This window comes from Pseudopodoces humilis, chromosome 16 (assembly GCF_049639895.1).
Source record: "Pseudopodoces humilis isolate 2021_Gansu_Grassland_sample_001 chromosome 16, ASM4963989v1, whole genome shotgun sequence".
NCBI lineage: Eukaryota > Metazoa > Chordata > Aves > Passeriformes > Paridae > Pseudopodoces > Pseudopodoces humilis.
Window position 1 is genome coordinate 2,609,137 of NC_142215.1, and position 133,854 is coordinate 2,742,990.

General features: G+C 46.7%; 9 protein-coding genes across 19 annotated transcripts; 3 read left to right on the forward strand and 6 right to left on the reverse strand.

Moving 5' to 3' along the window:
- The first annotated feature begins 653 nt into the window (after window positions 1–653).
- SLC51B (SLC51 subunit beta) lies at window positions 654–7,443 on the forward strand. The gene is made up of 5 exons (XM_014251182.2): window positions 654–847; window positions 4,237–4,336; window positions 4,995–5,135; window positions 5,553–5,643; window positions 6,400–7,443. Exons 2-5 carry the CDS (start codon window positions 4,297–4,299, stop codon window positions 6,617–6,619), a joined length of 492 nt encoding a protein of 163 aa, XP_014106657.1. The 5' UTR covers window positions 654–847; window positions 4,237–4,296; the 3' UTR covers window positions 6,620–7,443.
- A 139-nt stretch (window positions 7,444–7,582) lies between these two features.
- On the reverse strand, window positions 7,583–16,779 carry RASL12 (RAS like family 12). Of its 3 annotated transcripts, none has more exons than XM_005521634.3 (6): window positions 16,679–16,779; window positions 10,715–10,831; window positions 10,562–10,618; window positions 9,426–9,499; window positions 9,151–9,341; window positions 7,583–8,391 (listed from the first exon to the last, which is right to left on the reverse strand). In XM_005521634.3, the coding sequence occupies exons 2-6, from the start codon at window positions 10,821–10,823 to the stop codon at window positions 8,007–8,009; spliced, it is 816 nt and encodes a 271-aa protein (XP_005521691.1). In that variant the 5' UTR covers window positions 10,824–10,831; window positions 16,679–16,779; the 3' UTR covers window positions 7,583–8,006. The 3 variants fall into 3 exon arrangements, with proteins under 3 accessions (XP_005521691.1, XP_087919530.1, XP_087919532.1); XM_088063404.1 differs by lacking the exon at window positions 16,679–16,779 and adding an exon at window positions 11,699–11,772; XM_088063406.1 differs by lacking the exon at window positions 16,679–16,779 and adding an exon at window positions 11,103–11,319.
- Window positions 13,303–15,101, forward strand: KBTBD13 (kelch repeat and BTB domain containing 13). The gene has a single exon (XM_005521633.3). The coding sequence runs from the start codon at window positions 13,312–13,314 to the stop codon at window positions 14,692–14,694; it is 1,383 nt and encodes a 460-aa protein (XP_005521690.1). The 5' UTR covers window positions 13,303–13,311; the 3' UTR covers window positions 14,695–15,101.
- Window positions 16,780–17,459: 680 nt separating the features above from the next.
- Window positions 17,460–29,994, reverse strand: UBAP1L (ubiquitin associated protein 1 like). Of its 3 annotated transcripts, none has more exons than XM_014251181.2 (6): window positions 29,857–29,994; window positions 25,669–25,823; window positions 23,671–24,423; window positions 22,551–22,760; window positions 19,450–19,551; window positions 17,460–18,584 (listed from the first exon to the last, which is right to left on the reverse strand). In XM_014251181.2, the coding sequence occupies exons 2-6, from the start codon at window positions 25,798–25,800 to the stop codon at window positions 18,450–18,452; spliced, it is 1,332 nt and encodes a 443-aa protein (XP_014106656.2). In that variant the 5' UTR covers window positions 25,801–25,823; window positions 29,857–29,994; the 3' UTR covers window positions 17,460–18,449. The 3 variants fall into 3 exon arrangements, with proteins under 3 accessions (XP_014106656.2, XP_005521843.3, XP_087919529.1); XM_005521786.3 differs by lacking the exon at window positions 29,857–29,994 and adding an exon at window positions 28,179–29,538 and having other exon boundaries at window positions 25,669–25,820; XM_088063403.1 differs by lacking the exon at window positions 29,857–29,994 and adding an exon at window positions 28,179–29,538.
- Window positions 29,933–33,602, reverse strand: PDCD7 (programmed cell death 7). The gene is made up of 5 exons (XM_005521785.2): window positions 32,886–33,602; window positions 31,659–31,797; window positions 31,094–31,330; window positions 30,409–30,496; window positions 29,933–30,076 (listed from the first exon to the last, which is right to left on the reverse strand). Exons 1-5 carry the CDS (start codon window positions 33,567–33,569, stop codon window positions 29,959–29,961), a joined length of 1,266 nt encoding a protein of 421 aa, XP_005521842.2. The 5' UTR covers window positions 33,570–33,602; the 3' UTR covers window positions 29,933–29,958.
- Window positions 33,603–33,773: 171 nt separating this feature from the next.
- On the reverse strand, window positions 33,774–53,195 carry CLPX (caseinolytic mitochondrial matrix peptidase chaperone subunit X). 4 transcript variants are annotated; one of them, XM_088062918.1, is made up of 14 exons: window positions 53,022–53,195; window positions 49,080–49,240; window positions 47,813–47,930; window positions 43,331–43,485; window positions 42,370–42,529; window positions 41,158–41,199; window positions 40,513–40,689; window positions 39,200–39,364; window positions 38,806–38,894; window positions 38,123–38,287; window positions 37,198–37,497; window positions 36,974–37,066; window positions 36,636–36,742; window positions 33,774–35,598 (listed from the first exon to the last, which is right to left on the reverse strand). In XM_088062918.1, the coding sequence occupies exons 1-14, from the start codon at window positions 53,038–53,040 to the stop codon at window positions 35,508–35,510; spliced, it is 1,842 nt and encodes a 613-aa protein (XP_087919044.1). In that variant the 5' UTR covers window positions 53,041–53,195; the 3' UTR covers window positions 33,774–35,507. The 4 variants fall into 4 exon arrangements, with proteins under 4 accessions (XP_087919044.1, XP_005521688.1, XP_087919045.1 ...); XM_005521631.2 differs by lacking the exon at window positions 53,022–53,195 and adding an exon at window positions 52,783–52,926; XM_088062919.1 differs by lacking the exon at window positions 53,022–53,195 and adding an exon at window positions 52,783–52,926 and having other exon boundaries at window positions 36,586–36,742.
- Window positions 53,196–53,305: 110 nt separating this feature from the next.
- Window positions 53,306–64,840, forward strand: SPG21 (SPG21 abhydrolase domain containing, maspardin). 2 transcript variants are annotated; one of them, XM_088062923.1, is made up of 9 exons: window positions 53,306–53,430; window positions 57,000–57,093; window positions 60,497–60,658; window positions 61,467–61,547; window positions 62,155–62,300; window positions 62,752–62,860; window positions 63,290–63,397; window positions 63,760–63,900; window positions 64,198–64,840. In XM_088062923.1, the coding sequence occupies exons 2-9, from the start codon at window positions 57,031–57,033 to the stop codon at window positions 64,318–64,320; spliced, it is 933 nt and encodes a 310-aa protein (XP_087919049.1). In that variant the 5' UTR covers window positions 53,306–53,430; window positions 57,000–57,030; the 3' UTR covers window positions 64,321–64,840. The 2 variants fall into 2 exon arrangements, with proteins under 2 accessions (XP_087919049.1, XP_005521685.1); XM_005521628.3 differs by lacking the exon at window positions 53,306–53,430 and adding an exon at window positions 53,877–54,004.
- Window positions 64,841–65,086: 246 nt separating this feature from the next.
- On the reverse strand, window positions 65,087–77,430 carry ANKDD1A (ankyrin repeat and death domain containing 1A). 3 transcript variants are annotated; one of them, XM_005521627.3, is made up of 15 exons: window positions 77,353–77,430; window positions 74,881–74,984; window positions 74,156–74,254; window positions 73,487–73,585; window positions 72,929–73,033; window positions 72,590–72,688; window positions 72,100–72,198; window positions 70,889–70,987; window positions 70,449–70,547; window positions 70,132–70,230; window positions 69,462–69,560; window positions 68,069–68,164; window positions 66,858–67,059; window positions 66,049–66,180; window positions 65,087–65,810 (listed from the first exon to the last, which is right to left on the reverse strand). In XM_005521627.3, exons 1-15 carry the CDS (start codon window positions 77,384–77,386, stop codon window positions 65,749–65,751), a joined length of 1,527 nt encoding a protein of 508 aa, XP_005521684.1. In that variant the 5' UTR covers window positions 77,387–77,430; the 3' UTR covers window positions 65,087–65,748. The 3 variants fall into 3 exon arrangements, with proteins under 3 accessions (XP_005521684.1, XP_087919046.1, XP_087919047.1); XM_088062920.1 differs by having other exon boundaries at window positions 74,113–74,254; XM_088062921.1 differs by lacking the exons at window positions 74,881–74,984; window positions 77,353–77,430 and having other exon boundaries at window positions 74,049–74,180.
- A 13,035-nt stretch (window positions 77,431–90,465) lies between these two features.
- On the reverse strand, window positions 90,466–117,164 carry PLEKHO2 (pleckstrin homology domain containing O2). Its single transcript, XM_014251308.2, has 6 exons — window positions 116,964–117,164; window positions 112,422–112,574; window positions 106,099–106,215; window positions 99,199–99,303; window positions 97,206–97,304; window positions 90,466–94,875 (listed from the first exon to the last, which is right to left on the reverse strand). Exons 1-6 carry the CDS (start codon window positions 116,970–116,972, stop codon window positions 93,637–93,639), a joined length of 1,722 nt encoding a protein of 573 aa, XP_014106783.2. The 5' UTR covers window positions 116,973–117,164; the 3' UTR covers window positions 90,466–93,636.
- Between the last annotated feature and the right edge of the window lie 16,690 nt (window positions 117,165–133,854).

A 133,854-nucleotide genomic window follows, 5' to 3' on the forward strand; every position in this document is an offset into this window, starting at 1 on the left:
TCAAGCCCTGTCAAACATGGCCTTGAACACTTTGTTTCAAGCTGAAAAACAACAAGAACAGGACAAACATAAGGATACTACACCCACCATCTGTGGTTCAGCTGGAGCTAACCAGCTCTATGCGTCCCAAGCCCATCGGGGAGATGCATCTCTCTTGCTTTGCAGTGTGCAGCTCTATCCATGAATCATGTCGTTCAGGGAGGAGGAATCCTTCTTTCCCAATGTGGCTGGCACAAAAAGCAGCACATCCATCTGCAGAGACCCTTAGCAGACTATTAACTTAGCCAGGCATTACCAGTACCTGTGAAACTGGGATGGCAAAGTTGTTTGCTCTGGTAAAATTCTCTGACAGCCTTAGAATGGTCATTCATTGAAAAGAAGAGGGGGGAAAAAAAAGGATAATATGTGTTTTATCAGGACATGCTTCCTGTATGCAATGAGGACTGAGCCAAGTGGAGTGAACATTATCATTTATTTTAACTGCAGGGTAACTTATTACTGAGTGTCATTCTACTCAGCTTGCTCTTTTAATACTGATTATGCCAATAACTTGAGCAAATAAACTGGAAGTTACTACAGCTCATTCTTTGGCAAAAGGTCATTCACCTCGTGCTGTAAATGGTCCCACTAAAGAGGTGTGTTTTTTCAGGGGCTGGAGTGTACCTCACCTGTTGGACTGGCCTTCACACATGACTCAGGAGCAGAATGAATCACAGCTCGTAGCATACCCAGAGCAGGAGCACAGGGAACCTTGTATTACACTACGGTGCTCGGAGGAGATGTCTTCGGATGACAGGGCTTAAAGAAGAAATGTAGCTTCCTCCCTGCTGGGAACTGCATGTTTCTGGTGAGTTAGCAGAGATTAACGGGCATTCCTGCTGCACTGGCTGCTGGGTTAATTTATAGCTATCTGTAAAGAAAGGCTTATTTATTTATTCCAGTTAGAAAGCTTGAATCCATGGAAATTTTAAGTGAAGGCAGATTTTTTTAAGGAGAGATTTTCGGAATGGCGAGTAAGAAACAGGCTGGAATAACTCCTTTATATAAAATCAGTCAAAGGAAAATGTGTACTATAACTTAGATTTGCTCTTTAGCTTTTTACTTTACAGAGGTTAAAAAATAGCACAGACTGCCTTCTTGCCTTAATATTTTAAATATTATATTTTAAATATTCCTTGTGTTCCTTAATGGAGCTCAGACCTTAATGTACCTTTAAAAACCATACCATCCATTTGCATGCTGTGGTGTGACATTCTATATATATCCTCTATGAATCCCAAAGACAGGACATCCCACTTTAATACTGTATTTGGAATAACTGACCAATTTTAACGATTTTAAGATAAGATAACCACCAGAGAGAGTGTCTGGATGACAAGAAGAGACTAATTTAAAAAGACTGAGATGTTCTAAATGCACTGTCCCATATTGTGTAGTGAGTTTTGAATACAGAGCCCAGAGGGACATTATCATCTTCACAGAAGATGTACTTGATGGTCTTTCCAAAATATTCCCCCCAGTCTTTACTTAAATCAGTATAATACATGTCTAAAGACTTCTAATTTGCAGAATGAGGGCAAAACATGTCTTGGTGAGCAACAGTGAATATCAGAGCTGACAAAAACCACCATCAAAAGCACAGGATGGTTTCACAGCACCACGTGCTGTGCCCTGGTAGGAAAGAGTCCACATGCAGCTGTGGATGTGTGTGTTCCCATGTTCCCACATGACACAGCCCCCCTGCTGGATTATGCCAGCCTTTAGAGCATCAATCCCTCAGCTCTGCCTTCTGCAGGTGATATGTCTCAGACCTTCAAGGGCTTCCACTATGAGAAAGGTTTTTACTGTTTAAGTGCTGGGATCAGTGCATAGAGCAAAAATAAGTCCCTTGTCATTTTCCTGTAATATCTTGAGATTTCATTGCTAGCAAAGTCCACAGATCCACAGGAGGATTTCAAGTAGCATTGGTGTGTGACTCTTTGTTCCTGAAATACATAATACTGTACAGATTTTGCAGCTTTTAAAATGTTAAAATCCCGTTTGCAAAAAGAAGGAAATTACAAAAATGTTCAGGTGTCAATATAAACTCAAAATAACACAGGTAAAGTACTTATTGAGAGGCACTGGCCTCTTCTTTCTGCCTCATTCCATGCGAGCATAAAATGCATGAGCTCTCTCTCATTTGAGTGTCCCCTGTTGTACCCAAACTGGGAAGCAGCCTGGGAACCAAACTGGGAAGAGGGTCCTGGGTGCCTTCAGAGAGATGGGAGACCAAAGTGCACACTCAGACTTGCAGAGGTCTGGATCTAAGGGCTCATCCCTGTCCGTCAGCCACCACAGTCACTGCTAAGATTTGCAGGCAGGGGAGCAATGGGGAAGAACATCCCCCACGCTCTCCTCGCTGGTCTCATGGAGCAGTGCTCACCCACATTGGGATGTGGGCAGCAGGGCAGAGCAGCTGTGTGGGAGGCTGGAGGAGATGCCTCTAACAAACTCTTCCAGGCTGGAAGATCCAAACTGTCCAGCCCAACTGTGGGAGTCACCATTTCCTTACTGGGGAAATTGGTGGTTTAGGCAGAATCCTGCTCAGACTGCGCTGGAGTAGACACACTGACCCGAGAACACTTTGTTTTGTAGCTTTGATGAATGAAACTTATTTTGTTAATGAGATTAAGATGTAGAAGATCTGTAAAATAACAGGAGTTTCCCTTAAAGTCTTTTACTTAAATGTCCTGTTAATGCACAGTGAGCGTCCATTCTGCTGCTGTGTTTTACCTGCAAGGTTCTGGCCTCCCATGTCTGGGGAGATTTGGCAGCTGGTCGCTACTTGATGAAGTAGAAAAGTACTTCCAGCAGCTTTCCAGCATCCCTGCTGTGCATAGACACCAGGAGGTAGCCCACAACTTATGAAACACCTTAGGGGGAAAATCAGCAACATGCTTGTCAAATATTCCTCTTTGAGCAAATGATTACTCAGAAGCCTTGCTCAGCAAGATTTAACACATTCAAGTGCCACTTCCTATTAGAGTGTAGCTGACTTGTAACTTATTTTCATTGGCACCAAGGCTTTATTTCCTCCTTTGTGAGGAGTGATCCATGTGAATAAACTGAAGGTTACCTGGACGGAAAGGTAATTGGCACACCTAACTGCACGGAGCATCTTTACCCATAGTTTCTGAAATACAAAGTGGATCATGTGCTTGAGAGTCCCCTCCTCAAAAAATTGCTAGCAGGTAGTTTTCTGGCAGCAGGGAGTAAGGCTGCATGCCTGGTTAGCTATAAAATGTGAACTTTGAATTGCGAAGACATTGAGAATGGAGGGGAAAATAGTAGCAATCATTAGGTCTATAACCGACGGGACAAATGCTTCACTGAGGAGTCAGCAATAGTGTTGTTGACACGCCTGGCACTGTGGAACATGATTGTGAGCAAATTTCAGACAGCACCAGGCCACACAGCAAAGGCAGGTAAAAGCTGAGAGTATCAGATTGTCATAAAAGTATTCATATAATAATTACTGGCCTGTGGGGCCAGAATGTCTGAGGGACACCTGTGTGTTGTGGCATTGTTGACCTGCCAGTGGGTGATGGCCAGCGAGCAGTGGGCTGGGGAGAGCCACCTCAATGTCTCACCAACTCACAGTGGACAGCCAGGAGCCCCTGCCCAGGGCAGGTCCCTTCGAAGCAGGCTGAAGAACTGATTTGGACAAGCAGCCATAAAAGTTGGATTGATGCCATTTACAAATGAGGGACTAAAGGTCAAGGAGGACTTACTGTTTCCCTGAGGGATGGGAGACACTGTAGCCTCAATGGCAAGTCAGCCTTGCCTCCTCTTGGAGCTCAGCCTTCTATTTCCTCATCTCCACACCCTTATTTTGCCATCCATGGGTTGGCAATAGGTAGTCACATGTGAAGTATGTATCCTCTAGGGATTATGGCAGGGGAGCAAGCAGGGAAGCTTTGTTAGTTGGGGAGGGGCTGGCTCACAGCAGCTGAGCTCACATCTCTACAGATTCACCTCGGCAAGGGGTCCAACCCCAGGCAGCAGATGCCATGCCAGACACCCTCTGCTATCACCTTGGTGGTCCAGGGATTTCTGCACCCTGTCCTGGCAGCTCAGACTCATTCACAGGAGGAAACAGATGCTGGGTACATGAGATCCCCTCTCTGAATAGAGCTGGAGTAGGCAGAGGAATCAGGTTTTCTCTCAACTCCTTAGCTTCTCTGTCTTTTGCAGGAATCTCCACACTGAAGAAATACTGTGAAGGTGTGAACCATCCCACCTGCATATTCAAATATGAAGTTCTTCTGGATAATCCCATTTTTCCTGCTGCAAGGTAGAGTCTTGGATTAAAGAATAATGGTGTGGGTGAAGTAGGTCACATGTGCAAAGACCTTAACTCCCAGGAAATACAGTTTCTTTCTTTCTGTGAGGCTATTTACCTCAGTATACAACAGCAGCAGTCTGGCTGAGCCAAGGAAAAAATTGCACCCCAGTTCCAGAGCTGAGTGTCATTCCCATCTGCATTCTGTGTGTATGTTCTGTGCTTGGGGTTGGCCACACTTATGTGTTGGTTTCTTTGCAGACACTGAAGCTTTTCTGATAAAAAATTGCTAGTCAAGCTGTGTATACAAACCAGCCTAATAAATAGGAATTTATTGCTGGAGGACTGCAGTCCAGAGTCAAATTCCCAGGACTGGTCCTGGCAAGGGTAACTGTTTGGTGAATTGTGGCACACAGAGGTGCCTCTCCATGGTGGGAGATGGGAAATGTGGAAAGACCAGCATCCTGTGGTCTTTGCAGCCCTGGTGTCCTACGATAATGAGGTCTGCAGCCAAAAACACTCTCCACATCTCAGTGCATGCAATCAGGCTGTGCACTCTGCTGTGTTCTGCCTGCTTGGAGAGACGTGCTGGACAACTCTGGGGGTGAAGGGGAAGGTTACTTCCAGTTTGAAGGGCTGCAGTGAGTGACTATTGCACTTTCCACCACAGCTGAGGCAGAGCACAAGTACCTCCCAGCCACCCTGGCCAGCACACGTGTGGATGAGCACACAGCAGGCAATGTTACCCTTCCACTGGGCTTGGAACCGGAACAGCTGGAGGAGCTGCTCTGGTTCTTCCGCAGAGAAGACCGTAAGTCCCGTTGGTGTTCCTGGGCTGAGACACAGTCCTTGGCTGTTAACTTTCCTGCCTAACAGAGATGCCTGAGGGCACTGCCTGAGGAGGTGATACAGACACACAAAGCCTCAGTCTTGCCTCTGGAATAAGCAGGCCATAGATGAAGACAGGCTGGAGGCTTTGCTGAGACTATGTCTCTGGGGTTCAGCCTCTTTCCAGGCAAAGCCTGCCAAGAGAGCAAAGGTCTCCTGCGATTTTGGCAGGGTGAAGGGAGCAGATTGACATAGCAACAGGTCAGCGTCATGAGAATCAACTTCAAAGCCACAAAAATCAAGGACAGAGCATCCTGGGTGTCCTCAGAAAACCCCTGGCCGGGCTCTGTGTGTCACACTGTACTGTGCCTGCTAACACTGCCTCTCTGCTTTCCCACAGCCTCAACATGGAATTACTCTGTTCTTGCGCTTTCCCTTGCAACCATGATTTTGGGTCTTGTTCTTCTGACCATTAACATTGTGCGAAACAGGTGAGACAGGAAAATTCGAGAATCTTTTGGTGTGTGGTGGTGCCGTGAAATCCTCCAAGGCAAACAGACACAGGGGTTTGGCAGGGTAGGACAAGCCCTGAGTGATGGGGAAAAGAGCAAAGGCAAACTCCCTTTGAACCATTTTTTTGTTATAAAACCTTGCCCGATGCCTGCTCACTTTGCATCACTTGGAACAAGCCCCTTCTCTGAGCCCTGGATTGAATAAAGATCTGCACAGTTCTGCCCAGCCCAGCAGGGCTGCTGGGAGGGGTGTGATGATAACTGTGGTGTGAGGTGCTCTCTCCTAAGAGGCTCTGGAGCAGGACTCCCAGCCTTTCCCCATCCACATGCCCACACTGTTCCCCAGTATCTGCACAACGCTGCAGCTGAGGAGCAGCTCGCTGTTTGCTACAGCGCAAAAACTTAGCACTGTGTCAAGAGCTGCTGTCTTGAGAAGAGAGAAGAGCTAACGCTACAAGCCTGCCTCGCTCTCCCTCTAGTGATGGCTGGCTGTTTGCTGCTCCTGGCATCAGGAGCTGTGTGCTCTCTGAGTGTGAATCCCACAGCTGTGTGTGCTCAAACACTTCAGAGCACTTACCTGGCACAGCTCACCTGGCGGCATTTGCCCAGAAGCAACTGGCGTGTTCCAGGGACACGGCGCAAATTGCTGGCTGTGACCCTCGCCAGGATAAGTGTCCCCAGATGTGGGCTGGGCTTGCTGCTTCACTCTGTGTCTTTGTTGTGCCTTCCCTGCAGGAAAAGGAAGACCCTCATAAACGGAGAAGCATCACAAACCACACAGGAGGTGGACCTGGATGCCAAGCAAGCCCTGGTGCCTGTGCAGGAATACAGCCCAGCCAAGCCACTAAAGCAAGAGCCAGGGCCCCAGGACCAGAGACCAGGGGATGTGACAGTGCAGTGGAAGGACGGGACTGTCACATCCTTGTACACAGAGATGTCTGAGGAGGCCATATAGTGGCAGCTGAAGTCAGCCCATTTTGGCCTTAAGGAAGGCATTGAAATCTCTGTTCATAGAGGTGCAAGTTTAAAAATGCAGTTTAGCCTGGGGAAAGAAAAGGGTGAAACAAGAAAGCAGCAGAGTTGCACCTGCAGGAGGGGCCCTGGGCTCAGCTCCTGCCTGGCTGGTGTTCCCTCACTGCTCTCAGCTGCTTCCAGCCTTCCCTCCAGTGCCAGCTTCGTCTCCTCCCTCAGGTGCTGCAAACAGGTGGGAGCTGAGCCAGGAGAGGAAGTGGAAAGCTTGGCCTGCAGTCAGCCAGGGAAGGCACCCTCACTTCCCATCAGGAAAACAGCAATACTGAAGCTGAGGCATTTTTATTTCTTTCAGAATCCTCTTTATTAAAATACTTTCCAAAGTGGTTGATCAAAATGCCATATTGAATCTGTCAGTAAGGTCATATATATATATATATATTTATATGGTTATATGTACAAATATACACATGGATATTTTACTCTGCAAAGTAACTGCAACTCCAGGGAGAAGCAGAACATTTAACCTGATAGAGCACCTGAAACCAAACACCCAGCCCTTGGCCCTGGGTCAGGCACAGGTAGAGCCTGATCTGCTCCAGGATTCTCTTTCTGTCCTTCATTGGGCACATGTAGAAGCCATGAAATAATTTAGGACATTATCGAAAATACTTATTGAAAATGCATCAGTCTTTTAGACAAAGGCTTTTCAGACCATGTCCTTGTCAGCAAAGCATCTCCTTGCAAAGCCTTTGGAAAGGGATGCTGTAGTGTAAAAGGTTAATTAAAAAAGCAGCAATTTTGGTGTGACTTAGCTTGATGTTTGGGTATCATTTTCAGGCCACCTGAGGCCTTTAAGCAGCTGAAACAGTATCTGCACCTTTTTATTTGGATTTTAATAAAAATAAAAGTTTCTCCTACTTATTGCTTAGTTGGGGGACCTGTGGGATGAACAAGGTGGGTGTCTCCATGCTGGATTAATGATTAATTCTCCCTTCCTGGGCTCCTGTGTGTCAGGTGCCCAAGCTGGCTGGCAGCCGTGTGGCCGGCCCTTGCCCTCCCAATGGTATCCACAGCTCCAGCTCCTCTGGGAGCTGCTGCATCCTCACAGAAAACTGAGCTGGCCTCAGTGCCAGTGGCAGGACAAGGTGCAAACACCACAGCAGCACTGGGCAGGGGCAGGCAGAGCGATGCCACAGCCCATGTCAGACACTTGGCACTCTGCCTGCTCGCCAAGTTGCCACGGCTGGCTTTGCCCTGGCACAGAGGCCGGGGCCACTGTCTGCCCGCAGCTGCTGCAATGCCTGTGAGTCCATCATGGAAGGTCTCAGAGGGTCTCTCTCCTCCCTCTCTGCAGCCCACAGGGATGTGTCCTAAAATATCTTGAAGCCTTTCAGCAGGGTGAGCGTGGGAGCCTTCCTTTTGCTCTGAGCCCGCGAGGACTTGACGGTGACCAGCTTGGCCTGGGCCACTGAGGGGATCTCCTTGTAGTTGACGGTGGAGAGGGTGTTGAAGGTGCAGGTGGCCAAGCTGTGGTGGGTGGGCAGGGCCACTGGCGTGGCCACAGGTGGGCAGGGCCGCTCCTCAGAGATGAAGAGCGGCTGCACGGGCAGGTTCCATTCCGCATGGCGCCGCACCTCCCGCACGGCCTCGTGGAACACGTGCTGCACCCGAGCGAAGTCCTGGCATGCCGACACCTCGTGGAAGAGGCACCCGAAGCTGCTGGCAAGGGACATCCCTTCTGCTGAGGGGACCTGCCTGTTGAGAGGGGAAGGGATGGGTGCAGGATCCCTTGGGGCATGGCAGCCACCCGAAAAGGATGCAGGTAACAGATCCTGCATCCCACGCCTCCTTCCCAAAGAGCACCAAGGTAGCACCTGCCCATCCTTTCCCTGGGACATGCAGGTACATGAATTCAAAAGAGTTTTTGCCTTTCCCAAAATCCCAGAGTAATGGTCTCTGTGTGTCCCTGGGGAATCACTTCCCCTGTTAGGGATGTGTTCCAGGAACCCAGGGGTGAGTGTGATGACAGTGCATTGGGAAGCAGGAGATGGTGCAGGTCCTTTCTGTGGGGAGGGGGATACCTCCATCCTGGGAACACGGGGGTTCCAGCAATGCACGTGACTCAGGGACCTGTGGGACCACAGAGCAGCACAAAAGGCCAAAAAAACATATTGGGCACATCCAGTCCTGGCAGTGGGGCTGGAACTAGAGGGCTCCAGGGAAAGGAAGGGCATGTCCAGAGGGGCTCCTCTGGCTCAAGCCCTGCCAGGGATGGTGACGCTGTCTCACCACTCAGCCAAAAAACATCCTACTGAAAATACCAATGGGCTCAAAATAAACACATCAGCCCTCAGGCAGGAGAGCAGAAACTTCGGAGATGTGGGAGGATGTTGCAAATACTAATGGGGGTGGAAATACCCATATAGAAATCAGATTTGGATTTTGCATGTCAGCTGGAGGGATCTGTGAGCTCTCTCCCATGGGGAACTGGCAGCCTTACCGCGTGCCCGATACCTGTACTGCTCCATGTCCAGCTTGTTTCCCAGCAGGAGCACGGGGCAGCGGCGCTGGCAGCCCCGTGCGTGCAGGGCGAGCACCTCGAGGTAGCGCTGGCAGCCCTCAAAGCTCTTCCTGTTGTCGATGCTGTAGACAACAAGGAAGGCGCTGGCCCAGCACAGGTAACGCTCACAGTTCCCGGGGCCATCCTGGGTGTGAGAGGAGTGGCTGAGCTGCAGTCCAGTTGTGATCCAGCCATGGTCCAGCTGGTCATCATCCCCTCAATGCCTTACCTGGTCAGCAGTGTCCATCACCTTCAAGAGCACAGGCTGCTGGTCCACCAGCTCCTCTGAGGAGTAGGTGTCCTCTGCAAGAAGAAGGGTACTTGTGAGGATGGGCTGGCACGTCCTGTCTTCTTCAAATCCAAGCAAAGCCCAGGATGTTTGGGACACCGTGGAAAAACTTCAGCTCTGATGAGGAGCACCCTCCACCAATGCCTCCCACCTTACTCCTTCATGAGACAACGTTATTTTGGGGGACTGGGGGTGATGTTGCTGGGAAAGCCTGGCTAGGAGCACATATTTCTCCCCATGTGCTGCAAGTGTGGGCTCCTACAGGAGAAGGAGGGAGGGTAAGGAGCTTGGCACAATAATCACTGCACCCAGGGCTTGGTCCTTATCTAAAAGCCATGGCCTGATGATATAAAGCAAGCTGGGGGCTTGACATGGGACTGTTTCCCAATAAATCAAGTGAGAGGAGCAGTCCTTTCTTTTGGCAGGAGGGCAGGCAGGGAGAGTCGTTGAGCCATTCCCCAAGGAGAAAGATGCTTTCTTTGGGCCAGCTTTTAATGGATGTGTTTCGGAAAGGTTTTGACGTGGGAAGATGAAACCACATTCCCAAAAATATCTGAGGAAGAAAGGATTTATCCTTCTTTCTACGAGTCGCTAAATTATTAGCGGCTGGAGTTGGTTCCTGGACAAGGTCCATATCTCCCTAATATCCCCGATAAATCATTTATGGTTCTTCTGCATGGCCTGGAGTCAGGCCTAGGAAAATAGTTATTAATTACTCAAATGAGTGGAAAAAAAAAATGCCCAGAACTGCTCACTGCAAAACTCAGCCCCAGGGTCGCCTGCTGTGCACCCGTCCTCATTCCCTCAGCCTTTTCCCTGCCTGATAGACATGAGATGCTCCTCAAAGAGCTTCAAGAATTCAGCTTTTGGTTTTCTGGGGGCAATACAAGGAGCCAACTTTCCCAGGGCACTGCTTTCACCTCTGTTTTAGCAGATGGTTTTGGGTCAAATCCAGCCCTTCTTGTTGTTTGTTATATAATTTTGGGTGGGTTGTTTTTTCTTTCCCGTTATATGCCACATTCATGGGAAACGTGAGAGATGGAAAGGATGCTCCATGGGATAAAAACGTGCCTTACCCAAGTTGGGATCATATTCACTGATGAACCTCTTGGTTAGAAACTTCACGGTCAGAGCTGCAGGAGGTGAAAGAGGCAGGTGAGGCAGGCATCTCCTCACGGCACCCTGGCACTCCCCGATGCCCTGCCCGTGGCTGCGGGTGCCCGTCTCACCTGACTTGCCGGCCCCTCTGCACCCCAGGATGGCCACGTTGCACTCGGGGAGGGGACTCTGGGGCGGCCGCTCGCTGCTGTTTCGGGGCTTGCCGAACATCGAGGACATCCTCGGTCCTGTGGGAGAGAGCGGGGGGACGTGGAGCACCCGCTGCCGTGTCGGATGGAGACCTCACTGCCTGGCTCGTGGGTGCCCTAGCCTGGGGGAGAGAAGGGCTCAGCAGCACCAGGGTGGGAGTTCCCCTCTCTTCCATCCGCATCCTGGAGCCAGGCTGGCTGGCATCCTCATCCTACAGTGGCGGCCAGCACCCCACCCAAAGAGAAGGACCCCCCAGCCCTCCGCTCACCCGTCACACCCCAGAAATAAAAGAGAAAAGCAGCCTCCCACCTTAAAACCCGCGGCCGGAGGGGGCGCGGGGCTCTCCGTGAGCGCGGGGCCGGGGCAGCAGCGGCCCCTGCACGGCCGGGGCTGCGATGAATGAGGCGGGCGGAGGAGAGCGCGGCTCCCGCTACTCGGGCTCCAGCCAAACTCCTTGTAAGGAAAGCTGCCACGCCGCGGGGCCGGACACGCTGTCCCGGCCACCCCGAGGACAGTCGCCCCGGCAGAGCACACGCCGGCACCCTGAGCTCCCCCAGCTTCGGGCAGGGACCCCCGGGCCCGAGACCTGCCGTCCCTCGGCTTGGTAGCCAACTCGCCAAGTCCCGGCATCTTGTTGAGCCCTCAGCTCCTCGCCGTGTCCCCAGCGAGCCCAAGCCTGGCTCCTCTGTCGTGGCTGAGGCCGGCGCACTCATCACACCTCCGGCAGGCAGGAGCGGCACCCGGAGCTGCCTGTCCAGCCACCCTGCGCACCTGCCCGGCTCCTTCGGATGCAATTAAGCACAGACACCTTCTGCTGCCGGTAGAGGCTTTCGAGGAGAAAAATACCCTTTTCCCATACCAAACACTTGGTCCCAAGAGGAAAAGGGAGCCCGGGGAGTACTCACCAATCCATCAGCCGGCACCCAGTGGCTCTGAGCCTGAGTAGGTGGCGGAGGCTGAAGTCGGCGTTGTCATGGTGATCACAGCCATTTGGGATAGGGCTCAGTGCCCGGGACCACAGGATAGGTCCCTGGGCCGGCCCCGAGGGACTGCGGGGGGAGCCACAGCCGAGGCTGGGGGGGCGAAGGCTGCCCCGTGGCCATGCGGGGCTGCTGCACCCTTGGGAATATTGCCCGTTAATACAGGCGGGATATTTTTAACCCTCCCAAAATAGTCTGGGATTGTGGAAGTCCCTGTAAGGCCCAGGGATGGGGAGGATGAGGATCACAGGGATAACTCCTCTGTGGGAAGCAATGCCCCTCTGAGGACCCTTTACCCCAGACCCCCTTTGGTGACAGGTCTAGGGTGCTTAAAAGCGTGGTGTTTTAAGCTGAGTATCCATGAGGATCAATGACAGTGATGCAAGTGCAAAACTCTCCCATTCTCCCCTAAACTCAGACTTTTGGGGGAACTTGCTTCAGCCATGACATTGAGGTAACAGCTTTGCCATCATGCACTGCCTGGAGAGTTCCCAGCTGCTGGGATGAGGGGGTTAAGGAGGGAGCAAAAAATAGACCTTCAACAGGATGAGCTGCTCAGGTTAAATTATTCATCAAAACTAAACACCAGATGCAAATTAATTACGGGTAGTGATGGGGAGATCCAGGAAGAAGCCCCCAAGTGAGCCCTGTTGACAGCCTTCCTTGGCACCCCACAGCGGAGCTGAAATGGGATTTCTAGCCAGAAAAAGCTGTGATTAGCACACAAACAAGTGATGTGCCACAAATAACACTTTTCCTCACTGTCAATATCTGACACTAAATGGGTTTATCTCTTCCCACAGCCAAGTATTTTGGGGACCTGGGCAAGCCCTGGGGCCAGAGCGGGGTTTTTTTGGTGAGAAAAGGTTGCTGCACTTCCTTTTTCTCACCATGAGATCCCCAGGTGAAGCACAGGCTGGCTTATGGCTCCTTGCATCTCGGATGGATGTTGCAGATGCTGCTGACATGGGGAGGATCACAATGAAAGGTCTCTCCCTGCCCATGGCAACACCTGAGGAACAGCCAAGCCCCTTTCCCATGGCCAAGCTGGGTGGCAGTGAGATTTGCTGATGTTGTTTACCTCCTTTGGCTGTAAACTCCACATTTTAAAGGAAAAAAAAAATAGCATGGCCATATGCACTTCCCAGCCCTGCAAATGTGTTGCCCTCCCCAGGCTGGAGATCTTTCTTAGGGCATTACAAGGAGGATGCCTGAGAGTGGAGACAGCAAAGCCTAGTTTCTCCTGAGTGTCTGGGCATACTCCATGGGATGATCCAGGCACCTCTGCCGTGTCCAGTGCTGGCTGGTGACGCTGGAACCCTGCCTGAGTTTGGGTGGGCAGCTGAGCCTGGCGGATGCCTTTGAAGGGCCCCGGTCACGAGCTCAGCTATCTTTAGCCCAAGGTATTTATATTACAAGGCCACTGGGCAGTGCAGCAAAGGCATCAAAGGGTAGAGAAGGCCAGTGGGGGCTGTGCTGGGGCAGAGGGGCATCGGGTGCTCCCCCACCCCTGAGAGCTGCTGAGGTCCTGGGTGAGGATGACCCCAGAGGAGGAAGGTTCCCAGGCAGGGCCCCCGGAGCGGGTGCGTATCCGGGTGGAGGAGCAGTCGTTCTCGGTGGAGAAGACCTTGCTGGTGGAGAGCAGTGAGTACTTCCGTGCCCTCTTCCGCTCGGGCATGAGGGAGAGCACACAGGAGGAGATTGGGCTGGGGGAGCTGAGTGCAGCTGGGTTCCTTGCCATGCTGCGGGTGCTGGCAGGCGAGAGGCCCATCTTTGGCAGCGAGGAGACCTTCCAGGCGGTGGAATGTGCTGCCTTCCTGCAGGTGAAGTCCTTAGCCAAGTACTTGATCCACTCCATCAACTCTGACAACTGCATCCTGCTGTACCAAGCTGCTGCCATATTCGGCCTCCTAGATCTCTTCCACTGCGCTGCGCTCTACATCAGGGACAGCTACGCTGAGCTGGAGGAGTACCTGGACTGCCTCTCTGATGACCTACTGGCCTATGTGGAAGCCCTCCTACCCAGCACCTTTGTGGCAGTGGGAGCCCACACACCCACCTTTGAGTTCTTGGAAGACCTCTCCAGGACCATCTGCTACCTGGACGAGGAGACCAACACATGGAGGACCCTCTCCTGCCTTCCACTGAGTGCCAGCACATTCCTAGCCGGCATGGCAACCATGGATAATAAGATCTACATTGTGGGTGGTGTCTACGGAGCCAACAAGCAGGTGGTAGAGAGCAGTTTCTGCTACGATGCTGATGCCAACGCCTGGAGTGAGTTCCCCAGCCCTCACCAGCTGCGCTACGATGTCAGGCTGGTGGGCCACGAGGGCTACCTCTACGCCATCGGTGGCGAGTACGAGAAGATCTCACTCAAGTCCGTGGAGAGGTATGACCTGGCCTCCAGCACCTGGACGTTCGTCTCTGACCTGCCGCAACCAAGCACAGCAGCACCCTGTGCCCAAGCCTTGGGGCAGATCTTCGTTTGCTTGTGGCAGCCACTGGACACCACTGTCATCTACGAGTATGAGACCCAGCAAGACGCGTGGCTTCCCATCACCGAGCTCAAGCGGCACCAGAGCTATGGGCACTGCATGGTGGCCCACCGTGACAACCTCTACGTCATGCGCAATGGGCCCTACGACGACTTCTTGCGTTGTGTCATCGACTGCTTCAATCTGACATCTCGGCAGTGGAGCGCCCTGCCCGGGCAGTTCATGAACAGCAAGGGAGCTCTCTTCACCGCTGTCGTCAGGGGTGACACCATCTACACCGTCAACAAGATGCTGACACTCCTCTACTCTGTGGAAGAGGAGACCTGGAAGCAGAAGAAGGAGCGGGCAGGTTTCCCACGCAGTGGCTCCCTGCAGACCTTCCTCCTGCGGCTGCCAAGACGTGACCACGACATCGCGACGTAGCTGGTCCCCCATCCCATGTCAGGGTGCTCTCCTTGCACATGGCCTTAGCTCTGCACTCACTGCTCCCCATGGCTCCTCTCCTCCTCCACGGAGCTGTGCTCAGGTCCAGGGATGCATCATGTTGGACCTTTGAAGTGACAGTAGACCCTGCCAGAGGGAAAGGGCAGCTGCTGTCTGCCTCTTCCTGCCCTGCATGGGCACGAAGTCCTGTCAGCCATGAGCTCACAAGCCAGATGTGTGCAGGACATTGTGGCTTCTGCAGAGGACAGATACCACAGAGAAGCAAACACGGGATTTATTTATTTTGACTGCACTATGAGGGTGTGCAGCATTCCACCTCCTCTCTTCCTTGACAGGAAATTGTTCATTACATGCCAGAATTAAAAGGAAAGCTACAGAAAAGCTACTTATTACTGTGTTCTTCATTATTTTTGGGTTTGGGGTTTTCTTCTCCCATGCTTCTGAAGGAAAATACCTTCTAATGGGGATCTGTGTCAGGACTCGCTTCTGCCCCTGAATGCTTTTTCAGCTGTGGCTCAGTTTCAGAGCCTTACGTGGGAGTGCGGTTCCCACAGAGCCCCGCACTCCCCTGGGAATTCTCTGTGGCTGCAGCGGGGTCCTGGGAGGAGGAGGGGAGATGGGAAGTGAAGGAAAGCATCTCCTGGGTATCAGGTGCTTAATGTGCCAAGCGTTTTCTGGGACCTGGGAACCATCAATTGACCCACCCCCAGGCCCTAGCACAGACCCAACAGAGTGGCAAGTCCTGCCTCTCACCAGAGACTTGTTTGAGCCAAGTCAGGGTCTTTTGAGGACATGGCAAAGCTTGGAACTACAGAGAGTGCCAAAAGGGAATGAGGGGGAGGGAGCCATTACATGGTGATACCAGGCTGGCAGAGCTCCGCAACCAGAGGAGCTGCTCCCATTAGATCCCACCACCTGGTGTTGAGGGTTCACAGCCCTCAACACCAGCTCAGAGCTCCCCTTTGTCACCACAGGGACCAGGGCAACAGCAAACCCAGACCCCAGCTCAGCTGGTTTCCCATCCATGGGGCAGGCTTTGGGCTGCCTGTGCTGTCCAGGCTGGGAAGGAGCGGAAGGGATACCAGCTGGGATGCCTCAAATACCTCCACTGCTGATCCTTGCCAAGTTCTCAGCATTTTCAAAACAGTTCCTGCATTTGAGAATAAACCCACTCAATGCAGCTGCAAACCAAAACAAACCAGAAAACCCCAGCTTGCACCCACAGCCAGTTGGAAAACCACTGGATGCGCCTTGTCCCCATTTGCTCTCTGCCACTGGGCCAGGCCACCACCCCGATGTCACCCATGAGGGGACTGCTGCCGGTGGAGCTGCAGGTCTGGCGGTGGCACAGGGGAGGCAGGGGACACCGACAGACCTGTCCCAGCCCTGCACTGTGGGCATTGTGAGCTGAGCAGCATTGCATTCCCCAGGTGGAATATTACAGCAACCAATCAAATCAAATCAAATCAAATCAAATCAATTGTCCCCTTCCCAGATAAAGCCAACTAACATTTCACGTTGTCTTCTCCTGAGAGCAGCACATAGAAACATGTTGCTTTAAAACAATTTTAAGTTGAACAAACAGTTTAAACATCCATTAAAACGAAGTTAAAATAATTCTGTTACTAAAATATTTATGTTGGGCTCCTGTGGCCAACCCTGGACCACAGAACTTGGCAGGCTCACTCCTTCCCTCCAGCTCCGACATCAAGTGATACAACCTCCTCCCCACCTCCACATGCTGCTTCTTGACAGTTCAGGGGTTTACAAAGGTATTTGTCAACAAAATGCAAAAGGTTTTAAGATTTTAAGTGTAGCACTTGAGGGAAAGTGTGAGTCTTGGCAGGCAGCTGAGTATGGCAGGGATGCTCCCAAAAGCCATTTGTTGCATCCATCAATCCAGACTGTGATCAAGAAAGTAAGATAAAATAATTTTAGAGAGGAAAAAGAATACATTTCTTACCTCTGCAAGAAACGATCCAAGATCCAGGACCAAGCAAACTACTAAGGAGGGTGAGAAGCTGCTCAGCCTTTGGACAGTGAGTTGGCACAATGCTGCCAGCGTGCTTTGCTTCACCAGAATTCAGCACCACTGGCTCCAGCACAGCACCCTTATCTTCCCCTTTCCATCCTCACGGTGTTTGCTTCGCCAAAGACCACAGTTTGAGGCGACGTGATCTGCCTAATCACAGTTTAACCTTTTGCAAGTCTCGTTTTTAAGGTGACATCATCTTGGCAAGGGGGAATGTAAGGAAAAGTTGTCTGTAGATGGACTTGCCTTATAAGGGCTGTATCAAAAATAAAAGCTTGTATAACCAAGGGAAAGCAGGAGGAAAAACAGGGCTGGGAGTTCCAAGAAGAGCCTGTGAGCTCCCCAGGAATATCTCCCTAGGATATACAGGGTGCCACATTTTCCATTTCAATGCCATGAAAGAAGAGCAGGAATAAAGCATCCTTGGGGATGGATGGGTCAACTCCCCCAAAACCTGGATGCCAAATTTCCTTGTTGTATCCAGGCAAGAATTAAGGCAGCCATGGAGAGCTGTACCTTCCTGTTGCTGTCTGGCACCCACCTGGAGATCCAGGGAGAAGGGACAGTGTTTTACCTTGATGGCAGCACATTGCACTGGGAGATTGTTTGGAAGGGTACAATGGAAAATGGTACTAATACAACTACGGATTTTCTCTGCTGGGTTGTGCCAGTTGGCATCCTGACAGAAAGAGACAAACATGTTGCAGAATAATGCCTCCAAGCATCTTTACTCAAAGAAATTACATCTGTATCTAATTCACAGGAAAATGACATACTTTATGTGAAAACACTGTCCACTGTTCCACTGCCAAGCCAAGACACACATCCTGTACAGTGATCTGAATCTCCTATTCTCTGTCCTTCAGTTACATACAGAAATTCCCTTGGGCATCCAGATGTTCTTGATGCTGACACTCATGCTTCACTTCATTTGGAGCCACTGTCTTCACAGTTTAGGGAAGCATCCCCTGAATTTTCCTGATTTGGGCAGAGCATGAGGGCAGTGAGCAGTTCCCCATCTCTCTGTTTTGATTTCATGAAGTTGCCTGAGGACAAAGCTTTGCCTTCACCATTTTTCATTGCACTGGATAAACCTCATGTATTTCAGAACAAGGGCAGCTTGTTTTCTTTCTTTACCCACATGGAACTGTGTATTTTTCTCACATTTCTGGTTTAAAAGGAGAAGCTAATGTGATCAAAGTGGATTTCCATTACAATATTCAACCATGACTAAGTCAGCTGAGACTCTTCCCAAGCCAGGACCAACACATGTTCTTGCAGGACCCTTCATATTATAGGAAAACAATTTCTTCTGTTGATTTATATAATCTTTTAAGAATCCCCATTTGATTGTAGCTGAAAATATGACATCCATCACCCCAGGTGTAGGGAGAACATCGGTTTGGTTTGGGTTTTGCAAAAATCTAAGCCGAAGGCGGTTTGGATCTTCTTTCATCTAATCTGAACAGCTGAGATGATCAAGGGTGGGGATGTGTGGGTGAGGAGATAAACATTCCTGCTATGCAGTCAATGCCTGAATGACAAACACTCTTATGATGCATGTCCATAAAATGAGACACCAAGGCAGAGATGTGAAGTTGTGTGTCTGGTGCTTCCAGGGGTGGGGATGGAGCAGCAGAATAACCTGAGTCCTTCTGGTTTGGTGTGGAGAGAGGAAGCTGTGACTGCTCCAGGATGCTGCTCAGTGGGTTTTCATCACAAGCTCTTCCAGTGCCCTCTCTCTCTGATTCCCACAAAGCAAAAGAACTTCTTTGACTTCATTTTGCTGGAAGCCCATATCATTAAACTGAGCCAACAGATGCAAGAATTCAGCTGCCTGGAGGAAGAAGGAGGAGAGAAGAATGATGTTATCATGGATGGATATATCATGTGGTTGCAGCAAAAGCAGTGCTGTGGGACAAGGCTGCAGCCAGAAGATCTGGCTGGGTTGTATTGCTGTGACAGCAGATCAAGGGCACACATATCCCTGGTAGCATTAAAACTTCTTAAATAAGAAATATTTAATAAAGTCAGCCTCCAGTTTCACTGTTCTTTATAATGTTTTTATCAATTCCATGCAGTGTTTGCCTGTATGAAGAGAGCAGGGAATGGCAGTGAGCACAGCTGGAATTAATTTGTCCTGCTCCCCTGCTTTGCTCAGACTGGGTCCCAGCACCACAACATCACCCAGAGATGTGTTCTTAATAAATAAATCCTTCCCTGACACTGAGACCCAGGTGCCCTCCCACTGCCACTGCTCTAAGGAGTGATTACATGGCAATCCTACAGGCACTGGCATCCCGGCAAACACTGCCAGCCAGGATTTCATGCAGTTCTCCCCAGGCTCTTCATTACCACCACGAGGAGACTGATGATGGAGACAAATGGCCAGTTCTCCATGGTTCTCCTCCCCGGGGGTAGAAGGGAGACCTAGCAGGGCAGGAGAGAACATGAGTGCTGGTGGGCTCGGGATGCGATTCCCTGTGCAGGGGCTGAGTGAGCATCGTGCCACACAAGAGGGTGAGAAGAAAGGCAGAGAAGGTGTCCTCCCCCAGGGGTTCTTATGCTGACAGTGCCCTACAGGTCTGGCCCTCCATGAGGCAGCAGGAAGGCCTGTGGATGCAGAGGGAAGAGTGCAGCCCACTGAAAAAGAGCCTGGAGGACACAGCACAAAGGGCTGGGCTGTGTCATCCCATTCTGACCTTTTTCTCTGAGTACTGGAACATTTCCATGGCTTCCTCCACCTGCCCTTCCTCATAGCCCTGCTTCAGCAGCCGATCACAAGCACCCAGGTAGCTCAGGAACTGCAGAGGAAGACAGAAAGGTTAATCCAGCCTTGCAGGCATGGGCAGCAAGGCCAGTCAGGAGCCCCCTTGCCACCTCCCAGGGACACAGCATGTGGGGTGCATGAGCCACCACCATCTTGCCAGTTCCTGCTCAGCCAGGGTGGTCTGTCTGCAGGATTCCCAGTGGGAGACAACATCTTGATCCCCCTTCACCCTCCCAGGGTGGGAATGGAAACAAGGAGCTAACCAAACGTGAACATCTGAGATGCAGAGAGATGGCCTCCAGGCTGCAGGGTGAGGCAGAGCCTGTCCTGGTGGGATGACTTCGCTCAGCTGACCCCGCATCCCTTTGATGCGCTGGGGTTCAGGCACCCGTGGATTTGCTCCAGGGTCCAAGTGCAAACCTCCCACAGGGGAGACCTGTGTGCTGTCATTACTGAAAGTAAACAGTTATTTTTGGCTTTCCTCGTTGTTCTTGGAGTGCTGACAGCACAATTCCCAGCAGCATCTTTTAAAGACTGCGAGAATCACTCACTGTCCAAAAACATATGGGACAGGCAATAATAAATGAGCTATACAATAGCAGGGGGAATAAAAACATCCCACAGGTCTCTCCAAAGCTTCTTCATCCAAGGAGAAGCTGATTAATTTCTCCCCAGATTCAACAGCACACAGACCTCCACCCTCCCCAGCACTGCCATAGACAAGGAGAAGGACTCAGTGAAAGACCATAAAACATATGAAAAAGGAAGAAAGTCTCTCAAACATTGAGCTGATCTATTTTGGCTGAACAGCTGAGTAGGGATTTTCAGAAATGTCAGCCTTAAGAAGGCCAGTAACTCAGAAAGGAGACAGTCACTGGTCATTGGCATTCCTCACCTCACGTTATTTCCCTTGTTACCAGACAACCCCAGATCATTGCTGTATTTTCTTCCCCTGTTGTGGCAGAACAGCCACTCACCCACAGCATAACACAGATAGTCCTGGCAGCCTGGTCAAGCCCAGCATGAAACATGAAATCAGTGCCTTTGTTAACTCAATGTTTTCTATCACTAAATATATATCTATATATCTATATATCTATATATCTATATATCTATATATATCTATATATCTATATATATCTCCTCAAGATTAAACCAGAACAATTTTTTTAACACTGACCAGCTGCAGCCTTTGTTATGTCTCAGCTCATATGTCCATTGAGGGCTCCATGGATCAACAATGCATTTTGATCAATGCATGATCATTGATCAAAATGCAATGGTGCCTTTTTGGCCATGACATCCTACATGATGAACCTCTGGCACGCTGGGGCAACTAATCCTGCTTGAGCCTTGCAGAGAAGTTCTTCCACCAAAATTAGGAAAGCATTGCTTTTAAAGAAGGCTACAGAAGGCCTTGCCTTTTCTATTAGGGTGAGTTCTGCCAGTTTAACTTGACACTGCAAGGAAGTTGAACAATTTTTGGCTACCATCTGGTACTTCCATCAATCCTCACAGTTGAAGTAGTCATTCCCACACATCGAAGCCGCAGGTATCACCAGCAAGCAATAAAGAGCACAGGTCTTCTTTTTAACTTCAGCTGGAACATATTTTCCAGGAAGATTTAGACTAACTTGGTAGTTTGGTACTCGTAAAAGATGCATGAAGGGTCAGGCTTTATCTTGGCTGCATTGGGCATAAATGGGAAAGATGGGAAGTGCTGGTGAAGAAGGCATGGGATAGAAGGCAAATCTTGTATTTTGGTGCAGTAATCCCTTCTCCAAGGGAATGGGAGTCCTGGTGTTTATACAGAAGGGAGCAGGCTGTACCCACCTCCGCTTTTAATAAGATGCACTGTTCCTTCATTTTGAAGCCAGCAGTTGCTGCAAGACACCCTCGCATGGCTCTGTGAAACAACATGGGCTGGCCTCTGCCCATCTCTCTGTGCCTAGATGAAACCTCTATGGATCGAAGACATAAAGCTTCCCTTGTCACCTCAGCTCGCCTGAAACTCCAGCAAGCTCTGGGGAGCTGGTCCAGCCAGGGTGAGTAAGGAGGGGGCCGGAAGCTGCAGGATGACTCAGGCACAGAGCAGCTCTGTGCACTGCTGGCCCAGGCAGCAGAGGCAGCTCCCAGGGGAATGGGAAGGAGACTGCCAGCTGGCAGCAGCTGCTCGGTGCTCTGCCTGCTCATGCCCTGCCAGGATCTGCTCCTTCTCCCTGGCTTGACAGTCCCATGGATATCCCTCTTGCTCAGCTGTGATTAAGACCCTTCTGTCTCTGCAAGAACTACTTGGATAATTTAGCCCTAAAGTCCTCTGCTGGGATGAGCAGGTCCACCCCAAAATTTGCCAAGGGAGTCAGAGCCAGCAGCCTCCCTTATGTCATGGATGCTCTGAGCTCACCTGGACCTTTCTGACATTCATCTGAAACATTGGGAATGAAGATGCAGCACAGCAGGCAGGGATGTACTCACATCCCAGGGGTAGGAAGAGGCTGCATGTTAAGTATTTTCAACAAATTTCAGGTTATTATAGAGGGTTCCTCAGGAAAAGAGCTCTGGGACTCTGCTGCAATGTTTGCATGGATTCCCTGCTTGCTCCAACACAGGGAAGTTGTGTTTTGGAGAGAGCCCAAACAAGTCTCCAAGGTATTCCTAGAGTCCCAGTCTGACAGGATGAGCCATGGCAATAATCACACAAATCCAACAGCTGGGAAAAATGATGTGCAAAAAGTTTCCATATAAGGGGGCAAAATTTGTACCTCAAAAGAACACAATGCTTCACACAACAGATTGAACAGATAACAAAGCCAGCCGTGATTATGCGCTGAAAAGCTGATGGCAATTCGTAGCCATTTTATTACAGCAAAAGTGTAATCTCATGGAAAATCCTGTCAGCTGTGGTCTGACACCAAAGGGGAAAGGCAAGGCCATCAAAAACCTACCCCAAAGAAGACAGCCATTCCTTTCTCCATGAAAATCAAGTTTTCCTTTAACAAAAGTTTCCCACAGTGCTATGCCAGTTTCACCAACCTGACTTAAGCTTTGCCTTCCTGTCTTCTGGAGGGTGAGGATGGCTTTCTGGGTGGGGTAGCCCAGGGCTATGACAGGCTCGATGAGGTCTCGCTCTTCTTGGCTTAGTGCAGAGAGCAGGTCAGCCAAGGAATCTGGCTGGGATCTGTGGCAGCTGAGAGGTTGTCCAGGCGTGGAGGCAGGGGGTAGGCAAGTGTAGGGGCTGAGGGACTGCAAAGGAAAAAACAGATGGTCTTACTGCTCCAGGTCATGGAATGAGGTGAAACAACACAGGTTGATGCAATGCTTCTGAATGCTGGTGGTTACCTTGCTCTCTCCAGAAAAGGAAAATTCCCATACAAGGAACATCAAATGGGCATCGAATGAGACTGGACTTAATTAAATCCAGGCTCAGCTATAGATACAGGTCAGAGAAGAATGCTTAGTGTGGGTGTTATACAAATACACACAGGCATTCAATCTTTCCTTAATTACTCCATGTCAAATGCAACTGTATATAAATAACCTGATCATTCATGTGTCTGATGGTTTTATTGCAGGTTTTCAGTAATTCACCTCCTAAATCTCTCAAGCAGCTGGATTAGATGCAATTTCTTAAAAGCAGGGTGCAATTCAGATTTAAGGTGACACAGTATTATTTATTCCATCCTTTCACATCACTGTCTCTATCACTAAATGATCTGTATTTTTAGTAGGACTATGAAGTTCAAAGTTTCCTAGAAAAGACAATGACTGTAAGGGGACATTTCCCTGTAAGCCCCGCTTATATCAGTTAGAAAGGGATAATGTAGGAAAAAGAGGACAAATCCCCCATATTTCACTCTTTTTTTAGTGCTTCAACTGAAAATCAGATTACACCCTGCTTAGGGAAAACGCCGATGTTTTGGACAGAGCAAGTAAATGTGCACCCAGAAAGCTTCTTTCAACCTCAGTGAAAAAATCAAACCCTTTGTTCACTTCTTGTGACAACTTCAGCAGTTCCTCATGGTTCCAGTGTTTCCAAAGCCCCATTTTGGTTCCTTTTTGCTGGTTAGCCCCCACCAGATGAGACCAATTTGATGCCCTCCACCTCCCTCCTCTCTCAGCAATGAACAAAAGGCCACCAAAGGACGCTCCTCACCGGTACCGTGGGCTTGTGCTGCTTGATGGGAGGGATTGGCGTGACTGTGGCCGGAGGAGTTGGCCCAACTGTCCCCTGCTGGGACACGTCCAGATCTGGCCCGTATTTGACGCTGCGGTTGGTGCCGGGGCACTGGGGGAGCAGTCGCCGCACCGGGATCACTCTGCTCCCTGTGGCAGCTCTGTTCAAAGGATGCACCAAAGCAGCCAGCTTCCTCCTGGCAGCTTCCAGCTCATTCTTCATGTTGTTAAATATCACCATGGATCTTCTCTGCTTGCTGGGGTCTGGGCTGGCTGGGCTATGGACATTGTTCTCTGGCGAGGGCTCCAGCAAGCCGGGTGATGTCTTTGGTCGGGTCTGGTAAAAGCCATGGCGTGAAGACACACTTCTCGCAGAGCTTCTCCTCCTGGAGAGGAGCGTTTCATCCTTGTCATTCTCTTCCCAAGATGTTGAGGAGTACTCATCATCCGAGTACTCACCCTCCTCTGAGTGCCAGGTGTCGCTCTCGGTGTCGGACAGGACCGCCCTGCCCTTGGTGTGCCCGTAGGAGCTGTCAGCAGCGCTCAGGCTGATGGAGCGCCGCACAGCCCCGTCCCGACCCCGCCCTCCGTAGCTGTCGGCAGGGTCCACCAGCAGCAGCCAGCACGGGGGAGCCGTGGGGACAACTTCGGAGGTGACTCGATGGCGGGAGGTTTGCTGCTGAGAAGCCACCTCCACCCAGTACAGCACTTTCCTTTCCAGCGAGAAGTCGTGCTGCAGAAGAGTGAGAGACAGCTGGTGAGGACATGTGAAACCAGACCACGTGGCATGGAGCAAATGCACTCCACGAGGCATTTTAAGGGCTGCAGTCTTCCCATATCAGCTCTTATTTGCCTGAGCATTAGGGCTGGCTGTAGGATTTGGCAGTGCCAGCCTCATCTCTATAGGGAATCCCCAAATTTATACTTAAAAACAGTCTATCTATGAAATCATTACTATTGTGAGTTGCACCTACAATTCTCTGGAAAAGTGTTTTATGCTTGAAGGTGTTTGTGTCATTTTGACTGTGGAAGGCAGGAGTGTGCAGGCATCCCAATTTTATGTAGCTGCAGAGAGGCACCACATCCAGCCACAAGCTGCCCCCAGGATGGTGGCAGAGTTTGTTTGTGGCCCTCATTAGCAGTGCTTGGCAGAGCCGCTCCATGGGCTCAGAAGCCACCAAGAGGGGAGATGCCACCTCGGGCAGAAGCAGAACCAGCCATGGGATTCTCTAGTGGCGCCAGGGTCTCGGCTGGTCCCCAAACAGAGTTGTCATTTCCACATAGTTCAGCTTAAAATATAAGTGTGTTTGTGACTCAAATCTGAGGGTTTTCCTGGAACAAACAAGCCTTGCCCGTCCCAGAGCTCTCCAAACAAGGTCTCCTCCTGACAGGCAGGCAAGTACATTCACAGCCCAGGAATGCTGTTTTTACTGTTCCTGCCACTTGGGTCAGCTGTGGACCCAAATCAGCCTCCCTGAGGAAAACACCCTCATGTCCCTCCATAAGGATCAGCCTGGACCAGCAGCTCAATGGCTTCATTTCAGAAGGGAGCATCAAATCATCCCCAAATAGGGAGAAACATGGGGTATTTATATAAACACTATCTATATGCTTCCAGCACAGGTAGTATTGCCTACTTATAGCTGGTAGATTTATCGGTAAATCTTTAATAAATATTATTAACAAATGAGTCAGTGGTAACTCCAAAGTAGCAAAGAACCCCAGAGCAGAGCCTGAACTTTGTCCTCCTATCCCAGAAAAACCTAACCCTCCTGCTTGGAAAGTATTTTTAGAAAGCAACCCCAAACCAACCCAATCATCACTGCCACACACAACAAATCGTTCTCACCTCCTCCCAATACTGCTTCAAACCAGCCAGTGAAGGGATCAGTTAGGAGGTTTCCCTTCCCTTCTTTCATGAGAACGCTGCTGACATCCCTTTGAGCATCCCCCAGCAGTGACCCAGGTGTGGACTCACCATGGTGCTCATGAGGATGTCAGTGCAGTCAGGGAGCTCAATGTCTGGGGCAGTGACTAAAGTGATTTCTTCCTCTGAACCCCCATTGAGGCTCATGGCCGTCCGGAAGGGAATTTCATCCAGGTAGTTCATTGCTGCTGCCTGATTTCTTGCTGCTGGAGGAAGGAAAACAGAAACTGTAAGAGGGAGGACTAGCACCTCTTAAGTTGGCTATTTCAAGTGCCAGCTGGGTAAAAACAGATTGGCAAAATCTTAGTTACCGACACCAGGAAGCTTTGTCTGAACTAACCTTTGCTATTCTCAGCTTGACCCAGCCAGACTTGACCATGCTTATGGCTTTCTTTGGCAGAGACCCTGAGCATTTTTCTCCTCCATGCTTGCCTTGCTGCTTCCCATCCCTCCTGTCTCTCCTTCTCCCTCTAGTGCCATTGCATGATGCCTTCCCCAAGCTGGGACTGAGCACTTTTTCCAGTTACAGAGGGAGAAAGCACAGCCAAGGAGGACACCTTGCAGGTCTCCCCTGCCTGTACAACCTGTGGTGACAGAGCTCATGCACATGGCCTCGTGCTGCTAAGCCATCACATGGAGCATCCCAAGGGAGCTGAGGTGAGGGCATCCCTTTGGGCACTGCAGCAGCTTACTGGGAGCCAGACAAGGAGGCATTAGGCAAGCTTGGGAATTTGGAGGATGTCAAACAAGCCACGTTTAAGATTAGCTTTTAGGAACCATGCATTCATTTTAACTGTGGTGATGGTTATAGATCAGGAATTGCAGGGGAGAGAAAAATTGCTGGTGAATTGCGAATGCTGTCAGGGAAAATATTACTGCAAGTGTAGCCATCAGATCTCTATGAATGTCTCAATTTACTAAAAAGCCATTACTTGCTGCATGAAGCCTTGAGTTTTCAGCTTCACAGTGATGACAGTGTGTAAAATCACTTCTTTAATAGATTATAAACTGTTAGGAGCTGGTAGCCAGTCTTCCACCCAGTTCTGGTGCTGGCAGCATGTGCCTGCTCATCCCAAAGTCCTCAGCACTCATCTTCAGATCACACAGTAAATATGTATGTGACATCCCTAAGTGCTTTTCCCAGTTATTTTTTTCCTTTAAAAACAAACAGCTTCTATGACAACAAGAATAAACACTCCACTAAGAGGAAATATGCTGAAGAATATACACAAGGATGACAGAACTGCCTGTTTAAAGCAAAAATAAGAGTCTGTAATGGGAGATTGGGTTCAGGATAGTTTTGTGTGTTGACAAAGGACTCACAAAGAGCATCCAGGCCACAGAGATTGCCACAATCAACGAGCATAATCACTCACTGCAACTCTGCTCTGTTGTACCAGAATGACAACAGGGCTGTCACTTTGCCTGTTTATGTCAGGAGCCTTTAATACCTCTGCACAAGCAGAGCCTCTAACGAGCTTTGTGCTCCTGCACATGTCTTGCCACTAACATGCAGCACAGGCAACGTGTTGGGATCCCACATGGAGCCAGCCCATCTGCTCAGCTTAAGAGGGCTCAGCCTAAGGGACAATCCACGTCAGCAATGACAAAGGTGACGCCTGAAAACATCTGTAAGCAAAGCCACCTTCCCTCAACTTTCTGTTACTCCTTGAGCAGCTCCTGCATGCAAGGTGGACTGACCTCCCCTGCAGCTTGGGCTGTAAATTGGCTCTTCCCAAACTCCCAGGGTGCTGAGGAAAGCAGTGTCTCAGCATCTGTCACCCAGAATGGCTCCACTCAGGTTCAAATTATACTTTAAGGGATGCTGATGGGTAGTGAGTGTGTCTGAAGCCACAATGAAGAAAATATGAGATGATGGTACTGTACCTCGTTGTATTTCACTGCATAAATACTGTGCTTTAAGAGAGGCTCACACAAGTGTTAATTCCCAAAACTACAGTTTAGAAAACAAGAAGTACTTTGGGGCAGGAGCAATCACAATAAAAATGCTACTAGAAAAGGATAAAAGAGGGTCAGTCATAAATACCCACTCCCACCAGAAGGGAGTTACTACAAGGGCTCTGACCTCATGTTCTCCACACCAGCTCTGCCCACTTTCATATCGCAGACACCAGCCAGTGCATGAACCAGTTCACATCAGGAGAGGATGTGCCTAAACAGCAGGAGAAACAACTGCACCAGGACCAGGGGAGGAATAGGATACAAACTAATCTTGGAAGCTCACAGCCAACCTCTCTCTTCTTCTGGGCTACACTGTTTTTACAACTTAAAAACAGTGGGAAATATTATACTCAGAAAAATGGGAATCGAGTCTGAAGACACGCTTTTTCAGTTAATACCCTGTGTCCATGTATTTTATGAGTTGAGATTTTACACATTCCTCCCCATCTGTGGCTTCAACAACTTCCTCACTAAAGCTATTAAACATTTTAATGCAGATGTTGTTAGACAAGAACAAATACACAGAACATACCTAAAGGTAGATTCTCCCCTGGCATTTTCAAGCCCTATGTTTATTAGCAATGTGAAGCTGTCCTTACCGTCAGATGAACTCATGGAGATCTCTCCTCGCAGGGCAGGGAGAACAGGGCTGCTGCTTTGCAGTCTCCTTATCTACTGCTCAGCTCTTTAAATTCTTGCAGTGTCAGACAAGCAGCTGACTTGGACAGCTTTAAGATAATCGTAGCTTAAGCGGTTGGCCTGTTCCATCAGACATGCTGATGGGATAAGGAGCCTAATTGTTTAAGCAGAGCATCCTCTGGTCACTAAGCTGCCTGAACTGAAAGTGTTTGGTTTGTATTGGTTTTATGCAGTTGTTTTTATTTTTAAATTAGGCCTTGTGTGTTTTCATCACAGAAGACTCCCCAGGATCTGGCTCAGCCTTGGGTCTGGAGTAATGAGATGCTGGAAGTGACATTAGGAAGGGAGAATGTAGGGAAGAGCAAATCAGAACACCACCTGCAGAGGACTTCATGGCAATCTGTATTTTGGGGTGCTACAGGTGAGCAAGAATTGCAAAATTGTGCACTCATGTTCTATCAGGAATTACCAGTTTGTGTCTCTTACTGACAGAAACCAGCACAAAGGTTCAGCCAGGACACTATTAACATTACACCTAAGACCCAGGTACTGAATTTAGGCAATGCCACGCGTGAATTACGCACTGTTGTGACGCCAAGAGACAAAGCACTGGAAAGATTAACTTGATTCCCACACATTGGGGCTACGCAAGAATAAGGACTGCAGCTCTGGAAAGGTGCCACAGCAATCTGTGCAGAACAGCAAAGCTCCAAATCCATATGGCCTGTCAGAGTTACAAACAAACTGTCCAGAACATAGAAAGCTTTGACATCAGATGTCACCTCTGTCACCTTGCAGGAGGGAGAAGTTCCTTCACACAAACCTTTTCCCAGCAATTCTCTCCTCGTTAGAGTTATATTTGATGCAAAGTACCCAAACAAATCTCTCCCCTCGTGTGAAAATGCTTTAAACAAAAATCCATTTATCTCTATTTTTTCTGTAAAAAAAAACAAACTTACAAAATAAAGCTGTGGTTTTTAATCAAATATTATAAATGTGATATGTCCCTATATAAAAATATCTATATAGTCTAAACACTTACAGTAAGTTAGACTTCAGAGTTTATTAGTTTTTTTTTCCAGCAGGCTTATTCATCAAATTTGTTTTTATTCACATGGCTGTCGGACCTATTTCACCACAACTGGGAATTTTTTCCATGTTTTGGTATCAGTTTTAGTCCACAAAAGTAAAATGTCAACAGCTGCTTTAATCAACCTTGAAAAACCCTGTCCTGTTTGTACTTCAGAATTCGTTTAAACTTGTAATTGGTTTGTCTCTACACTCAAAAATACAGAAACTATTTTGACAGTGATGCTTGACATGCTTCATTTAAAAAGAAAAACATGTTTACTAATGATCTCTTTTTTTAAAAAATTTCTTAACTTCTGACGTTTTCATCATCCTTTATAAAGATAAAAGCCACTAAAAATAGGATGCTAATACTGGCACAAATACCACCATCAGCAATGTTCCTTTATTAAGATTAAGATTTAATAAGAACTTGCAGCCGGATTGTAATTCCACAGCATGAGAGGCCTGGAAGCTCTGGTCTTGCTCAGCTATCTCCCTGCACAGTCAATCAGCAAAAACAATTCTTAAACTTTTTTTCAAGACGTTGCAGTAAAGACATTCCAGTACCTGGCTGCCGAAAGAGAGGACGAGACTTCCTCTTTGGACCCTCATATTTACATATAATTATAATGAAGCAATCCTCCAACGTTGAAATAATTTATTACTAAATTATCTGACAGCAGTGGCCCAAGTGTCATTGGTGGGGAGACTTGGGAGAACCCATCCTGGAGGGATGCAGCTTCCTTCAGGGTGGTCAGCTGGCACCAAGTACTGATCCCATTCATGCCTTTAACAGAGAGAGCATTGTTTGAGAGGAGACCTGGGATTAGTTTGGTGGTAAGATTTACTGTATACCCACACAGAAGTTACAGATCAATACAAAACCCACAATACTTGTACTCTTAAACTTGTTTTTCAAAAGACAAATGTGAAAATTCAATGTTCTGGTGTTAAATGGGCATCTGTTGGATATGACTCAAGCAAGAAACTTGAAAAAACCAGAACAATCCATTGCATAACCATATTTGGAAGCTGACAAACCAAAAGGGGCACTGAATTTACATTTTCAAAAGACAGTACCCACAATCTCTGATGATAAAATACTTTCTTTGGGTTTACCTGATCTGGATTAGAGCTGCTACAGAATGTTCAGCTTGTAAGTAGTAGTCTCTGAAAGGCTGCAGCAAATGGACAAGTGGGAATTCAGCTGTGAAAACACAGATGCAGAAATTGTTCAATAATCAGAAAAATCTTCCATTCCAGTGAGTCTCAGAAGCCCCAAATTTGCAAAATCATTTGCTACTGCCCAGCTGTAACCTGACATCAGGTCCCTATGTAATATATGAAAGATTTACATGTTACACATCTCCTGGTCCATACCACAGATGTCAGAGGAAAGCCAGGACTAGCAAAACTTCCTGACTCCACCATCTAAAAAAGGGGAAAATATGGACACTGAATCTGAGTCACACTTACCAAAGCACCAGACTAAAGCACGTACTGGGTTCTGGAAGTTTTCAATCTATTCTGTTTATTCTCACTTCAGTTTAATCTACAACCTCTTCTTGCAAAACATTATGAAACCAGCTTGAGATGTGCTGCAGTCCATGTTGAAGAGCTCAACAGCTCCTCTTACACCACAGGTGTTAACAGCACTATGTTTATCCCCCATTCTCAGACAATAAATTACTCCAGTGAATGATTCCTTTCTCAACTAGATCTGTGCCTGCATTTCAAATCCAGTGTCTGTGAAATTGGGATGTGATGTGGAAAAACACTGTTAAGAACAGGATGCAGAATTTACCTGGATCTCCAAACAGCTTGGAATCAATTTCCAGTTTCTGCTGTAGTAGTTTTTCCCTTTCTTTCTTCTGTTTCTTTTCCATTTCCCTCTTCCTTTCCTCCTCCTGTTCTCCCTCCAGCATAACCCTTAATGCTCTTTCCTCAGCTTCATACAGTTCTGTGCGAGTTTTGAGCAACGTTTTGAGACTCTCCACCTGATTTTCAAATGCTTCATCTGCTGAAGGAGGTGGACAAACACCTGAACAAAAAGAGAAATGATTTTAAAATTCCAGATTCAGAAGGGGGTTTCATACCAGACTTGAGAGCATAGCTGGCAAATTCTCAGAAGAACATAAGCTTAACCTTGTTAATAGACAGAATTCTTACTAGAATAATCTTTCTTCTAGAAGGAGCTTGGAAACATAGGAACACAACCACTGAATTCAGCATTTTGTACCTATCCTTGTAATGAAGATCACAATGACATAAAAACACAGCTTTATGAAGCTAGCAAGTCAGCAAAGGGACCCCTCATCTTATTTCCCATGTGTGAAATTTAAAAAGTTTGTATCTATCTTGTAATGAACCTTTCCTGGCAGCAGCTTCTTTCCTCAGTTTCCGAAGCTTTTCCAACCCGCGCAGGACGTCCATCATCCTCTTTGTATCCGCTTGTTTCTTCCGGACTTCAGACAGGACACTGTCAGCAGCAGCCTTCAGCTCTCGTTCCTATGAAAGGAAGGCAAAAAAACAGATGAGATGTGTGAAATATCCCTCAAAGACAAGAATCAAGTGGTATTTTCAGAGGTTAGCAAAGCACTGGAGAGCAGAGTGACTTCACAGCAACAGCAACAAGTCAAGCCAACTATCCAGCCTTGCCTTTTTATGAAAAAAAGGCTAAAACACCACAGACTTCAGAAAACAAAAAAGAATGCTGTAGGACTCATAAATCTGGGCCAAATCACAGAATCATGGAATTGTTAAGGTTAGAAAAGATCATCATGTCCATCTGTTAACCCAGCACCACCACCATGTTCACCACTCAACCATGTCCTCAAGTGCCACATCCACACATTTTTGAACACTTCCTAGATGATTTATAAATTATGAAAGCATGAGAGCCTTTAACCACAGAAATTTAGGGTAAATATTTTACAATAAACAGAAACCATCCTGATTCCACTGTTCTGCAATTAAGAACCATGCCACAGTCTGACCACAGACCCTTCCTCAGCAGCTGCTCTGGACTATCCCAGCAGCAGACCAGCAGAAAGGGAACTCTTTAGCCAAAAACCATCAGAAAGGTGCTTACAGCACTTCCCAACAAGTCTAACTTGAGATGGTATTTTTTGCTTTGGAGATGTATTGCCTCCCTATGAGACCAAAAAGCTTGTAAACCACGAGCTTTAGAAGGATGAAAGCAGGAGGCAAGGCTGATGGATACTGAAACAGCTCTGACCACCACAGGGCAGCTGTGTGGACAGGCTGACACTTGGGACCAGAGAGGAAAATCTCCAGGAGTTCAGGAACAACTTCAACCCCAATTTCATGTCAAGGCCTAGAATACGAGGATGGCAAAACCGAGATGCCCACCAAGACTTCTAAGCAAGAAGCAGGGCTGCAGGCCTTGGAAACAACACGTCTCAGTATGTTGAAGTCTTGCAGCACCTCAGTGGCACCCACTGAAGCACAGGGGTCAAAGCCAAGTGCGGAGCAGGCACAGCCCGCCGTGACCCCGTTACCGGCAGGTCACCCCTGCTCCGCCGCGCTGTCCGGGAGCCCCGGGGAGAGGCAGGACTAGGCACTCGGGACCGTACCCGGTTCTTTTCCTCCACCTCCTGGATGCACTTAGCCCGCCACTGGTCGATCTTGGCCTCTCGCTCGGCGGCCCGGGCCGCCTCCTCCTCCTTGGCCGCCCTGGCTTCGTGCTTCCTCCTCTGCAGGCGCAGCCTCCTCTTCCTCGCCCTCTCGGCCTTCCTGCGCAGCGCCTCGCCGTACCCGGGCTCCCGCAGGGGCCGCACGACCTCCCGCAGCTCCCTCAGCGCCATCTCCGCCTCCTCCCGCGCCCGGGCCCAGCCCGGCTCGTCGCCCTTGTCCTCGCAGCGCCGCAGGGCCCGGCAGAGCTCTGTCACCCGGGCCACCCGCCCCAGCGCCGCCAGCGCCACGGCCCGGGCGCTGCTGGGGCTGGCGGCGGCGGGCGGCGGTGGCGGCGGGGGAGCAGCGCGGCGGCGGCCCAGGAACTGCGACAGCCACATCTCATCCTGCTGCCGCTGCCCCGCCTCCTCCCCGGCCGCTGCCCGCGGCGGGGCCGCCGCTAAGTAGGGGACGCCCGGCGGGAAGCGCGGTCCCCCCTCACCCGTCGGCGGCGGCAAGAAGAAAGGCGGGGGTGGCACCGGCCCGACCGCGAAGGGCGCTGGGCGGACGGCGGGGCCGGGGAAGGGCGACGGGAAGGCGCGGAAGGGCGGCGGGAGGCGGGAGGGGAACGGCGGCGGCTGCGCCATGACCCCCCCACACCCCTCAGCGCGCCCCCATGACCCCGCCCCAGCTCCCGCCCCAGCACCGCGCCACAGCGCCGCCTGGCGGCCGGGAGGACCCGCCCCGCCCCGCCCCGCCCACCTCCCGCTCCAGTTGAAAAATTAAGTTCCAAAAACTGCTCCTAAAACTTAAAATATGTGGGGATGGCGTTAGGGATGATAACTCTCCGCTGCTTGAATATTCGCTTTTATTCAAACGCCAGAGGTGAAGTACAAACTGTAGTTACACGGCATTTTTGTTTCCTTAAAAACAGTTCTTGGTTACAGAATTCCAAACAACTTTCAAAACTAAGTTGTTGAACAGTTTCACCTAAAATGTGGTGTTTTTTTCTATCTGTTTAAAAAAGGATTTGAATTAAAGGACTCAGAATTAAAAGCTGTTACAGGTTTTCACTCTACAAAAAGGAAAGTGAGGATGCAGTTACAGATAGTTCACCACAGATTCCCATTTTGAGGGGCCCAAGCTTCTAGAAATATCTTCAACTCCAAATGCAGCTTTTTCTGAACCATTAGTGGGTAATTTAACCTGAAAAAAATGTGAAAGCCCACGGAAAGTATCTGTTGCACCTGGCTACAACTGCATGTCACTGCTGCTAGGGAAGAACACAAGTATTACATAAAATTTACATGACAAAAATTAATGACAAAAATAGGGTCAATAGATTTTCAGTATCCTTTCCTGTCCTAAAACATCCACTAGACTAAAAAGAAGGATGAAAGTTTTACTTAAATAGTACGAATTAAAGTTTTAGGGAAACTCAAGTCCACATTTTCACTGAAGGACAAAACAAAGCTGTAAGCAACACTTTTAATTCCTGAAACAAATCAAAAACATACAGGTCCTTTAGTGTTTTTACACTTTCCTAAAGGATTGAATTCATTTTGGTGGAAACATAAGAGGGAGGATTGCTTGCTGTGAGACTAAAAACCAAAGACAAACCCACAAGATGCAATACTAGCATTTGAGAATATAACTTAAAAAGCACTGTCATGTGAACAATCACTACTGATTACAGCAAAAATATTATACATTTACTTCTTTCATCTCTTACCATTATAAGATAGGTTGGGCAAATACCTGGCACCAAAAAATTGATGCATGATAGTTCCAATATGTTAAACAAAATGTACTATATTAGAACATTAATATTTAAAAATTTATGGTGACTTCTCATCCAAATTTAGATGGTTTTACTGCTTCCTAGGAATCTTGTTTACCCCTCTGGAAAACCAGCAAATGACTGACTTCACCTTCTTTCACATTATCCAAGGTGTCTAAAGCTCCCAATGGAGACGTGAAGGATATAATCTGACATTCAAATTACTGTAACAAACCAGTGTCACATTTTAGCAGAATCTCCCAGCAGTGTCACAAAGCGTGTCCCAGTTTTTCCAAAAGGGTTTCCTCCCCCACCAATGTAACAAATCACTCCAGCACCCACTGGGTTTCACACACCAGCAGGACTCTTAACACTGACCTGAACAAAACCCCCTGTGAGCCGTACCAGGAGCTAAGATAGTTTACTCACCCTCTACTAATTATTAATTTTGATTTCCCATTTGTAGAGTAACATTATTGTTAAATCTAACTATTGGCAGCACCTGCACTGCTGGTTCAGTTTCTGGCAAGGGCAGTGCAGGTGCTGCTGCATTTGCTATACATTTTAATTGAACAAGTGTAATATACAATTCATATTTGAACATTATGTCATCCCAGTCCACACTCTGTCCATCAAAATCAATGTGATGCTGCAATAAAATACACGATCTGATTTAGCTAATGGAGTTCCTCATCACGAGTCGTATCCAAGACAGATCCGGTGCCTTTAGGATCAGGCTGGAGCCAGAGGCAATCGTAAGGAAAGAACCGAGTGAGCTTTCTTCAGGTGAGAGTTCTGACAGTGTTTAATGGTTTGCAGCATCTGCCTGTCGAGGCCAGCCTTCCTCCTCCACTCCAGAGTCATACTCCTCTTCCGATGAATCCTTGGTGGGAGCCCTAGGATTGAAAGGAAAGATCAGATACCTTAGACACAGAGGGAAAAAACAGACACTTCCCATAGTTTCTGACAAACGTCACATGCACAGTGCCCCGTGATAGAAGTTCTGACCTTCTGATCTGGAAATGCTGCTGTGCACATTGGCAGTGCCACCAGCACAAAGGCTCATTAACTGAATTCAATTAGCCTTCTGATTTTCAGTAAGTTGTTTGATTCAATCCATAATATTTCTGGTGCTATACAAAATCACTTCAAGCAACTATCAGTGTAATGCTTTTCACTCCCTCCAACAACACAAGGCTGAGCCAAGCTTCAGCACAGACAAGGTGCTGAAATAAGTAAATGCACCTTAGTGGAGAAAGCCACTCAAACAACATTGTCAGTGCTAAAAAACAAGACAGTTCCTAAATTTCAGACCTGAAATCTGGGAACTGATTTTTTAACCAGTTTTAACCTGACCCATTCTCTCTCAATTCCACCCTTCATTCATTGAAATTGTTGGATTTTTTTTTTTAATGCAGATTTGTTCAGCGTTTTCAACATTCCACATCATTACCATATTCTTCACAACAGTAAATTGATTATTTCAGGAAGAGTTCAGCAAATCAATAGATCTGCCCTTGTGGCTCTCCACTGCTGCAAGAGTAATGTAGAAAACTGTTGCAGCCTGGAGCTTGTATAAAAAACCCCATATCAGTGATAAAAAGTAGGAAGAAAGAAACAGTTTCATTTCAGAAATTTCAGTACAGTCAAATGAATTTCAAATTTTTACTGTTAGCTTAAAATTTACTTCCATTTCTATAGGTATACACACACAAAAATAACTTCACATATGTTTATTTTAAAATTTCTGTTTAAAAACTAAAGCAATACAACTCCAAAGTCTCTAGAACAGAACAGGCACTAATTCAGCTGTGTACAATATACAGAGCATTGAATCTTTTTTAGGTTGTGTGCATGGATTTGTGTTTATTCCATCAGAATACCTGTCTAGTTGTATTACTGGTCTGTTCTGCTACTTCTGTTACGGTTTTACCTAATGTATCCTGGCTCTTTTTTGCCTTCTACAACATCTTTGTCAACTTCCACACATACGATGTCAGAATTGGGCACTTCAAACATGGGCTCCAGCAGCAGCTTTTCCTACAGGAAAATAGAGGGGAAAATATTTCTGTGTGCTTTCCTTCACATAAACAGAGAGAGCTAGAGAGTCTCCTTGGAAGAACTCTGAATACTCACAGCTTTAGAAAGACTTACTGTATCCATGTAAGGGCCAGAACTAAGTGTGGTTTTCACTGGAATTGGTCACAATTAGGTCCATACACACAAATCCAGGAAGCTTCATTTATTGTTTATAAGACTTCATTCACTCACCATTATAGATCGAAGACCTCTGGCACCAGTTTTTCTGTCCAGGGCCAGTCTGGCTATAGCCTTCAATGCATCTTCAGTTACATTTAATTCACACTACACACAGAAAAATGGGAAGTTCAGTTAATAATTTCATTTATAACGCAGCATGTTGAGTACAAGCATTACCGAAAACAACACTGTATTTATAAACATGAACACCAGAGTCAACAGATAAAAACTCAAACCTTATCCATGCTGAATAGTGCCTGGTACTGAGGAACCACAGCATTCCGTGGCTCTGTAAGAATTCGTACGAGGGTTTTCTCATCCAGGCTGTGCAGAGGAACCACAACAGGCAAACGTCCCACAAATTCTGGAATCATGCCAAACTCGATGAGATCCCTGGCTTCCACATGGCGCAGCAAGCGATCCTTCTCCTCAATATCTTCCTGTGGGTCAGACTCTCCACTGATATTGGCAAGATCAGCTGCTGCTGCAGCCCTTCTGCCTTTCCCCATGTTAGATGGTGTCCCAAATCCTAGGTACTGCAAAACAAACATGCTCTGCTTAGAGGCCTGTAACTGAGTTTTCTTGATGTAAATAAATTAACTTTTCGTGAGTATTAAAAATCTGCAGTGACTGATTATATTGTTATGTACTAATTTGAGCTCAAGAAACTACTTAGAGTAAAATTAGACCCCTTGCATACAATCAGTTTCTTATAAAATTGAATTTCTTCAGTGAAGGATTAATACATCAGTACAAGAGCCATTTTTTCTTAAAATAAAGAAGGTCATCAACATGTTCTGGTCATTTTACAAGTACCAGTGACACTTCATAAGTGAAGCAAATGCAGGCAAGTTTGCTTACATGGGAAGCAACATGAATTAACATGAACCATAACTTCAATTTCAGTCACTCCTTTAGCGGTAGAGACAGGGAACACATATTGTCAGAATGCTACAGCCAGAACCCTATCCCCAGATATTAATCTATAAAACAGTGAACTGCAGGACCAGGTATTTTAAGATGATGATGATTTTTATCACCATTTGCTGAAATAAAGAAATTTAGTGTGTTTACAAATACAGCAAGACCTGTAAAAGTCAGTACTGTGAATAGTAATCAAGATGATGACTTTTCAGCCCAGACACAGTCTGATACACTCACTTTTTCATTTTTCCTCCTGCTGATAATTCTGTCAAGGCCATTAAATGCACCAGAAGCTACAAACAGGATGTTTGTTGTGTCAACCTGCACCGTTTCTCCACGTAGCTTCCGAGAATTCTTCTCTGGAACGTTTACTATTGTGCCTTCAAGTAATTTTAACAAGCCCTAAGAAGGAAAGAAGAAATAAGCAATAAAAAATTTCCATTGTGTAGCATCACGTATGTTCACTTGGGCACACCATGATATGTTCACTTTCACAAACACACTTGTATTTTTTGCTCCCTTATGCTCTTATATTAACAGCAAGAGTCCAGGAAAGTCAGTTTTTCCTATGAGACAATTCCACTCAAGGACAAAAGCTTTCCTTTAATGTGGCTCTTATGCACACTATGCATATAATGATTAGCTACTTTAAGAGTTTTGCTTAAATGGGAAATATTACCTGCCCTTGCCTACATTATGAACTGTCTGAATGCTGCAAAGACATTTCTGAACTAAAATATTTCCATGAGGATGCCGCAAACTGCTTTTGAGATTATGTTTTTTAATTAAGTCAAGAGGAGAGATGTGTCTTTTGAAGGTGAATAATTAAGAAACTGAAGAACTATTACTCCATACATTCCCAGACAGGATCTTATGTCCTGTTCACTCAGGAAGTAAAATCACTCCATGGAAGTATTTACCTGTTGAACACCTTCTCCCCCAACGTCCCGTAACTGATGGATACCAGGAACACTGCCAATCTTATCTACTTCATCCAGAAAAACAATTCCTGCAGTTACAGAAAATGGGTTTAAAGAAGCCCCTACTTTTAAAGGGAAGCAAGAATTTAAAGAGAACAATAAAATTTGAGAGCGCAGCAGTCTGTTCTACTTCCCAACAGCAAAAACATGCGTAATTTTGTCCAATTATGGACAAAAACAATACCAGAAGATACACATTGAGCTCTTTTCAGATTTATTCTATCTGATTTAAACTTTGGGTACATGCAGCTAGAATTTCAGGCATACTGGTGGTCTCAGAAGCTTAGAGCCCTTCAACAAAATTAACAGTCTCTGAAACACATTAAAAGTTTACCTTGCTGTGCTTTTTCTACGTTGTAGTTGGCATCTTGCAGGAGTTTTGCGATGACAGATTCAATATCTTCCCCAACATAGCCAGCTTGAGTCAAGGTGGTACAATCACAGATAGCAAAAGGGACATCTAGGCATTTAGCCAGAGTCTGAGCCAGCAAGGTTTTACCTGGTAAAAGAAAAGCTGCACGTTAGAACTGCCATATATTTCTCTTAGAGCACACAAATCCAAGTACTTGGACAGGGACTTTTAACAAGGGTGTGTAGTGACAGGACAAGGGGGAGTGGCTTTAAAATGAAAGAAGGTGGGATGAAGATGAGATATTGGGAAGAAATCTTTTTCTGTGAGGGTGGTGAGGCCCTGGCACAGGGTGCTCAGAGAAGCTGTGGCTGCCCCGTACCTGGAAATGTCAAAGGCCAGGTTGGACAGGGCTTGGAACAGCCTTGGATAGTGGAAGGTGTCCCTGCACATGGCAGAGGTGGAACGAGGGGAGCCTTAAGGTACCCTCCAACCCAAACCATTCAAGGATTTGCCACAGGATCATCATTACTCTTATTAGACATCCTGAATCATACCAGCATCTTAATACAAGCATATTTTCCAAGGGAGATAGCTTTCATAAGCAGTGGTTTTTACATTGGCAGGCTGTATTTCTAGTTCAATAATACACATTTAAGGCAGCTTGAAATTCATACAGTATCACAAAATGTCACACAATATAAAAACCATAGTACATGTACTTGCAGAGTTTAAAGATTAAATAAATCAGTAGTCCTTTGCAGACACTCAGGGTGCAGTGCAAAGTCCAATTGCTCCTGCTTCGAAGTTGGGAAGAAACAGAATTAAAATATTGTTTAGTGAATGTTCTCCCAAAAAGTCTGCAAAATGCCATCACTTCAGCACAAACACTCCCAAGACTTATGAACATAAAAAATAATCTCTCTTTCCAACCCCCTGCAACTAATCTGTCCCAGAGGTGAAACAGCACTAACTGCAGCATCTCAGCTTGCCAGCTAAAGCAGAGAAACTATAAATGCATTTTATTTCAGCTTAGTCAAAGTGGCATTGTTTATTCAGTCAGTAAATATAGGCATTCAAAAAAGAAAAAAGAAAACTACACAACTACAGCTTGTTCCTCTTTAGGGCCACTAGCTCTGCATGTTAACACAGCATGAAAGCACTGGAATCCCCAATTTGAAATTCACAGTTTAGTTTTTTTATAAACCAAATCTGAATAATCACAGAAGAGGAAAATCACTCATTAACAACAAATTCCATGAAAAATAGGACACCTATAGAAACATGCAGCTGTATACCTGATCCAGTTGGTCCAAGCAGCAATATATTACTTTTTTCAAGTTTAATGTCATCATTGGGTGAATCTAGTACTTCTCCTCCCCGTTTTTCCTGAGGTATCTGCTGGTTCATTTGTTGCTGCATTGATGCTCCCAAAGCATTACCGTGTGGACTGATTCCAGCAATCTGCAGGAGTTCTGAAGAGAACAACAACAATACTGTTTGAGCACCAAGGAGGCCTGTCACTACCTTAAAGACACAATAACAGCTTGGTTCTTCTGCAAACCTGGACTTCTCTCTGTACAGAGAGGAAAGCAACAGAAATACAGCACAATTATTACACAAACAGGAGTTCCAATCATACTTTTGCAGAGGCATACAAGAAAAGAATTTCCAATGGCACAGTGATTACCTTAAAGTATTCCTCTACATTAAAAAGCAAGAGAAATTTTCAGTCCTTACAAATTTACTCATTTTAACTGTAATTCTTTTAGTTTTTTTGTTAACATATGAGAAGAAATAAACCCAAGCTGTTAATTTCCATGATGAAAAAGTACAAGCACTGGACCTCACCCAACATTTCAAACTAGCAGTCACTAAAGACTGCTCTCCATGTCATAAAAGTAGGTATTGCAGAAGAGGACATGAGGAGAGGGTTCACTTACTTGTAAATCTGTACTCATCCTCCCGTCTTCTGATTTCTAATTCTAAGAGAGAGGATGAAAACAGTCATAAAAAAGTAAGTTTATAAAAGCTTATAAATTCTCCACCTCTTGCCCTCTTCTGAATACATCTTATCACTGACTATGAATGTATTTCTAAAAAGAAATCCCCACAAGAGCTATTTTTTATTGCTGTAAAAATTACCCAAAACCCAAATTGCATGTTTTTTAAAATGCCAGCAAGCTATCTACTTATAAAAACAACAATCTATTACCTCTAATTAGATTATTCACTTCAAAAACAATTATGGAAGGAAAAAAAAGCAGTAACAATTTTGAAGAGGCTTCCTTAAACTCTCCCTGAGTGTTATAATGTAAGGCTTTAATATAAGACAGAACTCTGAAATATGTAAATATTTACTGTCAGTCTCTCTGGGCATGGACCCTGTTATCTCCCTGTGGAGGGTCAGGAACTCCCTGGTGCCAGGTACACAACTGCTCTCTTACCATTACCAGAAAAGTGCTACTAATGTTCCCTCCTCATTTAAAAGACTTTATGTTAATTCAAGAAAAAACAAAGAAGATTTCTGTGGTAACTTTTGCAAGACAGAACAAAACACCTTAAAAAAAAAACTCACCCAAGGTACACTTTGAGTCAGAGATGGTAACTTAATCCCACTTCTAAAAATAAATAAGATCAACATAGCTACACACTTACTCAGCAGCAAAAGTACTGCCAGGAGTAACTCCATCTACACCTGCTAGATATGGAACAATACAGGGGTGACGAGCAGATGCTGCCAGCAGGAGCAAAGGAAGTTAGAAATCTAAGTACTCATCAATTTACCTATGCAAAATGTCACCTTCCTGATCTGCATTGTTGCTTGCAGATTAAGCAGCAGATTTACCGTTAAGTCATAAATGAGATTAGAAAGAAAAAATTAGCAGACTCACTTTAGAAAGTTAAAGGAGAATACCCCATAATCAGTATCAGTAAAAAGGGGTAAGCATTTAATATGCTAAGCATCATAAACTCTCTTATTACCATTTAAATAAATCATAGAAGTTCACAATGGAAATTATATTTAGTAGAAATTCTTACAGATCATTTCAACTATAGAACATCTAGTGTCAGGGTAAACCCTTTCTTAGATTAAGTTAGGACCCCAAAATGGTCATTTATTTGACCAGAAAAATACCAAATATCATACAAACCTCTTGGTGTTAAAGAAGTCTGTTTCTCAACTTCTGCTTGCTGTCTCAGGTTAGATGGGATATTATTGTAGATTCTCTTGTAATGATTATACACCGCAACTGAAAGCACCTTCTTGGCAAAACACTGACCAACAACGTATTTGTCGAGGTAGTTGTAAATCTGAAAAATAGCTTAATCTTAATAATACTTCTAAATCATCTTGCAGCAGAAAAGGAAAAATAGCATATTCTGCAAAAGATGGACTTTGGTCTGAATTGTTACAGACCTGAGAAACAGAAATTAACATCTAAAATACAAAACATATTCCTCTTGATAAGTTTACTTTAAAATATCTGATGCTTACACACTCATACTGCGTCTGTCAGTTCTGCCCTACTAATACATAAGTCCATTGCCATTTCTACCCAAATTTTTAAGAAGAACAGAATTTTTAAGAAAGGCCTCTTTTCTGAAAAGAGGCCTATCAAGGAGCCATATTCAGAAACCATTACAGTCCACCAGGAACTGAGAAACATAAAAGGCTTCTTCACTGATCTCCAGATGGAAACCAAATGACTTCAGAAGGACCATGGCCACAAGTTAATCAGCTACAGCTCTCACCCACACCAAATTAAAAGGCTCTGCAGCTTGAGAAAGAAGGCGCTAAAATAAGGATACAGAACGCAAGGCCACGGTGAGAAAAAAAAACTACGGTTGGTGAGGGCTGAGGTCAGCCTCAAGGTCACAGGAGAAAATGTAGTCACAAAGACAGAGGAAAACAAGCTCCAATACCTTTATTGGATCTACTTGTTCCCTTTATCAGCTGCTCTGCACACAGCTCACAAAGGTTTAATCTTGAGCTAATCATCTTTATTGTTTGTTGCTTTGTCCCAGCAGCCCATCACACACCTGATGCAGATTAAGGGAAGCATTTCTCCATGCTGCAACACAAGGGGACTCTGGGTGGAATTAAGAACATACCTTTTTCGGTGGAGGTGGTGGCTTCTGCTGGAATGCCAATTTCACAGCTTCTGCTGCTGACTCGGGCTCTTTAATGATGCTCTTTTTTGTGTCTGCCTCTGACAGGACAACAAAAAAGTGGTGACACTTTTCACACTTCACAAAACGGGTGGAAGCTGCAGAAGAGGTCAAACAAAACAGTAAGAGGAATTGCTTCTGTCCAAGTTCATCACACAGGACAAGCACCTGTAAGACAGCCCAGTCACTCTGTTTACATAACACTTCTCCCTCGCTCACCTTAGAACATTTAAAAGCTACTATTGGCTTATGAAATTTGACACAGGGGAAACACAATTTGCCCTCCAAAAACTGGAATGCTGGGCAGCAACCAGACAATGGATTAAACACAAACTCTTTTTGATACTTATCCAGTAGCACCACACTTAGGAGAGGACACTTTGCACTTCTGAGACAAAATAAATGAGAATACTTTAGCTATGCAGGAAATGTTCCTAACTCTCAAACTGACAGCAAAATAAAATATTGTGGTTAGGCACAGACAAAAGTGCAGGGAAGCAGACTAGAATATCAAAGACAGCATTACAGGAGGGCTCTGGCAGCTCCTGCTCTCTGCATCCCACTGGTTTAGAACACTGGATCAGGCCCGAGACATCCAAGCCCAGGACACTGAGCACAGGGGGGGTCACCCAAAGGGCTAATCCCAACAAGAGGCAGCTGTGGTATGCAACACGCCATCAGGACTTTGATGTTTTGCAAGATCTTCTACTTATTTATTTTTACTGTCAAGACTAGAACAAATTTCTTTCAAATTCCAGAAGCTAAACCCTCCTACCGCTGACTTTGTGAACTGTGTCTCAAGAAATCTGCAAAGGTTGGTTTCATAAGCCTGAAAATGAGAACCTGCATTCTTTTCTTTTCCTTTGGTAAAGCAAAGTTGAAATGATAAAAACAGACAGTAGAGAAGAATAATAGAAGTAATTCAGAATAGACCCTTTCTAGCCCTATTTCTATGGTACTAAATGCAAATCACAAGCAGTAGGATAGATTTAAAGGAAATATACTAGTAAATGTATTTAATTAAAAGTACAGAAAATGTAGAAGAACAACACACTGAAAATTTTAATGCCAGAACTTCTGAAATCATAAAAAGTTTTTAGAAAATGGCTTGAACACTGTAGCACCAGCAACTGTAACAACACCCTCTAGCAATAAACAAGTTGCTTATTTATAACTTGTTGTCTCCCATAGGACTGGCATCAGCAAAAGGAGAGTGGGTGGGATTTTTCTTACCATTAATCCCACCTTATAGCTGGATAAGCAAGACCAACAGATTACTTTAAGAATGTAGCATCTAATACTGCGAGCAACACAGCTTTATTAACTTCAATTCAAAGAAATTCTGGGTAACAGCCTGAAAGTTCTCCTGGCAACCTTCCAAATTACTGCTATCTGCCTCATGGGAATGTGATGGAAATCCACTTGCACTAACCCATTCTTCTTATATAACTATTATTTAGCAACAATATTGTAGGGAAAAAAGCAACCCAACCTTTCTCCCAAGGCTCACTCAAAACACCTCTGATATTCTTGATGACTACAGTCATGAGGCTGTTCTCCTTTGTTATACAAGGCTGATTTAGGATAGAATAGACATGAGAATAGTTGTTCCCTTTATAAAGCCACATGAATGGTTTAAAAAAACCCAGAAAATAAGAAGTGGGCTCTAAGAGTACTATGAGGCATCTTTAAAACGTCGCTAAAAAAAAAACTTATGAGTACACAATTGAGTTGCAGGAAACTTTGCTCATCCTAAATACTGGCATGTTTTCATATGTTCTTTTAGCAAACACATAAAAGCACAACAAATCCATGTCAAATTACCTCCCTGTCATTAAGATGTCTGCAAATATTTACCGTGTGCCAAAATGCAAGTCAAGTGTTGTTTTTAATCAGACAATGTTGCCACAGAGGCTGCATTTCTAAAGTTTGTGTGAGCTGACCTTGCCAAAAAGAAATGCCAGGTTTTTATAAAACATACAGGAAACCGAAGCAATCAGAGAATTAAAAAGAGTTGTAGGGTTGAGATAATGGGCTCCTATCAAACTGCATTAAGGTAAAATAAAACCCAAACCAGGAAGAAGAAAGCAGGGAAGCTTCTGAGTATGTTCAGTAGCAGGGAGGTGCTGGTTTGGAGGATGGAGTAACCTGATGGCATCAGGTGGAGACAGTAAAAGCAGCATCCAGATAAGGCTTCTTATGTCAATCAGCTTTACAGCAATTGGATTTCACTCCACATCGGAGGATCAAGTCTTATTTCACTGATCACAAACTCTCTTTACAGACTTTCACAACCCAAAACGATACAGGAACTGCTGAGAAAGGAGGTCAAAGCAAAATGACTTTTTATTTGCCTCATATTTTCCCTTCATTGTTAATTGGAAAATCATTGCCAACCAAATCTTTCTGCAAGATTTGCAGATACAAAGTGAAGTTCCATCAAAAACAAACTCCACTGGAAAACCAGCCTGTCACACTGCCACTCAGTAGCAATTAACTTTCTAATGAACATGGCTTTTATTCAGTATTTTGCTTCTTTACTTCTCTCAAAACTGAAATGACTGAAAATCTAATATTTAAACTGAAACAAATGCTAATTGCATGTTTTCCATTGGTTTTAGATATTTATTTAAGGCTCTGCAGGTTGGCAATTCAAACCAGAACTGAGCAAATTCATCATTTTTCCTGACTAAGCAACAAGGGCTTATCCACAAAAATAGTTACAGTAGGCTTAATACAACTTGCAACCCATTCATTTTGGGCAGAATGGGACAGATTTATTTTTCTTAGTTTTTGTTTTTTCAAATAAATTTCAAGATAATTAGAAGTTCTGTTTTCCAGCTGCTTTATAGAGTGGCTGGAAAGCAGTGTGCTCAAATTAACAGACTAAACCAAAATAACACAGGTCCAGAAAACACTTCATCAAGATTCACAAGAACTCTGGAAAAAAGCGTGTTTCCAGTCCCAAGCTGTTTACAGAACCTGTGTTATTCTGATGCTGCAACTTAAGTGGGTTCACTACTTGGGAATTTTAAATCTCATTTATCAAGACATGTTCTCCCATAGTGTTGGTATGAATAAATCCTGTTCCCAAGGAAGTTTCCAGGCATGCTTAAGTGTTCCCAACGACACTGACAGAACACTAAATCACATCTCTGCTTTCCAAGGATCATTCTGGGACAATGCTTGAATGGTATTTCCAGATAAAAGCACAAACTGCAGTACCAAGGGAAACACACCAGTGAAGTAAGATTCGAATCTCACTGTTTCATGAATCATAAGAAGGCAAATGAGATTAAAAATCCTTCAACTGTTCCCAACCACACCTAGTCCAGGGAGAGACCACACTGAACACCAGACAGGATCATATTTCTAGTTCCATGAACTAGTGCCAGGTTTTGCAGAAAACCTTGTTGCCTATAGTTTCAAACAAACTGGAAAAACAACCTTTTTCTGGGGGAAAAAGTAACTGAGGACTGATCCTTTGTCTAACATAAAGAAATATACTGTTATTATTATAGAACTGTCCTGTGATTCATGACATTTGATCATTTTAAATACTACTTTATATGAGTAGCAGGAAATAACAGCACATCCACTCATTATTTTTGCCAGCTGTTATATTAACAACTGCTGAACACGTTTCTGCTGACCTTGTCTTAAGCCTCTTAGTGCACAAGTCTGATTATGACCTGATATTTCCTCCTTGAGCCCCACCAACTAACAATGGGGATTTGCTTTCTGACAAAAGTTTTTGTTTTCTAGGCTGGTCTCATTAGTGATGAAATAAGGTATGAAATGTCTTCAAGTCTGACAGAACCTAAAGAATAAATGGCATTAATTTTGATTATACTTTAAAAAAAAAAAAAGGAAAATAAAATAGCAATTGCTGCTGGAGAACAGGCATTTTGGATTTTCTAGTTGGACTTTCCAGCCTACTATGTGGAATGTATTATAGCTCTGACTTTGCCATGGAAGACTGTTCTAGTAAGCCATCTGTCAAATACTAATTCCTCTGCTGGATAAGCACATTGGTTATAGTACATGCAAGATTAAAGTTTCATTATTTAGGAAAGAAAGGACAGACATTACTAATACATATAAAGTGCATACTTATATAATAGAGATATGAAAGTATCTGTAGTTAAAATGGTATTAAGTATAAAATGCCATGAACTATTTTAAAAATGCATATTCACAGATACAACGTGAATTGCACTACCACATTCCCATACATCATGGGATGTACACAAATGTACCCACAGAGACAATAAATATTTACACCAACAAGGCCAAACGAAGCATAACAAAATTTCTGACATCATGTAATTAGGTAGGCTAACACATAGCTATCAGGACTATGCTAAATCACAAAGTCACATCTGTGTCTATTTAAAAAAAAAAGAAGTTTTAAGGAAAACTTACACACAAAGGTCTCCACATGTGTGCACAAGTCCCCACACTTCGGGCAGCGCAGTTGGTTCCCTCCTTTCCCAGAGCTTCCAGAGCTTGACTTTTTACCACCACCCTCACCAACAGATTTCTAAAAGAGATTTCCAGACAATTAACCCCAAACAATGGAGCTGGTACAGTATTTGCTTATGGAATCAAATAATTGGAATTTTGCAATAGCTGAATAACAAAGTAGCTATTGTCAGGATTTTTTTAAAGGCTTTAGAAACTTAGAAGAATATAACATAAAGACTTGGAAGTGTTTTACATTTACAAATACATCTGCATTTCCCAGGTCTGCCAGTCTTGGATGCACATGCCCAACAATAACAAGCTATGTTAACATTTTAATAATGTATATTAATGTTTTAATGCCAGACAAGAAAATAAATAATATTTAGAGAGAATTTTATTATCTCAACTGCATGGATTCTAAGGGTTTCTGAAGCCACAGCTCCTCTCAATTCCTTGGCAGCTGTAGCAATCTATACTAAAACATGAATTTCACAGTGTTTGGAAATACTGCATCTTTTGCTTGTATCTGTATCTATGCCTTCATACTCTGATTAATACAAGTTATATTTTAGGAAACAACAAAAATCTCTCTTCCCATTTCTAAGGCAGTTCTTAATTTTTAAACCTGTCTTGCCTACTGATTTCTACTTACAACCCTTTCCAAGAAAAAAAAACAACTTAATTTTTTAAATATTTTTTATTTTTTTAAAAGAAGTTTAATTGCACCCTCAGAACAGACTGGTGTCACCTGGACAGCTCCTCAGGTTCACAACACACCATACTAAGGCAAAGTTATTGCCTGTGAACTCTCAAAATGTTATTTGCTGACTAAAGAGCAGTTTTATTCTCCGGTAATCATTTATCTGAAGAAGCTGTTTATTAACTATAATCATAGAGAATGACTAGGATAAAAATAGACTACAAATAACAACAAGAGGTGAGCTCATGTCCTCATTGACTTCTCTTACTTAAGACAAATCTGTTCTAAACCCAGAAACATTTAAAATGTACTTTAAAAGTCTAATTGGGAGCACCAGGTTTATCTCCTAACAAATTCATAATACATTTTATTTTTTCTTCACTGCCAGTTGCAGCAATTTGAAGGACTAGAAGTGTCTGGAGTTGGCCAAAATTTCGAGATTAAGTAAAAAAAAAAAAAAAAAATCACAAAAATTTAAGGAACTTTTTACAGAAACTATTGAAACCCCCAGTTTGTGGAGATTACCTTGCTTCCATCTCCAGAACCATCCTTGCTTGCACCATCCTTTGAAGCAAAATATGCTGGTGTTTCTGAAAAGTTTCTAAGAGGAATTCGTTTTAGGGAACAAGTTTCAAAAGTCCCAAGTTTTCCTAAAACAGGGATGCGTGTACGACCACAAGTAATACCTAAAAAAAAAAAAAAAGTTAAATACTAAAAATACTCCCATTTTCATTCTATTGCCACCAAATCTCAGAACTGATTTATTTTATGTGGAGCTTTAAGGTACAAAATCAGCTCTGAACATCCACATTTCAGTCATTCTAAATAAATTATCTTTACCACCTTAATGTTCATCTCATTAAAAGCTGCCTGGGTTTTCTGAAAGAAGACCCCAATGTAACTCCAGGTCCTCTAACATCAGACAATTGAGAGTCTCACCGTGGCATGAAATAGGGAACATCCCAGTTATGAAACTGATCCTCAGAATGATAAACACAATCAACTTACAGCTTTTATTATGAAATAATTCAACCCCCCAAGAGAAACCTTTGAAGAGTCTCTTTATTATGCAAATTCAGGTGTTTCAGACTCAATGACTGCACGTCTGGATTTGGCTTTCACTTGGGAACTCCACTAAAAATTAGTTTCCAGGAATTTGAGGCACCTCTTGGCAACAAAAGTTGTGCTGAGGAAAACTGAGAAGCCGTGTCCTATTTGGCACTCACCGACGGGCCGGCACCGGCAAACTCAGCGTAATCTTAACTTTGCTGAAATACCTTATTGCCAACACAAAAAAAAAACTTCATTGGGAAACTAAACAGCCTTTTTTCCTCCTCTTGCAACACCGGCAGGATTGCATTTCATGGCTCGGTATGACGTGAGCCAACATATGTTGTGCTTGTGATTTCAACATCAACAACAGCCTGGAATCCATATCTCATCTCTTGCAGTTAAAGTGGCAAATTTTCACTTGCTTTCTGGTTTTGATAAGGACCTTGCTGTACCTTACTGACAGCAGAGCTATATAGCAACAATGGCAAATGCAAATCTGCTGGCAGTACATAGTTCTATTGTTATAGGGATGAGAATCCTATGGAAAATCCAAAAACTCTTCAAAAAAATAAGAAGAATGGCAAGAGAAGCATGGCTCATTTGCTCTGAAAGAACAACAGCAACCAAGAACTGGGAACTTAGCTGAAAGAAAATACTCTGAAAATTCACCATGTTACTATTACAAGAAGGGAAAAAATAAAGAAGAGGAACCTAAATTTACCAGGAAAACTCCTTACAGGTCTGTGCAAAGTCACAATGAAGATGACAGTGTCAAATGAGATTGGAAGCTGGTTTATTAACTTACATGCTACTTAAGATTCCTGAACCTGAAGATGACTTGTAGCTACTTTTAACATGACTAAAAATTAATCTTTTAAAAATCTCTTAACAGCATTGCTTCTGGATGTAAACCTGAGGGAGAAATAACAATCACTGAGCTTCCCCATTTTAAATTCATCTGCTGAGTGCCACTGCAACACATTTTAGATTACATAGGATAAGCTATGAAAACATCACAGAAAACTTGAAAACACCGGCTGGCTCTCAGAAGCAGTTGTGTCTTTTAACTGAATGTGCAGAGAACTCTGACAACTCTGTATGCCAAGTGCACTTGTCAGGAAAGAATAAGCTTTGGTGAGTGTTTACAATGCAATAGCTGCTCTGAGCAGTTCCCTGTCTTGGAGGTTCATTCCTCAGAGATGGTTCCTTTACTGAGATTTACAAACTGAGTTTACAAACTGAGAAAAGACCCCTTAAAATAAAACAACAACCACCTCACCTCCCTTGAACAAAACCTGAAGTCACACAACTTTCCTTGTAACACAGGGAGATTTGGCCTGTGGAAAAAGGCTGAAGCACTAACAAAAAAGCTCAAACATTTCAGTCCTCATTTTAATTCAGAGTGCTCTTGTGAGACAGAAAATGCACTGGGAACTATATCGGATGAACTACGAAACCTTACAAAGCACTGATTACTGAGCTGTAAAGACTAAACCAGGGGGGGAAAAAAACCCCATATTACTGCTATATCAGCTGGTGGCTAAGCATGAAAAGCCTCATGTGCTTATTGTGAGGTCTGAGTGGGGTCTTTTGGATAAAATATCATTGTACAATTACACAATGAACCAGTAAAAGTTATCACCTCTACTTCCTTGTGTCAATAAGCCCAGAGGGAAATTTTCAGGAGAAATCAACATTCCAATTCCTGGCAGCTACCACTGACCCATCCGGACTCAGATAAATGTTCCAATACATAACTGCTGGCAGGGTTTGCTCACACACACCTGGAAATGGTGGCTCAGGTGATGTTTTTTTTTAGCACTAAATTCAAAGAACCTGTACCTAATGTCGCTGGCAGCAATGGAACCGCTCAGATTTGTGATGGAAAGCTCCTTAACACCTTATTAACCTTTAATTGATACTTGATGAAATAAACGCTGACTTTTGGGCCAAGCCTGGGGGATCTTGGAGGCATCTATTGGTCAGGAAAGTGACAGGAGACTGTGACAAACTAACTGTCCCACATAACACTCGATTGATTACATTGATCTGTGCACTCTGAACTCTCTCAAGTTGGCACCAACCAGCAACAGCAAACAAAGCACTTAGAAGAAGACACAATTTAATAAAAAAGACACACAAAAATAAGATACATTTATTTTTAAATAACTTTCATTTAAAGCTGATGGATAAATAATTGTATTGCTCTATCTGCATTTTATTCTCATTTGCTCTTTTACATAATAATTTTGAATCTTAGTTCTGACCAAAAACCACACAAATTTCAAAAAAGATAATTCTGTAATGAATTACAAATAGTAGTTGCTTTAAAGTTGATTGTTTCAAAGGGGTTGCATAAGGGCAGACAAGCTAGACTTGAAAGCACAGGTCTGAACCAGCACAGGTGATATTTGAGATATAAACGTAAAGGCACCTACAAAGAGTTAACTCACCTCTTAAGAGCAGTAAATGATCTCTGACTCATCAGGCTATTGCCGAGGGTAGAGTAATTGAAAATATTGTTGCCAATATGGCAACAGAGAGATTTTTCAGCACAATTTGGGGGTCCTCTACCATTCCCCCAAAGCAGCACTTGGTTTGTCTGCTCTCAAGAATACCACGAAAAGGGTAAACAAGGAAAAAAAAAACTAAAAAAGGAACAGCCTCCCACAGCCTTCAACTTCCAGTGAGTAGCTGGCACAGTCTCGTCCTTCTACCAAGTTGGAAATAATTAATTTTGCTAACTAAGCCCGTCTTTATGAGCAATAGTTCAAGTTTAGGCTACCACAAAGACAGGCTTTTACTTAATTAAGGTGATTAAGCCATTTTTAAGCCAATTAAACACATTTACTCGCACTGTAGAGTAACATACACTGGCCGGCAGCTGCTGAGCATCACTTCTGTTGAAATAAACTCTATTCTGGCATTACATTTCTCCATAGCGAGGGCAAATTCCCCGATACTTCACACCACGTAACGCTGCCCTTACCCCCACTCGCACCGCACGGGTGACACCAGCAAACAGTTAAAAGGAGAAAAAAAGGGGAAAGGCCGCCGTGTCCCGCCACTGTCAGAGCGCGATAAGGGCACGGCGGGGCCGCGGCTCCCCTCAGGGCCGCAGGGCCCGACCCCGCCGGGCCCAGTGCGGGAAGGCCGGCGGCCGGAGCGCGGTTACCTCTGCGAGCGGAGGGCAGCGTGGAGCCGAACAGGCGGGCGGCGGCGGCGCAGCTGTGGCAGGCGGACATGGTGCAGCGGCCGCGGGCCCGGCCGGCTCCCCCCGCCGCCAACAAGGCCTCGCTGGCGGCGGTCCGGCCCCGCCCGCCCCGGTAACACCCCCGTGACGGCAACGCGCGTCACGGCGAGACTACACATCCCAGCGGGCATCGCGCCGCGCACCGCCCCATTTGAACGCACCTTTCTCGCGGGGTCTCATGGGAAGTGTAGTACCAGCAGTGATTGGTTGCGTGGGCGCCGCTTGGCATTGAGGGAAATGTAGTCTGCAACCGGCAGCGTCCCGGGACTCGCTCAGTCACTCCTAGGCACACCGTCCAGGTGTTTCCTCTTCCCGAATACAAAATGAGAGGAATATTTCCCTTTGATCACAGAAAGGTTTTGGGGTTTTTTTTAAAGGCCTTTCGTGAAAGATCAGGCTGAGACGGGAGCAGGAAAGCTTCAAGTAAACTGAACCGATTTTGGGAGCGAATACAGAATGATGCCGCGTGTTGTGGGGTGGTCTTCAAGCAGGGAAGAGCATGGTATAAATATTATCTAATGAACTGTATCTTTTTGGCATGCCTTACAAAGAACACACCTAAAACTGCAGGTAACTATGGGTCTGTTTCTTTCAGCTCACCTTCGGCTCCTATTTATTACATACCAATTAAACAGGGCTAATTGACTCCACCTGCTCATTAGAGGAATGACTCAGTATCACCTGTCGCTCTCCTCAATTAACCTGAACTGCCTCGCAGCGAACAGATTGCCCGAGAAGCTGCGGCCCATCCCTGGAAGTGTTCAAGGCCAGATTAGATGGGGCTTGGAGCAACGTGATCTAGTAGTCCCTGACCGTGGGGGGGGTGGAACAAAACGAGTCTTAAAAAGTCCCTTCCAACGCAAATTAGTACATGAATTAACACAGGGGCCACGTGACTTCCGCCTCGGTAGCGATGGCGCCCGCCTAGCTCACTTCCGCCTCGGTAGCGATGGCGGCGGAGCTATTTACGCCCCGCCCACGGGTCACGTGGGCTGCGCTGCGCAGCACCCGGAAGTGGCGGCCGGCGGGTGCCCCCGGCTGGGCGCACGGGGCGGGAGGGGGAGGTGGGAGAGCGGCAGCGGCCCCGGAGCTCCTGATCCTCCTCCTGCTCCTGCTGCTCTTCGTCCCCGCGCCCTGCCAGCCGGTGAGCGCCCAGCACTGATGGGGAAGGCGGCGGTCATCGCTGTAGAGACGGGCCTGCCCCTGTTCTCAGCGCCCCGCACCGAGGAGGGAGCTCTGAGGGGCCGCGTGGGCGCTGAGGCGAGCGGGGCGGTCTCTGCTCCTTCGGGACCGTGTCAGCCCTGGAAAAGCTGCGCTGGAGGGGACGGGAGACTGTGCGGAGCGGGGGATGGCTTTTAGACTCTGGAGCGAGGTCTTTGCGGCCCCTGAGGGAGGGAGAGGAGAGGGTCGGGACGTGGCCCCGTAGGGAGCCCAGAGCCCCCCCTTGGGGCTCCATTTACAGGGGAGTCTCTCAGGGGAAGGGGTTGCCTCAGCCTGTGCTGCAGAGGGGAAAGCCTGAGCTGGGGGTGTGCGCTTTTGTCCCCTTCTCCCTGCAAAGCTGTGGAGCCAAATGTGGTTGAGGAGGAAGGAGCGGGGGCTGGGGGCGGTGGGCCGCGTCGGGCAGGGTTGGTGGGAGCAGCGCTGGGGGAGAGGGGAAGGTGCTGCTGCCATATCCCAGTTACCCATAAATCTTCTTTCTCATTGTCTTTTTAAATCAATAATGAATGGAATATGTCATCAGTGCAGTGGAATAACTCACAAGGAGACTATTACAAAGTGCTCTGAGCACATCCATAGGTGATTCTTCTTTCAGGGGAATTCTTTTTGAGAGGTTAAAGTTCTTCAGGTTATTTTGTTTTACTAAAAATGAAACTTGGGTGTTTAGAGGCTGATCATGACCAGCATCAGGCTCTTTGTGGTCTGAGTTACCTTCAGCAGCTGAATCCGTTTTGAGTTCATGGTTCAGTTTCTCTGTGGCTGGAAAGCACACATAGCTAATATGAGCATTTGTGTGTACAAATTTAATGCTGTGTTTCTGTGCAAGGGAGAAAAAAAACCCATCTCAGTAAGGGGGCATTCTCTAATCCAAGTTCCCTCTTGCCTGGAAAGAAAGGCAGCCCTTAGGAGTGGTGATTACAGATGCTCCTTTAGAAGAAAGCTGGTGGAAATCAGCCCAGGTGTTAGTGGCCGATGGCTCACTTCCATGAGTGGTAACAGGTGAACTGGGAAGTTCAAAATCTGGGTTTCAGGTGGACTCTAAACTCAGTGTGGTACCAGACAAGGTACAGGGACAGAACAAAGTCCACTGCATGGTACCTTTTTTATCAACTAATGTCACAGCTCTGTGCTCCCAGCTCCCAGCAATTAGCTTAAGGGTGCTGAAAGACTGGGGTGGCAGAAGTAGTGGGGTGATCACAGCAGGAAGAGGTTGCCAACCCTCTGTGGCAACCAGGGTGAACAGCAGGAAAAATCTCCCCCTCCGGCGCCTCTGTGTCCGTGCGGGGCCCTGACTGTGACTTCTGCTTCTTGGCCCTGCCAATGTAACAATCCAAGATAATGTGTGTTTTAAGGCATTTCCTGTAATTTGTTTGTCACACTGTCGTTTGCTGAAGAGCTTTTAGAAAGCCATTGATGTGTGGTTAAGGAAAGGAACTTGTCAGAAACGTGGTTTCCTTGCTCCAGTGACTGCTGTCCCCCAGCCCATGAAAGCATCCTTGCACCTGCTCTGCTTTGCAGGTTGTTGGAATTGACATTTGTTACCCTTGCTGTAATTTTACCTGCTGCCAGACTTTGATAGAGAGCAGAACAGTCAGTGCAAGCACCAAAGTGAAACCACATAAATTTGAAACAGCCACACAGCTGAACATCCCACCTTGAACCTTTGAACATCGGTTCAAAGGTGAGAACATAGGTTTGTGAGGAGTAGCTTGTGCTCTATGGAAGGTGTGTATTTGTCATGCAATTTAGAAAGTACATTCCTTTTTAAAATGCAAATTTTCTTCACTTGGAAGATGGTAAATGAAGACTGAAAGATGAGGAAATTATAACTAACTGTTAATCCAGCTGTAACCCCAGAAACTGGTTAAGCTGCCCACCAGCAGCTCTCCTGCAGGGACAAGTGAATTGGAGTGACTCACAGAACACAACAAGTCTTATTTTATGAAGAATTAAGAAACAAAACCTATTGATTTAGACTTGGCAACTGTTCAGTAACAAGAGCAGAAGTTTCTTTGTTTTTCTATGCTCGGTGCTGTGTGTGAATGCATGAAAATAATCTCCCAAGGCAGCTGGCTTTCAGGGTAAAGCTATTGAGTCTGCAAACTTCAGAAGTGTTTGATGCCATTTGTTGTATAAATGGAAGCTAATGGTCTCTTGCTGCTTAAAAAAAAAACCCCAAACAGTTAAATCTTGGAGCTACCTCAGTGTTTATTACTAATTAATGGAGTATTATAAGATACTCATTATGTATGCTTGGCCATTCTGGCTGGGGAGTGAATTAGTGGCATTCCTATGTGGACCTAACTCAGAATCAATTTGTGCTGTATTAATTGGTGTGCTTCAAGGATTTTTTCATTGGTAACTCCTGATAAGAGTCTGCTTCTGTGTGGATAGAATTAAAATTTCGAGGATTTTCTGTAAATTAAGCCTTGGATCCTGATGTGTTTTGGGACACGTTTGGGTCAGTTATACTCATATGGAAAAATGTGACCTGAATACTGAGTAGGTTCCTGAAATTATGTCTGTGGTGTGAATTCCTGAGTGAATTGTATGAATATTTATTAGCTATAAACTTGGAGTGCCTTATCAAGTTAAAACAAACCAAGAACATGCTTTAGGTTTTGAAGCCACTTACAGCCTGCAACACAATTGACTTTCTCTGCAGCTGTCACACGGGAATGCTGCTACATAAGCATCATAATTAGATTGGTGCAGTAAGGCAGTCAGGTGACTGCCTCTTGGGAGAATAATTGCATGGTTTGATGAAAACTGAGCAAAAGTGAACTTAGTGTGAGTCAGAGGTAGTGCCATCGACTGATAAGAGCAAATCACCCTGCACTGCTTTATTTACATAGCACAGCTTTCAAGAGCTGCCCATGGTGAAACTGTGGTATTGATTTCTCATTCTTTCTCTTTTTCAGGCTGACCCAAACTGAGTTTTTTCTAAACATCATGGGAGAGATTAAAGTCTCTCCTGACTATAACTGGTTCAGAAGCACAGTTCCTCTTAAAAAGGTATGGACATCTTGTGGGTGAAATATCTCCTCTCGTTTTTTAGGGGAAGAGATTCAGTGTAGTTAATGCAGAGCATTATGTTAATGCAGTAGCTGTGCTACTGAGCTGTTTTATCTCCTGAACTGTTGTCCCACATGTCATGTGAGTGCATGAAAGCACCCCCTTCATCTTCACATGCTCCTTGGAGGTCACTTCTGCCTGTGGAGCAGAGACTTGCAGCTATGAGCCATGGCAGTGGCAGCTGCCATCCTGGTGCCAGCCATGCCTGAGGAGGGGGCTCCAAGGGAGTGGTGTGTGCTGGGCATCATTCAGAGCTGCCTGGGTGCACTGGACTGAGCTGCCAGAGACACCTCCAGTGTTCCTGCCCATTGTCCTCAGGTCAAAGCAATGTCCAAAGACACTTTCCCAGCAGTCAGGCTGCACACAGAGTCCTGAGAGTGGGAATATCCTTAACCACGGGGGAAAAACCCAGACAGTTCCTTCTGCTTAATCACACTGTCCAACCACTTTCTCCTCTTGCTTGGATTTCCCCACTTCCCTTCGCTGAGCCACAGAGGAATGTTTGAGGTGTGCAGGGCTCCCGCTCCCTGCGTGCTGAGTGGCAGAGGGCATGCAGTGCACTGTGTAACTCCTGAGCCAGTAAAGCACTCCTGTACCTTGTGCAGGTCAGTCTTGCTGGGGCTGTGGTTACAGAGTGACCTGCAGCAGCCCAGACTGCCCAGACAGAGAGACAGCCCTGCCTTTGCACCCTGCTGCTGCTGCCAGCACGGTCACTGCTGTGGCTGGACAGGCAGAGCAGCAGTGTCCTGTCTAGCCTGGGGTGTATTATAGTTTGTTTTTGGGCTAAGCTGACTTTGGTGTGGTTCCCTTATCTGGATGACTGTGTGAGCTGCAGAAACACCTTTAGGGAAGGGCTGTAGGTTTCTCATTAATTTTTGCCGCTTTGTGTCTTCTGTAGATAAGAAAGGTGCATTGCTGTTGACCCCACGAGCTCTGTTGTTGCCTTCAGGCAATGCCTCACTGGGTCACCAAAGCCAGGGGCCAGGATTTCAGCAGAAAGATGTGTGGGTGCTCTGAGGCTCTGCTTTATGGGATGCAAGGTGGTGAATGGAAGGAGCTGGAGGTCGTGGTTCCAAGGGAACGTGGTCCTGCTGCAGCTCAGTGCCAGCAGCTACTGCCTTCAGCTGCTGCCAGTGCTCAGGGTCTCATAACTGGAGACATGTGTAAGCTGAAGCTGATGGTGACCTTCAGATTTGGGAATGCCTCACCCTCTTGAGTTCTGCTGTCTCCTCAAAAGGCAAATGATGCCACAGTGGTGAATGTGGGGTGTGAAGAAATAAACTAACTAGTCCTGGTTATTGGAGAAAGAATTAAAAAAAAAAAATCCCAATTTGAAAATGTAATTAATTTCTGAAGCAGTCTTTGGGAATACATTTTCCTGCATTATCCCCCCAGAAGTGCAAAGCATATGCAGTACAGAGGAGGAAGTGACCAGCCTTGGTAATTGCTGTCAGATCAACCTAAGGAAGCAGAGCCAGAGCAGTTTGTTTGAGAATATGCTGAGATGTTTCTCCTGACAGGCACAGGAAATGCACAGCTCCATCCTCCTTCCTGCCCTGGTCAGATATAGGAAGTACAGCACAGAAAATAACATTTTTTAACCAAATCTCCTGCTTTGCCTGTGTGCCTCCATTTGCATACACCACTCACTCTCTTATCTGAGTGCATCCTAAAAGTTTCTATCAAGCGACACCCTGGCCCTGCTAAAAAGTTCTAGTCTTTGTTTTGAGGCAGTGCAGATTTTATCTTCTATGTGAATTGTAGCTGATCTTGATGGATCAACCAGAAAAAGAAAAAGGTTGGTGACCTCCCAAGTCAGGAGTTAACCACACTGCTGCCTACACAGCTCAGGAGCTGGAGTTAACTGTCCAGCATGTGCCTAGAAATCAACCAGAACAGGTACTTAAACCATTGATTCACTGTCTGAGCTCCAGGAAAGAAATGTTACCTCTCAGCCTCAGCTCTCTTGGCATGAACTGACTTTGGTGTTGTTATTTCAAAGACTACAGTCTGCCTTTGGAAATACTCCTAAAGGTAAACTTGGTAGTAGCCACCCTGAATGGATCCCACATTGCTGATGGAATGACAGCTGAGAACAGCAAGGGCTGGAGCCAAGGGGTTGTGGGGAAGGAGTTGTGGTGGGGATTGGAAGGGCTTTTGTACATGCTCTTTATGTTTAAATGGTTCATGTTTAAATGGTTTCAGTGGTCTGGAAGCTCTGGTATGCAATCTGTTTGTTTTTTTTTATAGAGACTTTAGAAAATAACGTTATCATGTGATTCCTCACATGCTCCCAGAGCCTGAAATACTGGCTTTATTAGGAGCAGATTTGTTAGTCAAGCAAATCTGATTTGTGATACACTGTTCTCCTCTGATTGCTGAGAAGCTTAACTGCTGGGTTGGAAAAGCAAATTGTGCTTGTATATTACTGTTCAAAAAGCTATAAAATCTTGATACAGAGGAGAGATGCATTCTGGCTGCTTTACTCAGGCTTTCCCTAGAGGTTTCTGCTTGTTAATCTGGTACAAGATGCAGCTTCTGCTGGGTTGTGGAGCTGAAAGAACATCTAGAGTATAGAAAGCAGTTTCTGGTAGAACAGGCCTTGTCAAAACAAGTCAGGCTTTGGTGCTGCTAGAAAAGAAGACACAATTCTTAACACTTCTGAAGGTACTAATTATGTTAGGACTTGTGCTACTGTATGAGGAGCTGCTCATTAAGGATAGCACCTGTATGTGAGTAATCTCCCTCAGCCAGCTGTGTGTCCTGGGCAATCCAGATGCTCCTGAGATGCTGCCAGATAATGGAAGCATTTTTCCCTCCAGGTCAGCCTTGCAGTGCTGCCCTGGGAGTTGTGTGTGTCTCTGTTTCTGGCAGATAACTGTAAGTGTTTCAGATCAATAATTCTTGGTGATAGCTGCTTAATTCTGCAGGCCTGTGTGGTTCCAGACCTGTAACATCTTCTGTGGATGCAAATATCAGTGGTTGTTTAAAAAGCTGTCCCTAGGGCAATGCTGGCTCTTCCAGCTGCTACTCTTGGTACCCTGAACTGACCTCCTGGGTCTCTCCTGAGCATGGTGGCACCTTTCCTGTGCTGCAGTTTATTATCCAGCTTATGTCACAATGCACAAAACAGTCTGTCTGATGGTGTGTGGCCACAGTTCTGTTCCAGCTGTAGCCACATTGTCATTCCAGTTAGAAAACAGCCTGAAAGCTATTGTGAAGAAGAGAAAGTCTTGGGTATTATAACATTTACTAGAAGTTGGAAATTTCTAGAAGCCATCCTGGAAGTTGAAGAACCTCACTTGTCTTGTGTTTCTCCTCCCCTCTGTGCCTCTCTTTCCAGATAATAGTAGATGATGACGACAGTAAAGTCTGGTCGCTGTATGATGCAGGACCGAGGAGCATTCGCTGCCCACTCATATTTCTCCCTCCTGTGAGTGGAACTGCAGATGTGTTTTTCCAGCAAATTCTGGCACTGACTGGATGGGGCTACAGAGTTATTGCTGTGAGTATTCTGAGTCCTGTGTCAGAGGTGGTGTACTTGTGCTTGTTGCTCTGATTAGAGGTTGGACAATGAACTTAGTTCTGACTTAGGGAATCCACCAAAAAACTTTGTGCTAAGTTGCACTGCACAGTTAGCATGTGAATCCAGGCTGAAATGTGCTATATGTCCATGGCAGCATTTACCCAAAACCTTGTGTGTGCACACTGTTGACTTATCAGCCTACTTTTCTACTTGTGGGTCCTGGACACAAGTACTTTTTGCCTCCAGCTGCATCTTTGTTAGCCCTGAGGCAAACAAATGAATTAGTTCAGGGTTTCCATGTTTTCCATAGGGATGGTGGATAACATGGTTCTCAGACTATATAATAGCTGCAGATGCTATTTCACTCCTTAAATCCTACCAGCTTGCTCTTCTGGGGCTTCTCAGCTCCTGAGCTGAAGTGTTGATTTGTGCAATATATTAAACAGCCTGGCTTTAGGAGTACTGCTGTCCTTTGCAGCAGTTAATGATTTCTGTATCTGTTCCACACTACAAAATCAGTTGAAGAACTGTTCCAGCCTCCCCTCCCACTGATCCCAGAGTGAGACAACGCTGCACTTTCCCCAGCAAACTCTGCTCTGTGGCACTTGGTATGTTTTTGTGTAACAGAGGGGGAGGTGTTGGCACCTTCTGGCTCTGGGGACCTAGAAGAGGAACTTCATAACATGGGAGAGGCACGGTGCTGTCTTGAAACCTTTAATGTGAAAACTGGTACAACTTTGAAGCAGATTGATCTTAGCCAGTTTTTTCTAACTTAGTGTTATTTTAGTTGCAGTATCCAGTGTACTGGGATCACCTCGAGTTCTGTGATGGATTCAGGAAACTCTTAGACCACCTTCAGCTGGATAAAGTGAGTGCTGCAAGACAAGGAAGTGGACAAAGTGTTGCAATAAAAACCTGATGTTTGAAACAGTCTCATTTGAGAGCCAGTGCAAAAAATAGGATACAAAAATAGCACCTATAAATAAAGAGGCTGTGTTGCAATTTCACATTTTAAACTAGTTTATTTTTGAAGGTGAATGCCCTTGGAAATTGTTATACTTGGCCTAAATTCAACTGTTGTTCCAGGCCTATTAAACTGTGTGGGTTAACTCCATTTTTTGTGAGATACTGTGGAAGTTATCCTTCCTAACTCACACAGTAGAGAACACCACAGTCAAGTCTCTTGGGCTGGAATAGCTTTAGAGAACAAAGTGAAATGTTTGGGTTTTTTCTTAAGCTTGATGAACACAAAGAAATTGGCACTGTGAGTCTGTGGGAAACAGTTCCCTTTGTTAGTATTTATCACATTTATATTGCACATAAAACCAGGAGATGAATGGAACAGTGATTCTTTCAAAAAGTGGGTTATAAGGACAAGGTAAACTTAAGTGCCCTATTTTTGTAACGAAGCACTGTGCTCAAAGATCACATTTCATCATCTGTTTGTTGGTTTGTTTTTTTTTCCCTTGCATTAGGTTCACCTTTTTGGAGCTTCTCTGGGAGGCTTTCTGGCTCAAAAATTTGCTGAATACACTCACAAATCTCCCAGAGTTCAATCTCTGATCTTGTGTAATGCCTTTAGTGACACTTCCATTTTCAATCAGACGTGGACAGCAAACAGGTAAAGAAGACAGACAAGCAAGCAGACTCATGGCATTATTTTTTTTGCAATGGAATGTTACAGTGATTAGTTGGATATATGTCTAACCTGATTCTGGCCTGGGGGATGGAGGTGTAGGATGGAATACTTGTGACTTCTAAAAGCACACCACAAGGAGAATGGAAATGTTAACAATTGAGAGTGTGGAATTAGACAAATTGTTTTGTGATCCTCTGTGGATGTGTGGTCAGACTTAATAACTCTGCCTGTTGTCTAACAAAACCATTTAGAGCAAGAAGAGTGTTGTTCACTTGTTTAAATTATGCTTTTGCCATGTAACTGGAAGTTTTTTCAAGGATTTGAAGTTAAAACACAAAGTCTGTGCAAGGAAAGAAAGCACTTACAATACAGCATATTGATGTTGAGTCCTTGGTGCTTGAAGATAAACTTTTACATCTTTTTTCTGTTTTAGCTTTTGGCTGATGCCTGCTTTTATGCTGAAAAAAATTGTCCTTGGGAATTTTGCATCTGGTCCTCTAGATCCTGAAATGGCCGACGGGATTGATTTCATGGTGGACAGGGTAGGTGGCTCTGTGCTCTGATGGCTGTGGTGTCACTCTGTAGTTAGTGAGTGGCAGGTTGTGGATATTTCTGCTGCTTTCTTCATTCACTGATTGAAGGGGGAGGGATGAGGAGTGGATCTTTAGCAGGTGTTGACTGTCACTGCTCCAGCAGTTTAACTGATTCACTGACCCTCTACCATAGTTCTGTTTGTGTCAATCAAGAGGAGTTAAGGAACTGAGGTGGAAAAAGAGAAAATGCTGGGATAGATCTGTGGGCCATGCTCTGGGGAAATGTTGTTTAGGCATTTGTCTCATGCAGAGTAATATTAAATTGGAATTATAACCTTCATCCCTTTAAAGTTATCTTCTCTTTGTCTGTATTATTAATATTGCATTAACTTCCCGCAGTGAAATATGTTGTTAATCAGTGTTTCTCTCTACTGCAAGCTGGAGAGCCTGGGCCAGAGCGAGCTGGCCTCAAGACTCACCCTCAACTGCCAGAACTCCTATGTAGAACCTCACAAAATCCGAGATATCCCTGTAACCATTATGGATGTAAGTGAATCTCAATTTTTTAATTAAACACTATTTCCTCCCTTTGGCAGGTGGAGCCATGATATTCAGTTAGCAACCTAGCAAGCATTTGCAGCATGTAACTTCCTATTTAGGGAAGCCTTCTGCTGACTGGGCAACACTGTGACTTTTCTGTGCTAAGTTATGAATTAGATATTCTATGCCATATGTTTCAGTATTACAGTATTGGCTTTCTAGCTTTCAGCACCCAGGTTTACTTGTTTTCTGTTTCATTCACCATTCCACAAAGAAGCTGAGGGTCTCTTCTAGGAGCAGCATGCAGCCAATCTGATGTAACAACAAAATATGAGGGTCAGAACTCATTGCTGGGACTTGTTCCATAGGTGTTCGACCAAAGCGCGCTTTCAACAGAAGCAAAAGAAGAAATGTATAAGCTTTACCCTAATGCCAGAAGAGCTCACCTCAAAACAGGAGGCAACTTCCCCTACCTCTGCAGGAGTGCTGAGGTCAACCTGTACATTCAAGTGAGTTCCTGAATTCAATCAATTAAAGTGTTTAGCCACAACAGCAGAAGGAAACTCCTGTTGAGCTTGCTTTTGTTTCTTAACTTCCCTGTGTGCTCTGTGCTGCTGATACCAAAGGGCAGGGCTGGGAGCAGCTGTGTCCATGCTGGGCCAGCTTTGGGGGTTTTCTGTCTCTGATCTCTTGTACTCCAGAGCCATGGTTTCACCCTGACAAAAGTTACTCAGAAGGAATGTTTCTATTTTACCAAAACACTGTGCTCCTACACCTGTTTCTGTGTTATTTCCCATGTCCAACAGATCCATTTGCTGCAGTTCCACGGGACCCGGTACGCAGCCATCGATCCCTCCATGGTCAGTGCAGAAGAGCTGGAAGTCCAAAAGATCAGCCTTCACACCAGCAACGAGCAAGAAGAGCAGTAGGCTTGGGAGTGCCAGTGAAACAGAGGCATTGGTTTGGTGGTCTTCCTGTGTACAATCAACTGTTCCCACTCTGCCTTTTCCCTTGTGTTAGCCGATTATCACTGTGTGATTCCAACTGGATCAAGTCAGTGAACTACCCGTGGACAGCAACCTCCAGCAGTGTAATGGAATAGATCTGTTTAATTTTTAGTCTTTGGATTCAAGGAGACTACACTTTTAAAAATAAAGACATTTTTTTCTACCAAAGTCTTCACTATATCATGTTCTTAAGCAGAACGGTATTTCTTTTTATATTTTTCACTTGGCTGTATATATTACCACATGCAGATTGTGTACTTATAAGCTGACATATATTTTTGTTGAATATTTGATTTAAAAGATGTTTAAGTGTCAACGTTGCCATCACTTACTTGCTTCGTACATTGTGTTGTAAGTTAGTTTGTTTCTATTTGAAATAAAGTATTTGAATTTTTAACTTTCTTGCTGCTTAAAAATGGTTTTCAATAAAACTTCACTTTCAGCAAGTGTCTCTTGTTTTGACTCCAAGAAAACAGCAGCTGAGCTCACTGCAGTCCTGATTTGCCTCTACAAACACCTCTGGAAATTAAGAAAACCACCCCCACCTGCTTGAATTCCTCTCAAACTTTAAGGTTGTACTGGTTTAGCTCTAAGAAAGAATGCTGTAGTGTTTTTTTAATAAAGATGACAAGATGTAACTTGAAAGGGTAAAATCTAGATTTATTGAAATACAGCCATTATTTTCCCCTTGAGATGCTGTAAAAAATAAATATGAAGGATTACATGACAAATGAAAAGATGTGTTGAAAAGGTTAGTCACCTATTTGATTTATAAACAGTATACGTTAATGTACATTTATAAACAGCATATGTTAATATTCTCAAACATTTTGTGAAGAGTCAAAGTATTAAAGATCACAAGCCCCTCAGGTTCCAAAAGAACAAAGAGTAGCTTTGATTTTGCTTAAGTTCTCTTATGGTGGGAGTGTATGGACATGCTAAGAAATAAGACATCCCTAACAAATAAGCAAAGTAAAGAACATTCCTGAAAACAGCCTTTGCCCCCATTAATTTAAAAACTTGACAATTGAAAATTTATATACAAAAATGTGCTGTAGACAAGTTACAGTAAAACTGTAATATTTCCTGATGCAGTATGACAAGTAAGGCTCACTCACCAAACTCATTACAGTACCCAGACCATTTGAAATTGCTGATAAAAATCTCCCTTCTGTGTAGGGGCATTTTTGACCATGAGCATTTGTTTTACCTTTGTCAATCCCTGTCCAAAATGATGCAGCAGTGCCAGCAGTTTGTATCAAGAAGCCCTTAGGTTGCATCTGCCTTCTCTCAGCAGCAGAGAAGTGTTTCTCCTGTAGCTCTTAAGACCAGCTGAGGATGCTCCTGATGTTACATTGCTGTGCACTTCCGTGGAGAGGTGGAGTCTGCGTTTGCTTTTTTCCGGATACTTTCTGTAAGAGAGAATGATCTGCTGCACAGAAAAATAAAGCCATGGCAGGATCTGTTAATTTTCAAACTTAAGAGAAAGAGGTTACATGCAATGGAAGCAAGGGGGCAGAGCAGGTGCTTTCAGCTCATGTGAGTTGGCTTCACTGAAGTTTTCCTCTGTGTATGTTGTCTAAGCACAGAATTTGGGTAAATTAATTCCACTAATGCTCAGTGTGCATTGAAGGAAGACAAAAGTATTACCTGCTAAATCTCTTCTCCCAATCCCCACCAGGCCTTCATACAGTCCCTTGATTGGATTTTCTCCTGCAGTGATCACACCATGGAGCCAGATCAGCAACATTCTGTGGCCGTGTTCCCTGTAGCTTTTAGTGCCTGGCAGGATCAAAACACAGATGAAATCACACAGAGCAGATTTCTGCCCTGGTGGGTTTGCACACCCCTCCTTCCTCTCTGGATTTCACTAGGAGGCTGTAAAGCACAGTTTTAATTCCTGGTTGTGATGTGATTGCTGGATTTGTGTGGAACTTAATGAAGTGGCTATGGCTGAGCTTGGGTTTGTTGCACAGCCTTTCATGGCAATAGAGTCTCTGCCTTCAGAGCACAGCTTGGCCCCTTGCTCACATCATCCATACTACAGAGTTCTTGCAATAGCCAAATTAGCAATGATCTGTTTCTAACCCTCAGACCCTGCTTCTGCTAATGTATTTCTTAAATGCTAAAGAATTCACTTCACTGCCTTCTTGCTACTCAAAAGAAAAAAAACAGCAAGTTTCTTCTGTTCTATAGAACAAGAATTGTAGCGAGAACTTGCAGGCCTGCCAAATGTCTCATAAGGAGTGAGCAAAGAACCACTAATTCCCCTGCTTGTGTGCTTTATTCCTAGACAAATTACAGTGTGTAGTTAATTCCACATTCAGTAAAACCAGAATTTTTAACCTAATCCTTTGGTTGCTTTAAATAAACCAACTGGTTTTCTTCATTCTTTGCTCTTACTGCAGCTTTATCTCCTAGAACCAAAATCCAAGGAAAGAAAGGAAGCTTTTTAATACCTGTCCACTGTTGCTCAATGGCCCTAATATGGTCATCTGTGAATTTCCAGTAATGTGCCAGCTTCTTCCATTCCCCGGGTTTGAGGTACTTAGTGGCTAATCTCCACATGACTGAGCGAATGTGCTGTGTTTCCAGCCTGTGATCCTGCTTAAAGGTCAAGTGCTTTGCCACCCATGAGCCAGAGCCGCTGTTCAGGTTGTCCTGCAAAGCCAGAACAGGGGAGTCAGGTGTGGTTCTGCAGCCTCCCACATCCTCAGCTCTGTGGTCCCTGTGAGTCCCTTCTGGGACAGCTCGTTTTTTTTATTGTCTTTATTCTCATTTCACTCTGTGCTCATCAGGGTTAAAATGCTGTTAATGGCCACTTCCCTGTGGAAGCCCATGCAGATCATGATTTGCATTTCCACACTGCCTTTTATCTGGGGTTTGGGGCACAATCATTTAATTAAATCTGCTTCCCTGCAACATCAGCTCTGCTCGTGCTCACAGCGCTTGCATGCCAGGCTGCAGAGGCTGCATGACATTCTCTAGGGCTGCATGGGAAGCCAATGCAAAGGCCTGATACACTGAGAACGACTCCCAAAGCTGCACCTGAGTCACAGGCACATGCCCTCCTTTCCTTCCTTTTCTTCCCCTTCTAGAGATCTGCTATGGGAAGACAACCAAAATCTTAAGAACGTGCAAGGGATGCGACATTGGTCTGTACTTTCAGCTCATTCTGCTCAGCTTGGTTTGGGCACAGGCTTGGGGTACGAAGGGTTTCAGAGGGGAGACTGGGGCTGAGAGGCTGCACTTTGAGGGAGAAGTTGGTTGTATGACTCCAACCAGAGCTGTCTCCTTCCACTGCTGAAAAACTCTCAAAATCCCATTTTGGTGGCCTGAGGCCAAGCATTTTTCCACTCAGGGCATTGACAGTTTCTCCTTCTGGGAAGAGGAATTAGTTCTGTCCCTTTGGGAGCAGCTGTTAATTTTTGGAAACCCCTATTCCCATCAGCGCTGCCTAGTATTTCTAATAACAGAGGCCTTTTTAAATAAGGAAAGCCTTAATTAGATGCTGTTGGCATGGTGAGGACTTCTGTTTTTCTTAAGTAAGGGGATGAAAATAGAGGTCAGGCTGTCATGGGATGTCCTGTATTTCTTTTTCTTTGGCAGCTGGTATGTGAAGTCTCAAGGGACAGGAGAAAGCAGAGGAGCTGTTGTGTAAGCTACTCACCTTCTCCCATTTGTAAAATCGATCAGCTTTGATAATCATGTCCACCAAGATGATGTGATTGCCTCGGGCAGCAACATCCAGAGATGTTTTCCCTTGCTGAAATTAGAAAGGCAAAATGAGTTGGAAAAGACTTTGCACCTTAGGAGGTACAATCTCCATGCCCACCCAGAATCTGCAGCAGCAGGCACATGGACTATTGAGTAATACACCCAGCCAGGACCTGTTCTCCACCTGTGAACACCTCAGATGTGAGCTGGTGTCAAGCTCCTGCATTCAGGACATGGGGAGTGATTTTCCAGGCTCTGCAGCATCTCCTCTGTTGCTACAAGGGATCTGCCTGTTTTGCAGGAGCCACTGGAAAAGTTTTCTGCAATCCACTGACATGACAGCAACCATCAGAGGACCAGCTCAGCTCTGCAGTCCAAGGTATTTCATAGCCTTTTGCATAGCAGGTTTGCTGACACATGAAACCAAAGTGATTTATACAACCTCATTAACTTTATAGGCTCCAGATACACATGATTAGAAATGGTCTCCTAGAAGCACAGGCTGATGGGACTATGAAAATGTGACTATGTTCCTTTCATGAATATGATTTTGGTTTGGGCAGGGGGAGATTTGTAATTCTATCTAAAATCAGAAGGCAGAAATGAACGAGATTTGAAAGTTGCATGAAGGAAAGCGAGCCAGCCCAGACACCAGGCATAACAAGAAGAACAGTTCTAGCCTCAGATGTGAACAGAAACCAAATTTCATACAGAAAAGTGTGAATGTGTCCCCTGTGCTGAGTGTCACTGCAGTTCCACAGAGTGCTGAAAGGTGACAAGCATTCACCACAACTGAAGGCCAGTTTAGCCAGGTGGCCTCAGGTCTGCACTTGCTCTAACCCACTGTAAATGGCAAACACTTAATCCCTGCCCAAGGCCCTCCAGCATTTTTTGGGCACATACTACATTTTCAGGCCTCTTGCAATTCATTCTGTTGACTTTCTTAGATGGCAAATGCCCCAGAACTGTGCCAGATCTATACCAAACAGATAATTTCAACCTATCAGAACATGCATGCAGTAATTTTTCAGGTATATTACCTATCATTATTTGAGGAAATCTTTGATATTAGTGTTCATAATACAAATAGAAGGAACTACAACAACTTTGAGAAGGAAAGTGTTGCTCATTGTGTTATGTATTTTTTACCTAAGAACCAGTCACTTCTTTCCTGGAAAACATATCAAAATAACCTACTCAGCTGTGTTTTAAGGGCTTATCCCTGGAAATATCCAAATTTCAATATTACTAGCCTTCCTTGAAAATGATGAAAAACATTAGCAAAGACTATTTGTATTTTCCCTCCAAACTCCCACAGAATGTGTTTCACCCATGGAGACCTTTACCTTGTCGGTTAGCTTCAGATTAACTCCTGCAATGAGAATCATCTCAGCAATGTCCTGCCTGCCGTGCTCTGCAGCGATGTGGAGTGAGGTCTGCTGCCTCTGCAGAAGGAGGGAGAAAGGACTACACTTCAGAGAATGACAAGTGTGAAGATGGAAGGACACAACACTACCAGGAGGAGCCTTGGGACTGTTTAATGGAAACCAGTAAAATTGAACGTAAAATGTGTCAATTTTATAGTATCATCAGGAGAGAACATCACTACAAGTATGAAGATTAACTGGAACAAGCTACACAAAGCCTCTCATTCAGAAAATTACAGTCTAGTGAGACAACCAGCTACCTCCAGGCTTGCTTCCTATTCTCAGCCCTCCAAACACTTTGCAGAATATCTTTCATCTTGAAATTTCTCCTACCTGCTTCCAGCAAGGAAGAGAGGGCTTGATTATGCAGTGTTGCAGGGGACATAGCACAGCCCTCATGTTGAATACCATCAAGCAATTACCTCACTGCAACACTTACAATCATTTCACAGGTTTCACATTTCCTAAGATGCACTTCCAGGTTCTCCACATTTTAAAGTACCCCTCTTTAATCCTGTCCCCAAGGTGATAAAATCCCCCGTGAAACTGGTTCAATTTCAAACACAAAGAACAGGAGCTGCAGTCTTACATTATCTGGAATGTCAAGGTCACACTCTGCACTGATGAAGAGCTTCACCATGGCTGGGAAGTTCTGCAGGACTGCAATGTGTGTTGCTGATGCATTTTGCTGTGGAAAGAAGATCCTGCACTTAGGGAGAGCTTAGCTCATAGCACTGAAAGGACCACGCTGTGCCCAGCACGTTCTGTTCTATCAAAGCTGCCAGTCTGCACTGGGGGCTGATGGGGATACTGCAGCACTGGTCCAGAGTTGCTTTGTGCTCTTGAGCAGCTCCACAAACTGGTTTCACCTTTTTGTTAGTGGTGAGAGCATTGAGAGGAACTCACATGATTGAGAGCATCCGTGTGGATTCCTGCACCCATAAGGATCCTGGCTATCTCCTCATAGCCATGCAGTGCTGCATAATGAAGGCAGTTCATCTTTTTCTGAGAGGGAATTCAGAAGAGAGGAGTGTTACTCAGGGATTCTTCCCAGAGGCTGTAGTTGTTACAGACCACCCACAAAATGCTCCCTGCTCCCTCCTGCAAGAGTCCTATGGCCCAGTAATGACAAATTCATGGAGATTGTCTCCAACCAAACCAGTCCCAGAGCGCTTCACCTGCCTCTTTGTATAAAACCACGTTTACCTTCCTCTAAACTCCCTGTGCTATTCCTGAATGCAGGGCTCCACATGACCTCTCTCTGTAGTGGGAGCTGGGAAGCCACAGGTCTGGGCATAAATCCACAAAGTAGGGTTTGGGAATGGAATCACCTCCATGGAGCTTACCTGGGTTTGGGCATTGACATCAGCACCTGCTTCCACGAGCAGCTTCACACAGTGGCTGTGTCCCCCCTCAGCAGCCAGGTGCAGAGCCGTGAGTCCTTCCTGCACAAAGCAAGAAAGGACACAGGGAATACTTCTGTGGACAAGGCTGAGACAGAGCAGCAGAATGAGTCAGACTCTACCCCATCTTCTGAATCCATGACATGTTACAGTACTAGCTCTGAGGGCCAGGGATCTCCAGTTGATACAAAAATACAGGACACAATTATCTGCCCTGGACATACCAGAGTACTGCTCTGTCCTGAGCGTCACTGGCTGTGGGCCACAAGACAGACATCGTGTTCACCATCTTTCCTCCCCTCCAGCCCATCAATAAACCAAAAAAGGATTTCACATGGACAGTGAAGACAAACCATTTTCCTGGAATAGTCCAGAGACAGAACTGGAAACCTGTGACCCTCTATCACTGGTTTTCCCTTCTGAGGGTTGCAGCTCACTTCATTACAAGAAAACAGAAGCAAGCAAGCAGAATTCCTAAGTGATTTAATCTGGTTTTATTATTGCTCTTTGCACAAGGGGCAGGAGTAGACGAATGCTGCCAGTTACCACAGAAGGTGGCTCCCCCTTTCCTTCAGATCTTAATCACAATCAAATACACTTTTCAAAGACAGTAACCAAATAAGACTAAAAAAAATGCTGATAAACTTAATTGAGAGTGTGCCCTGGAATAAATAATAGTGATACTAAGCCAATATTTGCTGTCTAAGTCATTAACTGTGTTCCAGCCACATCATTTTCCAGAGCAGGTCTGTCAAAAGAGAGATCTCAAACAGAAGGTCCATATGTTTAGTGACTAAGTCAATACTTTAAAGCACGGTGAAGTTTAGTTTAAAACACACTCAATAACCATTTAGGCACTTGAATGTACAAGGGTCAGGGAGAGAAGGGAGATTAAATGGAGTGATAAGGTAGGTGAGCAGGAAGAAAAGGCAACACTTTAAAGCTGGAAATTGGTCCAAGACGGATGTCAACTTTCACTAATACTCTGCAAGTGTGACCTGCCTTTACCCACACAGGCTTTAGATAAAATCAGCTATTTTCTAGGCCTCTCCTGTCAATACTGTCTTTTCAGCATGATGACTGTAGCAGGAGAGTATTTCTAGGGAGGAAAGGGCAAAACTGATGTGGTTTTGATTTAATTTAAGTGTACTTACTGAGTTTTTTTCATCAAGGTCCACTTTGACATCTGTAATCTTCTCCAGCACAGAGAGATGTCCATTTTTAGCAGCTAAATGCAATGCTGTATTTTCTTCCTGAAAGTAAACATTACTCCATAAACATATGTCTCACAGGACTGAGTGTTTATATACCACAACCTTGCAGAGTATATCCAATGTGTCTGAAAAGGAGGTTGTAACCAGTAGCACAAATATGAAGCAATCTTCCTGCAGTTGCAGAAGCGAGGGAAGAACCCTTCCTACCTTAAACTGGAGCATGGTCCACCAGGCTTGGTGTGTATCCTGCCTGAAAAGCCCTGAAGAGAAATCATGAACTAAGCAAGAAAATGGCTTGAAGTGAATAGGGAAGAAAAACCCTGACATACCACAGCCATAGTAACAACCTCATTTGGTATTCTGTTCCCTGGTTTTCACATCCCCTAATCCTTGCACTTCACCTCCCTTGCATGTGGTTTTGTGCCTGTACCTTGTCTTTGGCACTGTGAGAACAACCCAGTCGAATGAGGAACTCCACCACCTCCAGCTGCCCGTACTCTGCGGCCAGGTGAAACGCTGTCCTGTCCATCTTTGAAAGGAAACAGAGAAACACAATCCATAAGGCTCAGAAAGCACATGATGAGATCATCTGCTGCAAGAAGCTTGACCAGAGCCAGAATCCCCATCATCCCTAAGCTCACTCTGCAGGAAGACTTCTGGAGTACCATCTGACTCTGATTCTCTTCCCAAGATCAAGGGCAACATTCCTGCTAAGCTCAGCAGAGCAAGACCAGACTTCATGAAATAAAGCTGTGAAAAGCCTTCCTACCTTGTCTGTCTCATCCACACACACGTCCTCCAAGTTCTCCATGATGAACTCTATGACCTGGATGTGTCCCCTCTGAGCTGCACAGTGAAGCACATTCCTGCCATTCTGGAGAGGAGACAAAGGACTGCTCATTAACGAGTTCAAGACTGTGGGACAGTCAGTCTCTTTTGACAACCTGTTCCTGTCAGCAAAAGGCCATTTCATCCCTCCCTGCACCTCTAGGGCTAAACTTCCTTGTGCTGTAGACAGCAAGTTATGACTGAAATACCTTTTCCCAGACAAGATCTGTTTTAGAATACAAGGACTGCTGATTCACTAAACCCATTTCCCATTTCTGTAACAGCTTCCACATCAGCACTGCACAAACATGAGGTACGGAAGCTGTGTGCCTCCCTCCTGAGCTCCAATTATTACACCTGTTTCAGGGATAAGTCAGAATGCAGATGGAAGTCCCCAGAGCAGATGCTGTCACACATGACTGAGCTCACAGGTAAACCTCTCTCTGTCCCCCATCACTGTCTAGAGCCAAGTGATAGATCCACATGGGGAGACCCTCACCCTATTGACACGGTTAATCTTGGCCCCAGCATTGACAAGGATCTGCAGGACTCGGAGGTGGCCAAACCAGGCAGACAGGAGAAGTGCATTCATTCCAAACTGGGCAAAAAAGAAGAAACATACTTACAGTTAAACTGCAGACACCACCATCCTCACCCTGGAGGGAAGCTGTCCTCTTAGCTTAATGAATTTTTCCAAATCTATTTGTTTCTTACTGGTATATTTTTTAGTTGCACTTTCTCCAATTACTATTATCCCTGTCACACAGCAACTGAGCAGAGATCTGCTTCTTGGCAGCTACTACCTATTTATTGGTGTGTATTAGCCTGGCTGTATGGGGGAGAGAAAACTTGTTGGCTGTCACAGTCATCCCACAAACCCCATCAACACAATCAGAAGAAGTCAAGCATCCCCGTGCTCTATGGAAAACTTCACAGATTCTACCAGCCTACACTGTGTATGCAAGGAAAAGGCCAAAATACAGCGCACAGACACATGTGCCAACAAGGTTTGTTCCAGCCCCTCGCTCAGCAGGTGCAGCGTGCCACCCTGTGCCACCCACCCAGGGCTAAGGTGCAGTCTGTAACTGCTGGCCTAGCACCCAGTCCCTGGCGCTGCCCCAGCACCGAACACATCTGCAGCACATGCAAGGGAGAGTCGCCTCTGTACACTGTCTTCATCATCCACAGGGACATCGTGATCCAGGAGCAGTCGCACAGCATCCACGCTCCCTGCTCCTGCAGCCCAGTGCAGGGCAGTCCGGTCTGTCTGGAAGGGAAGGACAGAGGCAGGGAAGGCTGATGTAAGCAGAGTGTGTGTATCCACCAGCCTTTCTGAAGGCCAAAATATCCTTAGCCATCTATGGAGCCAGAATTTTTTGCACTGTGCAGAATTTGCTTTGGACACAGCCCTCTGTCTTTGTTCTCCTGTCAGGCAGACAGGTTTTAGTCACCTTCTATTCAGGAACTGCAGTTCTGGACTATATTGACAGCACAGAGTTAAGAACATTGCTGACCATAAATGGACAGAAACACTAGGGATAGGTGCAATCCTGTATCTCCACGAACCTACTAGTCAACAAGGAAAGACCTGCACCAGAAACAGAGTTTGCCCCAAGTCTTACTTACAGAGACAGCAAAATCAAAGCCTTTCATGGCCATCATATCTATCTGGCACTTGCAGCTTTCCAGTGTGACCAGGATGATAGTGCTGGGGGTCTCAGTGTGTTGTGAAAACTTCTTGGTTGCCACAAGCCCTATTTGGCACTGGGCGTTGTATTTTAAAGCTTTGACAAATTAAGTAGTTAATGAGACGAGTAGTGTTAAGGAGCTGCAGTTCTGAAACACACCCTAAGCACTTCCTGCAGCTTGGAGGTGGAAAAACCCAGGACTTACATTGTTTTTGGCTTTGATGTCAACTCCTCTCCTGATGAGTTCCTCCATCCTGGCTGTATCATTTCGCTTCGCTGCATCATGGAACTCCTTCTCTGACTGAAGCACTGCAGTAGAGCAGACGAGTGAGCATTAAAACAGTGCTGGCAAGGATAACGGAGCAGCATGCTTCAACAAACCTCCCCTTCATCTCACCATCCCCTGTGGCTTCAAGGAAGGATGACTGCAGGAAAATTCTTCCAGCAGGAATCCCAGCCCTACAGATGTTGGCATGTTTGCTGGATTTATATTCTACCACTGTCTCTCCTTCCCTGACTACCCCTGTGCTGCATCAGTAGGACTCTTCCAGTCCTACCCACTTCTCTTCTAATTCAATGTCTCTGTGCATGGATTTGCTCCAGCTGCAAAACCTATTGATCCATGAGGTCCAGATCCTCTGGGCACCCTCTGAGGCCCAGAGTCAGTGTGAAGGCTCAGAGATGACACAGACCCTTTCCTCCAGCCTTCCACCTACATCCCACTGCTCTACAAGGAGGCCTTTACACATGGCCCCCCTCCAGGCAACCTGAACCAGCCAAGCAGCACAAAACTGCCAGCCTGGCCTGTGATTAGTGTTGCATCTCTTAATAAACCATGGCAGTTCTGCACATAATTTACCATGACTGGCAGAATTTGTCCTGCACAGTCAGGCACAATTTAAGAATGTTTTCTCTCCATGCTGGGCCCTGCCCGAGCAATCTTCTCCTTGATCGAATAAACCTTCCTGCCAAGAAACAAGAGCAAGGCTGTGACTGCCACAGCCCAACAGGGAGGCTCTGAAGGCTTTTGGCAAGGCTGGTGTCAGCATTTGTTGGACTCAGTCTCTGTCCCAGTGCTTTTGGGGAATTCTTTCAAGTGCTTGAGTCAGACCCTTGGCCTGTCACATCCCACTGGAGAGCTGGCCCAGATGCTCTGCTCTCTTCTACACTTCTGCAGAGCCCAGGCTGCAGTCTGAGGAGCTCAATGCAACTTCAGTTTGTTCCAACATATCAACTGCATACTAACCACATGCCATACAAAAGGCATCAAAACATATTACTGTTCCCACTCACACTGAGGGAGACAAACAGGGTACTTGCTGCCTAAATAGCACTATTAATCTCTTCAGAGGGCTCAGAAGAAAGGCATCCCTACTGTGGACTCTTAGAGCAACAGAGTTATAATCTCATCCTGCAGTTTCCATTCCCCTTGCCCTCAAACAAAAAAGTTTAGCTCAAGAAAAATACAAATTTTAATGCTAAACAGGATCATTCAATAGTGTGTTTATCCACTTAATGCCAGACACGGTCATCTGAGAATGAGTATTCAAGAGTGCTGGACCTGCTGCTACAATGAAGGCAGTAGGATTTGGACACTGATTTCTGCAAGAAATGGGATTTCCTATACTGTATATTAAGACTCTTATCACCTTGTCAACAGGATTGCATTTCACCCTGCACGGACCCTTCACTTGAGAGGAAATGTCAAGAGAAGTTGTGAAAAACACATTGAGTTTTTGCTAATTATTAACACCAGTGGCTACACACATACCACCTCCTTGCACATGCTTATCTCCCTTCAGTGGACTAAATCCTGTATTTCAATTAAGCAAATTTTGCTGACCCTGCTCTCCAGGTGACAGAAATGTGTTCTTACATTTCATGGTCACACAAAGCATAATTTTCAAGAGATGCCAAACCACCTTAACTATCCTTTGCACTAGCTGTGAAGATGTAGTAACAAATCTGGCATCGCTAAGGCTGTAGAAGCCACAATTCATTTATTTTCAGCAACACATGAGTAACAGTTTGATGGTCTGAGTTTCCTACTTAAGATCCCTAAGCTCTCTAAGTGTAAATGCATTCCTCATCATGGCATGTACCTGTCCAACAGCAACACTTCAGTGGATATTTAGCAGTTTTCATTCTCTTTCAAGCTCAGATTCCAGGGTATTTCACAGCTTACTGAATACGAATTCTGTTAGTTATCACAGTGTGGAAAACACTTTAAATTATTTACCCTCAGTGCAATGCACCAACTGACAGGCAGTTTATTATGCAAGAGATGTAGAAAAGCAACGAAGGAGGTGAAAGATGTACAAAGAAACGTGCAAAACCCATCCACTGGGCTCTACCTGGGGCTGCAGGACACAAAGACAATATGGGATGGGGACCGAGGGACCAAGGGGGTCAAAAACCCCAAGTGCGGGGTACCACAGTTATGTGCAGCATCTCAGCGGTGCAGGATGCTTTGGGGCAACAGCAGTCTTGATTCACGGGTAGGTTTATCCACCTGTTTTATTTCCGAGAGCATTTTCAGATGTCCGGTTATTTTTTAGGGCATCCCGGCTCTGCCCCTCAGCCCCGCCGGTTCCCGCCCGCCCCCGCCACACGAATCGCCCCTCACGGCGCTGCGACCCTGCCCCGCTGGGGCAGCCCCCGCCTCAGCCCCACTCACGGGTGTCGCCTTCTGACGCCAAATCGTCCCCCATGTCGCGACAGAGCGGCCCCGCCGCCGCCGCCTCAGGGCGGGCTGAGGCGCGTCCCTGCCGCCTCAGGGCGGGCTGACAGGCGCGTCCCCGCCTCCTGGCAGGCCACCTCGTCGCCGCCGAGCTGCTCTTTTGCTGCTCTTTAAAGCAAAATATCATAAAACAAGCCCATTTCCCGGCAAACACGGCGTTTTTGGGCTTTTTTGGGAGTACTTGAGCGGGGACATTCAGCTGCCGCCATTTCGGCCCGGTGCCGCCCGTCACCTCCGCGCCGCTCTGCTGAGTGCTGCTGCTTCGAGGTGATGGGTGGTTTAATTTAAAATTAATTTAATTCTGTTTCCAGATCAGTTGAGGAGGAGAGGGATTTCTAATCAGTAGGAAATACGGGGGGGTGTTTTTGTTTTTGTTTTCCCCTCAAAGCAGGGCTCAGGGGTTGATATTTCCCGGGAATGAGGTGCTCGTGTTACCACGCATCCCTCAGCAGGTGCAGGAGGGGGAAAAAGGACTTTTCCCTCAGAGTTTTAGTGAATTCTCCAGTTTCAGCGTCTGGTCTGGTTTTATCTTTTAGTTTGTTCCACGTTTTGATAATATGATAAGGAAGAAACCAGGGTGAGCTGAGGCTGGGGGGATAATCAGATCTGTTTCTGTGGGTCCCCCACAGTAATCCCCCCCTGTAATACTGCTTCCATCTCTGGGGGTCCCCAACATAAGAAGGACATGGAGCAGCTGGAGGGAGTCCAGAGGGGGCCACAGAAATTCTCCAAGGGTTGAAGCACCTCTGCTCTGAAGCCAGACTGGGAGAGCTGGGGGTGTTCAGCCTGGAGAAGCGACAACTCCGAGGAGACTATATATGAAACCCCATCCCTGGAAGCATCCAAGGCCAGCTTGGGTGAGGCTGGGATAGTGGAAGGTGTCCCTGCTCATGGAAAGTGGTGGAACTGGATTATCCTTAAGGTCCTTTGCAGCCCAGACCATTCTGTGATTCTTTGCTGTTGGTCTCAGGATAGGAGAGGTAACATCAGGTTTGTATCCCGTGCCTAGACCATGCTGGCCCACAGATGTGGTCTTTGTCAGGACTCCCTGGAGAAGCCCCCACTGGAGAAGCATCTGTGTATCGCTGATTTTGGCTGTGAGCTCACTCTGATGCCTGTCACCACATGAGGGTGCCAGTGCTGTTCACCTGCCACGGCTTCCTGCTCTAGCAATAAAGTCCAGGGCGCAGATGGGTCTGTTCCCTGGGCTCGGGACAGTTTTGGGGTACATCCCGATCTCGGGGACCTTTGTGTGGATCCGTGCTGCTCCTGTGAGAGAGCGTGGAGCGTTTGGTGTGTTGGGAGATGGGGGAAGATAGGCGATGTCCTGGCGGTAAGCAGATAAGAGCCCCTCTGCTTCTCCAAACATCCCTCTGTGCACGCAGCTACACCAGAACTGTCTTCAAGGCAGGGAGAGGCGGTTTCCATTTCACTGAAACCCATCACCAAGGGTTTCAGTAGCCAAGTGCTTGCTGATGCAGTTGGACCACTACAGCATGGCCTGCCCAGCTGTGAAATGGGGAGGTGGACCCTAAGCTCTTGAGCAAATACAGAATGTATGGGGGTTTATGAAGAGGTGCTGCTCTCAGAGATTTGGATTTGTGTTTTCTTTGCCTTTTATTCAAACTGAAGTAAAAAAAAAAAAAAAGAAAAAAAAATACACTGTCTCTGGTAGGAAAAGTGAACATAAGGTCTGTCTGGATAAAGGGGAAACCCTTTTGTACAGTAGCTTAGCGGGTGGAGCATCCTCCCTGAGGAAAGGGGAAAGCTGGGCTTGATCCTTGTTTCTGCCGGAGGGGAGATGCAAACCTCAGGCTACTTAAGACCCCAGAGAGCACAGTAAACAACAGGCTGCAAGCATGTCTGGTGTGGGGAGTTTTTCTTGCTCTTTCCTGTTATTTTAAATAATTAATGATTTGATGGAGCAGGGAGTGGAGAAGGCAGGTGTCCCGTCTCCCCGGAGAGCAGTCTGTGCACCCGGCAAGACAGAGTCTTGCTCTTTCTCGATGAATATTTAAGTGTCCTCAGACAAACTGGAACGGCGCCAGCAGGAATGGCTGAGAAGGGCTGAGCCCTTCCCACTGGGTATCCTAGTGCCTGGGGGCTGGTGAAACAGCCCTGAATAGGGCAGGGAATAATCCCTGCTTGCATGGACTGTGGAGGTACTGTGCATCCCAGCCTTCGGTTGGACCTCTGGCCCTTGCTAGCCTTTTGTTATGCTGTGAAATTTCCTTGGATGGAAAGCTATATGGATTTAACCTGCCACTGTTAATGTCATTGTCTTCCAGAGCTTGAATCAGCCAGGACTCGTCACTCATGGCTCTCCTGTGGGTTAATGCTGTTCTCGGAGGAGGAATAGCACAGATGCACTGAGAGTTCGCATCTGTTTGTGAGCTTGGATGCTTCCAGCAGGCAGAAAAAAAAGCAATGTAGGCAGTTCCTTCTGTCCTTCCCAAAATGGTATGTGTTCAGGGGTGGAAGGGACCAAGACTTTCTGCTGATACCAAGTACAGAATGCTGTGACGATTTATTAACGACACTGAATATTCTCCTAGCGATCCATTTATTAGCTAACAGACCTAAAAGAGCTCTTGGATTTTTCCACTAATGTTGTAGCATAAAGAATGACAGGGGAGGTGGTAATTTGAGCCCTTTTTGCAATATGTTCCAGACATTGACCCCATCTTCAGAATGGTGTTAAAATCTTAGACTTTATTTCACTTGAAAAATAATTTTAGCTGAGCCAGCTTTGTGCTGTTTCTCACTTAGAAGTGAAGGTTTCTGTCAGAGAATTTTGTGCTCTTATTTTGCATGCACAATTTTTATGTACTGCTTTAGGATAATCATTATTTTCGATCACATTCAAAAATCATGAGCCAGGCTGCTTAAATTCATGTAATTTTAAAATGTGCCTCCGTTAGCTCCCTGGTTTAGTTGTATACACTGTGATTTTCAAGCCAGTCAGATTTGCAGTTATCCATGTAATACAGCCCACAAACCAGTATGTGTTTATGCAGAAACAGTTGCTTACCTAGAGGTTTAGCAAATTGGACTTTAATTTATAATCTTCCTTTGGAAGCAGAACTGGAAGGTGACTCCTCCTGCCTGCAGCTGCCTGTAGTTTGGGAAGCCAAGCTTCTGCTTCTCTGGAGCTGCCCACAGCAGGGGAGCCTGGCTTGAGGAACGGCCTCATCCTTGGAGGATTGTCTTTTTTGGCATATGCTGCCACAGACAGGAAATTGAATATTGCATGGGAGAGGGGATGACCATGTTCCTCTTTCAGTGCTGATGGACTGTTTTTACGTGACAGGGTGTCAAACAGCCCAGTGTGCTGAGATAGCAACCGTGGGCTCTGCCTGGCAGCACCTGAACCAGATCTTTGGGCACTGTGGTACACAGCTGCCATGGATGAAGAATTGTATGTTTGTGCTTTTTGACCCTGCTGTGGGTATTCAAAAGGGACCAACCATGCCAGTTCTGTGCTCTTTCAGATATGTCTCATTAGAATGGAATACACGTTATTGCTCTGGGTACATGGCTTCATGTGTGGCTCCAGCTTATTTATTTTTTGTCTGGGTTTGGCTTTTAGTTATTCTGTAGACTAGGTTATTTTTGGTGCTTTCTTTGATAACTCTGTTCCTGTGACATGCTGCGGAGCCAGAACTCCTCTGGGAGCATCCCAGAAATGCACACAAACATCAGCCCTGTAGCTTCTAACACTCAACATATGAAGCTTTCAGAAGGCCTGGACACCTAACGGGACTCCACAAACCCACTCTGGAAGCCTGAGAAGGGTTCCAGCAATTTCCTCAAAGGCTGCATTCATTTCCTTGCATGGCTTCCACAGAGGAACAGCTTGTTAGAGAGACCTGTGGAACTTGGAAGCTTTGCCAGTAATAATTCAAACCAAATTCTGAAGTCAAATATTTAGCTAAACAGAGACTGTCTGATGACTGGGTTAAACACAGGCTGCATCTGAGTGAGCTCAACGTTTCAGGTTTTTGTCAGTGTCCATTTCATGAGCCTGTAATTCCATTTTTCCTGTCTTCCCAGACTCGGCTCATGCTGTGTAGTGTTTCAGACAGCACAGAATGAAGTATTTCAGCAGAGCTGTTGTTCCTAGCTCAGGAAGCAGCCTGAATCACAAAGTGATGTTCTTTGCTTTAGGCTTAGGAATAATCCAGTATTATGGTATCGGGAGGAAATTATGTTAGAGAAACTGAAGCATTTGTTTGTTTGTTGGTAAGAAGTCTCAAGGAACCAGGCAGAGATGTCAGAGAGGGTTGGTGAGTGAGCCTTGCCAGTGTGCTACATGGTGCTGACACAGACAGCCCAGTCCATATTAAGAGCAACTGGAAGTTTGAGCTGGTGATTTGGCACTTCCCTCTCCTGTCACTCTCACTTCCCAAAGCCCATAGGCCTTTAAATCCCTTATTAAAGATAAATGATCTTAAGCTTCTATATAGCTTTGAAAGTGAAGCTTACATGTAATTAGTACAACAGGGGTTGTTCCTGACCATCAGGCCACTCCTGTTGATCCCTGACCTCCACATGGAGCTTACAGGCATGAGTCCACTGCATCTTCCAACTTGATATATTCTCCTTTCAGCTGTGGAGAATTTGGCTCACATCTATCTTGCAGGAATACATGAGAGGCAAAAAAACACCTCCCCAGTATCTTTTGTATCTGAATGATACCTTAGAAATAATTGTCAGAGAGAAAATTTGTTATTTCTGTGATGCTTGGCTGAGGGAGGTCTATATGAGCCCACTGTGTTCAGATTTTCTTAGTGCCTGAGTACCAGGTTTGACCAGTAGCTGGGAGATTAGTGGTTTGACAGTCTGTGTCTCATGGTGGTGATCAGGTTGCAGTGGTCATTCTGTCTGTGCTTTGAACTGTTTGCCTTACTGGAATCACGGAACCTGGTCTTTCAAAGCCAGGAATGTAACAGTAGTATGGTCTTAAAACATCTACTGTGTGACCAAAAACAAATGTAGCAGGAAAGGATCTAAAGGGAGAATATTCTTTCTTGAATTTAAGAAGAGAAATGTGATGGAGCTGGAGTCACTGCCGTCCCTGGTTTGAATGTGATGATCAGCTGAGCAAGTGTTTGGTTATGGGCGGTGGGAACGGCTGCCTTGTATAAACCAAGCAATAATCAGGACACTGAATCCTAATCCCCTCACTGACATGCCTGCAGGCAATGTTTTTATTCTCACTTTACTGCATGTGTAAAAAGAGGGAAGGTCCTCTTCTTCCTGGGCCTCTGAGGATTGTCTGGCTCTTAAAGGCAATCTCTCCCTGTTGTTTCCAAGACAAAAGTGCAGCTGAAATGTAAGATCTTTTAACCATAAACCCAAAGTGCTGAAACCTACTTCCGGAGGCACAGCCCTGAGCTGCTCTTATGCCACACTGAAGGACTCAGTGCAAAACTTGAAGTGAAACAGAAAATTGTGTTTGAGGATTTAATAAAAGTTAAGTGGAAGCAAAGGGTTGCTCAGTGATACCATCACTCCCTTCTAATCTGACCCCATGGAAAATCATGGAGTCCAACAGGAGCAGGCAAACACAGTGCAGCTTTGGAAATGTTTCATTTCTGTCTCTCAGCAATTTTCTTCCAGAGGCCAAAACATCTGTCTCTGCCTCCAGCCACATGCAAGTGCACCGAGAGAATTTTGTTCCAAGCCTAATGAGTAATTTTATGGTCTTGGAATTGGAGGCAGGGGGAGGGGCCTGGGACAGCAGCTAGAGTCATGTGTTCTGCAAGGATCTCTGCTGATGTCAAGTTGTAGCCTGATGATTTTTACTTTACTGCAGCCCACCAGGCTTCCCTTTAAAGTCCTCTGCTAGAGTTGTTGTTGATCAGTGCAGGAATAGCTCTGACATGGGCTTCTGCATTCCCAGGGCTTCTTCACTGCGGGGCTCAACAAGCAGCATGGAAAATAATGACATCAGTGGAGAGGAGGTGGGGGAGCTCAGCTGGGCGTCAGCTCCACTCTGTGTGTGGAGAGAGCACACGTGAATGCAGAAAGCACACTTTGCCTATCCTGCCTCTGGCTTCAGAGCTCAGGAGGGATGAAGGAACCAACAACCCCAGGCAGATGTGTAATCACATCACTCAGGCGTTGAGCAGATGGTGCTGAGATGTGGTGATACATGTGGTCTGAGAACAGGTATAGAATGAAGTGATTAAAATTGTCACTGGTCTCAGCAGTGTTTTTAAAGCACAACCCCAGCTTTCTCTTTGAGAAGGACAGGTTTATCTGTAGAGAGAGATAATCTGTACACAGCACAGGAAACAAAAGGCGGATGTTGTCCTATGTTTATGATATATTTCCACCACAGGGTCTTCCTTTGGGACAGGTTTGCAGATCCTAGGCCCCAGAGCAGAACTTGCACATGGAGGGACCATGCTGTGTTTATCCAGGGCAGATTATACTGAGCTCTTCCTCCACCTGTCCAAGTTCTCTTGGTCTGAAAAGCAAGTTTGTATTCACTCACAGTGACTCAGCCACAGAGTCTGACTCATTTTCTTGCTGTTACTCATAGAAAGGAAAAGCCAAATGGCAACCAGTCTGTGCCTGTAGCCACCTGTAATTCTCCAGTTTTCTGCTGTTATTCTCTGGATGAATTTCTGTTTATCGACACTAACACACTTATCCTGCTGAAGCTTTTAATACTTCTTTCTACAGAGAAAGACTGATTAGAAAATAAAATTTACTACCCCTAAAGCAAAGAGGAAGTGTGCTGAATCTCCATGACTGCTTGTGGAGTTTGTGAAACGGGACAATTTCAAGTGGACACTTCACAAAGGTAGCAACAGAATGAGACCAGATGGAGCAACCACCAGGCAGAACTGGGAGCAGCTGCAGGATTGCTGCAGCTCCTGAGCTGACTTCTGTGGTCTGGAGGAGGTTGCTGGTGGTCTATCTCTTAAAGGTGCTCCGTGCTAAGAGATCCTGCTTCCAGCAGCAATGACGTTACTGGTCACCAGAAATCTCTCTCACCCACTCTCTGAACTGGACTCCCCAATGCAATGGAAGGACTTGAACTGCAAAGAAAAGGGATGGTGTTATACTCTGTGTAAGCCTCTGTTGCACTGTCGGCTCAGGAGTCTCTGCTCATTTCAGACCTGGCTGTTGCCCTCTTGCACATATTTTGTCCTCTCATCAGGGTGCAGGGAAACACCAGGCCCCAGTTCCTTCTCTTGCAGTGTGATAGGTGGCTTATTCTGTGCTAGAGACCACAGGAGCATGAGTCAGAGTTAAAAACCTCACCCAAGAGAAGCTTTTACTGTGAGGTGGGAATTGGTGCCTGCCACTACAGCTTTGCCAAACCCAGCCTTTCCCATTTCAGCTTCATTCCAGGTAAAATCTGCACAGGAGAGCACAGTGCAGAGCTCCAGGTGGGTGGGCTGTCCAGAGGACAAGGAGGTATCCTGGGTATGGAGCAGGGCTGTGTTAGAGCTATGGCAGTTTCCTCTTGATTATGGGAAGCTGAGGATTCAGGTCAACAGGCTGAGTCTTCCAGAGGGGAACTTGGCCTTAAACCTGGCTCTCCCTTCTCAGTGGCCTGCTGCTGGGTGGGAGGCCACCATGGGGCTCTGCTCTTTAATCATTCTCCTGGATCCCATCTTAAGAGTTTTGATAAAAATTGTTTCACAAACTCTCAAATGAAAAGCTGGAATTTGGGTTATTTTCTGGTGGAAAAATATTTAAATGGAAATATTCCTTGCCTGCCCCTCTCTGAAAATATTGCTCATTTTGAGTGCAAATGCTTCTTGTGAGGTTGCTTTTTTTTTGATTGCAATCCCTCACTTGGGTTTCTCTTTGCCTCAAGCAGAGGATGGGAGTTGGCCTCGTGTTACATGGCACTGAAGTGACCTCCTGGGGTTGCCTGCGTGTCCTGCTGCCCTTCATGGCAGAGCATGGCTGAGAGAGGCTGGAGTAGTTGTGTAGCATGTAGGGGGCAGGCACTGCCCTGCTGCTCCTGGCTGTCTGCTCTGAATACCCGCCACCGCCCCCAGCTCTGGCAGCGGTGTTTGCAAAAAAGCTCTGCAGGCAGTGGAAGTGAGCTGGTTTCTTCATGACAATGTAGTTATCCTTTTAAGGGAAAATTCCCTCTGGGAGCCAACCCTCAATTACCTCCTGCTCCAGTGCCTTCTTGCTGGAGATGGCTTGTAACACAGCTGAGTTACAGCCACAGGAACTCAGCTGAGTGCCCAACCACTTGGAAAAAAAATAATAATTAAACTCTGTTGGCCTCTGTTGTTTGTTGAATCTAGAAATTTGGGTCAGAACCCAATAGCTGGCTCTTCTCATCAGTGTATTTGTGCAGAACCAATCTGTGGATGCTGCATCTTCAAACCCAGATGCTGTCTATTCCCACAGTATTTCTGGTGTGTGCAGACCCCTGTGTGCTTGTTCTTCCCTAAAGCAGTTTGTTGCAATATTTGGGAGCTCTAGGTATGACAGAACTGGTGATAATTAGCCAATGCAAGTATCTGCTAAATGCCAGGGAACTGGGGTTGGCAGTGTATGCATTTCAATTTGCTGTTATTCACTGTGATGACTGGGAATGGTCCTCCAAAGTCCTGATTCGGAGGCTGAAAAATTCCTTCTATTCTGCTGACATGTCTCACTGTCCACGGGAAGGATGTCTAACCAGGATGGGGCTGCTGTGGATGTTGCCCTCTGCCACTCTCTCTCAATGAACAGAACAGGAGCTGTAGAGAACAGGCTCTGCTCTTTCTACTCTGTAGGAGTGGTGGCCTAGGCTGCAATCCCCCAAATTTACATCTCTTGTGTTTAGTGCTGAAAATACTTTAATTCCAAACAAGAAGCTTCCTAGAAGAACATGACATTCTTGAATGCAAACTTGTCACAGGAATGAGACCAGACTCCTTACAGATGTTCTAGGGATTCCTTTGGATGTCTGCAAATTTACTGGGATTGTGTGGGCATTTTCACTCATTTAAAAAACCAACCTTGTACCTATGCAGCTACTGTTGTCTTGAGACAAAATAAATGGACCACAGATTGTGGCCTGACTGGATCATCTGAGAATGAAACAATGCCCCTCTGAGGAGCAGAGGAGCCAGGCTGGAACCTTGTGCCTCATTTTGAATGAAATGGACAGGAATCCTACTTTGCCTAGATAAGACTGAAAAAGTTTTCACTTCTTTTCAGCTTTCCCAAGGGCTTAAATTTTCTTCCCTTTATCTAGAGCAAGGAAAAACATTTTAAAAAATTTAAAGCTTTTGTGAGAAGACAAGAAGCAATCACATGAGTTCCACCAAAATATGTAATTTCATATTTTAAAAAATGCTTGGTTTAGTTACTTAAGAAATTGTAAACCAAAGTGTTGAAATCATGATTTTGAGCTGCAGAACAAAGTTGTCACCTTTTGAAATGTCAACTTCTCAAAATTATTTTTTGTACAGTTTTTTAAACCAGCACACCTTTCCAATCTGCAGTCCTCTGATATCAGCCTTGCATTGCTATTTTGACCTGAAAATGTTTTGCCAGAAAATTTCTCACCAGCAACTCCCATGAGACCCTGATTCCACCCTTGAAGGTGGGTGGTTTTGAACTTACCTGGATGGAAGAGCAGAAGTGTGGCTAAGCTGAGAGCAGTCCTGCCCTTTGAATTCATGACTGTTGTTTGCATTGCTGACCTTTCACAAGTCCATTAGCTCTTGGCCATGGAGAAAAAAAAAAAAAGGGGAATATATTTGCCTGGCCCAGGAAATTCAATCCATGCTGTTGAAAATTCAGTGTTGCTCCAGAGAAAGAGCCCATCAAAAGCTCTGTGGTTGGACAGAAAGGTTATCCACGGGCTGGGGTATCTCCTGTGATCTCCCATATGACAGCTGGCCATGATTTTTCCTTTGAGCTTCCCCTCATCACCATCTCTTGCAGAGCTGTACAATACATGAAGAACTGGGCAGTGCTTTGCTGTCATGGTGATGTGGTCTAAACAAACCGAGAAGACTTTGCCAGCATTTCAAAACTCACTTCTTCTTGCACATGAAATAGCTGAGGAACTTGCAGTTTTGTTTGCACAGATCCTTGCCCAGTTAGTCATGCTGGCTTGCGTATCTGTTGGACTTGTGGAGATCTTCTCATGTTTTATCAGTTTCAGTGATAAATATCCCAGTGTGCAGTGGTGTGCTAGATAACTTGTATCTAAAACAGATTAGACTTTGTCCTCTAAGAAATATTTCTTTGTGCAAGGCACATTTCTCTGGAAGGAAAATATCTATTTCCTCCAAAACTAGAGTTTTTGTGGAAAGGAAAAGGTAAAATATTAATATAGTTAAGAACTTCACAAGCATCTGAAACTATTTAGAGACCAAGAGGGAATTAAATGTTTCAATAAAGGGTAAAGGAAAGTCAGTTTTCAGCATTCAAATATCCTAATTTCTTTATATGCCCTGCTGTGTAGTTCTGCAGGGAAGGAGAGTTTGATTCTGTTTGCATTGCATAAATGTCATATCCTTCCCCATGAATGACAGTTAGTACTTGGCATTGCATTCCCATGTCTTGCCCTCTTCCTGCTGCTGACCTCTTCTCCTGATAGTCTCTGCTCCACATGGCTTTGTCTTTTCCCCCCAGAACATCTCCAAAATATTTCAAGTTCTTATTTCTTGTTTTAAATGAACAATATCTTAGCCATACTAGATATATACAGTATTTTCATAGTATGTGTTATCCACTTATGGGCTGAGAGTACAAGTTCTTTAACTGTCATATTGTCCAAAACAAGCAGGATTTGGAGGTCCATCCCTATCCCTGCTTAGGGTTAGAAAAGTCATCAAAGGACAAGTTCTCAGAATTGCCTTTTTTGTTTGTTTGTTTTTTTCTGTTTTTAGAGGCACTTCATGATGTTCTGGTTATTCAATGTTTATTGTAATGTCACTAGTTCACCAACTAAAAATAAAGTATCTGCTGCAGAATGGGTTTGGAGCCCACCTCTTCAATGCCCTGTGCCGCTGCCTTCATTCTGTGGGGTGAGAAGCTCCATCATCTCTCCTGGGTGCACCACATGGCAAAATTAATTCATAGCTACAAAACACCTTTAAGTCTTTATACCAGAAGACACTATAAAAGAACCACCAAGAGAGGTAGTTGTAGCTTTGAGCATTTTGATTCCTTTAATTCATTTATTTTGAGCTAATAATTTTAAAATTCAATTGAAGAATGCCCATTTTCTGAAGCACAAACATCCTTTATGGGCATAGGGTGGAAATAGGAAATGTAAAAATGGGGATTGTAGATGCAGGGGATGTAAAAACTGGATTGTGAATCTGATGGCAGTGGGAGTAAGGATTTTCTTGGCAGCAGCACAACTAAAACTTTTGTAAAGTTTCTGTCAACAAAGTTTTGAGCTTTCTAGAGCCCAGTTGTTCTGGCAGAGAAGGGGCATGAGATGGAAAAGTAGGGAAAGATGAGAACTGAAATGTGGAACAGAAGAAGAGGATCCATTTTGGAAGAGCAGGCCAGGCTGTGGAGGTGTGAGCAGGGTCTGCAGGGGCACCACATTTATCATCTCAAAACTCCTCCGTGAGAGGGAAGCCAGGGTTAAAGACCTGAATATCCTGTGAGGTTTATCATTCCCTGAGCCTCTTAATGTTTTGTAACATCCCCTACCAGTGGTTATCACAGGAATATGGTGGCTTGTAGCTGTGAGGTAAGGCACTAGAACACAATGACTAACTTTCCTGGAATAAATTAAGCCCTAGCTTTTTGAAGTGTGTGAATTTTCACAGCATAACAAAACAGGGATCTCCATTCTCTAAACACTGTGGGTACCTTTTGCGTCTACAAATTTTCTCACTCTTAAACTGGAAAGGAGAAATGTTGGAGAGCTTCACTCCTGATGACTCATAGTTAAGCTAAAACATGCGTTTTTTAATAGCAAGAATAATTAGTCATCAGTGTAGGCTAGCTCAGGCTGTAGTAAATCTTTTGGCCCCCTGGGACTGGAAGAGATCTTTTTGTTCCTTTTCAGTTGCAAATTATTGAGTTCTGTAGGATCACAGGAAGGAATCTAGGACCTGCATTGTCTATTTCAGAGTCTATTGCGCAAGACAGTCTCTTCGAACCAGTAAACCATAACTATCCGCTGAATTAACAGTGAGTCAGGCAAATTATTCATATGGCAATACTATGTATGTTTTCTTTTGCATTCTTTTACATTTTTTTATTGTTTCACATAGTGCTAGACATTTCCTTTCCTTATAAACACCAATTTCAGGCCAAAATGTGATGTGTTGTGTGTTTTCTCAATGAGAAGAGAGTGCCTTTCTCTACAGCTTATCTGTAGAAATCACCCTGTGTTTTGGAGGTTCCCTTGAGGAACAGCCCCCTTCCCAACTAGGGGTTAGAGGGTTTGCTAACCACAATTTATTAGCAAAATGAATGTTCTTATTGTGCAACAGGATGGCATGTACACTTGCAATCTACCCTGCTTCCTTATAACTTTTGAATCTTAACTTCTTACCTACTTTTGACCAATTTCTGACCTGCTGTTGCAGAGGGTAAGCAGTCACTGAGATACCACCCCCTTCCCTTCTCTTGCTGCAGCTTCCTGGCATCTGGGTAGAGAAAAAAGGCTCTGTTGTTGCTCACCACCAAGGGAACAAGCGCTGAGTGGGCTCCACATTCTGTAGACACCAGTGAGTCCACATGAAGGCGTTAAGAGCAGCCCAGCCAACTCTGCTGGAGACTGAACTTGGTGAGGTTATGCTTCCCACTGCTTTCCAGAAGGAAATCCTGGCCTCAGCCATGCTTTCTGGCCAGGGCAGCCAAGCTGGCAGGCAGGGATGAGTCAGGAACTGCCCTGTGCACAGCAGCAGCTCCAGCTCTGTGCTAGCTGCAGCCCCAGCGTTTCTCCTTCCTCCTGTCTGTGGTTAGCACAGCACCAAGCTCACCTCAGCCTGACCACTGCCTGTGCAGCATTCCCTTCTCCAGAGAAAGCCTTAATGTGCTGCTTCTGGTGGCACTTCCCTACTCCACTTTAAGACAAAATGGCTCTGAAACAGCAGATTTTTAAAAGGAGGTTTTATTGCCAAATCTCAAAGCTCTTTACAAGGAGGAGACAAAGTGCTGCCTTTCCACGGGCTGCAGCAGCTGCTTTTCAGATCGTCATCCACACTTGCTCACTTGCAAACTCGTTTCCTTCCTGTCACAGACATGTAAACTGGTGGCACAGCCCAAAACAAGACTCACACTCCAACACTCCAAGCCCAGAGAGTTTTCAGGCACAAAATCCCCTCAGCCAGGAATTAGATGCAAATTTAAATGCATGTTTAAAGGAAGATTAAAAAAAAAAGTGCATGGTGGCAGGATGTACGCTGAAGGTGGGAGTTGCCATAGAAGGCTGGATGTTTTAGGATGAAACTGCTAAACCTATTAGAAAAAACAGTTAAAACCAAGAGTCTCTAACATAGCATTTGCAGCAGTAAAGTTACTGGGTAATACAGAGATTCCACTTAAGTTATATCTATTTACAAGACATAATACAAATCTAGTAAGATCTGTTAGTACAGCATATACAGTAATTAGCTGTAGGTTGTAAAATTATTTAATTTGCCCATTTCCTAACAGGCAGAGGGTATTTATCTGTTAGGATTCCTACTGATGGCTATTCAGTAAAATGTCAGACATTTATTCATTAAAATATTGAGTATAATATAAAAATATACAGTAAATATAAGCACATCCTGTAGGTTTGGCTGTAACAGAGGGGGATGTCTGGGTATTTTCACCAGCACTTTGCCAGACAAGTATCCACAGAACACACCACCACAAGAAAACACTGGGGAAAGCAAAAACATTCATGTATAAATTAGGGGGCTGAGCTACCCCATAAGCTGTTGTCATTCTCCTGGATTTCAGTGCCAGGCTTTGATTTGCCTGTCCTGAAGTTTAGGATTGGCTTCAGCTTTGGGATATGAATCTGTAGCCAGAGTTTGCCTTGGTTTGTGTATACTCCTGTTAGTGTGAACTGGGTTTTCCCCCATCTATTATTGTTTTAGAACTGCATCTTGCAAAAGCCTGCCTGCTCTCTGGAGCTGATGTCTCTCGACTTCCAGTGCACACCAGGTGCTGACAGCTCACATTCATACCACACAGTGTTCGGTAAACAAAAGTGCACATGCAGAAAAATACATTTAGATAGCAGATAGGCACTGAATATTGTCTGTGTTCTTAGCCCTTGTCCTAAGTGTGTCTGGAAAGGTGAATATGACCCATAGTTCACATTGAACCCACAGCAGCAAATGGCACAGGTCCAGAGTGTGCTCCAGGCTGTGTACCTTGGGGTGGGCTTAGGACATTGGAAACTTCTCAAAGCAAAGCACCTGAGCCCTGAGTGTTTGACCATGTAGAACTTTCCATGTGACAAAATAACAAGTGAACTCCCACACAACATCTATGGCTGTCTTGAGAGGAGGACTCACTACCAAAACCAAGGCTAATTTAATCAAAAGAGGCAAAAGCATCAGTTATGGTTGCTGTCTTGTTGGCTCCAGATGGTGGAAACCAGGGTACTTGGAAGCCCAAAGCCAACCTTTCTGTGCTCAGACCTGAAGTACCTATGTCTAGCCTAAGAGGAGGCTCAGATGAAACTTTACTACTGTGCAGGTGGTGTTTGCAGCCCCCTGCAGACTTGTGGGACCTCGGAAATTAGAAGAAAAAGAAATGGATGAGCCAAGAACAAAGTGCTGGCAAATGAGAGAAAAGACTTCAGGTAGCCTAGTCTTTAAAACCAGACTAGGGAGATTGCCATTTTCCATGTTTCCAGAGCTTGGCTCAAGAAAAGGAGAAGCCCTCTGGGATGTCACACAACTCTCCTCAAAGCCACTATTGAGAACAGAAGAGAGGATACAGCAGCAGTGCAAAGACATGATTTTGCCACTGCTGTAACCACTAAAGACCACAGGAACTGTAGCTGCTCCTAGCAGGTGGACAGGGAAGCTGTGGGAATTCTGCTGGAGCCTTCTGCAATGCCATGCTTACACCCTTCTGTAGCAATGCATTTTTATTTTCATATACTTAAGTCGTTGGGACCAGCCCCAAAGTTTTGTGTGCAAAATGCCTTTCCCTCCATGTGTGTAAATCAGAGAGATCTGGGCCAAACCATGGCTCTCCAGCTGGCCAGGACACAGCAGGTGGAGAAGGGGGATCTCATCCAGACCCACTGCCTGATGTGCATGCTCCTGTCAGTTACATCCAAGACAACACTAATGGAACACACATCCCCAAAGCTTCTTTGTGACAGCTCTCCTAGGAAGCTCCTGGTGATCTCCTGGACACAAGTTGTCCAAATGCCTGGCTATTTGTTCCTAACAACACTGAGGGGATTCAGAGTAATCAGATAGGTACAGTCCTCAGTAATGAATGTGCTGTCCTGGTAGAAGACACTTTCAAAGGCCAAATGTAATCTCAATTTCCCTATTAATGAAAGAGGAACAATCCATACTTGCCTGGCAATGATGCTTTGAGACTTGTGTTCACTGATGCAGTGCTTAGCACACCTAAAGCGCTGCAGAGCCAGCCTCAAAGTGCCTTCATACAGCTGCTCCACATCAGGGACTCTGCTTGGAGTCAGGAATTGGCCAGTTTGGTTTGCCTCTGTGTGAGGTCACTTTTTAACTGAGGATGTGGTTTTATGAGTATCTTTGGAGAAGATTAAATCGTTTATCTTTACATTCCTAGGTGTCACTGGGCCAGGTGGTCTGGGAATGCCAGCAAGCAAATAAACACTGACTACATTTATCCTTAAATGATTTAACTGGGAAAACCAGATAAGTGCCAGTGTAATCTGGTATTTGCTTGTCTGTAAATACAGAGAGACAGGGGCTTTTGCTAGAATAGCTATTCTTCTCCTTTCAAAAAATCTGGCTTGGTCTGATTATCAGTGAGTTTTAAGGCCTGATCCATTCAAAGGACTTTGGACAGAATCCTTAAAGAGCATTCACATTTTTAAAACTGTTCACTGTCCTGTAACCTTCTGCTGTGCTAAGAGGATTAGAACCAGACTGGTATGTACAACATGAAGAAAGAAAGATGCTATAACTGAAAGCTCAATTCTGTCCCACAAACATGGTGTGTGCACAGCAAAACACCATCTTTAAACACTGGCCTAGCAATGGTACAAATCGTAAATGCAAATGTTTAGCTTTGATTTTGGGAAAGAAGTCTTTGCAGAGTGTGTCAGGGAGCACTTCTCCTATAAAGAGTCACTAGATCCTTTTGCTTTTCTTTCTGTTTCTGTGTTCCTTCTTTTTTCAGTTCTCCAAGACCTTTAATTTCTTGCAAAACTTGTGAAGCTTGCCGAAGCTGTTCTACTGCCTCATTGAGCAACGTCTCTGCCATCACTGGGGGTCCATTCCCCTCCTGGGCCTGTTCCAACCCTTCACGTAAAACCTTCTGCAGAAGCTTTTCTGCTTTTTCCCTTTCATTAGCAACTTTCTCCTCCATTTTAGCTAAGCATTGATGGGAATCCTTTGGGAAACCTTGGCCTGGAAGTGCTCTCCGTTTATTTTTGGAATCAGAGAGCAAGTCTCCCAGAGAAGAACAGCGAAGTTTGAGACCTGAAGTGTTTTCTGTAGAATCTTTCTTCTCAATAGTTGATTTTACACTCTCATGGTCTGTTTCTGTAGCTAAGGAAGTCTCTGTCTCTTCTGCTGAAGTTTGCTGTTCCTTCTCAGCTGCGGTCCTCCCATTTCCTTCTTCTGTTTCAGCTGTCAGGGATGTGAACTCTGCTACCTCGCTGGCTGTGATCCCATTCACTGGGGGCTTGGAGCTGCCAGACTCCTGCTTTTCCCAGTCCCCAGCTTCCAGGTCACCATGGCTGGAGTTCACTGTGGCAAGCATTTTCTCTGGCAAAACCTTAGGAGGAACAGGAGGCTTTGAAACATCTGCAGCAGCAATCTCAGCCAGGTTGTCTTTGCCATCATCTCCTGATGATTCCAAGTCTTCTGTCTTTTTAGGTTCAATGGTTGGTTGGTCCCAAGCTACTTTCAGTTTGTCTGGCACACTTTTAGGAGGTGGAATTGGAGCTTTTGATATAACCCTGTTGCTGACCTCAACGAGGTTCTCCTTGTTCTCCTCACTTGGTGCTTGGGATTCTTCCACATTCTCCTCTGCACTTAGAGAGTTCTCTTCCTTGGCATTTACGCTGTCCTTTGATATGATGCCTTCCTTAAGATTCTTATCTGGAGGCAGTGGAGGAGACAGAGGTTTTTTATATTCCTGGTCAGGGACATTGTTTTCTGCCTCCTGGTTTTCTTTTGAGCCAGTGGGTTTTGTAGGTGGCATAGGGGGCTTTGGAGTTTCTTTTTGAGGTGGTTCATTGTCACTTTCACTAATAGTGGAATCAAAGGTTGGTGATCCATTGTCTACTATATCCAGATCTAATCGCAGGATACCATCTGATGTACACTTGGCAGCCTGAAAAACAAGAGAGAAAGTTTTCAGTATCATCACTGATCCTGTGTTTCATCCTTTAACTTCAAGTTAAAGTGCAAAACCCTCACAACCAGCACAGCAAGCAAGGGGTTGCTGCTTCAAGCTGAAAGAGTTGGGGCTGTTAAGCCAGGAGAAGGGAAGGCTTCAGGGAGACCTTAAAGCCCCTTCCAGTGCCTAAAGGGCGCTTCTGAGAGAGCTGGAGAGGGATTTTTCACAAGGCCATGGAGTGATAGAACAGGAGCAATGGCCTTAGGCTGAAAGAGGACAGGTTTAGATTAACTATTCAGAAGAACTAATATAATTCACTATAAGGGTGGTGAGGCCCTGGCACAGGTTACCCAGAGAGGCTGTGGACTCCCCATCCTGGGAGTGTTCAAGGCCAGGCTGGAAGGGGCTCTGAGTAACCTGGTTTAGTGAAAGGTTCTTTGCCCTCACAGATGATTTTTAAGGTCCCTTCCAACCCAAAACGCCCCTTGATTCTAAGAAAAGCACAGAACTTATTCTACTACTTCCTTTGAAAGAAACATCTTAAAGCCTGTTCCACAATAACCTAATTTCTTGGTTTTCCTATGGGCACTAGTGTTAAGCTCTGCCTTTTATTCTTTGTCCTGTGGGTAGTGGGACCCCTCTACCCCCTTCATTTACAACATGCCTCCCCAAAGGCTCCCTTTTCTGCTTTTGAGCTTGCCATAAACCAAGTCAATCTTTAGATCACTTGGCATGGGATTGTAGTCCTGTTGCCTTCTGCTTGGTTCCTCCAACCTAATGTCATCCTGGCCTGACCAGGGCCAAGCCTCAGCTGGTTAAACTTCCTTCAGACACAAGTCTGTGTGTAAATCTCACTAGCAGGGAGGTTTTCCTAAAAAGGATGGACTTAGCAAAGACATTGCAGAGTGTAAACTCAGTGCCCCACAGGGAGAACTGCGGTGACAGTTCCTGTGTGAGAGAACCCAAAACCACACGAAGGCATAGCTACAGCCAGGGCCAGGCTCCTGCACTGCAAAAAATTTAGTTAAAGCCTCTCTTTGCCTTTCCAGCCCATCAGAGAAACAGAGGCAAGCTGCATGCTGGCAGCTTGGCCCTGACTCATCCTCACCTGGCCTGCTTGTAACACTGAACATCCATGTTCATACCATTTCCTTCATGAATCTGCAGCCAGCAGCCATGATACACATCTTTCTGCAGGCTCTGTCCCCTCATTCCTGCTGCTAAATTTGTAAGCCAGTTTCCCCTGATTTTGGCTGAGGGTGAGAAGTCTTAGAGGTATTAACCTCGGAGGTATCTTGTGAAAATAGTGACCTGAGCAGGGAAGAGAGATGTTTTTAGTGCCTAGGGAAGAGGTCCCCACCTTACTGAATCCATATTAGGCAAGAGAATCCACACTTCATTGTTGCTGTGACTTTTGTCATGTTTTCTTCTGCGGTTTTCTGGAGGATGGGAATCTATGATTCATTCTCATGCATTTCTCTGGGAGAGACACTCTCCCTCCATTTCTATGCAAAGTAAAAAGTCTCAAGGTATCTAATTTTCTGCACAAGGGTCATCTGAGTGTTGTGCAGGCACATAAGTCAGAGTCTTGGAAGTCTGAAGAAAGAAGGTTTGATTTAAAAACCTTCCTTGCTTGCGATTAATGCTCTGCTAAAATATCAATCTGTCTGTAGAAACTTTTTCATAAATCACAGGAATCAAACATTAGTAAGAACCTCTCCCCTGGAAATGAAATGCAAGTTTGGTTTTTTTCTTTTTTCCTTTTTTATTTTTCTTTTTTTTTTTTTTTAAGAGACAGACCCAGAAAATCAGTTAAAAGTAGACAGGTTAGTCTATAAAACTGCCTGGGAGAATAATGTATTCTGTTTCAGACCTAGGGAAGGGCTTGTAAGCTTGAAAGCTTGTCTGCTTTCTCCAGTTAGCTTAATAAAAATACAGCTTCTCCCCATGCACCATGCAGTTCTTCTACCTTTAGACCACTGTGGCTACAAAATTATAACATCTTTGGAAATAACTATAGGAGCTCCTGTCTCTTCTGATGAAAATGAAACTCTAATGGCTCTGACCAGATGGTGAGGCAGCTTATGAGTTATGAAAAGCTAAATATATGGTAACATGTTGCAGCAGATAGAGATCTATGGGAACTTGGGGCTTCATTAGAGAGGTGCTAGCACAGTCTTTCCTGCAGGAAGTTGTTTCCCTTGTTAGCTTTCTCTGGGCTGTGCATACCTGGGGTTTCCCCTGGGGTTTGGTACCTGAGTGGAAGGAGCAGCTCTCGGTGATGCCAGCTGGTGGGATGGCTCACTCCAACAGGGTGCACTTACCTCCTTCAGGTGACTTCTTGTGGGTGGCCGACGTCCATGGGACACCTTCACCCTGTCCCGAGTCACATGGTCCAGGGAAAGGCTCTCGTCTACTTTCACCTTTAACAGGGGGGAAGACAAGGGAAACAAAAAAAGGAAGAGAGTAATTAATTTCTCAAGATATGTCTATAAAGTTGTCACTGTCACACATGAAATGTTGAAGCATTTGGAGAATATTTCACCTCTAGTCTTTATCTCAGAGCTCAATTACAGCCTGCCTGCAAAGCCTTGCGTGTATGTGATGGATATTTAAGGTCTCAAGGTTTGCAATGGCTAAACTTCTCTCCACCTAAGAGGCAGGGAAAAAAGGACATAAGGAGCTTTGTCCTCACTGCACCCTGTGCTTGGACCAGCTCCTGCATGTGGCAGAACACAGCACCAAAACTGCTGTTTCCATCTTAGAGGTGAAAGCTCATTAATAACTGTGACCTGACTGTGAACTGTATCAGCAGCACTTTGTTACAGCTCTTCCCTTCCACAGCTCTAATGACTGCAGGATGCTGAGGAGAAGGTGTGAGCAGTGACCTGGATTAATTGCAGCTCCAGCTGAATTAACAAATTTATTTCCTGGAATCAGATGAGAAATCCACTGCCTCACACTCCTAAAGAGGGAGGTCCCAGTGCCCTGACAGGTATTTCTCTGTCCTGGCTCTATGACCATCCACCCACACTGTGACGGCCAAGGGCTGGAGTCTGCTCCCCATGGAGGGGCAGCAGCAGTGACCAGGGACACTGAAACTTCTGTGTGTCCTTGGTACCACAAGTTTGTACAATAGGAAAGCTGGCAAGGGTGAAATAGGGATTTAAAGAGAAAAATGGGTGGTATGGCAGAGTGGTTTTTACAGTTCCTTCAGGGTACAACAGATAATCCAAGCCAGCTGAGGGCTTGACCCATTAGTCTGTGCCTGGCCTGTGTGGAAACACTTCAAATCTGAGCTTTGATCCTTATTGGAATGACTGAGAATTAGAGGCTGGCTTGCTCTGTAAGGAGGATAACCCACAGGGCAGGGAGGTGATCTGAGATCCCACCTTGCTGTGCTGCTGAAGAGTGTGCAGAGTTCACTGCCGACTGTACCCATAAGCTTTTGCCCTCTGCTGAATAAAAGCAAAGCCCAACCTCTCAGAGTTTACACCTCTAGCACTGTATCTACACCAGTTATCCCTTTTCTCAAAACTTTTACTCATTGCTTTAGTTTCCTCTGCTAAACAGAACTTGCTGATTGCTTTGTCCCTCCTTACCCTGCTCGTTTTCCCCTGTGTCATTCCCATGGTGGTGGTTTTGTTCATTTCCTTTCAGTTACTGAAAGAACTGCAGAAGAGATGCTGCTCCTTTGGTTTAGCTCAGGGCTGATTTACAAACTAAGAGGGAGCAGGGCAAGGTTAAACAGGCTCTAGGTTGTGCAATTTTCATCCTCTCCTCTGTGCAGCAGGATGGGAGTAGAATTTGAAAGTGCAGGTGTGCTGGGGCTAGCTGAGAGGCAGGCAGGTTTGGCCAGGGCCATGGAGTAACTTTCCACCAGACTTTTCTCCAGACTGCAGGCGGAATAGCTGCTGGACTGAGTCACTTCAGACTTTTCCAATCCCTAAGACTGGGCTATATCCTAACTAAGTACCTCCATTTCCAGGCTGCTTGGTGCTGATGATCATAGCAGTGTGGGGAGGATGAGTCCCTCCAGGCTGCATCCCAGCTCTACACAACTCAGTGTTGTAGCTGCTTCTCTCCACCAGCCGCTTTCATTGGGAGAGGGGGACTCCCAGAAATCCTCTGATCCCAAGCTCTGAAGGGAAGGAACCTGCCCTACCTTGCACACCACCTTTCTCTTTTCTTAGACAATGGCTGACATGCAGGAAGGATGGGGAGAACAGGAGTTCAGGCAAGTTCTGCTTTTAGCTAAAGGAGCCATGGATGAGAACAGACACAGAAACACAGGAGTTTGAAAACTGTTTCTCTTACCTCATCAAATACTTTGTTTTTGCCTCTGTTGATCCCTTCATTAAGAGCTTTTATCCACGATTCCTTTTCTTCCAAAGTTGGAGCTTGAAATTTGATATCGTGAACCTGCAAGAGCAGAGAGAGAATTTTTGCCTGAGCCTTCCTTGTCAGGACCAGAGGTACCTCTGAATCACTTCAGTTTCTATATAACATCCAGTTCTAGCCTGTGTTTAAACTACAGATTCCTTTGTGCCTTGGCATAGCTCCCATGAACAGGATTTTGTTATGCTGGACAGTTTTTTGTTGTAGTTTTATTTTGGTAACTACTAAAGTAGTATAAAAAGTAAGTTTCTTCCTTCTGCAAAACACCTGGAATAACTCTTGGAGCATCATTGAGTTGTACAGCAAATGGTCACACACCACAGAGTCAGACTGAAAGTCCAAGTCATACTGGCTGGTGGAGTAAAATACTTTATCTCCCACTTCCCCCAGAATACAAGGAATGGGAAGGCTGCATGCAGTGGGCTCTGCCTGCTTCCCTGTTCCTCTGGCTCTGCAGAACAGAACTGATACAGGAGTGTGGGGCACTGACATTGCCTGCTCTAACACTTACCCAGCTGGGCACAGATATGATGAGGCATAAGAGCAATATAAGTGCAAAATTCACCCTATCTTTTTCTATTTGCAAATGAAAACCAGCAATGAACACTGCAGACAGACATTCTCTGGGGTCTGAAGAACTGCCTGAAGAGGAAGGGAAGAGCTGGCCATATAAGAGGGAACTGGCAAGAAGTATGGGTCACAAATAAGGAGGGAGAATGGGTGATTGTATGGCCTGTCCTCCAGCCAGACAACTCTTCCCTTCCTCCAGGACAGCCCCATGGCTTTGCTCAGTGTTTCCAATCTCTTCTTGCCCACAGCAGGGACAATAGGCAGCGAGTTCTTTAATTCACTGCTGTTTTCTCTGAGCACCTCAGCAGTATTAGGCAGCTTTGCCCCAGAGTACACTTCAGGTGAGAGAAATATCATCTTCACTTTACAGGTGGCTCCATGGCAGACCAGCTGGGATCCAAACAGCTCCATGTGGTGCCCTAATCCACACTGCACACAGGAGAATACTCCTGTGCTAAAGGACATCAGCAACATTGCAAAATGAAGCACTTAGACACTCCCACTGTTTCTGGGCTGTAGGGATGTCAGCCTGCTGTGTGTGTTCCTCCTAGCACTGTACCTAAAAACAGGGTGGCACTTCTTAGTGAGTTATTCCATCATGTGTTTTATCCTCCTGGGTCAATATGTCTTATTGATTTCACTCTGCTCCAGCCCTGCCCTGAAAACAGAATTACTGATTCCCATGACAGTCTTTTTTTTCTTTCCTATTTATCACTACAGTATCTGGGGGGCTTCAGAAATTCCTTTTCAAAGCAACTGAAATTATTCACCTCTTACAGGTGCAGAAGGTACAGAGAGGCTTGTTCAAAACACAGCCTTATGGGGGTTTTTTGGGGTATTTTACATCCTGTAGGTACTCTGCACTTTCCCATTGCCTTTAAGAGCAGTTGTAGCCTCAGCCTTTTTGTAAATGAGGCCCCACATTCCAAACTCACAGCAGTGTCTATATAAAACAGGGACTATATTAAATGAGGGGACAAAGCTAATGGTGACTGACAGTCGAGTGTTCTTAGCAGCTCCCTGTTCATGGCACAACAAAGCACAACTGTTCTGTGTCTCAGCAACTTCTGAAGGGACCATCAGAAATTCTGCAGAACTAAAGCCTGATCTCCTTACACCCACTCTTGCTGTTAGAAACAAAATGTTCTTCCTTTCTGTATTTATTTCTCGTGTCAATGCCTTGGATTTACATCACAGCTGCCAAGTGCCAGACACTCACAACAGTATGGCAAGCAGGGAGTTAAGGAGTAATCTGTGGAAAGATTCTTTATTCCATCAGTTTGCACGTAAGGTGACGGGACCACATGCCTTCCTGAGAATTCAGAGGGGAGGTTAGGGCCTGACCCACAGCCCTCTGGAAAAAGAGCCCTTTGTCTGGGATGCAGAAGGGCCACTCTAACCAGGGAATGTAAGGGAAGGCAAGGCTCCAAAACAGAGCGATGGCCAGATTTTGTTTTAGTCCAAACTGGCCTGGTTTTGTGTGTGCTTAAAAACTTTTTTTGTTTGGAAACGATTTTGCCCCAAAGCTTTGTGATTATAAAAGCTTATGAGAAAGCTCTACTTGTGAGCGGCTGAGCTGCTGCACTGCCTGGCAAAGACCTGGCAGCCTGCACCAGGGTTTAGAAATCTCCGTACATGTTGTTCAGGGGAAGGATTCCTCCCTCACTTCAAGCTTCCTCTTCCAATGCCACTTTCTGTGCCTCATTCCAAATAAAGCCTCCCAGACTGTGACTAAGCACTGGTGTCAGCAACTCTGTGGCAGAGCAGAGCAAACCTCAGGGGGTGGTTCCTCATTAATGAGAAGCTGAGACGTCCCTCTGGCATCAAATGCAGATCCAGTGGATGGTGAGAGAAAGGGAATGATGGTGGCAGCAGAAGGGAGTTGGGTGAGGGAGAATGAGCAGCACAGTGGGACCCATGGGGCAGTGGCAGCCTCGTGTTGCTGCAGCCCTGCTCCCTGCTTTCACAGCTCCCCGGGGCTATGACACAGAGGGACAGGTTCCTCCCAGTGCCCAGGTATCTTAGAAATTTTTTCTCTCTTTATAACACACCCACAGACACCCAGAGTCAGGCTGCTGGAGCTCCGAGGCTCATGCTCAGGCTGCTGCCAGCCACAGCCTCTTTGCTGCCTTGCAGTCCCTGGTCTGTCTGCATCCATCTGTGGCTCCTGTCCTCAGCCAGGGCACTGGGGAGAGGACGCTCATCCAAACCGGGATGAGAGCTCTCTGTAAAGCAGGAAGCTGCAGAGGAGAGGCAGGAAGAATGTGGTCTCAGTCCTGCCTGTCACTGGGACTCTGCACAGTACTCTGAGATTCCCAGGCTCTCAACAAGCAAGGAACAAATTAATTTCTCTTGTATCTTTACTCATATTGAATATTTACACATACCAGCAGATGTATCTAAAGATGGATATTTCCTACAAAGCATTAAGCAGAGCCTGCTCTCCAGCAGGAATAAGGCAGAGTCAGTGACACCAACATGAGAGGGCAGCGGGCAGGGTAACACATTTGCACTCCTTCTTGCTAAGCCAGCTGAGACTGAGTCACGCCATAAACAACAGGCTGGTGTGCCAGGAAAAGCTGTCATGGCCAAACCTAGTGACCATTGTAAGCCATGAATGCAGGCTACACAATTTACTGACAGTTACTCAGAGCACAGCACAGCCGGTCAGCTCCTGCTGAATCACTGCTGAGATGTCAGGCAACAAGAGCTCCCACACGGCTCACTGTCCGTGACGGCAGCGGGCACTGGCTCCCCCATTGCTCCCTGTCCTCCCTGAGACATCAGTCTTCTCCAGCACTGACAGTCTGATGGCAGTGACAGCTGAGCCTGCTGTCCAGGAAAGAGAAGTGTTCCTGGGGTCAGTCTGCTGTACCTGTGCTAAGTGATTTACCAGACAAGCTCTGGACAGCTGTGTAGCTGCAGTTTAAGACTGTTACCAACACTTCTTTGCTGAGCAGATCTGCTGCAGACACAGGTGACACAAACCTGTGCTTGGTCCTTATCTGTTTCAGTGTAAAGCCTGGTGGGGCCAAGCTAAACTGGACTGTGAATTGCCTGTGAAATGCTGGGGGAGATGTGTTCCCTTTTGCTGACTTTTGGTACAGGGTGGTCACCTCCAGCATAAGCTGGAGCAGAGCTGGGTCAGTAACATCTTAAACTACCATGACTGCAGCAGAATCTATCTGCCAGATGAGGGGTCATTTCTTGCCTTCTTCTACATGACTTTTTCAGGTTATATCATGAAGGGGAAAGGAGAAGACAAGGGACTCCCTGACTATGACAGAGAGGTTGAACTAGGTGATCTTCAATGTCTCTTTCAACCCAAACCATTCCATGTTTCTATGAGATGATTGTCAGAGGATTCTGATGGTTTTCTGTAGCTGAGCCAAGAGCCACATCGTCCCCGGGAACAATGCAGCATCTCTGCCAGATTGGCAGACCCCAGGAGCAGACTCCCCCAAGCCTCACTGCCCAGGCTGGGCCCACGGTGAAGGCAGTTCCAGGTACCTCAAAAATTCATGGAGGGAAAAATAAGCAATGGAAGTTTCCATCCCTGACCACAGGTGTGAGGATGCCTGGGGAGCTGCAGGACTTGCTGGTGGACTCTTTCCTTACTACCATCCTCTTCCCAATATTAATACTTCCCTGCAGCAGAAGCTTTTCAGATCCACTGAACACCAGACTTGTGCCAATCTTGGTAATTTTCAGAGTTTACACCAAGCATCATTTACATTGCTTTTTTGCATTTTGAGTAGTTACATTTTAAAGTCTCTGGGTCAAGGCTGCTGACCTTTCTTAGAAGCCCAGCTCTCTGCATCCAAAAGTTTTCACTTAATTGCTGTGGATGGAATGAAGCATTTGAGATTTCTAAGAAAAATGGGGCTTTTGCACACTGCCAGCTTCCTTCACTGAAGAATTAAAGCTCAGGGGGTAGTGCTTTCTTTCAGTTCCATACCAGTGCAGGCGTGTGACATGCTCATATTGTCACAGCTTAACAAAAATGTCATCTTTGTGAACAGGCCAAGCAGAATCTGGGGTACATTCATCAATGACCAGTGTTTAGCAGGACAGCTTATTTATTCAGGTGCAACTTCAGCTGCCTAGTAGTTTTAACTGACTGATTCATCTCTGCTCAAAAATATCCCATCCAAAAGTTAAACTGAGATTCCCCTACAACTTAACTGGGCTCCCCATATTCAAGACTTGTGCATTGGAACAGAAATGGCCTTTCCTAGCTTGTTCCTAAGTCCCTCCAACTTGTTCTTCAGCATTATGCTCAGAAGAGAGGGTGAAAAGAAAAAAAGCCTAGCAAGATGTGGCAGGGCTTGGCAAGCTGGCACACAGGGTGATTTTAAACTGTGGATGGCAGCAAGCCTCCCAAATGGAAAATGTTTAACTGATATATATCACCACAGCTGCGATTTCAAAACAGAAGAAGGACAGTTGTGTACGTTGGCCTTCTAATTGAAGCCTGTGCTAGCATCTGCCAAAGTATGTTGTGTGTCAACACCCTCACCAGATTCCCAGCCAAAAGAGGGGCGGGAGGGGAGCTACAAACAGGGAACTTTTCATTTATAAAAGCCCTTCCTTTCTCCAAAAGAGCCTTATAAAAAGTAGCCTCTATCTAGGTCTCCACTGAATCAGTGGCATGAAAAACAGGGTAGCTGTAAACTTGCCAGCATGCCAAAAGGATGAAGTTACCCTTTTGGGCACAGTTTGGGCATATTTTTCTCATAGCAAGAAATGAAAGGTTTAGGAACAGGTCTTACACCCTGTATTGATTCATGGAGCAGTGCAGAGATATATGCAGGTATTACACAATTCTCTCTCAGTAACGTACCTGCAGATAATACCTGCTCCTATTGTGCTGCCCATCTCTGAGCACACAGGGTATTATTTGCCTCCCTGGGAATAGGTGTACACTTAGGATCACAGAATCCTAGAATCATTTGGGTTGAAAGAGACCTCAAAAAACATCTAGTTCCCGCTCTCCTGCCATGGGCAGAGATACCTTCCACTACCTCAGGTTGCTCCAAGCCCTGTCCAACCTGGCCTTGGACACTTCCAGGGACAGGGCAGCCACAGCTTCTGTGGGCACCCTGTACCAGGGGCCTCACCATGCTTGCAGGGAAGAATTCCTTCCTAATGTGTTCTGGGCTCCAGTGCTCTGCTGGAGCTCACTAACCCAGGGTTTTGGGGCAGGACAGTCCTTGTTTTGTTGTTTTGAATGAAGTTTAGCACAATGGTGCTCTGAACTCAGTTGGGGTCTTATTATACGAATAAACACTAAGTGACTGGAGTGAAAGAATAAGCAACACTGACAACAAGGACTAAACAATCTCCATTTATTTAAACAAAATGGAGATGGGGGAATACAGCAAGTTGGTATTTTTTCCTGTTCATGTTCTATGGAAATGAATGTGTTTTGTCCCCCAAAACTTCTCAGATTTGCATGGGGAGATTTAGTAAGAACTCTGAGGCCAAAAAAAATTGTATTGAAATTAGAAGGCAAAGTGTGATACCCCAAAGCAACAATGAAGAATTCTAGCCCATAAAGATGCTGACATGGATAGCATGCAAGTAGGAGCTAAGGAGAACATCCAGAGATGTATAGTGATGATGAATACAGATAGGAAGTAAAGGAGGATGTCCTTGCATACACCCAGTGCTCAGATGGATGTATAGTCTCTTTGCAATGCCAGCCTGGTTTGTAGCTTCTGGATCTAACCAGATGCTGTGCAGGAAGCTACAGATGTAGGGTTTCATGAATTCTGCAAAATAAATCTTTTCTCCTAGGAACTGTTTGGCTGTAAGTAACTTTGCACTGGAGTTTCTCAGATCAATGGTTCAAAGTCCAGAACTGTCTCAGTACATGGATTGGAATTCTTGATTTCACTGGAACTTGGGCAAAGCTGCAGCATCTACGGGTACTCAGAGGACATGGAGGAACCATAGGGAATGATCATTCTCCCCTTCTTAGGGAGTACTGCAAGAAAGAAAATGCTGAGGCAGGAAAAAAATCAAGAGTAAAAAGGTGAGCCACAGGAAGACCCTTTTCCCACACAAGAAAGAAATCTACATGAGAGTGGCTTTCCTTCTTGCACACTGCAGACCCTTCACAGCTACAGGTCATTTCTCACAGCTGCCAAGGAGCTCAGTCTCAGCTTTTCATCTGCTCTGGGCACAGCTGGCTGGAACTCACTTTGGAGTTAGCAGACTCGAGGGTGATGAGAAAGGCAATCCTACCTTCTTACCCGGGGAGCGGATTAAAATGAAACGATTTTTCCTTTTTAGTAGTGCACGCAGCTCCTGGCACTTGTCATAACTCTCCAGTTCCACCGTTTCTATGCACTTCTGTTCATCCTGCAGAGAGGGAATGAAACATTATTATGAATAGAAGGCATTGAAATCAATCATAGACCATCAAATTCTGCATTTCTTCCCTCTGCAACTGTCTAAAAGCTCTTCTGCCTTAAAAATAACCTGCATGCAGACAGAAAGCCCCATAAATCAGGCTGGCATCTCATTAAGAAAATACCCTGGTCTTTAAGCTACAGGCCTAGTGGTCCACAGTGGCTGAGCAAATAACAGGTTGGGGACAGAAACACCAGCTTCTGCTATTGCTGTTGGCCTCATCCAGGGATCTGCAGCCAGAAGTGACACTACCTCCATCCCACAATGAAAGGAGAAGATGTGATTCTGTTTTTTCACAGGGAAGGTGACACAAGCATCACAATGGACCAAGTAGCCCCCTCAGGAAGCCTGAGCCAGAGCAGGGATAAGAGAGGAGCCCTGCTGCCACACTGAACTGGGGCAGACTGGACCTCACATCACAAAGGTCAGCAGGAGCCACTTGTGATGGACACAGTCCTCTTGCAGCCACGCTCTGAGCTGTCAAAACACTTAGGATTGGAAATACAGCCCTGTACAGCCAGCAAAACCGTCTGGGCCAGCATCTCAGTGGGGAATATTTATCTCTGGAGTATCTCCACTGATGACTGCCGGCCACGATCTTGGCTCATTTCTCCCAGTAACATAACTAAAATTCCACACGTGGTGCGTGGCTTGGTTCAGCTGCAGAGCACCATCCCTAATAGGAATCGCAGCGTAACACTGGGCAGATAATATTCTTCATGTCTCAGTAGCCCAGCAGAGACCAAAGCTCCCTTTTGCTAAGCACAAATGAGCAGTGAGAATCTCAGAGCAGTTCTTGCCAGTGAAGTGCTTCAGTCAGCATGGCTCATGAACCTCTCCAGTACCATCCTGAATTTAAATCGCTGGGCATAACCACCCGCAGCTCCAGCTCTGCTCCCAGGGCAGCTCCTTGTGCCCGTATGAGTTTGTATTTAGCAATTCCTGTAGCGGAGAAGGGGGAGTGGGATGAGGAAACATGTCGTAGCCAGGAAGCTGCTGCGTGGCTGGAGGCAGGGAATGGAGAGTTCAGAGGGAAGTGGGCTGCAGGGAATTTCCTCCCTTTACCACTTGACATTTAAGTTGCTGTGCAGAACTCAGCCTCCGTTTCAGTTTTTTTAACCCTCCTATCTGGGGATGGGGCCCAGCAGAGCTGATGCCAGTACACAGAGCAAGTCCTGAGCCACCGAGGGACGTCTGGATCTAATTTAGGTTTATTATTTTAATGACATTACTGTTTATTTCATTTAACACTGAGTAGGTGAATGTGAACTGGGAAAATGCATACTAGGAGGAGGAGATTAATCCTGCCCAAACCTAAAACCCAGCCGATAAAATCCTGCTGACGCTACCGGGCCCTTTGAAGGCTCCTGCTGCAATCCTGGTATCGCAATGTCACTGCAAAAGGACAGGGATGGAAATAATAACCTCTCCGCGGCCAACAAATGACAGAGAAGGGTGAGGTCAGGAATACATGCCTCGGGGATGGGTGATCTCATCCTGGCCTTCGGAGGAAGACCGCCCACGTTACAGCCCTGCTGCACGGCCGGTGCAGCTCCCAGCTCCTTCCCTGGGCTCAGGATCTGAGCAGACAGCAGCCCCAAGCCTCCTGCCCACCCTCCCTGCTCTCAAAAGCTGCTCTGTCCCCAGCAGAGCCCCTGTCACACTCCTCGTCCATGCCATCCTTCCTGCCTCTTGGACAGGAACTCTTCCTCTGATCTCGTGCAAGCTGTGCTCCATTTCCTAAGGGCTGTGGAACACCAAGCTGGGGAACGAGGGGACTTGGCAGGGTGGAGGGATGTGGTTTTGCTGTGAGATTGCCTCTTGCCTTCCAGACGCCTGTCTTCTCCCTGGGGAGGCTTTGGGGAGTGTGACCCAGCCAGGGAACAAAGGCAGAGAGGATGGGGACAGGCAGGATGCTGTCTCCCAGAGACACCTTGATTGTTCAAGTTATGGCTCCTTCATCTCAGGGACCTGAACTTGTCAAGTGAGTTATCCTCTTCAGGGAAAGCAGGAAAGAAAGCAGCCAGAGAAATAGAAAAATCCATGTATGAGGCAAAGGAAAAGCATCTGAGTTCAGGGAGCACCAGAATGGGGCTTTTGTCTATGTTTTACCCTTGGCAAGCAGCCATCCCCTCTCTGTGAGCCTACCTGGGTCACAAAGAGATCCTTTATGTCTCTCCTGCACTGCTAAGATAAAGAACGAAAGACCTGACCCTGATGCAGGTCCCCAGATCCCTTCAGCCTCCTGGGACCTGGAGGACACTCAGCACCATGCAGAGACAAGGTCACTTCCAGACTCCTGCCCTGACACATGTTCTGGAGAAGCTCAATCCTGGTAAAGAACCCTTACATTCATGATTTAATGCAGAAAAACTATTGTATTAACTCTTCATGGAGCAGATCCTGTGACAAACATATCTGTGTCTGTTGGTTTGGCCCTTAGGAAGAAAGCTACTGAACACCTGGACATACTAATGCATGTGCTTAACCAAAGAATCACACTTGGCAAACAATTTCCTTAATGAAAAGTTTATAAAAAGGTGGGGGGGAAAGACCTGAAATTTTTATTTATATGAAGGTGTAATTCCCAGCAAAAACCTTCTCACTGACACACACTCAGGGGCTGAGCCCTTCCATTCAGTTTAAATGTCTAGACCTGAAATAATAATTTTTTTCTCTATTTTAGGCTCTCAAAATGTTAACAAATTTGGGCATACCTTGCTATAACTTTACCAGGGACAAAATGCAGGTGTTAAGTGTCCAACCATTGAGTGCCAAGTGGATCCTCTGGTCTCTAGAATCTAGTAGGATTTTTCCCTATATATAATACACTTACAAAGAAACCCTTAAACAACAAGAAAACAGTTCTAAGCACTAGCTGCACTGTTTAGGGGGTAAAAAAATCCAAACTCAAGGCCGATGCTTTCTAATCCATGAAGCAATGACGCTGATCTGTCTAGTCACCCTACACAGAATTGCCTGGTCTTCAGACACTCTCTGTATGGTTTTTATTGTCACAAGAATATGCAGAGACAAGAAGACAAGAAACCCCACTAGAAAATAACCTGCTTGGTTCTGTACAGACCTGCACAGCAGTTTCTTGGGATCTGAGCACCCTGTACTTGCATCAGTGCCTCCTTTCCTGACATTTGGGTATGTAACATACAAACAAAAAGTTGCTTAACTGCATCTTCATTTAGGTGAGGGTACAGAGGGTGCTGTAGATGGAGGCTCAGCAGAGAACAAGAAATCCATCTCCCTTCATTCTCCATCCACTGAAAGAAACCTGAAGCTGTGTGGGATGAGTTTCATCCCATCTGTTCCAGGTAACACAATAGTCATTTGCCACTCGCCTTCAGGAGGTGGCTCTGCTTTAAACCAAACCCAAAGCCTGACTAGCAGATGCAGCTTGGGAAACACGTTCCCAGGGCATGTCAGGAGAACATTCCTGGAGATCGCTACTGATGATGATATATGGTATTTGTGTGCTGCTCAGACTGTACTTTCCAGTAACACTGTACAATGTTCTTTTCTGTATCTCGTGTTGGCTCTCCCCTCTGCTCTTGTTTTGCACCTAAACCTCAGCTACAAGTGCAGCCAGGCTCATGCAACTGCATGAGCAAGATGGCCTGCTTAAGAAACAAATGCTAAAGGCAACATTAGCACCTTTTCTGTGAAGGGCTCGACATGGGAGGGACTGAGAAAAGCACACTGACTCTCAGGCACTACTCAGTTCCTGGAAATCTGATGGGCTCAGACCAGCTGAAATGCTCAGCCTCCAAACCTGCCTGCCCACATGGAAGCTGACCACCACCCCCCCCCGTTTAACCCACATAAGTCTATTTTAGGATACTTATGGAGAGATGCCTTTTATTCCTGTTGCCTGAGGTTTTATCTCCTTTCTTTTTCAGCAAGCACTGAACAATCCCATTTGTAAATGTTTTGGCCTGAGGATGGTCTGGAATGCTGTGTCCCTCTCCAGGGTCACACAGAGCAGATATGTGGAGAAGGTCCAGTGGGAAAAATGGCACCTTGAACTCCAGAAATGCAAACCACCGTAGCACACTGCACCACAGACTCAGCTCAGCTATCAACCCTTCCCATCTCAAAAACTTAGTTCCCCATTTGTAAGATAGAGACAGCCACACTGCCCTGACTCACATTAAAGGAAGATAAATACAGTAATAAACGTGAACTGCCTCAATTCTGCTGCAACAAGACCCCTCCTGAGTGCAGAAAATTGCCATTTCCTTTGGTTTCCCTGTAGTAAGTCTGCACAATCACATGTTATCCTATTGTGCTACCAGATAATTTTGCAGCAATTTCCTCTCCTAAGACATTTGACTTCACTGTAAGCCAGTTTAATAGCCTATAGATATTAACATGATCCCTTATTTACAATAATGGGACCTTGCAGCTACTGCAGCTTACAGATGCAATTTATTACAGGATGTTACCACAATCCGCAGGCTACCAGAAAACATTATGCCTGGTTGTTACAAATGCCATTTTCCTTGTTGAGATAATAAAATAACCCTTTAAATGATTGGGATTTTTCCTTCTTCTGTATGTCTGTGAAAATTAATCTTACTTTAAAAGCCTCCTTTTCCCTTGTGGTAATGAGAGCCTCCATGTATCTTGTTTTTTTTTAAAAAAACCTACATCATGCTTATAGATTTTGAATCTTCAAGTTCCTGAAGCTTCAGCTGGAGTCAACAGGTGTCCAGGGCACTGGGAAATGAACTACAGAGAGTCAACAGTTTGCAGGACCAGGCTGCATCCCTCTGGGTAAGAGAACCCCCCCCTTGCTTTTCCTGCCTTCTGAACTGCTCATCACCTGACATTGACTGCTCCTGTCATTATTCTTGCACTCTTCATGACATTTCACAGCTAAGAACAAATGACACCAGAAAGCTTTGGGATTTGGGAAGAGCAGGAGTGTTCAGCATAAGGGAAGAGGTAGTACCCTTTAACCTAAATTGCTTATAACAAATCATCTTTATTAGGCAAGAGTATGTTTTCAAAAAAGAGAACTGAACTCACTGTCAGTCCTGCTGTTCCTGAAACCACAGCAGCAATGCAGCTGCTGAAACATTTCCCCATTCTTCTTCCCTTGACACACTGTACATGAAGCTTTACATGGTTTTGCTTTTATATCGTCCTGATGCCCACACATGACCCAGATCCTCTTGGGCCAGACACCTCACCTCATAGGCACGTGGTCCTTGGGCAGACCACAGTCCCCCACCCTGCTGCACACACAAGCCACTGCAGGGCTCAGACCAACCCACCCCTCATCTCAAACCTCTCTTGGTTGTAGCTTGTGCTCTGCACTGTAATTTCTAATTTTTGGGGCAAACTCTGCTCTTACAGAAGCTGCTTCAGCCCAGGAACGAGGGCTTGGCTCAGGACAAAGCCACCTTTGCATCCTGGCAGGACCAGCCCTGCACTTTTCATTCTTCTCGCCTGAAAATGCAGGACAGATTCGGCTTGGCTCTTATTCCTCATTTGTTTGGAAGCAGCTCTAAGTATGGCCATGAACTTAAAGCATGCAGTTTATCTAGGGAAGTCCAGGACAAGACTCCCAGGGGTCCTTCGCTCAGAACTGGCTCAAGTAAAGGGAAAAGATGAGCCAAATCCAGACTGTCTGTGCTTAAGGAGGACAGCAAGCACTCACAATCTCACTCTGCATCCTTCAGTGGCTAAAAGAAACCCTGAAGAGTCTGGCTGGCAACAATTTGGGCTACTTGAGGGGTGCCAAACAGCTGCAGGGTTGCCTGCCATTCCCTCAAGTGGCAGGTGGAAAGTCAGCCTTCTGCAATCACTTTTATCCTTCAAAAGCCAAAACCTCATTGCACATATCCTGCTTCCGCCCCAAGCTTTGCTCCGTTCACCTTCTCACAGGATGTCCTGCCCCCCCATTTTTTTATTTTGGCAAGGACTCTGTCAAAATATTCAGTGGCTAAAATATTTATAATATATAATATATTTAAAATGCAGCTGCCATCTCTTTTACAGAGTTTACCCTTCCTGGAAATATCTGGAGAAGCCCTCTCAAAAGGAATGTCCTGGAGGGAAGAGTAAAAAAGGGACATGCATGTGTCCCCAGGGGTTTCTTCCTGCCCCTCATTCAAGGCCATTAGCTGTGACCATACCTCATCCTCGTAGACCACGAGCTGTGTTTTCCGTAGCTGGATGTAACGATCCTTCCACAGTCCTAGGAGCCCCCCGCTGCTTTTTTTAATCCAGCCATATTTCTCTGCAGTTGGAGCACACTTTGGTTTCTCTGACACCTCTTCCTTTGTATCCTGCAAGAAGACATAAGGAGTTTCCATCATCAGAAAGCCAGCCCAGAGAAGATTTTGGCACCCACCAAATGTGGTCCCTCCCCACCGCATCGCAACGGGAGGCTGGCATCTTCCAGAGGAAAACTCAACCAGCTCCCACAGGACTGGGAAGTGGGCACAGATCTCAGCCATCTCTGGAGACTCTGTTGGGAGGGCAACAAGTCCACCTTGTTCCTCTGCTCCCCCAGGGGCTCTGCTTCCCTCTCTGGGGAGGTACTCCTTGCTCACTCATGAAAAAGAGCAGCCTCCTCTCCCTGTTGCTCCTCCAGCTTTCTGAGGATTCCCAGCACAATGGATTCTGCTGGCATCAGTAGCAACACTCGTATTTCAGTCCAAGGCCACTTCTGCAAGCTTCTCTTCTAGGCATCTATGCTTGGTCACCATCCCCACACCAACTCCTGTGCGTAAATCCATGGCATGAGGGACAGGACTTTACATTGGGATGTTCCCAGCAGGTTAAAGATGAAAGCTTTCCTCCTCTCCAGTGCACTGAAGAGCCATTGCAAAGGCAGGATCCCTGTACCCCTCCCTTGGAGCACTCTGCTGCTCCCCACACCCCATGGACCCCTCAATAAGCCTCTTTCCCTGGAGCAAGGCAAGGGGAATCTCTGGCTGAGCCAAATCCCCTTGCACAATCACCTCACCAACCTTGTGATTTGTCAGGAGAGGCCAAGCCCAAATCCTCCAACCTCTTCCCAGAGACCCCACTGTCCCCCAGACTCTGTTTTCTCCATATCCCCACATGTAACAGCAGCAATCCTGGTGCAGAGAGCTGGCACACAAAAAGAGGATGTGCGACAAGAGAGCCCCAAATATCCCAACTGCACAAACTGGACCAGCTGGAGCTCAGACATCTTGTTTCATAACATGAGAAAATCCCAAGTGCATGGAACAGAGTCAGAGCTGGACACTCCCATAGCCAGGACAGAGCAAGTGTGTGTGGACGAGCTTCAAAAATTTGGAGGAGAGCCTTGCTAACGAATCTGTTTTCCTGCACCAAACTCCCACTGAACACACCCTTGGACAGCAGCTTTCATCAGGGTAAGCTCTTATTTCAAAGAGGGAGCTTGCACCCATAAAAAGAAAAACAGCTTAAACACCCTGTGCACCCACATTTATTCTGACCTCCACTAAGATCTGGAAGGGGCTGGGCTTTGCTGGCAGGCTCAGGTGCAGACTGGGAACAAGAAACTTAAATAAACAGTGTTTCACCTAAAAGAAAATAGGGCTGAAACCTGTAACAACCTCTGTGCCTTTTGTAGAAGTTATTTCAGTTGTACTGAGTTGCATCTGAAATGGCCACAATACAGGATGACTGAGCATCAAAAAGTTTTCCGGGAAATGGAGGGACTGTGTAGGGTGGGTTTTTTTTTAACTTGACTTTTTTAGGTTGCCAGGAAGTCGAATTCAGTTGAGATCTGCGACTTCAGCAAACATCAATTCCTGCACAAATACAGACCTGCTGGTTTCCTGATCAAGAACCCTTTTGATGTAATTTTTAGATAATTGGGCATGGACTTTAACCTCCCTCGTAGCACTTGTGCATGGATGTAGCTGTATGAAGAGTTTATTCAAGTGAGTCCTGACCAACAACTGCTAAAATATTTTTACTTGTTAAGGTTTTTTTTCGCTTGGCAGGTGATTTTTTGCTGCGTTTTTTCCCCCACCTGGCAGAAAGGCTGAAATCACATGGTAAATATGTCCTTTTTTTGCTCTGCAGAGCAAAAACTAGTCTGGTTTTAAAATAAAAGTACTCCCTGTGAAGACACGGCACCTAACATCTACCGCTGAAAAACGATCTGCCCTAGCAGAGCTTGGGCTAATGTTGGCACCTCTGTATAGGGCACAGTGAGGGCAGAGATGGTTTAGGTCTCCAGTGTTTCAGAGACTGCCACATCTCCTTGGCATTGAAGGGTTGTCTTGGAGTTCCCCAGATCACTCAGGAGCCCTGGTTGGAACCCTTGCCTGAAAGGAGCCATGCATGGGGGACTCCTCCATACCAGACAGGACTTACTGTTGTGCCAGCACCTGGGAGCATCCACACAGAGGATCCATGACTCCAAGCCCCACCTGAGCAGGAGAGGGAAGGTGAGGGAAGATGCAATGAGATGGAGAGTGCTGGTCTCAGCAGGTGACAACAGCCACAAGCAGAGGGCTCTGCCCCTTGTACTGCACATGAGTCACCTGAGCTGCCTTCTCCATTCCCTGATACAAGGCAGATGTGAGGGGTGAGATCCAGCACTCATAGGGATGCTGAGCTTCTGGGCTCTGGGTCAACAGCTTCCCCCTCACATGTACCCTGCACATCCCTCGAGGGGGGACAGGTGCTGTAATCCCTCACCTGCAGCTCAAGGACATAAAAAACCAGATGATTCAACTGGGAAGTTTGTTCCTGCAAAAAGCAAGAAGTCTCAGAGATGGTGCCTAACATTTTTGAGGATTATTTTTATGCCAGCCCTGCCCCAAATTGGCAAGGGGAGGGACGGGCACCAGCAGCAGGCCATTGTATCCATCCTGTGTTCTCTGCCTGCAATTCCACAATTAAAATGGGAGCATGACACAAAAACATGAGCTGCTGTTGTTAACTCAGCTATATATGAGCATTTTACAAGAAATATTAAGATATCCTTCCTGGGATGTTCTTGGGGTGGATTCGTTCCTGTGGTAATTCCATGAGAAGAAGCCCCCTGACATCAGTCAAGTGAGCCAGTGTAAACAAAGGAAAAACCAAGTTATCCCCAAGCTGGCTCACACCAAAGGCATCGCTCCCCAAACCAACCCATAGGAGCCATTTTTGCACTTTATATCACGGTGGCATTAAAAGTGAAACATCAGTTCCACTCCTTCAGCTTGGTTTAGCCTCACATTTTGCAGCTCAGCAGAGAACACAAATCAGACAGGATGGCTTTTTATTTAACAACTAGGCAGTTTTTTCTCCCCTTCCCTGCCCTGTATTTTATGGGCCCACAAACCCACATAGTCTTCATGTTTTCCAACAAAACAAACCCCCAAGAGCTGAATTATGGTAGTGCTTTTAAAATTACACAGAGCACAGAAGTGTCTTAGCCAGTTACATCAACTTCATTTCAATCAAGCATCTCACTTATCACACACTCCTTTCTACCAAGGTGCTGATGAACAACTCCCAGGAGACAACATCCACTCTTTTTCTCCCTTTCCACGTTATCTCCCAAACCTTGCTGATAGCACTTCCAATTCTCCCCAGCCTGCTGAAGCAGAACAGTTTGTTTCACTGGAAACAAACTGCTCAGATCCATGTGGAACTTGGGGAACATCCTCTGACACCCCTTCTACAGGCAGGAGGATTCATGTGCCACTAAAAACGAGAAGCTCAGGAGATGGTCAGTCAGTGCTGGGGTAGGTGCGAAGCCCCTTGGGCTGCCAGCTGGATGCAGTTTCTCTGCTGTGGATTAATTTCATGGATGCCAGCGGATAATAACAACTCTCAGTCACTACCAACTTGGGCTGCTTTGCTGTCTCCCTGCTGTTTTAAAAGAGCTTTCATTCTTGCCACAGAATGTTGGGAGCTGAAATAGGGGGATGTGAAGGGGGAGAGACAAGCCACAGCTACAGGGATCGCATGTACCAGACAGAGCCTGAAGTCCTCCGGCAGTCCGTCCTAGGAGTTTTCTTTGTGCACGACCAGCAAAACCTCATCCAAGGAAAGGAAGCAGGAATAATTGCATGGCAAGACGAGAGGAGAAAGCGACCTGTTTAACTTGCTAACAAATTTGTGGCATCTTAATCAATCCTCACAGGGATGAATTATTGGGGTGTCTGATCCCATGGACATGAAAACCGTGTGCAGAAGAAGCACCACTGCCCTTCTCTGAGTTAAACCCGTCCCAGACAGAAAGGAGGAGCAGAACAGAAGTGGGGAAGGCTGGAGGTGCGCAGACATGTCCAAGCTGGCGATCTGACCCAGGCTCGGCTCCAGCAGGGTAGGACAACACCCCAGCGGGAGTCACTCGGGGTGGCCCGAGCACGCGTGGAACCAGCTCGGCTCTGCCAGCGCCGGCCGAGCGCGGCAGCCCCTCCCGGCCGGGTCCAACATCCCGAGGGCTGCGGGGATGCGCTTCCGAGACTCTGCCCGAGCCGCTCCAGGGGCTGCTGGGGATGGAGAATCCCCCACCCCGCCCCGCGGTCTCCCTCGCTGTCCCCCGGGCGCAGCGGGGCCGGGATGTCCCAGCGCCGGCGACCACCCAAAAACACCCCGAAGTGCCCGGTGCGGTCCCCCTGCCGCGGCAGGCGCTTCTCCCGCCCGGCCCGACGGTCCCCCCTCCCTGTCCCGGGGTCCCCCCTCCCTGTCCCGCTCCCGGCCGGACTCACTTGCTCCATGGCTCCTCGCCGCCCGCTCAGGGGCTCGGCCGCCGCCCCGCTGCCCCGCTGGGCTCCGGGAGGACGGTCATGCCGGGCGGGCCGGGGGGTGCCGGCCCGGGCCCCGCCGCGCTCCCTCCGCAGCAACTTCTCGGGGAGCCGGAGCCGCGGCAGCAGCAGCAGCAGCAGCAGCAGCAGCAGCACCGCCGGGTTTCCGGCGGCTCCGGCGCTGCCAGCGGGGAGGCGGGGGTGCCCCCGCCGCCGGCCCCGGCCCCGCCGCCGCCTGGCCCGGCCCCCCCGCCTGGCCCGGCCCCGGCCCCCCCACCCGCCGTGGGGCTGGGAGCCCCCGGGATGGGGCTGAGCCCTGGGGAGGGGGATGAACGGGGTCCCTGCGGTCCGACGGCGGCTACGGGCTGGGATATGGGGTGGGCCAGGATATCCAGGGATGACAGGATAGCCGGAGAGGGACATGGATCTTGGGGTGGGAGAGATCCACCGGGGTCAGATAAGGTCACCAGGGATCAGGCAAAACCCCTGTGGTAGGACACTGTGAATTCGGAGGATCACTGAAATCAGAAAGCCCCCAGTGTCTGTCGGGGTCCCCAGGGTCCAATAGGATTCCCAGGGTTGGGCAGGGTCCCTGGGGTCAGATACAGTTCCTGGGGTCAGGCAGTGCCCCAGGGATCAGGCTAGACCCCATGGTAGGAAGTCCCTGAAATCAGCAGGTCCCAAAGGTCGGGGGCTTCCTGGTGTCTCACATGGTCCCCTGGGACTAGAGAGGATCCCATTAAATCGGGCCAGACTCCTGTAGTAAAACAGCGCCTGAAATCAGAGAGTTCTCAGGGTCAGGCAGGGTCCTGGGGGTGAGGCAGGGTCCAGGGTGGCACAGTGTCCCTGTGCTGGGGTCAGGTCAGGCCGCAGGAGCAGCAGGACAGGACACAGGGTGTAGGGAGGCAAGGGATGCTCCATGAAGCCTGCAAGGAGCTATGCCCCAGGCTCAGGTCCGTGTAGCCATCTGCCTCCCTCAGCCACAACGGTGACTTCTGGCCATGGGGTCGTCTCTGGACAGTGGATTTTGGCAGAGGGGTGATACCACTTGTTCACCCAAGGTAAACAGCTGGGGAATGGTCTTTGGTAGCAGAACTGGTTAACACTAGTCATGCTCAGAGCTATTGTTCTCCACTGGTATTCAGCTTTGCAGACTTCTGCAGCTATTTCAGGCCTGCTAGAGGGCTCGTGTACCCAACAGCCTGCCTGGTTTTTCTTCTAATTATTTCAGTCAGTCTAAAAAAAGACATTACCTCCCTCTGCAAACCTTGCCTCCATTGTTCTCAGCACAGAAAATAAGAAGGAAAGGAGAATAAAAGTCTGACACCCTCTACCTCCAGGTTAAATGCTCTTCTGCATAGGTATGGCAATTGCTAAGAGGAAAAACAAGAGGCAGCTTCTGCTAACCAGAGGCAGAAGGGATAGCAGGGTATCCATCAGGGCAGGCTACCCCCATCCTGAAGGGCCAGGGGTTAATGGAGGAGCTGGGAATCACCCTGGGACACACCAGGACTTGAAATGAGAAATCCTGGTACTGTCAAGGCACGTTGGCAGAAGAATGATTGCCGTGTCAGCAGAAAGACATCTCACATGGGAGGGAGCAGCTAATAGCTGTGCTGTGATGAATCTGGGTTTTGACAAGAGGCTGAGGCACCAAACACACTCGGAAAAGCCAAGGGAGGACAGATGGGGTCTGACTGCTTATAACTGGTGTGAGCAGGGAGAGAACATCAAGAGGGAGGATGCATTGTGTTGACAACCATGGTCAGGGCATTGTCCAAGCACTACACTTGCCCTCCCTCTCCTCTCACCTGCAGGATTTTGGGGTAAGACCCTCCCATTTGCTCCAGCTGCACAGGGCTGCAAGAGCAGCAGGGGCTGAGCCAGAACTGGAGCTCCTAAGAGAAACTACATACAAATAATTATTAGTGATAATTAGCAAAAACACACTGATGACATCTCCTTCCTATCAGCTTAGCTCAGTTTGGCAAAGGCTCTGGTCTCGCCGAGACAAACCCCATGTTGTATAAACACCTTCTGTGGCCTCCCCTGCTCCTCCTCCATGGCCAAGAGCCAAATCAGGCAAAGAAAATGCTGCCACAAGCATCAGTGGTGGCACAGAAGGGCCTGGCCAGTGGCCAGGGGTTTGACAGCATCCTTCAGGTTCCTTCTTTACCTGGCACAACAGGCACTTCCGAAAAATATGACAAGAAAATCATGACTGGCCATCAGCATTCAGAGCTGTCACCAAGCTAGCATTAGCTCTCTGCTGCCTAATACCAGGTGGGAGCTGGTTTTAAAACATATTTTCTTTGTTTCATTTCCTGAGCCATCAAAATGGGATTTTGGGTGGGAAGTAGGATCATCCCAGCTCACCCACAGCCTTCTCTGTGGGAGTGTGAGAGCAAGACAGGGTGCCAAGTTTGGCTCCAGAATTGTGCCAGACATCACAAAATAAACTATTGAAAAAAGATTATATTTTAGCCAGGCTTTTAAAAGAGCCAAACCCCCCCAAATTACCAGAACTGTTGTTCAGTGTTGTCTGTTTTCCCGGCAGGGCTGGGAGAGGTGAGGGGAAGCCTCTGGCTGTACAGATAGGGTGGGGGCTGTGGTTCCAACTCTCCTGGAAAATTTTAATCGGTCAAAAAGTGAAGAATATTTTTAGCATGCCGTCAACGTGCATGTGAGGACGTGTGTGCTGTGAGAGCATGTGGTGCAGAGGCCACATCCCTGTGATTTATCAGCTATCCTCACCCTTGCAGGTGGACCTGGAGAGACCCACTCTGACCTGCTCCAGCATTGCAGGGAAACCTGTCGTTTGCAAGAGGATGTTCAGTTCACAACAACGGGGAGGTTGGTCTGAAAATGCTGCAGGGCGAGGTGTTCGGCACATGTCTGCAGCTGGGACAGGCTGCCCTGTTGTCTTTTGCATTGATAAGAGATGGTGAAATGCTGCTGCAGCAAAGTGAAATGGAGTCACGAGTGACACCAAGGAGGGGTGGGATGCTGAGTCATGAACAGAGGAAGCTTTTGCAAGGGGACCCATGAGTCCTCCTGCTCTGTGCCTCAGTGGCCTCATCTGGGGTCTTGCAAAACTTGGGGTGCAGGATGTAGAGGAGTTTCACCGAGGCGGGTGTCAGGAGTTCTGGCTGCAGAGACATGGCTTCCCCAAAGCCACTCAGGGATGAGACAGGACTGGGATGGGTGGAGAGTCCCTCCTGCCCTCCCAAACGTGGACAAACCAGTCTCTCCAGCCACAGACACCACATTAGAGAGCTGTGGTCGCCCTCGTGTCTACCTGCCATCCTTTCCCTGCTCCAGGCAGGGAGCTCTGTCTCCTGCATCCAACCCGAGGTGCCTCATGACCAGGGTCAGCCACTCCACCTGCTCTTGCCTTGGTTCTCCTCCACTTCAAATGGCAATAACCCATCTCCGGGGCGCTCTGAAGCCAAGTTCATTAGTGCCTGGCTTTGTTAATTGCTTTGAGCAGGGCTGGACAGACAGAGACTCATTATAGCAGTTGCCCTGTTATCTGCTCAGCACTGGGGAGGGAGGAGGTGAATATGCCTGTGAGACTGGAAGCCAGCGCTGGGCTCAGTGAGGCCACAGGGCTCCTGAGCTGGAGGAAAAATCCTCAACCTCTTCATATGCATGGCAAATTAATGGGGATGTTCTTAATTTCAGCTGTTTGCTTGGGGATAAAACAAAGAGGCCCAGAGAAAGTGCTGGATCTGAATGGATGCACAAAGGTAGGGCTCAATTCAGGCTCTTGATGCCAAGGAGAGCCTGTGGCACCTTCTCAAACTGCAGCATTGTGGGACTAAATCAGTTCTCAGGAGGACTGCAGTCCTCCAAACTACCTGTGCTAGACAAGAAATGTGGGGGTGGCCAAATCCTCAGGCAATGCACGGGGAATTAGCAGCAGCAAAGGCTGGAGGAGATGGGAAACCACACATCTGGAGCTGGCATGGAAGGTTTCTCTTAACCTATCTACCAGCTTTCTGGGCTTAAATCTTGTGTTTTATGGACAAGCCATGTGAAAGGATGGTGCTTCCAGCCACATTCCCTGCTGCAGTGGGGCAGTTGAGGTTATCATACCCAGACTGAGGCTTGGCCAGTAACTCCTGACCTGCCAAAATCCTGGTTTTACCTGTTTTCCTCTTGGCTGATACCAGTCCAAGCTTCTGCCCAAACCAAACCTGGGCTTTTCAGCTACTCATGCTCCCTGTTTTAGATACATGTCTGGAAGAGAAGAGCCAGCTATCTGCCAAAGCCATCAGCCTGCAAGCGCTCGCAGGAACTCGTGTGCTCTCCCTGCTGATCTTGCTGGTTTAGTAAGGAAAAGCAGTCCTGGCTGCAGAGGATGTCTGGTGCTCACAGGAGGGACAAAGGAGATCCAAAACTGTAGGTAAGGAGGTCACTTGCTGGGGAAAAATGGGGGGAGGTGAGTGGTTTAAATGATCTTAAAACCAGCAGTGAGTGGAAGGAATGTGGCCAAGCCCTGTGGCACAATGGCAAGTGGGCAGAGGGATACTGCTTTGTGCTCTCTTCTTCCTTTCTGTTTTAACTCATCATGAGCAGTAAGCCCAGATCAAAAACAGCAAGTGCAGGCTGGAAGGGGTGACTGATGATGCCAGAACATCACTGTTGGTGTCCAGGTGATGGTCATGGTTCATACACAGGCAGGAAAGGTGGGAAGGAGTGAAGCACCTGGTGGGTGAGGGCTCAGATTGATACCCCTGCTCTATTGCTACTTGAGGTGAATGGGAGCAATGTGGGGCTGGAATAGGGCTGGAATAGGTCAGTTCATGCTGCTCTTAGTCCCCAGGTGTTTTGAAGCCAGGGCTGTGCCCCACATCCTGCAGGCAAAACCCTGTCTCTATGTAAATGGCTTGGAGCAGCTTCCCACATCCCTCACCTCATCATCCTGTGCCTGGGGCAGTTGCCTCTGGGCTTTCCCAACAGCTCTGCACTGTTCCTGGCCTTCACTGACATCTCCACAAATGACAAAATATGCCAAAAATAACCCCTGCTCTCCAGCAGGAAGGTGGGATATAAACACACTGACTGTTTGTTAGTGTTAGTGCTTGCCAGGCTTTCAAACTGGACTGAGCTTGGGGGAGATCACTTCCTGCTCCACAGCCCTGACCTCCCACTGCCTCCCTACTTTGTCTAAGCTCAGGAGCTCCCAAAAACACCTCTGCTCTGTGCATGCCACTTTGAGAAGGTGAAGCTGCAGCCCCAGAGGTGCTGAGTGGATTTTTCTGGGTAAGTTTAAGGTAAGGCAGCATCTCTGGGTGCATTGCAGCCATCAGCTTTCCTGTATGCAATGCAGCATTGAGGTCCTCCTGGAGCTGCCAGGATATATAGATATATGTATGATAATATCCTCAGAATATCCTGATTTTGTTTGCTGTGGTTAGAAATAACCCCTCAGAGCAGTGTTATCTGGTACCTGTAGCACTCATGACCTCTGGTAATACAATCCTGCTTCCTGTACTCTTGCTTTCAAGGGCTATCCTGATTCTGATCCCTACCTGCCACCCTGCCTGGTTCCTGAGCACAAAGGAGTTTTGGGGACTGATGGCTTGCACAACAAGCAACCATGGAGTTTGTCTGAAATTATGTCCTCTCTGATTTGATGAGCATGTGAGGAACACAGAGAGGCAACAGAAGGGGTTAAATCAATAGTTACATTTAAATCAATATCCTGATTTATGCTCCTGTCCCAGTGTTGCTGACTTTCTTTGCCCCCTGATTTGAGGGTGCAGACCTCAGTGGCTCATTCTGAGCCACCATTTCTGTGGTGAACATGGATTTTGACAGACATGCTGCAGGACTGGGGCTGATTTGTTGGTTTTTTTGTTGAGAAGAAGGGAAGCAAAAATTAAATAAATAAATGACCATGGCTATGGTCTATGCACCTAACCTGCTGGTGAGACCAGCTCCTCAAAATTTGGTGTAAAACTGTGTATCAAGTTGTTTCTCACCTATGGGTTTCCCTGTGGATGCTGATGGCCAAATTCCTGCTGCTGGCACTTGGGTCCCTGCAGGAAGAGGCTGGAAAAATCCTGTGTCCTGGATCAGGACTTCAGGGTGATGCTTTTCCTGAAGATGCATTGAACAGTGGCTGTGGAAATGAGCTGAGTCTTGGTGCGAACGGAGGGGGGGTGAGATTTACAGCTGTGCCCTGGTTTTGCTGGTGACTCATGAGGTAGGATTGGATCAAGTGAATTCTGCAGATTTACAGCAAGTAAACCCTTTCACATGCAGGGCTTATTGCATGGGCCCACTGTGTCTGAGACAGGTTCTGGAGCTACTGCCCATGGCCGAGCAGCCGGTGTGAAACACTTCCCTGCGATGGAGTTTTCCTCCTGACATGGATTCATTCCTCCTTAGCCTTGCAGTGAGGTGGTCCTGAGAGCACAAGCACTTTGCATTCCTCTCCCAGCACTGTGGCCACCTCCCAGCCTTTCCAGTGAGGCCAAGAGCTTGGTGACCGACTGCCCAGCTCTCAGCTGTGCCAGTGTCCCACCTTAGCACAGACCCGTGGATGGAGCAAGCTGTGGGATGCAGAAGAAGGTCTGGCTGAGAACATGCGGGAAACACTTACTTTCTAAAATTTCAAGATGTAATGAATTTCAGTAATAACCGTAACGAGCCTGAGTGGGGCGAGGAGAGAGGCTCAGATTGTCTGACAGCCACAGCCTTTGCTGTGCTTAATAACGCCCGATTCGGCAGCCTGATGCGCTCCCGGCTCCTTGCTGCCTCCAACATCCCTGCCACTCTGCCATACCCCCCGCATCCCTGCCCCATCTCTCCCCTCAGCTTTCCATCTCAGCCCATCCCGTCAGTCCCCCGCAGCCCGAGTCCCCGCTGCTCCCCGGGCAGCAGCAGCCCAGCCCAGCCCAGCCCAGCCCAGCCCAGCCCAGCCCAGCCCAGCCCAGCGCTGCCCTTCCTCCCGCGGCGTGGTGCCATCCCCACCTAGTGCCGGCCCGGCGCACCGGTCGCGGCCAGCCCTGGAGCTCCCCGGGCTCCCCGGGACCCAGGCATCTCCTGCACGCCCCCGGCTGCACCCGGACACCCGTGGCACGGCCCTGCGGGGGATTTTTGTGCCTCGGCCCGGAGGGATGCTCCGGGGTAAAGGAACGGTGGGAGGAAATGAGCTGATGCAGCCTTTGCGCTGCTCTAGAGGATGGGGACAGGTACAGGCAACAACGGATCCCACATCTGCTGGGGCTGTTGGCTTCCTCATGCCCCATCCTGTGGCCCGGAAAAAAGGCATTCCCCCCTTTCCAGGAGGGGAAACCCAGCTGGGGACGAGGGAAAGGGCTACATCCCATCCCCAGTCACTAAGCTTGTCCCATCCCTCTGGTAATCACTTTGGGGATGCTCCCACACATCACAGGTTTGGAGTTCTTAGTGTCATTTCTCAAGGACACATCACCATGGACCCCACAAATCTCAATGCCTGGAGAGCATCACCTCCCTCTCCCCCCTCCAGACCCTGTAAGCACCAGCTGTAGATATGTAGGGCCTTGAGCAGTTCCCCCTGTACCAGGTCTGCTCTTGTCCTCCTCCTGCCCATCACAGACTCCCAAAGCCACAATGTATTTAGATTTTCCTTCACCCTGTTGCACCTCAGATCCACAAACAGCAGCCCTGTCCCTGTGGCCAAGGGCTGTTCTCTCTGCCCAGGTGCTGTCCAAGCCAGCCAGGGCATCCAGAAGTATCTTCTCACCTGGAACAAGGAGGTGAGCAGTCATCCTCTGCTCAACCACACCAGCTTCCCTGGGTTCGCAACATCCTCCATCCAGTTTAATTTTGGTTAGATGGACACTCTACATGTTGCTGCACTCAGTCCCTGGAAGGGATTGGTTTTTGCGCTGACATTTTCTGAAGTTTTGCTCTTTTTTTTTTGTGCTTTCCTATCCTTTGTCTGGCTCCACCCTCCCTGGCTGTTGCATAGACACTTTCCTCAGCTCTCTCTGGTGCTGTGGCCTTGCTGTCCCAGCCCCACGGGAGATACCAAGGTCACCTGGAGTTTCCCTATGGCTCAGGGGTATTCAGAAGGAGGATGCTCTGCAGGGGGATGCTCCTGCTTGCCCATGGAATCCTATGGAAATCTGGGAATATGCTCAGAAATTTCTGAAAACCACAGGAAAGCACAGGAAAGCACAGGAAAGACAGACTGCAGGAGAGGAGGCAGGAAGAAAGGAAGATTAAAGGGTGATGTGGCCTCCTTCTTATTTCCTGATGAAACAAGGAAAAAGCCCAACACTGCCACTATTTTTTCTTGGAAAACCCCTTGCAGCTCAGCCCTGAAAGCAGGATTCAGCAGCTTGGCGCAACTCAAACGTTTCCTCTGCTGCTTTAAAGAAAATGTTGGAACAGAGCAGGCTTAAATCCTGCTGAAGAGGCCCATTTATCTGGGAACTGAAAGAAAATATTGGGATAATATTTAGAAAAGCCTGTGAATGGGCATGGCTCAGCATGTGTTGGGCAGCAGCAACCTGCAAGCTGCAGGGGGAGAAGCCACCCTCTGCGTGTGGTTAATTTTCCCCTTTTCCCTCATTTCCTTCCCATTTCCTTCCCAGCTCTGAAAGGTTTTGCCATGCCTAGGTGGGTCCTTGACATGTGTTTCCCCCAGGAGAGTGGTAGTGCTGGAAGGAAAAGGGATTTTTCATGAGCAGGGTGGGCACAAACCCTGCCCAGTCTGAGTATCTGGGGGGGCTGATGGGGAGAAGGTGTTTCTTTCCCCTGGTTAACAACTGAGGCTGATCTGCAGGACACACTTAATCAGATATCACTAAAAACAGGGTTGATTCCTGACTAATTGGTCAGTAATAACCATTTAATTGGCAAAGCTGCAGTGAAGCTCCAGCCCTCCCTTCCCAGAGCCATTAGCAGCACCTATTTTAACATTTGGAGCCTGGCTTGGATTCAATAAATGGGGTTTTGTTGGTTTTTTTCACATTTAAAAACATTAATGTGTGTTCAGAATTCAGCTGGACATCTCATTTAGCTTTGAAGTATAATTATGCTTGATGAGGACTAATAAGCAGCTTTCAAATCGAGATCAGGTTAGCATCTCTCCTGCTGTCTCCTGCAGGGAAGCCAATATTCCACAACAGCTGATTTTTATGGGACTAATCCACATATGTCCAGGGCTCCATAGAACTTGTCTTTGACTGGCTTTAAAAAAAAAAAAAAAAAAATATTTCCACCTAGGATGAGTTTTTATTGTTGTGGAGTTTTGCTCCATGTAGGATTTCCACCTTCTGTGGGTCTCAGGTCTTTTGCAGGATGCAAAGGGCGATTTGCTGAAAACAGCCTTTTTCTACTCCCCAGCCTCACTAGGAAAGAAAATAAATATTGGAGTGGATTTTTTTCAATGTGACTAAGGGAAATTAAATTCTCAGCCCCAAATTCTGGTCCCAAGCCTTGAGACCTTGATGTTGGCTTGAAGTCTGGCTGTGGGCTGAAGTAGATGTTGCCAGTCCCTGGCTGATGGTTGAATTGGTGTCGAGGTCGGCCCTGCTCCAGCACCAGCGCCTGCCCTAAGGTGGAGCTGCTTCTCTTTCAGCATCGTGGCCACCCAGAGAACACTGGATCCAGTCTGGTCACCCAAATACTGCCTGCCTGCAGCTTCTGAGCAAGGCTCAGACAAAAGAAAACCCATCCAAACTGTGGGTTTATGTTTGTTTTCCACACTCCCTTGTTGAAATTCCATGTCAAAGGTAAGCTCACTTGGAGATTAGGCTTTGGAAAGTCTTGCTGTGCTTCTGAAACCTTCAAAAATGCCCTTGGTGAGCCCCAAGAATGCTCTGCCTCTGGAATGGGGAGTGAGTCCTGGTCCCATCTTGCCAGGGGATGAGAGCACACAAACCCATGGGACACTCCCTTCTCCACCAAAAATTGTCCCTTCCCAATGGAAGGAACATGTCCCAGAGGACAGGGGGCCCTCCTGTCCTTTGCCAGCCGAGCCCCTCCACTGTCCCACAGGATCACTCCCACAGCTGTCTCTCTGGCAAACCCTAAAGTTGCTGCTCTAAGGCCCCCCACATTCCCAGCTGAGTCAAAATACTCTCAAAATCTAAAGGTGGCAAAGGAGAAAACTCCTCCTGTCCTGTTCTGTCACAGCTCTGGGGGCTGGTAGGGGGGTTAATGGCCACCAGCCAAAAGCTGTTGAGGAAAGACCTTCAGTTGTAAGCACTTGGTGCTTGGGCAGCCCTCCTGCATTTTTTTCTAAGACATTATGCAGCAATTAAAAAGCTGCAGGTAAATGCCAAACCCCAAATCCTGGCAAAGGTGCCAGCTGCTCTGCAGTCAGGACAGACCCAGCCACTGACTCCAGGCTGACCATGTTCCAGCCTTAAATAGCTGCTTTTCAGGGACAGGTGTGTCATGGCAAACTTTATTTTTCTGGAAACAGCAAGCACATTGTGCAGGGCAGGCTTTCCAAGGATGCTCCCCACACCCTTTTCAGGAAATACCGTGCAGCTCTCCTTCGTGCCATGCCAGTTTGTTTTTTGTTTTTTTTTTTAATTGGCATAAATGATAGACTCAGCAAGAACACACCGTGTTTTCCCTGGGCTGTCGGATTTTATTTTGAAATCACTGCTGGTTTGATCTTTGCATCTCTCCACCCCCAGGCTCATCGCTCTCCTCTTGTGTTTCTGCTCCTGGTGTTTGTTCCAGAGCAGTGGGGTTTGCTGGGAAGTGAAAATGCAGTGGGGAGGCTCATCCTGTGTCTGTCACAACTGGGTCCTTGGCATATCACCCCACCTGGGGGTGAAATAGGAAAGTTGTGTTTGATCTGACAAAGCCACCATAGAGAGCAGACAGCAGCTGTCCCTTCCTGGTGATCCCCAGCCCCTTCTAGGAGCCCAGCTTTTGATACCAAGTCCAGCCCTGGAGCCATCATTCCAAGAGCAACAGCCATGCTTCCTTTGGGGGAACCTGAAATAGCCTCCCCCTGCATGGTGACAACACGTCTGCCATGTGGCACCGGTGTAACCGGCTCTTCCAAGACCTGCTCTTCCAGGGGTGTGGTTGGGTTGGCTTGGTTTATTACCAGCACCCTCTTGGCTCTGATGCTTCTCCCTGGTACAGTGCTCTCAGATGAATTGGGATGGTGGGAACAACCAGGAGAGGTGGAAGAAGGATTCCTATTTCACATGTGGGATGGGTGCCACCAGGACACATCCCTGTGGTACCCTCTCTGTACCAGCAGCCTCTCCAGGTGAAGCATCTCCCCATTCTACCACCCTTCACTTGGGCATTTCCTTCCTTGTCCTAATTTCCAACATAACAATAAGCCCCAAACCTATTTGAGACTGGTGAAAAGGCTTGGGTTTGGTCCCTTTTAGTTCAAGTCCAGAACACAGTCAATTATCTTGGATTGATTTCCCCACCCTAAGATTGTGTGTGCTGGGCCCAGCTGTCTCCAGAGCAGCCTTCAGCCACCGAGCTTCAATTGATTCTAAACTTCAGGATCCACCTTTTGGATATTTTTTTCAGGCCTGAGTCCATAATGGGCCCTTTCTCTTTTATTTTTTATTACTAGCATTTTTACTAGGATGACATTTGGACTAGGCAGGGAAATCTTCTTGCCTGCTACACCAGTACCTGACAATCAAGATTTAATCTTTCTGGAGAGGAAGAATGCATCAGATGGAAAAAAAAATTCTTATATCTGTGAAATTGCAGAGAAGCGCAGCAGAAGAAGCCTGTGGGAAATCTCCAGCCCAGCCTGGAGCAACACAGTGACTGCACAAGCCTTGACCATCGCTGGACAGATGTTGATCTAATTACAGCTAAAACCTCTGGTGCTGGGGATGCTCTGCTCCCTGTACCCCGAGTGTATCATTGCAGCCAGGCAGCCTCTCTAATCCCCAATTTAAATCCCTTTGGCTGCTGACTTCAGTGCTTGGAAGAGGTGCTGGATTGCAGAAAAGCACTGGCACATCCTCCTTGGTGATCCCTGTGGTTCTGAACTCTTCCACCCTGGCAGGAGTGCTTTTTTCCCTGTAATTTTCCCCACTTCTCCCTGAGAGCTGCCAGGGATAAGAGATTTATAAAGTGGGTGTTCAAGAATTTGGAAATTACTTTCCCTGTATCTGCAGCGTTGTGACCAGGGCTGGGCACCAACACAGAGCTGCTTGTCCACACCTCCTTGGGCCTTGCCCCACCTCATCCCCTCCTTCCTCTCCATCACATTTGATGTCACCTCTTCAGACTGAAAGCTTAATCCAGATTTAGAAAGGGAAGGAAAAAGGCAGGGACAGGATTTTTCCAGTGAGCACGGATCTCCTGGGAATTCACCCAGGGCTTTCCTAGCTGCAAAGCTGGTGGCTGCTGCACGCTGACAGCAGCAGCAGCATTGCCAGAGCCCAAGTGCTGCTGTGACACATCAGCCGTGGGGATGAAGCTCCACGGAGGCTCCAAATCTTATTTTCCACTGGCAAGTTTCACTGGCAACTCACTTGTGTGCAGGATTTTACCATTAATATCCCCAAAACCATCTGGCCACTAGTTAGTCTGGGGTTATATTAACACCTAAAAGGGAAAGCAGAGGAAAAAAAAATAGATTGAGATGAGTGAATATAAATGTGTCGTGGTTTAACACAGTTAAAATGGAAGAACACTGATTTCTCTTGCAGATTTACAAGTCCCTGGAGGGGAGCAGGGACTGCAGCCGAGAGCCCGGTGCTTTGCCATCGCTTCTGTGTGCTGGAGTGAGCCGGGGCAGCTGCCGGAGGACGATGGAGGCATTGTGCTGCCGGACAGGTTTGAAGGCTGGTGTTAATGAGCTGGTGTTAATGGGCTGGTGTTAATGGGCACCCTGATGGTGAGAAGTCAGCACTGGAGCCGAGCCGTGCTGGAGCTGGGGGTTCTTCCACGTGGCTGTCACCGGAGAGGGAAGAGTCAAGCTGCGGTAGCTCCCCGGTGCAGACAAGATGCTGAACTGCATCGCTTTAATTATGACAGCGCAAATTTCCTTCATTTGGTTAAGCCTGGGAGCTACAGAAAGAGCTATTTCCAGGTGTGCTGGTTTAATTATTGCATGGCCTGGATTGCACACCGTGCACAGCTGCATGGCCGGGGTTTGTCGGGCTCTCCTGCGGACCGGGACAAGTTCGCAACCATCAGCACGGCGGTGGCCCCGCTCACGCCTCTGCGCAGCCCAGCACACGGGCTCTGCTTGGGTCAGATAAATGGGTTTTAACCTGATTTGTACTGTAATCTCCATGTCGACAGGCTGTCATCACGCACAGGATAAAACCCCAGCTCCTGTGGCCGGGGGCCCGTGGGGTTTCACCGGGCAGCTCCTGCCAGCAAGGCTGGCCGATGATTCCAAGCCAAATGCCTTTCCTGTCCTGGCATCCCAGGGACACCTCTGGACCGTGGGCGCTTGCAAAACGGCTTTTGTTTGCTTAACTCCTTGCACTGGAGCAGACAGAGGCACAGCTCCCACTGTCCTGTCCCTCCTCCGCAAGCAGGAACAGGGCGACAATCCCGCTGCCCTGCAGGCAGCTCAGTGCCAGCCCTGCCATCCCACCCCTGGCAAAAAATAGCACCTTCTGTGTGCGTTATTTGTACTTTCCTTTTCTGAACGTGCCTTAAAAAGAAGGGTTTGGTTTTCAAAGAAACAGCATTTCAATTACATTCTTCTCTGCTCGTCCAGCTCTTCGCTGTAACCCCATTGCCGTACAGAGCATCCAGCGTGCGTGGGACGTGGTGGGATTTTAACTGTAATTCATGGACAGATATAAAATGCCAGGGTTATTATGAATTTTATTCAGGAGAGATTAAATGTTACTGGTTCAGCAGTGCCTCTTTCCATGCTTCCTATGCAGCAGCTTCTGTTTAACCTCTCAGCTCACAAAATTTATTGTGTTGTTTGTGGCTCACTGTAATTCTCCAGGTTTTCAAATAATCCCAAGAAAAGAGTTAACTGGAGCCTCTGCCTTAGTCTACATCCACTGCAAAGCATGTGGAGCCAAAAGCTGTCTTTCCTGACACCCTTGGTAAGTTCCTTGGGCTCATCTGGGAAAACTGGCACTGTGAATTACAAAATCATGTCAGTGGGAGATGGGTCAGGAGCACTGCAAGGACCAGGGAGCACCAAAACCTGGGTCCCAACGTTGCAGTCAGTGCTTGGGCAAGGCTCTCACCCAGCTCTCATGGTGTTGCAGGCTAAGTTGGTGCCACTGGACCCACAGCAGGGCACAGGGCTTTACTGGTACCAGTAACTATTCCCCAGGCAGATACATGGGGAGTTGTGGTGAATGGCCTTGGGAAGGAGGGTCTGTGATGTAGCTCGTAGCTAGGTTTTGATGGCCATGATGATCACTGATGGCCATTGCAGTGGAATGCAGAGCACTCCCAGACATGGATTCAGACTGATTCTCCTGGGATTTGTCCATTTTTCATCACTTAACACAGACACAATGAGGTTTTGCACACACACTCCCACAGAGGCAACCCCTTTCCTAACTTCACTGTCTTCTGAAAAGCTTCAGAAAGCTTTTCCCACTGCCATAGCCTAAACCCTCCCTGCTGCTGCCAGAGCTCATTCGCCCTTCTCTGCTCCCTGTGGAGAGACTTCACCCCTCCTTTGCATCCCCTGCCTACACCCCACAGACCTTCCCCAGCAGAGAGAGGTGGATGTTTTGAAACCAAAGGGTTTTCTTTCATCTGTTCCCATTTCTCCTCTGGCTCTGCCCTGCTGCATCTCTCTGGACGTGCATTGCACATGTAGCACACCCAGCACCCGCCAGCCCTGCTCATCCATCTCACACACCTTAATCAATGGGAAACTTGAGGAAAAGCCCATAAACCAGATGGGAAATGAGGATTGGATTTGCAATGTGCTGGTGCTAATGGAAACCATCCTTCACTGCATAATCAGAAGGAATGGCCACCCACAACCCATCATTTCTGCCCAGGGTGCTCACAGGGTAGCTCTGTGAGGACATGTGGGGTGATGAGCCCTGGAGGCTCCAGTGTCCTAGCAGTGATAACCCACAGTGATTTCCGTGAGCAACATCTTATGGTGAGCTCAGAGTCACCAAACTCCCCATTGCCTGCAAATTGTGGCAGCAAATTGTCACATCCCTAATTCCAGCACGACACTGCACACAGAAACCCTCCAAATCCCCATTTTGCTGATAATTGTAATTTCCCAGGATAAGCCTGCCTGTGGCACAGGGACTCACCTCTGTCTGGCCCCTCCATGTATTTGCTGCCTGCAAATGGGTCAAAGCCAGCCCAGTGCAGGAGCTGCCCGAGGATTTTGGCCCTGTCTGATGCAGAACACGCTCTCTATAAATTTCCCTTGGATTAATCTTGCCGCTGAGCTGGGAGTACTTCCCTATTTCCTCAGGCTGTCACGAGCTCACCTGCCCAGTGGCAGGGCTGGTACAAGTGGGTGGCACCAGACTGTGATTTTCCTCTCCAGCTCCAGTTTGTACTTATTGTTCCTTGGACACCCCCTTGCCCTCCCACACCCAGGTGGGTTTTGCAAATCTGTTTGGGGCTCGGGAAGATATTTGTATTCAGATGGATGTGGTGTGGGTCTTGCACCCCAAATACCAGTCAAATCTGGTCAGGGTCTGGAAAACAGATGACACCCACTCTGGGACTCGCAGCCACCCTGAGACCATCTCTGCTGGAGCCTGTGGATGCAGCTGCTCATTGTCAGAGCCCTGGGAGCCCTGGGCACATTTCTGAAGCTCAGATATGATTCAGGCGAAGCTCTGGTGTGATGTGAGTGGATGCAATGCCACTGAAACATCCTTTCATTTTGGGCAGTCATCAGCTCCCTGCGGGCCTTGGCCCACATTGGCAGAGAGGGCTGTGGAACAGAGCATCCCTGGCCCGCTCCTGAGCCCGGCCTTCGTATGCACCACCACCTTCTCCAAACAAAGCCCAATTTCTGATATCCCACGAGGTCTCTGCTGTTCCCTGAATGGCATCCGTGGGAGGCAGACTCAGCACTACAGCCCGTCTGCCCCAGCCTGTGGCTTATGGTGCTGCTCCTCGGGTGTCCACGGCCAGGTTTATCCCCAGAGTCCTGTCCCAAAACCCTGCCCACTGGCCAATTCCTCCTGGCCTTTTCCAAGTCCACGAGGAGCTGGCTGGGGTTTGCCTGGGGGTGCAGGGAGGGTGCCAGGGGGTGCTGGGGGTGGAGTGGAGATGCCCAGGGCATGTGGGGGCAGTGCTGAGGGATGCAGGGGGGAGGTGCTGTGGGATGTGCTTGGGGGGTAGTACAGGGGGATGGGGGGTGAGAGAGATGCCTGGGGGGGATGCAGGGTGAATGGGGTGGAGGAGATGCCGGCAGTGCCAACGCATTCCATGAAGGCAGAGGGGGAGGGGGGCTCAGACCGGCTGCCCAGGGAGATGCAAGGGCTACATGGAGAGTGGAGCTGGGGAATGCATGACAGGCTGGCTGAGGGAACGCAGGGGGAACGTGGGGAGTCCCTCCGGGGGTTCAGGGGGTTCCTGGACAGCAGATCCGGGAGGATGCCCGGGGGGAATGCAGATGCACAGAAGAAGATGCAGTGCCGGGGCATGCGGAGGGGGATGCGGGGGCGATGCGGGGGCTCTCTCTGAAGGGTGCCATGGGTTACCTGAGGAGCAGAGCTGGGAGGATGCATGGAGGCTGTCTACGGAGGAAGGAGAGGAGGTGCCCCGGGGAAACGGGAGCACAAAGAACGATGAAGTGGGGCGCAGGGGGAAACCCGGAGGGCAGTGCTGGGGTATGCAGAGGGATGCGGAGGGATGCAGGTGGTTGTTCACGGAGCAGCACCGGGGCGCGCAGGAGAGGATGCAGTGGGTACAGGGGATT

Coding starts and splice junctions, on each gene's coding strand:
- KBTBD13 (XM_005521633.3), top strand. CDS start 13,312: ATGACCCCAGAGGAGGAAGGTTCCCAGGCAGGGCCCCCGGAGCGGGTG.
- SLC51B (XM_014251182.2), top strand. CDS start 4,297: ATGAAGTTCTTCTGGATAATCCCATTTTTCCTGCTGCAAG. Junction 4,337..4,994: donor CCCATTTTTCCTGCTGCAAG/GTAGAGTCTTGG, acceptor TTTCCACCACAG/CTGAGGCAGAGCACAAGTAC. Junction 5,136..5,552: donor GTTCTTCCGCAGAGAAGACC/GTAAGTCCCGTT, acceptor GCTTTCCCACAG/CCTCAACATGGAATTACTCT.
- PDCD7 (XM_005521785.2), bottom strand. CDS start 33,569: ATGGCGCAGCCGCCGCCGTTCCCCTCCCGCCTCCCGCCGCCCTTCCGC. Junction 31,798..32,885: donor AGGTGGAGGAAAAGAACCGG/GTACGGTCCCGA, acceptor TTCCTTTCATAG/GAACGAGAGCTGAAGGCTGC. Junction 30,077..30,408: donor GCAGCTCTAATCCAGATCAG/GTAAACCCAAAG, acceptor TCTCTGTTAAAG/GCATGAATGGGATCAGTACT.
- SPG21 (XM_088062923.1), top strand. CDS start 57,031: ATGGGAGAGATTAAAGTCTCTCCTGACTATAACTGGTTCAGAAGCACA. Junction 60,659..61,466: donor GGGGCTACAGAGTTATTGCT/GTGAGTATTCTG, acceptor GTGTTATTTTAG/TTGCAGTATCCAGTGTACTG. Junction 63,398..63,759: donor TCCCTGTAACCATTATGGAT/GTAAGTGAATCT, acceptor CTTGTTCCATAG/GTGTTCGACCAAAGCGCGCT.
- ANKDD1A (XM_005521627.3), bottom strand. CDS start 77,386: ATGGGGGACGATTTGGCGTCAGAAGGCGACACCC. Junction 74,985..77,352: donor GGCGTCAGAAGGCGACACCC/GTGAGTGGGGCT, acceptor GCTCTACTGCAG/TGCTTCAGTCAGAGAAGGAG. Junction 74,255..74,880: donor ACATCAAAGCCAAAAACAAT/GTAAGTCCTGGG, acceptor CTTCCCTTCCAG/ACAGACCGGACTGCCCTGCA.
- PLEKHO2 (XM_014251308.2), bottom strand. Junction 106,216..112,421: donor TCGTGGTCTACGAGGATGAG/GTATGGTCACAG, acceptor CCCTCTCTGCAG/GATGAACAGAAGTGCATAGA. Junction 97,305..99,198: donor AAAACAAAGTATTTGATGAG/GTAAGAGAAACA, acceptor CCCCTGTTAAAG/GTGAAAGTAGACGAGAGCCT.
- RASL12 (XM_005521634.3), bottom strand. CDS start 10,823: ATGTCCTCGATGTTCGGCAAGCCCCGAAACAGCAGCGAGCGGCCGCCC. Junction 9,500..10,561: donor TGAATATGATCCCAACTTGG/GTAAGGCACGTT, acceptor TTCTTCTTGCAG/AGGACACCTACTCCTCAGAG. Junction 9,342..9,425: donor TGATGGACACTGCTGACCAG/GTAAGGCATTGA, acceptor TCTCACACCCAG/GATGGCCCCGGGAACTGTGA.
- UBAP1L (XM_088063403.1), bottom strand. Junction 22,761..23,670: donor AGCACAAGCCCACGGTACCG/GTGAGGAGCGTC, acceptor TTTCCTTTGCAG/TCCCTCAGCCCCTACACTTG. Junction 19,552..22,550: donor GAAGGCAAAGCTTAAGTCAG/GTTGGTGAAACT, acceptor CTTCCTCTGCAG/TTCCTGAGCTACCTGGGTGC.
- CLPX (XM_005521631.2), bottom strand. CDS start 52,852: ATGTCCGCCTGCCACAGCTGCGCCGCCGCCGCCCGCCTGTTCGGCTCC. Junction 49,241..52,782: donor GCTGCCCTCCGCTCGCAGAG/GTAACCGCGCTC, acceptor TTTTTTTTTTAG/GTATTACTTGTGGTCGTACA. Junction 37,498..38,122: donor GCAGGAGGAAAAATGAAAAA/GTGAGTGTATCA, acceptor TTTGTTTTGCAG/TACCTAGGATTTGGGACACC.